Source organism: Castor canadensis, chromosome 13, assembly GCF_047511655.1.
Source record: "Castor canadensis chromosome 13, mCasCan1.hap1v2, whole genome shotgun sequence".
NCBI classification, from domain to species: domain Eukaryota; kingdom Metazoa; phylum Chordata; class Mammalia; order Rodentia; family Castoridae; genus Castor; species Castor canadensis.
In genome coordinates this window covers 65,743,907-65,886,319 of record NC_133398.1, presented here as the reverse complement: position 1 = coordinate 65,886,319, position 142,413 = coordinate 65,743,907, and the positions used below count along the sequence as shown (strand labels likewise).

The window sequence follows — 142,413 nt, the reverse complement described above, 5'->3', positions numbered from 1 at the left end:
ATTGTTCCATGGCTGGATGGGAAATTGGAACAGCATTCTCATTTCTGCTTGTGGGAGCAGATGTGTTGCCAACAGCAAAGCCATGTGGAGCTTTGACTTTTGAAGGCTTAACAACTGATCCATGGGGTAGAGAGCAGTGTTTGGATGTACGCATTAACATAAATACATCCAAGTTCCAGCTCTGCCACCGTCACCCTCTCATTTTATCACCTCTATCGACAATAGAACTAAAGTTGTTTAATTCATCGGGTTGTGAGAACTAAATCAGACAATGCATTAGACATTTCATACAGTCTGGCATTCAATAAACAGTAATAACTAGCAGCCATAGGGAGTTGTTACTAACTATAGGCCTGAATGGACAGGGTAAAAGAACAGTTTCAAAAATCAGGTGAGAGCTATAGCAGTGATTTTTGGACAGGGTACCCAACAGGAACCATGTTGTTCAGTAAAGGAAATCTTTGACAGAGAAAGGTAAGATTCTATAATTGTCACTGTCACTACCGGGACCTCACCCCAAAGCAGAGGCCATAAAGAAGAAAGACCCACTTCTCTCTCCTCCCATTCTCTGATATGCTGCAAGTGTCCTCCATTGGCTGGATCCACCAGAAGCCATAAGACAAGAGAGCTAGGTCGATGCAGTTTTTAGTGTTCAGTCTCTAGGCACAATGCCTGAAGGGGAAATCTCTAATACACTGTTTCTGGAACCTTGGATTTATCATGTTTGGAAGTCCCAGATCAAAAGGCAGAAATGCTTCCACTGGAAATCCCAGCCATGGCTCTACAGAACTGCAAGCTGAAACTGTCTTCTGGTCTTTTTGGTTCCTCATAGTGATGAAATTAAGATGACTGATCCCAATTATCAAAAGGAAATTGGGGGCTGGAGGTATGGCTCAGGCAGTCAAGCACTTGCCTAGCAAGTATGAAGCCCTGAGTTCAAATCCCAGTACAGCCAAAAAAAAATGTTGGACTCAAAAAGAAATTGGATTGTACCTATACGGTGATGGCAAAGAGAATTATGCATGACACTCAAAGATGAGTGTCATGAGCACTAATAAATGTCCTTTAATAACTGCAGTAACCTAATAAAACTAGGCCCAATTAAATTTCAGATCATGCAGAAATTAAAGTGTTGTGTTACCACTAAATCCTCATCTGCCAAGGTGCTGGCAGAAGGCAGAGGAAACATGAGGGAATAGCTAGGAAGCGATGATTATCGATTTTAGCCTTGCAAGAAGCTATAGAGGAAAGACTATAACAGCTCTACATATAAAATGTTGTTTCTTCCCTGCCCCCTTTCTTTCCCTGCTACCTTACCTAAAGAGTACTGGTGGAGACAAATATTACACTTTAGTTTTTGGTTGGAGTATACCCGAATTGACATTGTCTCTAAGAAATACGGTTGCTGACAGCAATTAGGCAAGAGGAAGGAATAAAAGGAATACAAATAGATAAAGAAACTGTCAAAATATCCCTACTTGAAGACAATATGATCCTATACCTTAAATACCCAAAAAATTCTACCCAAAAATTCCTAGACACCATCAACAGCTATAGCAAGGTGGCAGGATATAAAATCAACATATAAAAATCATCAGCTCATCTATACACTAATAATGAACAAACTGAGAAAGAATATATGAAAACAATTTCATTTACAATAGCCCCCCCAAAAATCAAATACCTAGGTGTAAACTTAACAAAGGATGTGAATGACCTCTACAAGGAAAACGATAAACCCCTGAAAAAGAGATTGAAGAAGACTATAGAAGGTGGAGAGATCTCCCGTGCTCATGGATTGGTAGAATCACCATAGTAAAAATGGCTATACTACCAAAAGCAATCTGCATGTTTAATGGAATTCCCATCAAAATCCCAATGACATTCATCAAGAGATTGAAAAATCTACCCTAAAATTCATCTGGAAACACAAGAGACCACAAATAGCCAAGGCAGTACTCAGTAAAAAGAACAATGCTGGAGGTATCACAATACCCGATTTCAAACTATATTACAAAGCAATAGCAATAAAAAGAGTATGGTACTGGCACAAAAACAGACATGAAGACCAGTGGAACAGAATAGAGGACCCGGATATGAATCCACACACTATGCCCACCTTATTTTTGACAAAAGCGCTAAAAATATATGATGGAGAAAAGACAGCCTCTTCAACAAAAGCTGTTGGGAAAACTGGTTACCAGTCTGCAAAAACCTGAAACTAGATCCATGTTTATCACCCTGTACTAGTATCAACTCGAAATGGATCAAGGACCTTAATATCAGACCCCAAACTCTAAAGTTGGTACAGGAAAGAGTAGGAAACACTTTGGAACTAATAGGTATAGGCAAGGACTTCCTCAATAGAACCCCAGCAGCTCAGCAACTAAAAGAAAGGATGGACAAATGGGACTTCATAAAACTAAAAAGCTTCTGCTCAACAAAAGAAATGGTCTCTAAACTGAAGAGAACACCCACAGAGTGGGAGAAAATATTTGCTAGCTGCACATCAGACAAAGGACTGATAACCAGAATATATAGGGAACTCAAAAAACTAAACTCTCCCAAAATTAATGAACCAATAAAGAAATGGGCAAGTGAGCTAAACAGAACTTTCTCAAAAGAAGAAATTCAAATGGACAAAAAACATAAGAAAAAAATGCTCACCATCCCTAGCCATAAAGGAAATGCAAATTAAAACCACACTAAGACTCCACCTCACTCCTGTTAGAATAGCCATCATTAGCAACACCACTAACAACAGGTGTTGGCGAGGATGTGGGGAAAAAGGAATCCTCTTACACTGCTGGTAGGAATGCAAACTAGCACAACCACTCTGGAAAAAAATTTGGAGGCTACTTAAAAATCTAAACATAGATTTGCCATATGATCCAGAAATCCCACTCCTGGAGATATACCCAAAGGATTGTGACTCAGGTTACTCCAGAGGCACCTGCACACCCATGTTTATTGCAGCACTATTCACAATAGCCAAGTTATGGAAACAGCCAAGATGCTGCACTACTGACAAATGGATTAAGAAAATGTGGTATCTATACACAATGGAATTCTTCTCAGCCATGAAGAAGAACGAAATCTTATCATTCTCAAGTAAATGGATGGAACTGGAGATCATCATCTTGAGTGAGGTTAGCCAGGCTCGTAAGATCAAAAATCGAATGTTCCCCCTCATATGTGGACATTAGATCAAAGCCAAATACAGCAAGGGCATTGGACTTTAGTCACATGATAAGGTGAGAGCACCCAAGGGAGGTATGAGGATAGGTAAGAAACCCAAAAAAACATGATAGCATTTGATGTCCTCAATGCAAAGGAACTAATGCAGAAACTTTAAAGTGACAGAGGCCAATAGAAGAAGGGGACCAGAAACTAGAGAAAAGGTTAGTTTGAGAAGAATCAACTTAGAATGTAACACATATGAACATGAAAGCAATTCGAGGAATCTCCCTGTATAGCTATCCTTATCTCAACTACCAAAAACCCTTTGTCCTTCTTATTATTGTTTATACTCTCTCTTCAACAAAATTAGAGATAAGGGCAAAACAGTTTCTGCCTGGAAACAAAGAGGTGGGGGGGGAGAGGGAGGGGACGGGGTGGAGGGGAGAGGGAGCAGGGAGAAGGAGGGAGAAATGACCCAAACATTGTATGCACATATGAATAAAAGATATTAAAAAAAAGAGAAATATGGTGGCCAAAGGAACTTACAGAAAAAAGAGCCAGACATAATCAAATGTGTAAAAATAGATTTTATTTAGTAACTGTTGGAATAGGTAGGAAAAGGATTTGGGGATAGAACTTGGTTCAATTCCAAATATAGCAAGGACAAACAGGGTTTATAGCTAAGGAACAGATCAAAATATAGAAGAATTTGATCAGACCTTGAATATGATCAGATATCCAGAGCAGGATGAAGGTAAGGTTTCTTTCTAAACTGTCTTTGTAGGATTCTTGGTAAAATTGACTCCACAAAGGGCACAGAAGTCCAAGTTCAAAGTCTAATCAAGAAGAGGGCTTAGAGAAGCCTGACTGAAATTTGGTTGAGGAGTTCCCCTTGTCACACTGTAATTCCCATGAGTAGGAGATAAGATTCTCCTCATCTGAGCATAGGGAAAAATAAGTGCATGTGGACTCTTTAAAATTCTTGTTTCTCTTCCCTGGATACTTTCTTCTCCCTTCCCTGCACTTGCTGTACCCACAATGACCTCTTTGGGAGCATCACCTGGGCTCTCCTTAGTGGATTTCTATCTGGGTTTGAATATTGGGTTTTCATAGGAGATGACAAGCAGGAGGAATGAGACATCAGGATACATTTTCTCCATTCTTTCTCTGTTTGGAGTTGAGGATACGGTGGTGGCTATATTCTTCCACAGCTACAGCTCGGGCAAGTGGTTACTTCTCTAGGGCTCTAGTTTGCTGGGCTCTAGACACCTTTCCTTTCTTGCTCTATAGCCTAGAGGTGGCACAGGCTCCCCACTGTGGCTAGGCTCTGGAGGCCTCAACTTCGTGAGAGTGTGTGTGTGTATGTGTGGTACTGGGGATTGAACCTAGGGCCTCATCCATGCTAAGCAAACACTAAACCACTGACCTATCTTGATACCTCAACTTAATGGTTCTTACTGTTTTACATACTGTCTTCATTAATCTCAGTTGTAGAACCAACTTCCCATTCCTAATGGAAAAATGCTTATATGTAATGTACACACTTTAAACTGTACACACATTATAAATACTCACATATGTATGCTATTATTTGTAATTTTAAGATAAGAAAGATGATCATGAGATTATATGTCCCAGGAACTGAAGAATTTTTTTGGCAATACTGAGGTTTGAATTCAGGGCTTCATGCTTGCTAAGCAGGCACTCTACTACTTGAGCTATTCTGTCAGCCTTTTTGTTAAGATTACAAGCATGAGCCACTGATGCCTGGCTGAAGAAAATTTTATCATAAGTGTTGGACACACTTTATTGAGTGTGGGTAAGAGAATTAAAGGAAACTTCTTTATCAAGTGATGTAACTTTAACTGGTGTGTAGATTATTTCTACTTGTATGAATTTTTGATACATGGGTATATTTTATACACATGTTAAAATATGTGCTTTTTATTATTTTGCATTTATAGCATAAGGATTCTCATGTTGTTACCCAGCATTCATATTATTTTTAACGACTATATGATTTTCAACAAGTGTGTATACAACAACTTCCATTGTTGGGTATTTCTAATTTTTTTCCTGTTGTCAATAACCTCACGATAACCATTTTCATTTATATGTAGCATTTTGTATTTTGATTAGAAATACTAGGTTACATAGCTTAAACACTTCAAAGAGAATCGATGTAAAATTCTCAGCTTACTGGAAGCTCCCCACTCCAGGACAGTAAAATTGCCCCATATTTGCCTGTACCTCCATAAAGTAGCAGTTTTCAAAAATAAAATTTATGAAGTTCAAGATGGGTTTACAAACCAGCACCAGTGGCTCATGCTTGTAATCCTAGCTACTCAGGAGGCAGAGATCAGGAGGATTGTGTTTGAAAGCCTGCCCAGACAAATAGTTCACAAGACCCTATCTTAAAAATACCCAACACAAAAAAGGGCTGGCGGAGTGGCTCAAGTGGTAGAGTGCCTGCCTAGCAAGTGTGAGGCCCTGAGTTCAAACCCCAGTACTGACAAAAAAACAAAAAGTGGACTTAGCAATATTTCCGTTTAGCAGAGATACTTTTCACAAGGATGTGAATTCCCCTATTAATCTGAGAATCCTGTTTATCCAGCCTGTGAAGGACTGCAGGTCAGTGCAGTGTAGGGCTGAGTCTAGAAGCTCTTTACTAGTAGACCACTCTGGGATGGTGTACCCTAATCTTTGAATTTTTCACCTTTCACTCCAATCCTCTGGGATGCCTATGGCCTGGGCACAATCTGGACCAAAAAATCATCACAGGCGCTCTGTACAATCCTTAGTAGGACTCTGTCCATTCATCAGCAGTGAGTGAACACTGTGTGGCAGTGTGCTGCAATGGTAGCAGAAAACTCTTCAGATTCTGTTCTCTTCCTCCTAGAAATCTTATTAATTGTGGTATGATTCATATACCGTAAAACTCACCACTCTTTAGAGTATGACTTTGAGTGTACAACTTAGTGGCTTTTTAATATAATCAAAAGGTTTTACAACCATCACCACTACCTAATTCCATAACATTTTTTTAACCCATAAAAGAAACCCAAGACCCACTAGCAGTCACTTCCCACACTCTGCCCTTTGTTAGGCCAGGTGGGCCTTAACCTCTTTTCTGGTTATTTTTTTTTCATAAATTTGTGTATTCTGGATATTTAATACAAATAGAATGGGCTTTTTTGGTCTGGCTTCTTTTACTTAGGTACTATTTTTCCATGTTCACCCAAGTTGTAGCATGTAACAGGACTTCATTCCTTTTTGTTACTAAGTAGAATGGCAGTATATGGATATAGTACATTTTGTCTACCCATTCAAAAATGATATTTGGGTTGTTCCCATTTTTTTTTACTTCCCCTCAGCACTATTTGCTCTGGTTATTTTGGAGATAAGCCCTCACTTCTTGCCCAGGCCAGCCTAGTGATGTAGCTGAGTGACAAGAGTGACACCACATCCAGCTATTAGTTGTCATGGGGTCTCATGAACTATTTTCCCTGGCTGACTTAAAACTTCAATCCTCCAACCTGAGCCTCTCAAATAGCTGGGATTACAGGAATGAGCTTCTATGTCCTGATTTATACTTCTACTTCTAATCTGTATTATATTTATTACATCTTGTTTTGTTAATGTCATAGTTTTTAAAAAGTGATGATATCACTTGTTGAGGTTTGTCATTGAAATTCAGTTACTGAAGAGGACAGTACAGGGACAGGAAAGTGAAAGAAAGCTTTTTTGAGCATGGGGCAATTGCATTTCCAAGTGTAACCTGAATCAAACTGAGGCTTCATGTGATATCAGCATGCTAAGAAAACGTAAAATGTCTGGTGAAGCATTGAAGAACCATGAGGATCTTCACCTTAAGGTTTCTCAAGGAGTCCTAAAAATTCTCTGCACAGCATATTGAATAGGAAACTCCTAGCATCTTCTCTGGATATTTCTCTTTTTGCTGCTGTATCTACTTTCCATGTCAACTGTGACACCACAATACCACTTAACTAACCTGTTAATTCCTTCTCCTGAAACATGTGCACCTCACACGACCCTCTTCTCAATGTGTGAATCACAGCCAGAAAAATTCAGTCTGTACCCCTGAAAAATTCAGCCTGGTCTCCTACTCCAAACTGCCTTTATTTTTACAGAAAACAGTCCCCGAACTCTGAAAAACAAAATGATCTACCTTATTATATATGATATCATCACAGCCAGAAAAATTCAGTCTGTACCCCTGAAAAATTCAGCCTGGTCTCCTACTCCAAACTGCCTTTATTTTTACAGAAAACAGTCCCCGAACTCTGAAAAACAAAATGATCTACCTTATTATATATGATATCATGATCTGCAAAATATACTTTTGGTTTCTATTCCCATTTTCTGGCACGCAGCTCCTAAAATCCTGCGGATTTTCTGAGTGATAGGGGTACTCTGTACATCTTTTGTTCTGATATGTGATGTTTGACCTAGTTACTAACACGTGGTTATTAACTCTTGGGAATTTCCTGAGTGATAGAAGTGTCTCTTTTTTTTTCTGGAGAAGTGACTCTTTGTAAGTTCCTGGATAGGAACTAGTCATCTGAAATACCAGACTATGATCAGAAGCTTGAAACTTTCAGCCCCACTCTCATCCTCCACAAGGGGAGAGGGGCTGAACATAAAGTCAGTTGTTGATGCATGTGATGATAAAGTTTCCATAAAAAATCCCTGGACTAGGGGATTCAGAGAGCTTCTGAGTTACTGAATACCTGGAGGTTCTTTGAGGGTGGTTCACCTAAATAGGGCCTGGAAGCTCCATACCCCTTCCTCCATATTTTGCCCTGTATACCTCTTTATCTTGCTGTTCATCTATATGTTTTGCAATATCCTATGCAATAAAGTGCTAAGTGTGGTAAACTGTTTCTCTACATTTGTGAGCCACTCTACTTAAGCAAAGCAGAGGAGGGAGTTATGAGAACACCCAACTGATAGCTAGTATGTCAGAAGTTCTGGAGGCCTGCATTTGAAATTGGCTTCTGAAGTGGGACTGAGCCTTAATTTGTGGAATCTGACTCTTCTTCTCCATAGATAGTATCAGAATTGAGTTGAAGAACACCTAGTTCATGTCTGCTGGTGAATTGCTCAATGTGTGGGGAAAACTCCATGAACATTTTGGTGACCCGAAATGTTCTGTGCTGTGTTGAGTGTAAGAGTAGGAAAAGTTTTAGTTTTTTCCTAACACATACACATTATATATTCCCTCTTCTTTGTAGTTCTTCATGAGAGAGACACAATATATCTTAGTGCTACTGAGGGCCACCAAAAAATTATCATCCCTAGACCTCAGTCTTTTTCTTTTTCTCCTCCTTAGAAGGAGAAAACATCTCTGGAAGTGCTGCACAGGTAGGCCTAGCAGTGTTCACCAAAGTTCTTCTAAATCAACCTGGAGAAAAGCATGTCAATATTAGAAGGTATTCTTCCCCATGACAACGCTCCATCTTCCTCTTGCTCTTCAAGACATGTGGAAAAGAATCAATTAACTATGCAAAAAGTTTAGCAGTCACGGCAGGCATTAACTGTCCCTTTTGCCAAAACCAAGCAAATGAGAGTTATTGCAATAACTGTTGGAGTCTCTGAAATATAGGGTAATGATTTTGCTTGAGGCCAACATTAATACATCAGAAATAAAATAGGGCTACCTTTTCCAACCCACACCTAAACTAGCTCTCACCAGATTTGAGAAAACAGCTTATCTACAGTTCTGGGGCCTTTCTTGAGAGAGTTGGACCATGGGGTAGAATTGTGCCCACATTGCTCTTAAACTGCAGGAATCTTATTATTCTATCTTACTCTGAAAATGGTACCACACTTCTCCTTTTCTTTGTCAGTTCTGATTAGTACAAAATTAGCAATAATTTCTGCACTGCAGGCCCTCACTTGGGATTGTGGAATGTCTATAACTCTAGTCTGTAATTCTATTTGTTCATAACAGGCATGAGTTGAATCTATGCTTTCCAATTACTCTCCACTCTGCCATATTCTGTAAGGAAATAAAGCAATTCATCCCAAAGTAGTTCACGTGCCCACACCTTAAGACCATTGCCTCAAGCTGATGGCGTTTCTCAGTTTCTGAGACTTTCCCTCTGTGTACTTTGTCAAAGGAATGCTCTAACCATTACTCAGTACTTTTTGCTCTGGCCTCTGGCACAGTGTTCCCTGTGAATTTCTTCAGCTTTTGAGAGAAAATAACCCTGAAGCAAGTCCAGGGTCTTGAACCACTACCAGTGTACTACCACCAACTTCCTCTCTATTTCCAGAAAGGACTGTAATTTCTTTTTCAGAAATTATAAGTCTCTTGATTAGTTAAATACAGTTTCCAGTTCTTAATTTAACAGGAGAGTTTTGTTTCTGTTTTCAGACTTTCTTAATTTAGAGAACGTCATACCATTGTGAAAGCATACTCTATAGGCTATCTGGCTATAGCATCCTGAGTTCAAACCCCAATACCACCATCAATGCACTAGTTCTATTGGTTCTACTTCCAAATTATACTTTGATTGTGGGTGATAGCAAGAGGTCCTAAAGGTCTCCCAGTTTCCATGAATGTAAGACTCCTTACACCCCATTCTTCAGACCACAGCTAGAGTGACAGCAATACTTTCAGAATATCTATCAGGTAACTCCTCTGCTTTAAACAATCCAGTAGCTTTTCACTGCAGTTAAAATCCAAGCTCTCCCCTTAGTCCTCAAGGCCTTTCATGATGTGATCTGACCCACTATCCTTCACTCTATACTCCACCCACGATGATCTTCTTTCCAAGAACTTGCAAAGATTGTTCCCCCCAGCTCTTCCCTCTTTTGAATCTACTCTTCCTACAGATCTTTTCGTGGTTATTTTCATAATTTATCTTTCAAATACCACCTGTTACATATTCTGTGACTACAAAATGAACCCACACCTGCACACTCTACCATATTACTCTGCCTTGTTTGAACTGGCAAGAGTTCAAACTGGGGTTTGAACTCAGGGCCTCAGGCTTAGCTAGGCAGATGCTCTACCACTTGAATCACTCCATCAGCCCTGTTTTGTGTTGGGTATTTTCGAGACAGGGTCTCATGAACTATTTGCCCAGGCTGGCTTTAAACTGCGATCCTCCTGATCTCTGCCGCCTGAGTAGCTAGGATTATAGGTGTGAACCATAGGCACCCAGCTTCTTTTTTCCTTTTTAAAAACAGAACTTCTCAGTATCCAAGATTTTTATTTATTACTTTGAATTTGGGATGTACCTCTTTCAGAACAGAATGGTCTTGTTGCACTTTCAGGAAAGGGCTGGGAAGGAAGAAGCCATTGAGGAGTAGCATTTTATGGTAAGCTTACATGTAGCACACTTATTAGGTTCTAATTGCAATCTAATTGACCTGCATATGGCTATAAATGATCTGAATAGCACTTAGTCATACTAAAAAACAAACAACAAAACTCTTGCTCCTTTCAAAGTAGAACTTTGTAGGCTTTCAGATTTGCAAATCATACTGTTGTTAGATTAAAGACAAGTTTTGAGAACAAAATAATGTCTCTGGGGTGACTGTACAAGAGATATTACACCACGTGAAATGACTCACAAGGTGGCTATTTCATTTGTGCGATACTCAGGGTCCTTAGTTTAGGATATGATATCAATAAAATGTTTATCAGTGTCTTCTAAGAGAGTATCTCCCAGTTGAAACCATTATTTAATGACTTTCAGTTGATTTGTTGAGATTCTCTAGAATTAAAATAATTTACCACAGTGTTCCCAAACTCCCACAGCATTTATCCAGGTCATAATTATTCATGTCTGGGTTTTTGGATTTATTGAGGGTAGGGAATATTGTTGGAGGCTGCATCTTCGTTTTAAAGTACCTTAGTGTGGGAGATACTCCTTGAAGGCAAGAGTGTTTTCCTAGCTCAGGACAGGAGACGAATACAGTGTGAGGGAAGGAAGCATCTGAGAGTACCAAGTGAGGATATCTGCTACTCTCTGGTGCATGTACTTGTTAATTACTTCTGTCACTTTAACTATTGTTTTGTGTAACCAGGGCAAAGTATTCTTCTCCATGAAGTCTGTTAGGCACCAATCTACAGGATGTGAATCTAAAGCAAAAGTGGAGCAATAAAATAAGGGGTTGGATAGGAACAGTGAGAAAGAAGTGGGTATTGCAGAGAGCAGTGGTTTACAACTACGCACAATCCAAAATGGGAATAAATCTGTACAGTGTATTTTTACATAATAAGATGCATTTTTAAATAGCCAATTCAATCAACGCAGTTTGTATATTTTATTTTATTGTTTGCTTTAAGTATCTTTGGTATATTCTGCGTTAGATAAAAAAAATTGACTGAAAATTGATCTTTCATTGGAAAGAGCATTATTTTAAGCCTAGTTGGCAATCTGTTTCTCCTTTTGAGATTCATATAAATGAAGCTCATCTCTCTTGTTTTAGGTACAAGAATGGTAAGTGGAGCTAGCAGAGTGGCTCAAGTGGTAGAGCGCTTGCATAGCAAGTGTGAGACACTGAGTTCAAACACCAGTACTGAAAAAAAAAAAGTGGTAAGTGGCATAGACTGAAGAGTTGAATTAATAAAAATTAGTCAATTTAGAGGAATTGTATTCTACTTGCAAAGAAGTCTTGGCTCATTTTTTTCTTTAAACATTAAACCATCTTTTTCAAAATTTTAATGTGAACACGACTCACCTACAGACATATTAAAGTGTTGACTCCCAAGAGGTTTGGATCTAGCAGGTCTGTGACAGCGCCCCTAAAATCTTCATTCTAAATGCCTACCCCAAAGTAAATTGTGATGCAAGTGACTCAAAAGACACTTTAAGAAACATTGTTATTACCTACACAAAATGAATGGGGTAGGTGGGGTATGAATGGGAAATGGTGACATTAGAGATGACCAGGGAGATCTAGCTCTACAACCCTGCTAGCCACTAACTTCTAACTCAGCACTTCTTCATCCACTTTGTCCAAATCACAAAACCCACACAATTTTCAGAACTAATGCCTCCCCCATACATAGACTATTTTGAACTAGAGAAGTGTTTTTGAGGTGATAAAATAAAATTTATTTTTCTAAACACATTCTCTTTTTCTGTCTCAGGAGGATACCAAAAACTTCATTAAGGAGTTTGTGTGGGAAAATGAATGGCTGACATGTGGAAACAGTTGGAAGAGATGAGCAAGAACACAAATTCCCCAAATTACTAATATGCAAATCACTGAGCATCAGGCTGAGTAAATACCTTCAATTCCCATCAACACCTTCAGAAAAAAGGCAAATTTTATTCACCTCTGCCCTCCCTGTTGACTGTTTATGTGGATACTAAACATTGCTTTCGTAAAATAAATAAAAACAAAACATCCCTCCTTGCAGTTTTAAAACCATTTCATAGATCACAGACAATAAAAGGATATGACTGACTGCTCAGTAAATTATGTGACCAAGATGACTCAGTGGCTAGGAGTAGACAACTAGAGCAGCTTTTCATACCTGATAGTCATAACACACTCTTAGTTCATGTCCTGGGTCTTGACCATCATTTTTAGGAAAAGGAAACATTACATAGAAAAGGTCAATGAGTATAGTGCATAGTAGGTATAACTATTGTTTCATGAGAATTGTATGTGTCCATAACCTGGATTACTGCATACAGTCTATTACTTTACCATAGGTCAGTCACTAAAGTTGGGAAGACTTCTATTTCATGATGGGCCTCAAAAGAGTTGTGAAAGAAGGGACATCTGAGCTGAGTCTCCAAAGTCTATTACAACTTTATTGAGGCCAGAAAGATTTTCACACTCCCTACTAGATTTTCCAAGTTAAAAATCTGTGACACTCTGAGAATGTGAAAACTCTTACTTGGGAAGCAAATGCCACAAGCAAGCCAATGAGCATGTCAATATTCATTCAGTACATTTTGAGATACACTTGAATTTTTTTTTTTTTTGGTGGTATTGGGGTTTGAACTCAGGGCCTCACACTTGTTAGGCAGGCACTCTACCACTTGAGCCACTCTGCCAGCCCCTGAACTAAACTTGAAGTGAAGAGGCAGGAAAAGCAAACAATGAAGAGTTTGATTTATGGATGGAAGGAAAGAAGGATCTGGAAGTGCAATGGTTAAGTAGATTATGACATCAAACTCTGCATTAGTTACGTGGTCTCCTCTTGACCCCACTCACTCTTCCAGAAAGGTGCTCTCAACCCTCCCTAGAATATGCTCCCCATCTCCATCCCAAGGGGACAGTACAGCAGGGATCCAGAGTATTCTTAAAAGGTATAGTTCTTGATGGGAAGTTCTTTTCGTGACAAAGCAATCGAAGTTTCATTATGTCGAGGAACTTTCAGGAAGTCACAAAATCCACGTTTTAAAAATATATTTCCTATTATATATACACACCTACTTTTTAAAATAAAAACCAGAGCCACATATGGGTCTGTTTACTCTCTATGTGTTGTATCAAGTTATGTTAAGATGTTCATTTGTCTTAAAAAGGCTTTTATCAGAAAAGAGGAAAAATCTGATGAATTTATTAGGTGTCTGGATTCCAAGGATAAATATCAAAATGTGAACTCTTCATGATGTCAGATGTCAGTTTATTTTAAACTTGTGTTTAAAACATACCAGATGTAGGTTTTGTTTTAATCTTTGAAACTTTTTTGGCCTGGCTCATGCTAGGCAAGTTCTGTACTACTTGAGCCTCATCCCTCTCCCCGTCCTTTTGTTTGTAATTTGTTTTTTGAGATTGGGTCTACACCTTTGTCCAACTGACCGCCAACCTATGCTTACCTTCACAGCAGCTGGATCACTAATGCCGTTCCGGGAAACTACACTGGTAGGTTTCACTTTTGGTTTCGTTTATGTGTATATATATTCCAAAGAAGCATAATCCACTAAATGTAAAATTGAGCCCTTAATTCGCAGAAACAAAGCATCACACCAAACCTCGCTGGATTTCCTAGACCGGGGCTTTCGGGCAGAGGTGGGCGTGGACCGCGGTGGCCGAGATAATTAACACGCGCGCTACCCCGCCGCCTCCTGTCCTGCGCGCAGCATCCGCTTCCCCGCGCGCGCCGCGAGGGTCCCGGTCCCGCTCCCGGCTGCAGGTAAGGAGCGGTCTTCTCCCGCTGGCGCCGCGGCCTGGGTCTCTGGCCCGCTTACCGATCACTTTAAAAGGTAGAGGGTCTTAACACCCTTTGGGGATGGAGAGAGGAGGAGGGAAAGAGGAAGCGCCAAGGTTTGCGCAGCACCGATTGCCTGCAGGGTTATAGAACTCAGAGTAGGCAACCTTTTGACATAGCGCTATTCAGTCTTTCATGTCAGTCTTGTATATGACTGCATTCATGAGTGTGGTCTTGAGGTAGGGAGCTGAGTCGAGAGAGAAATTCCTAGGATGGACGTTGGTAGACAGCTGCTCACTAGTAGTATGACTCTGGGTAAATCATCCCACCGGCAGCATCTCCTAAGGTCCCTTCCTGCCCTAAAATCCAGGACTCTGTAGCCTAAGCTCTTTGCCCTATGTGCTCAGAGGACCTAAAGGAGTCTTGGAGGAGGAGTGGAGAAGCCCAAAAATAAGCATGCTAAAATATGCCTTAGACACACCGTGGCCTATGTCAAAGTTCAGTTTGGGGTTGTCTTACAAAATAAAAGCACAGATATTCTGCTTTTTAAAACTCTGAATAAATTACCATGGATGTTTTCTAGGAATTAAATAGCCTTCTAATTTATTTTAAATTGTGGCTTTCCAACGTGCTAGGTAACCAAAGGAGGTTATGTCCCATCACTGGACATAAAGGTTATTTATAATGGTTCACTACCTGACGACTGAATGGCTATAACACATATAATTATCTGGGACGTTGCTGTTTATTTCCTTCAGATAAATGATTGAAAGTGTAACCACTTAGTCAATGTCTGAATGTTGAAAAGGCCTTTTTTATGAAAACTGAAAGTTGTTTCCAAAGAGGATATTCCAGTTGACAGTAATGGTCGTCAACTGTATTTAAGGAGAACTATGATACTCTGAGGAAGAAATTAGTCTTTTTCAATGGAAGAAGGAGGGCAGAAGCTTCATGACAGCAGTTGGAGTGTGGTCTTCAAGTAAGCCACTGTGGCAAATAGAAACCACGTATGGAAAACGTACAAGAGTGTCTCAGTGTGACTGAGTGGAGGGAGTTTGGGCATAGAATTTATAAAATTTGATGGAACATAAAATTTTGGTAAAGGTTTAATAGATCAACTCTCTTAATCTTTACTCTGTTTTTGAGAAGGGAAGTTTGCATCTTTGGGTCTTCCTCCCAGCCATCCTACCCTGGGAAGATAGAAAATTGGTATCAGTTCCATAGTGTTACACTGGATTTCCCCAGGGACAACCCGCTTCCCCATCCTGGATGACCCATCACTTCTTCCCAGTTTACACTTCATTGCTCTGTGAATGTCTGTTCTTCTCTGAAAATTTACACAGAGTCACAGTTTCTTACCTCAAGAAGGAGACACCCATGTTGTTTTCTTAGACCAAACACCCTGGTGTGGGGTTTAGAGATCAAAGACCATGTGTTTTTGTATGGTACTTCCCTTTTACCTCCCACTCGTAACAGCTGCACTCCAAGAGAATGAAGCCTTGGAAGAGAGAGTGTAATGATGAATTAGATAAATATCAAATCTAATCCCTCACCTTCCAGTAAACCTTTATGACATCTAAAATTTTCAGCCACATTCATTAAAGGATAAGAACTGCTCCAGAATATGCCACAAACATTGGCAAATTAGGCATCAGTGGATTTAATGTCCCTCTGTTTCATTCAACAGTGCTTTGCGTGGAGTTAGAGATATCTTAAATGTTCTCCAGCCTCTCAACAATCTTCGTGTCCTCACAGGCCTGTATGCCATCCCTACTCCGTCCTCAGGGTAGATAGAGAGGAGAGAAATCAGAACTGTGTTCCTAATACTAGCCAGAGGACAACTCATTTTGTTTTTTACTCTTGCATGTACCAACCTTTTTTTTTTTCAGACAGGGTCTGGCTATTAGGCCAGACTGATCTCAAACTCAGGAGAGTGGTGCTACTCCTGCCCCGGCCTCTCAAGTGCTCATGTGGGTGTCTCACTTAACTTGAAGTGTTCACACATGAAGGGTTGATAAGAGATCAGTAACATAAACAGACAAAAGAAGTAAAGAGATAACTAAAACATTAAACAAATTCATGAAAAATTCAAATTGTACTTTTCCATAATCAAACTAGAAAAAAAATGTTAAAACAATATTAGCACTGGGCAAAGATACAACATGATGGTTACAATTCTCAGCATCTTTCAGTAGCCAAGAAAATATTCTTTTGCCTTGATCATCAGTTCTCTTTGGGGCAATCTATCCTCAGAGCTAAGCCTTTGGCATGATATATCATAGGCACCCATAAATATTTGTTGAACACACAATACTTATGATTTTAAAAAATTGGCAACAACCTAATACCTAACAATAAAGGAATTGAATATTATGGGACAATTAAATAAGATGTTTATGAATATCACACAGCAAACTGGAAAATATTTCATAATCTTAAGTAAAATGGATATTAAATATTTGATAAAATTATTCACTTTTTTAAGGATTCATAGGGAAAAAAACTACAAGAAATCTATTTATGGAAATGCTCACAGTGGTTTACTCTTTGTCAGTCTTTGCATTATTGACATTTTAGTTCTGATATGTCTTTTTTTGTTGTTTTTGATGGCACCAGGGTTTGAACTCAGGGCCTCATGCTTGCTAGGTAGGCGCTCTACCACTTGAGCCACTCCACAGCCCTTCAGATAGGTCTTTGTGGTAAGGGTGCTGTCCTGTGCCTTGTAAGATATTTAGCAGCATCTCTGACTTCTACTTCTAGTTACCATAGCAGTTTTGCTTCACCCCAAACCTATTTTGACAAAAAATGCTTTCAGGTATTACCAAGTGCTCCCTAAATGAAAGTGATGGAATAGGGAGTGGCTTTCTTATTCTTTTCTCATTTTCTGTAATGTTCTTATATTACTTTTATGATGAAGAAAAGCACAAAAATAAAATTAATGTCATTATTGCATCTCAATTCAGATGTCTGGACTCCATATCTAAGGTTCTTTTCCATTATACCAGTTAGTCTGCCAAATATTCTGTAGTTTGGCAAGGTAGTGAAATGACTGATTAATTTTTTCTGATAATAAAAGTAAAACATTCATTTGAAAATTTGGATATAGAAAAACACCAAAGAAATCATTTACAACCTTCATCTCTATTTCTATCTTTTCTTCCTTTCTTTCTTTCTACCCCTCCCCCACATTTGCACTCTTAGAGATAATCACTTAGACATTTCATATGTCATAAGACACACACTTTTTTCCCTTTTTTAACAAACGTTGATTTCTGCTTCATATACTATTCTGCAAGTTACTTTCTACATCTTTGCAAAATAAATATATATATATAAATATATATATAGGTAAGGAATTCTGTCCTTAATTAATGATATTATATTATATCAAAATGTATTAAACTGTTTAGGTTATTAAACTATTTAGGTTATCTAGGGTGTTCCCAGTTTGGGACTTTGCATTGATTATTGTATGAATGTGTTTATATTTTGTAGGATAATTTTCTAGAAGAAGGATGGAAAGACCATATGGTATACACATTTAAATTTTTATAGAGATTACCAAATTGCCCTCTGAAACAAAGGTTATACAACTTCACACTCCTACCAATAGTGGACAAGAAATCCTATTTGTTCATATCCTCACAAATACTAAATTTGAGGAGTATTTATTATTTTGGTCAAGCTAATAGAGGAAAAATGGTATCTTATATCTGAAACACACTTTTTTTGTGTGTGGTGGTGGTTCTGGGGTTTGATGTCAAGGCTTCACACTTACAAAGCAGGCACTCTACCACATTAGCCACACCTCCAGTCCTTAAACACACTTTTTAATTGGTGAAGTTGAACATCCTTCCCTATGTTTGTCATTGTATTTCTTATTATCTGAACTGTATGCAAAAACCTTTTGCTCATTTTCCTCTTGGCTTGCATGTAGTCTTCTTATTGATTTGGGGGCACTACTTATGTATTAGAACCCTTAATCTTTTGCATTATACATGTGTAGCATTGATTGTCTGCATATAGATAGATTGTATAGACACTAAGAGGGAAAACTGACTTTCTTACCAAAATGTATAAATGTATGTGTAACAAAAAGAGAAAAAATATGTTAATAATAGATTGGAAATACAGCACAAATATTTTTCTCCTCTATTTGTATATAAGCTCCAAGAGAATGCCTTCTTTCCTCCTAATTGCTGTATCTCCAGTGCCTAAAACAGTGCCTAGGATAGAAGAGATGCTCAATGTTTGCTAAGTGAAAGAATTAGTAAAACATTAAGCAAAATGAAGAATCTAAGCAAATACCTCTGGAAAAGTGGCCCTGAGATGCTTATATCTTAATATAAACTGGCCAAATCTGTCTCTCCTTCCCACTCCCTTGTCATTAGTAGCATCTGCTTATTAAGGAAATAAGATTTGTAATTTGGAATAAGTGAGAGTCAGAAGGTTAGGTTTTGAAGGATGAATCTGGCCTAGTTGAGATAGCGAAGTGGAACTCTTGCATAGTTAAAAGTTAAGATGAAAGTATTTGGTTGTAGGAGAAAAAATTATTGAAAGGCAGAAGAAGCAGAAGTCAGTTTCTCCTTGCTCTAAAATTTTGCATAAAGCAAGTTTGACTTTCTAGATGTGCTACAATGCAGAAAAAAAAAAGCATGAAATAGTTGAGAGGATCTAGGTGCAGTATTTTCTTCTTGGCTTACCTTGAATGCACATTACAAAAATTTTCAGGGCCTATAACTCAATTAAAAAATTCTCATCTCATCATACTAACTTTTCATTTGGTTTTAAGTAGCTCTGGGTTGTTAAATGAAGGTATTGAACTTCCAAATTATCTAATGTGTTTCCACACTTACGAATCAGTCATCAGCTTGTTCTCAGGACTATTTCAGTTAAAACTGGCTTGTGTATAGTATTCTTAAAGATTTTTAACAACTATTTATATATTAGAAGCCTACATCTCCTACTACTATCATACTGTGTGTTCAATTATTGTACTGATTAAAGCACTCTTCTTTTGTGTTTTCCATAATTAGGTAATTCCAGAAAGATGAGGATATTTAATGCCTTTGTATTCACAGTCTACTGTCATTTACTGAATGGTAAGTCACCAAATTCCTTCATTAGGTTCTATATTTTAAATATTTTAACCATGAGTTAAAAACTAAAATAACAATTTGAAATGAATATCATTTTCTTATAGAAAGAACGTTCTGGTTTTTCCTTCTTTATTTCAAAAACAAGTCACCCATGTCTGTATAAAGATGTAGAAAATGAAGACAATTCAAAATTAATTAATTACCCATTTCCCAGGGATAACTACTGAAAAATTCTGGGGAAATAACCAATAGGTATACTTTTGTTTGTGTTTGTTTTTTGTTTGTTTTAAACAAGGCTGGGAACATTCCATCTTATTATTTATGACCTGCTTTTCCCAATTAAGATATTTTAGGGAAGAATTTTAGTGTACATGGAAATTGTTAGGGTAGCACCATACTGGTAATATCTTGAGAGCCTGCCTAAATTTCCATACCCATGTTCCTCTGGCCAGAAAACGAATTTTAAGAAATTAGGGCAGTAAGAAGGGAAAGCCATTGGAATGTATCATTCAGACTATGTTGAAAGCAAACAGGTGTCCAGTCAAAGGACATTCTGGAGATGTCTATATGAAACCAAGTCTTTCTGGTTATTATTACTCCATCACCATATATTTTTACAGTAATGTATATTTATGAATTATGCAACAACTTGTTTAACTAATTTATTCTAACGTAAGGATCAGATATATTTCAAGCTCACTGAATAAAATATGTATTTTAGGGAAGCAAGTCCTTAAATAAAATTATCACATAATTCTCCAAATAATGTGATTATAAACCCATTTTGAAGTGTTTTGAGGAATTCAATACCTTCTAAAAGTTGGTCATCTTCCTTTTCAGCATTTACTATCACAGTTCCCAAGGACCTGTATGTCGTAGAGTATGGCAGCAATGTGACAATCGAATGCAGATTCCCAGTAGAAAACCAATTAGACCTGACTTCACTAATTGTCTACTGGGAAAAGGAAGACAAGCAGATTATTCAGTTTGTACATGGGAAAGAGGATCTGAAGGTTCAGCACAGTAGCTACAGGCAAAGGGCCTGGTTATTGAAGGACCAGCTCTTCAAGGGAAATGCTGCACTTCAGATCACAGATGTGAAATTGCAAGATGCAGGGGTTTACTGCTGCATGATCAGCTATGGTGGCGCAGACTATAAGCGGATTACTTTGAAAGTCAATGGTAAGAATTACTAGAGATAAAGAAGGCTGCTCTTTATCTAAAATATTCCAAGTGTTGAGAGGTTTTCATTCTTGGAAGTCTAGAGTTACTTTCCAACAGAACAGCAGCAACCTGTACATTCATTTATTCACTCATTCATATGCTCAGCCACTGAGCACTTCTTGAACAACTCATATGTGACAGTCACTGAAGATCCAGGATCAAAAAACAAAAAGCCATGCTCTACAGTATATTCAACTTTCCCAAAGAATTAATCCCAGGTTTTTACTTTTTTATTATAAAAATAGTACATGTATTTGTAAATAATTTAGATACTAGGAAAGAGAATATAATAAGTTGCAAAAGCGTCCTTCCTTCCTTCACCACCATCTACCATAACATGATAATATAGTAACATAGTGTACACACAATAGTGTAGAATTATTTGTATTTGATTACTGTTTTTTACAGTATTAGCCTACCACATTTTCTTCCTTTGAACCTCTCCATGTCAAACCCAAACAAATAAATTAAAAACAAACCCCATTGTAAGGTTCACACTCAAAAAGACTTGAGATCTCTCTATGAAGCCAAAAATAATCATATTAAAAACAGAGGAAACCATTATTCCACATAGATGGCACAAAGTATGCTGACCAGGTGTACGTTCATCTCAACAGTCTATAAATGTTATATCTTGAAGTGTTGAAGAGGAACTGGGAGTGCTAGTTCCTAGGTACTGACCCACAGATATGTCATCAGGTCACTTGAGTTCAAAGTTTGGGTCAGTACTAGCTAAGGGAAGGGAAACACCTCTCCTTTCACTGTTGAATTTCATAGAATTGAGAGCCTGAAGGATTCCAGGCGTGAGCATTTATCCAAACTCCCACAAAGAGCAGAAATCCCCCAAAGGACCTTCTTTTCATATACTTCCCACATTGATGACCCTATCACATAAAGGAACCACCTTACATGGACTGTTAAAATTTCTCCCTATGTGAAACTGAAATCTCTCTTCTCTAGAAATAGCTTTGAGATTATCTGCATGTGTATTTTGTATTCATGATAACTTTTTAATATTTGTCTAGAATTAAATTATCTCCCTTTTGGTCTTTCCACCCTGAGCTAACTACTATCAGTCTGAAGGTCAATAATATAAATAGGAAAAGTTTACATTTATTATAAATGATCACTGATAATTATGAACTCAAAAAATAAAATTATGTAGAGATTAGGAGTAATGCACCATTTTATAGTATTTTACTGGGTCTCTGATGCTGGCTGAATTAATGCTACTTTTGTTTAAAAAATGTCATTTGCCTTGTGAGATATACTTAATTTTCATTGTATTTTACCATGTGCTTCGTTTGTCATGTACATGAAAGAAAGCTTGGGATATGGTTGTTTACATCTTCAACTTTTCTTCAGTCCATCAGCAAATATCTGGTATCTCTTATGTGCTATGATATTAAAGAAATTATCAGGCCTTAAGCTCATGAACAATCAGCATTGTTAGATCTGGGCTAGGGAGAAAAGGCAGTCAGGAATACAGAATCATAGACCTTAAGTGTCTGTTTCTAAGGGTCTTTCATCAGCCTGTTGGGAGTATGCAGGGAATAAACAGATGACTTTGTAGTGAGGAAAGGTTATTCCAGGTTATCTGGGCTCCATAATATCTCTTTAATATACTAGGAAATCTTCTGGTACTGATGACTTTTCCAAGGAAGGATCTTTGATGGAGCAAAACAGCTAAACAAGCAAATCTGAAGGTCGGATTTGTTTGACAATTCCACTTTGTGCTAGAAATTACTAAACTACTAGTCCCAATCCATCTTGTCATTTGCATACAGTGGTTTGGGGAGGTAAATTGAGCTAGACCAGGAGTCTGAATCTTCTATATCAAGAATAAGTCAGCCACAAAGCTTCAGTGCACAAAGGCAGTACTGCCTATGCCAGTGGCTGGCTTGTAGGAGCTTTACACAAAAGGAAGTGAACTCCTGAGTCAACTCCTATGCAAATGATTTCACAGTAACTCTGCTGGACTTCTCTTCCCATCACTGCAAATGTGTGGTAACACAGCTTCCCTTCTGGGGAGTTTACTCACCATGGGGTTTTAAAATGAAGCATTTTAAAACTGAAAATTGAAAGGGTTTGATTTTGGATTAACTCAATTACCACTATCAATTTGGGTGTTATTGCACCTTTTATATTTATTAGTTTAAATACCAGGTTCTCAGGCATCTGACTTTCAGTTGAAAATTTTTTTCCTAAATCGCTGAATTTAATGTCACGGAAAATGAAATAGCCATTTAATATACTCAGGACCTTTAATGGGTTTAAGCAGCTGAAAGAACAAAGTATTGCATAGTTTTCCTGGTAAAGCTATTTTAATCATATGGACCAGAGATTAACTGCTATCATTCTCTACCAGCCTCATTTCTCTCCCAAATTCTCTATCCCTGTTTGTTTTCTCTGGAGCATCTATTCCTATCTAATATATCACATAGCATATCATATATCTGTACCCATCTGTTTTGTTTATTGTCTCTTTCTTCTTTCTAGTACATAAACTTCACAGGGGCAGGGGTTTTGGTCTGTTTTATTCATTGTTGTATCCCTAGGATTTGATATATAGTAGACTAGAAGCATGACAAGCACACAAAAAATATTTGTTGAACAAATTAATGAATGAATGATTTCCTCAAGTAGGGTTAGTCTAAAATTTTTGAAACATGAACAGGTTTGAATATGTGAAAATTTATTTCCAAGACTATTCATCAGGAACTGCCAGCACTTTCTTAAGATTACCACAGTAACCCTTCAGCAACAGCAATAAAGAACAGCTCTGCTAAGCAATAGTACATATCTAATCGATTCTTGTAGAATGATCCACTCATTCATTGGCCCTTAGAGGCATACCATATTTTTACATGTTCCTCTATGTCAAACAACACACTCTTCTTTCATTGAAAATGAAAAATCTTACTCCTAACATTTTACCATTAACAGTGACTTTTTAGGCTTAAAATTTTTATTGCCCAGAAATCAAGCTTCCAAATAGTGAATGGAACACTATTTACTATCTCATGAAGTATTTATTTCATGAAGTATAATTAATATTTAACAATGTTTAATAATACTTAATAATTAATAACTAATATTTATTTTGTAATGGATGCTGAACTTGAACTTTCTTTTTTTTAATTTTTTTTAATTATCATATTATTGCTGTACTGGGAGTACATTGTGATATTTACAAAAGTGCTTACAATTTATCTTAGTTCAATTCACCCCTTCATCACTTTCCTTTATCACCCCTCCACTCTTCTTAGAATAGTTTCAGCAGGTCTCATTTTTCCATTTTCATACATAAGTACACAATATTTCCATCATATTCACTCTTTTATATACTTTCCTTATATCCTTCCCCCTCCCATTGGTACCAACGCCCCCCAACAGAACCTGTTTTAAGTAGTTTCAAATGATTTTTAAACATGACAGGCACAAGACTGTGGATTCCAGTACTCATAAAGCCATTATTTATAGTTTTTTTAATTTAAATTTTATTTTTGATATGTCATACCTTAATAATACAAGGGGATCCAAAGCTCTAAGTTCAAACCCCAGTCCTAGCAAACAAAAAATAATAATACAAGGGGATTCCATTGTGATAATTCCACACGTGTGCACAGTGTACCTTGAACCAGTTCACCCTCTCCGTTACATTCCCCTTACTCTTTTTTCTGCCCCCCATTATTCGTGTTTTCAAATCATAATTATTTGATGTCATTGATGGTGGTCCTTGATTAAAGGGCACCAAAACATCACATTATTTCTCATTTCAGTTTGTTTTATCCTGGTAGTTTTTTGTTATTCACTGTGAAAATATTGTATCATAAAGCTTTTATTCTTTGACAAAGTAATAGGGAGTTAAAGGCTCTAGGTTATTAGTGGTTCACTAAAGTATGACAAGTAACACAATGATTATCCAGTAGAATAAAAACATGGTAATGTATCTGTGATGAGTAAACATGAATAAAGATCTTATGCTATGTATACATGCATTAAACAATCTACTAGAATAGTCAGCAAATGCTATCTTAATCCTAAAATGGTCCCAAACTAATTATCTAAAATTTAATCAAGCTTTCTGTCTTGAATGTAGTAGTTAAATGATTTATTAAACTAGTCAATATAAACGTTTAAAAAATAAATATCATAATGTGGTCTCCAAGATGGGATAGAGCAGAAAAAATACGTTAGGTAAAGGCTGGTAGAGTGGTATAAATTATGGAGTTTGGTAAATAGTAACGTACTCATGTTATTACCTTAGTTATGATGACTGTACCATGGTTATGTAATTGGTAAATAATTGGGAAAAGTGGGTAGCGAGTGTACAGCATCTGTACTACTTTTGAAAATTTGTGTAAATGCAAAACTGTTTTCAAATTTAAAAACACATTAAAACTTTGTGAAGACAGCTTCACAACAACAACAAAAACATATTCAGGAATAAATTTAAGAAATGAGGCCCTGCTGGGCTTACATCTGTAATTCTAGCTACTTGGGAGGCTGAGATTGGGAGGATCATGGTTTGAAGCCAACCTAGGCAAAAATTTCATGAGACCCCCCCCCCATCTCATCCAATGGTTGTGGTGACATGCACCAGTCCTCTTTGCTACAGTAGGAAGCATAAATTAGGAGGATCACGGTCCAGGCTGTCCTAAGCAAAAAGCAAGATTCTATCTCCAAAATAACTAGAGCAAAAAAGGCTGGAGGCATGGCTTCAGTGGTAGAATGTTTGCCTTGCAAGCACAAAATCCTGAGTTCAAACCTTAGGATCACAGAAAAAAATAGAGAAAGAAAGAAAAGAAATAAGTCTCAACGTAAAAACAATATCACTTTACTGGGAAACATACCAAGACTTGAGTGAATAGACATATTTTATATTTGGATGAAAAGACTACTGGTCTAAAGATGACCATTTACTTTAAATAATTTATATATTTAGTTTGAACCATGTAAGCATAAGCATACCAACATGATTTTTATACCAAGACAATTGTTCCTTTAATCCCAAATGTAACCCAAGTTTGAACAGAAAAGTAGAGGCAGGCACTAGTCCCCAGTGCTGAGTCAGCTGAGCATTTAAGCTTATTTATCTGAAACCACCCTGGTTCTCTTTCTAATGTAGATACCACCAAGCCACATGGCTACTTCTGTGACAGAGAAATCTCTGACCTCTTTTTGTTCACGACCTAGCCCCATACGATAATATCAACCAAAGAATTTCTGTGGATTCGGTCACTTCTGAACACGTCCTAACCTGTCAGGCTGAGGGTTACCCGGAAGCTGAAGTCATCTGGATGAGCAGTGATGGCCAAATCTTGAGTGGCAAGACCAACATCACCAGTTCCCAGAGGGAGGAGAAGTTTTTTAATGTGACCAGCACACTGAGAATCAATGCAACAGCTAATGAGATTTTCTACTGTACTTTTCGAAGATTGAGCCCCAGGGAAAACACTACAGCTAAATTCATCATCCCAGGTAATGTTCTGAGTGTGTCAACATGTGCCCAACTGTTCCCCAACACCTCGTGTGATGGTTGCTCATTATAGTGGTTGCATCATTAAGTGATGGCTAGATAAATGAATTACTAAATGTGTGCTATTTCCTCACCTCCTTGCATCCAAATTGTATTGCTGCTTAATAAACATTCAGTAGATATTTATTGAATATTCGCTACATGTGGGTCAGTATATTAGGCAGTAAACATTCAAAGAAGAATAAGATACCATTCCCACCATTTCCCACTCTCCAGGAAATAAACACAAAAAACAGTTGAATGTGAGAAATACTCTTGTGGCTGGGGCACCTGGGGGATTTGAGAGCAATACTCATCTCAGGCCATGTTTTAAGAATCCAAACCCCAGTACATCAGAGCTGCTTCCTTCTGTCTAGACCGTCTGTGTTAGGAAGCAAATGGAATGTATTTTTCTATCTTACTCTAAACAGGAGAGCTCCTTTTTCTCCATGTGACTCTCCAAAGGTATTCTTTGGTATTTCAGCTTAAGGCAGTGTGCTTTGTTCATAGAACATGAGTCTGTGTGCCTCTGAGCAAATTACTAGACTTCTATGTATTTCACTTTTTCAGTATGGTTATAACTTACCAGGCAAGTTTATTGTAAGGATAAAATTTGAAACCCTTGCCTGCACACATTCAACTATTTTCAAATCTCACTACCCTACAAAAGTAGGTAGGATGGAAACAGAGTCTGAGAGTTTTAGAGGATTAGAGTCAATGAAGTGGTTCAAAATAAACTCAAAGGCATTCTGAAGAGAATCAATTCCCTCCATCCCCTCCCCTAATAGATGTTAACAAATAAAAGTCCAGTTACTTCTGAGAAAACAAATGAAAACTTAGATAGAAAAGTCAACCAATGTGAAAGACAATCCAGATGGTCTTATGAAGAAAAAGAGCAAAAACCATTTAGAAAATAAGGGAGAGGTTCTTACTGGGATTAGCCTTCAATTAGAGCTGTATTGGTGGGTTACTGCCATTTAAAAGCTGTTTTATGACAACTTATTTGTGGGGCAACCTGGAGTAACTTATCTAACTGCTCTAAATCTGTTTTCTCATCTGTAACTGTTTTTTTTTTAAATATGTGGTGTACCTAATTCATAAAGTTGTCTTGAGGCTCAAATAAAGTATACATGAACAGGCTTTGTAATCTGTAAGGTACAAAGGCTCACTACTGTAGCTTTAAAGCTTGAACTAAGTAGTTAGGGATCATGGATCTTGGTTGACAGTGAGGCCAAGCCTCAAACTTCAGAAAAGTATAACAAGCATTGGTCCCTGAACATGACCCCAGAGGTTGAGGGTGGGAGTAGTGCATAAGTTCCTTAACAGTCCACATTGGCCTTCCATGTTCCACAGTGGGCCATGCTTGCCATATAGGATGTTAGCTTCTGTGTTATAAGATGCAGGGGTAAGTGACATTATCAAGGCTGCCATTTAGTTTTGAGCAACCACTCTCTGTAGTATACACTAAGCACTTTTCAAACAGTCTCTGAAGAAATTTCTTAGTATCTTCATTTTATAGGCTAGATAAAGAACTTGGAGATCTCAAAGCTGGTCAATGGCAGCAGAATTCAGCCCCAGTTCCATCTGTCCAGAGCCTGAGCTTCTTCTACTTCCCCAAACTGCTCTCATTTTCTTATCAGGGCTATCTCATCACTCTAGCCCCTCACTGGTCATTAACTTTTAGTATTTGAGAAAATTAACCTAAAGCTAAACTAAATTAGACTTTAATGATGATTATTCTCGTGATCTCTTTCCATCAAAATTTTATCTTTAGTCACTTTCTCTTTGTTTTTCAGAACCACCATTACCCAGCCACAAGAGGACTTACTTGGTGACACTGGGAGTTGTCCCACTGTTCCTTGTTGCAGCACTGATGGTCTTCCTCTGTTCAAGGAAAGATGGTATTACCTTCATTGCAGTGGTCTCCACTGGGGATATGGGATAGTGTTTGAAGGTGTTATTGTTGTCACAGTGGCACTTGGTAGGCACAGCCAGATATGCTAAATATCCTGCCATATGCAGGACAGTTCCACATCTCAGGGAACTTTCCTACTCAAAATGCTATCATTGCCTCATTGGAAAGCACTGACTTATAATATCCGGCCTTCCTGTTAGCATTCACTTTCAATTATGTGAATTGGGTCTTAGCTGTGCCTGAGGTAAACCAGTGTGCCGCCTTTTCATTTAGTCCTGTCCATTTTGCTGTTCTGCAACATTGCCTACATTGGAGTGTGGCGCTGGAACAATAGCATTTTCAAGGGCTGAGAGTTGGATAATGACTGGAGGAAAACTGACTTAGCTTTGCAGGGCAGCATAATGATATCTCACTGTTCATTAGAAGTCATAGTGAGGCTAAGTGGGATTACTATGGGAAGATCAGGTATACAGCAATGAGGGGTGGGAGGATGAATGTATATGGAAGTTGACGAAGATTCAGTGTCATGCAGTTTCTTTTACCATGCAAATAATCACAGACTTACAGAAGAGAAAGCACTAAAATGCCTGTTGGTTTCAGTTAAATTTGAGTATCGCATTAGGTGTGGCATTATATTGAGCTGGTTTCTGGGTACCTTATATAAGAAAAATAGCTCCTTCTATAGAGCTGTGGTATTTTTACCATAGAGTGTTTTGCAAGATATCTGGAGGAAATGTTACATTGTTGTTAAAATGCTTTGCCTGTATCTAGTTCTCTAATTACCCATGGGAATGATTAAAATCCAGGAAAATGAATACATTCAAATAATTTCCTCCATTTAAGGCTGATTCAAAGTAAACATTTCCACCCAATACTTTGAGCTATATATGAAGAGATCCAATGATCTTTGTATAGTTTTATCTGATGACAAATAGGGAAGTAGAACATGAAAGGGAATTCCAATAGCATTGAGAAATTCCCCAGACCTCTTAGGAGGGTGGGTGGATCTGCAGGTTAGATATCAGCAGTTTCCAAAGAGTAGGCCCTTAACAAAACTGAACTCGTTACCAATAGATTAGGATGAATTTTCAGCAACGGTCAGGTTCAGAGAGGGAATGGATTTGCATAAGGAAATGGTTGTTGCCAACTTTCATTGTTAGTATTTCCCTCATGGGGGATTAGTTGGCACTAGGAATGAATAGAAAACAAATTAATAAAGTACCTCAGAAAATGATCCAACACTGAGAGAAAGATAGAAAATAAAAGTATATATTTCTAAAGAAAATGTAAGTTCGAAAATATGTTTCCTAAACTCTTAATTCATTACTTTCAGGGGTTGGGACCATGGACTAAAGACTGAAAATTAGTCTAGTGAACTGAAATTAAAAATGTTTGATAGGATCCTTGAATTTAAACTCAAGTCACTGTATGGGATGTAGAGTTGTGCTACATGTGAATAAAAGTGATTTCTTTTTCTCTAGTGAAAATGACAGATGTAGACAAATGTGGCATCTGAGATACAAATTGAAAGAAAGAAAATGGCAAGAATATCAGAAGGGATGGGAAGTTGAAGGAACAGAAAACAAAAAACTAATACAATAACACAGAGAAATCTTATCAGGCATAATCTTGCATCCTTTTAGAGAAGGCTGGTTGCAGGGACTGCTGGCTCCTCTTTACTTAGCAACTCTAGTCCGAGAAATGCCTGTGGTTCTAAGAGATTTAGGAATTGCCTCCCTGGGTAAAGTGGGTGAGCAAATTTGTGCAGAGAGGAAGGGAGAGGGACAAAGGAAGAGGGGTAGCTTCTCTTTGCTAAGCCCCTGTTGGCTGCATCCCAACATCTCCCTCTAACAGAGGACCATGTTGACTTAGGTGGGTAGAGAATTAATTCTTTCTACTCTGTTGCATGTCTGGCACTTTTAACAGCTGTGTATATGCAGTATCTCACTTAATCCTCCTGCTACCCCAAAAAATCAGAGATAAATACTAGAATTATCCCTATTTTGTAATAGAGAAAATTGAGGATCAAGAATATAATGTACAGTGCTCAAGAACACAGAGCTAATGACAAAAATCAAGTTTGCTGGTCCAGTAGCCTAACCATAGCCCCCCATATTCTTCAATCCATTTTGCTACAAATATTTACATTTATAAAAGGGCAGAAAAACTGCCCAGTTGATTAAACTAAAGAGAAAGTTATATTAAGCCTTGTGATTCATTTTAATGTAGGTAGAAACCAAACAATGAGCCCAGATTCAATAGTTTAGTGTAGTTAACTTGGATATGCTCAGGCAGGTTTTAATATGCGGTTCATAGCATGCAGTTATGTTGTAAATCTAATTAGAAATGTTTGGGTGACCCCAAGGAATCAACTGTCCCAGTTTGCTCAGTACATCAGACTTTCAGTTTTTTTTTAATCATCTTATTATTGTTGTACTGGGGATACATTGTGATATTTACAAAAGCGCTTACACTGTATCTTAGTCACCCTCTCCATCACTCTCCTTTATGTTCCCTCTCCCCATTCCTGGAATAGTTTCAACAGGTCTCATTTTTTCATTTTGATACATGAGTACATAATATTTCCACCATATTTATCCTCCTTCACCTTTTCCTATATCCTTCCCCCTCCCACTGGTAACCCCCCCCCCGGACAGGACCCATTTTACCTTCCTGCCCTTAGTTTTTGAACAAAGACATTTGTTTGTTGTTTAAGATAGCTACACAGGGAGTTTCATTATGACAATTCCACATACATATGTATTATACCCTGAACTGGTTCAGTTTTAAAACCAGGACAGCCCTGGGCAAACCAGAATGGTTAGTCATCCTTTATCATGTAAGGAAATGAATAAAGTGGAAATAAACACAATTTGATTCTTTCTCTTATTGCAGAGTTCTTGTATGGTCTATCAAATATTTGTTTCTCAAATTTCTTTTACTTTTTTCTAAGATTCCTCACCTGAAATTACTATACTTTTATCTCTCTCCAGACACACAGTTTGAGGAGACGTAACCAGCATTGCAATGTCTGATCTTCAAGGAAGGATTCTCATCCTGTGGTTCGGGAGTTCATGAATGAAAGGGCCCATAGAATGCTGGTGATGTTGGACTTAAAAGGACCAAGCACTGAAAATGGAACCTGGGGGAAAAAAGAGGAAGAGAGCAAAGAAAGGTGGCATAGGAAGAGTAGCCTGGAAGGGAACCCAAGTACTTCAACAGAATTGAGGACCTCATTAGTGCATGTGAAAGAGACAATGGACACTCCTGAATGAGGAGCCTCCAAGCAAATGGTTTATCACTCATCCTAGGAAAGCATCTTGAAATCCCTGACTTAAGGGCTAGCTCTTATAGAAGTGCTCTTTGCCTCCACTCGATGCCTGAATATGTCTTCTAGTGACTGAATGTTCTAGTGTTGAAGAGTGTTTAAGTATGAGTTGTTTCTATTTATTGTGAGTCTGTGACATCTTCTCATCATGTGACTGTGGTTGTGAATGATTTCTTTTGAAAATATATTACAATACATGTTAAAATTCTGTTGTTGAATTCAACTTGATAGTTAACAGCTTGTTTATGTATTTTTGAGGTGCTTGATACTCTCTGTAACTATTGGAATGAATAGGAAGTACAGAGAAAAAAAACCACATTGGTTTATATAGGATCTTACCTTACTTATCCCACTGATATTTGGTTGTCTTGAATCATCTTATTCTCAGCCCTCAGAATATCAGCTTTACAACTGGGTGGTATCATTCTCATATAATCTCATTTCATCCTGGTAACCACCCTGCCATGGTAACTGCTTATACCTACTTCATAGCTGAGGAAGTAGAGATTAAGAAAATAAAAGGAGTAAACAGCAGCCCCCAGATTTCCACAATTCACCCACTAGCCTTTTAGAATACAATTTACAGCTGCACTTTAAGAAATTCATTCATTCAAAACCTATTAAGTATTTTGGCATATTTTACCATGTCTTACACTATTAAAGACGTTGAGTCTACAAATGCTAACCAAAGTATCAGATGGATATACTAAAACTTGTTATAATCAAAACAGTTTTAGTTTACAAGAAGTCATTATTCAAAAGACTGGAAAATAACTCTTGAGCTCCTTTTCTAGCATTACAGTTACCCTTGATTTATTTATCATTGCCATATAATCTGATGTTCTCTAGGTAGTGTCTAGTATTGCTTAGCCATTCTTTTCTCTATTTAAATGCTATTGAATTTTTAATTCATACATTTCCATCATTCAAAATAGAAATGGTCCAATAGAAAACAATTAAAAAAAAATCTGCATTCTACTCTCTGAGCCATCCAGTTTCCCTTTCCAGAAGCAACTGCTGTTGTCTTTTATTTGTGTATATTGCTGAAGATATATATGCTAAAAATACATTAAAATTTTTTTCCAAAATGGTAACACATTATACATTTGCTATGCACTTTACTAATGTTTATTTAATATATTAATTCTTATGTAACAAATTTGAAGTTAGGAAATGTGTCTTGTTTGTTTCTAAATTGTCTTTCCCACTGTTTCTTGGTAGCTCTCATATGATTTAGACAATGCTGGATACCTACTACATATACCTTTAAATACCAGCATTTGTTGAGTTCTTGCTCTACATCTCAGTTTGAATTTGGTCAATTTTGTGTTTGCTCAAAGGGAGACCAAAGGATCCCCAGAGTATGCTGAGTCAGTCCAGTACTAAAGAGCAGTCTTATTATTATTAACGCAGCATGACGGAGCATGTCTGGAACTTTTCCCCCCTATCTGTTTTCTCTCTAGTATAGACTTCAGTTTGATGCTGTACTTGCATACTTACATGTTCTTCTGGAAATTCCAGCACCATACCTTGACTGCTGGCTGTCCTGGACCCTCATCTGTGCCAGAAAATGGCCATTAGCTCTGCTTGAGCTTTGAATGTCACGGGCTGTCGTCACTACACGGGCCTCCTAAAATACTGTTTTACAGAGGCTTTAAGATTCAATGGTCTCTCAGCGGGACCCAGAGTTTCCTTTTCCTCATGGCCATTTACTACCATTTTCTTTGTTTTGTCACATGTCAGGACTCAAGAAACAGTCACCAACAGTACTCCTTCTGTTATCTGTTTGTATATGTGTATTTATAGAATGATTTGGGCAACAATGTCCTACTTGTGTGAAGTACAAATAAAGATTCTGGTGGAACAAGTCATATGTTCATTCCATATATTCACTCTTATTCCTAAATTTTAACACCTTCTTGTGTTGTATTTATAAGGCACTTTAACCATGTGTGTTGTGTTTCATTGTAAATGACACAGGAAAAGATATTTATCTCTACATTTGTCACTGTTTGTACCTGCATTAATTGAATAAAGTATTCTTATTTATTTTGCTCCTTAGTACACTAGTGTGTCCATTTTCTTATTTTCTATGTGTTTTATAAAACCACTCTCTTTAACCTCCAGTGGAGAAAGTTACTTGGAATCTGTGTGTTTCTGCCCTCAGTTCTCTTTATAGCTTCTGTGTTTATACACCATGCTCTCGAATCCTTTGCATGATGAAAATAATCAAAACAATTTATTTTTTAAATTTATTTTTTTGGCACTACTGGGGATTGAACTCAGGATCTCATACTTGTCAGGTAGATAGGCACTTGAGTCATGCCTATATCCCTTTTTGCTTTAGTAATATTTTTTTCAGGTACAGTCTTGCATTTCATGCTGAGGCCAGCCTGGACCTCAATCCACTTACTTAGCCTCCCATGTAGCTTGGATGATAGTCATGCACCACTGTGCCCAGCTTTTTATTGATATGAGGGCTCACTAACTTTTTGCCTGGGCTGGCCTTGAACCTTGATCTTCCCAATCTCCAACTTCCAAGTAGCTAGGATTGGATTCCAAGATGGCGGCTAGAGGGAGGAAGCAGAAAGCATGCCTCCTAAAGTAAAATCTTGGAGAGACGCTGGAGATACACCTTACAGGCAAAACCACCAAGAAGAGGCAAAACTTCGACCCCTCCACACCTCCAGCCTGCGCAGATCATCTCCACATCACGTTAAATGGAGAAACCAGGAGGGCCCCCGGGCCACCACCAGACACCAGCTCCCAGATGGCTTGAGAAGACACAGACCACAAGATGAGCTAACCGGTACACGGTGTTCCCACAGACAACCCTGGGCCAAATCAGCATAGCCCCCTGGACAGACCAACCCCCACCCAGGGAAAAAAGAGAAACTGAGTAATAAGCAATAAGAACAATAAAGACACATAACAAAGAGGGTGGGGTGCCCTGAGCACCAAAGAGGGGGAGGGGAATCCCTCACAGAACTGTAAACAAACACGCCAGCCAGAGAAGGCAGGAGCGGGGGCAACTGCCAAACAACCAGGAGTGGAAAAGCTTGTAAAAGTGGCAGAGGGAGGAAACTCCACAGGAGGGGGGGAAGACCCACTTTCCATGTGAACTGTAAATAAACACACCGGCCTGAGAAAGCGGGTGCAGTGTCACCTTCCCCAGTGTGCTTGGAAAGGGGAAAGCTTGTAGCAGTGGCTCATGCACAGGAGAACTCTGAGTAAACAAAGCCTGCGGGGCCAGGTGAGTGTTAAGCTCACCCCAGAGATCTGCATAAATAACACCTCCAGGAACAGCAGGCTGACAGCCATGGGCAGGAAAGCCACAGCCTCAGATACCATTCACAGACCTGTCTCCAGACTCTTTTTTCTCTCTCTCCCTACCTTTGATGAGACAACAACTGAACTATGCCTGCATGCTGAAAAACTTACTGAAACTGCATTGCATTTGAACTTGGGACACTTTGTGGGGTTTTTGTTTTGTTTTGTGTGGTTTTGTTTTATTTTATTTTTCCCCTTTGATGAGACAACTATAGAACAACATCTGAGGCACCATCTCCAGGATTGGAGGCTGAGGGACAAACACCAAAATTATTAAGACTGAAACTTTATTGCATTTGAACTTGGAAATTTTATATATATATTTTTTTTTTTCATTTATTTATTTATTTTTGTTTTTATTTTCAATCCTCTCTCTCTCTAATGCCTTTTCAGCTTACAGTTGATTAGTACACTGTTTCTCCCTGTTTATATCTTTAAAACATTTTTTGTTTGTTTCTTTGTTTTGTTTTTTTCTACTTGTTTATTTGTTTTTCCTTTTTCCTTTAACTTCTTTGCTTTCCATCTCCTCTCACCCTTCCATTCTAAATATCACTAGTGCTATTATTACAAGCCAGAAAATACTTAATTGCACACAGTACAGGGACAATAACAACACCAAGGGCAATGACGGGAAGACAGAAAAAACAGGGAAACCAGTTTCCCCACAACAAAAATTTAGTACAGAAACCAGAGAAAAAAGAAAACAGATACTCAGACACAGACTTCAACAAAAGGAAGATAAACTATGCCAAAGAACCCAATGAAGCCCACAAGAATAATTTAAAAGAAGACATACTACAGGTAATCAATGAGAATTTTATAGAGATGATACTGGATATGGTCAACCAAAATGTATAGGAGACACTCAAGAAATTCCAATGCAACAAAAATAGAGAATTTGAAAAAGCACAAGAAGAAATAAAGGAAACCAAGTAGCTATGATTATAGGCATGAGCTATAATGCAAAATAATTTGCATTATAATTATAATTACATAATTATATTAAATAATTTGTTTTTTTAGAAGTAATTTATTGAGTGTTTTCATTCTCTTTAACTTCATAACTTCTTTTAGGACAATACCAAGAATCCAAATTGAAGATCTGAGGCAGAGAGGATGGGAGAAGAAGAGTGGAACCCAAAAGAACTAGGGAAATGAAGGGGCTTTCCTCTAAGAGCACCCTTCAGCTCTATAAACATGGATGTGCAAACCAGTGTGAATGAGACTAGATGTAGTTCAGTCTTCAGGCTTTGTAAAGGAAGTGAGAAACCTGGAATTAAGCCAAGTTGAGCATGAAAGCCTAAAACTTGAGTGGAACTACAAGAGAATCAGTGTGGGGTTTTTTGTTGTTGTTGTTGATTTGTTTTCAGTACTGGGGATTATTGAACTCAGGGCCTCTTGCTTGCTAGGCAGGCTTTCTACCACTTGAGTCACTCCACCAGCCCTTTTCACATCAGTTGTTTTTGAGATAAAGTCTTGCTTTGTGCCTGAGCTGCCCTGGACTGCAATCCTCCTATTTGTGCTTCCCCACATAACTGTGATGACATGCAAGCATCACCACACCCAGCCATTGGTTGAGATGGGGTCTCAAGAACTTTTTTCCTGGGCAAGCCTAAAACCACAGTCCTTCCAATCTCTGCCTCTGGAGTATCTACTATTACAGGCTTGAGCCATTGCACCTAGCAAGAATCTCTGGTTTTAAAAGAAACATGACAACATTAATCATTCAAGAATCTGAAGATCTTTTAATGTGTCTTCTTCTAGTTTGATTACTTTGTCATCAAATTCAATTTTGTTTTTTAGACAGGGTCTCACTATGTAGCTCAGGCTGGCATCAGACTCACAATCCTCCTTCCTTAGCCTCCCTAGTGCTATTAAATTAAATTTAATTATTATTATTATTAATTATAATAATATTATTATTATTATTTTAAATTTAATTTAGGCCTATTAAATTCAATTTAAAGAGACTTTTGATTTTTTTTATCATTTCTCTGAATCAGACACCCTCAAAGGATGTTGATGGCTATTTCTAGTAATATATGTCAGGTTCTATATGGCTATAAAAGAAGAATATTAATATCTTTGTAGTAACAATGACATACTATTTATGTCAGCACTGGGCAATCAAAACAATAAAAATGGGAGCTGGGCATCAAGACACCACACCTTTTTGATCAGGGAAGAACATAGAGAACCATTCTTCCTGGTTGGCTTTGGTCAAGGTCCCAGATGGAGTTTCGTGACATCGGAGGAGTTTGTATATAGAAAACATAGCTTGAGAATGAGCCATAGCTTTCATTAAACTTTTACTCCAGTCCCTTTTACAAGTTTATACCTGTCTACCACAAGTAGGCCAAATTTTTTTTATCTAAATATTTTAGGAAACATATAGATTATTACTATTTTAAAGATGAGAACTCAAAATTAACTTTTACACTATTGATATCCTTGGTTAGATTTCTGAGGACAAATACATTCTGTTTTTAGAATATTTTCCTACCCTAGGCTCCCAAAGTTTCAAGGAAGTTAATATAATAAACCAACTTATCCTTATTATAATTTAAACATTTCCTAAATTATTTACAATTTGAAACAAGTCAAAGTTTGACCAAATGAAGTATCAGTGGTGTTATTTTATCATAAATTTAATCATGATAATTACCATTTTTGGGGCATATACTCTAGGCCAGGTGCTGAGATTATATACATTACCTCATTTAATGCAGTAGGCTGGCAATGAAGTATATCAGTTAAAGGCAATGAAGTATATCAGTTAAAGGCACTGTGTTTACATGGAGAGCTATCAAGAGAACTAAGGAAACTGGAATATTAAAAAAGCAAAGGCCAAGTGCAATGCTCAAGCCTGTAATCCTAGCTATTCAAGAGGCAGAGATCAGAAGGATCCCAGTTTGAGGCCAGCCAGAGCAAAGTTCATGAGACCCCCCATACTGACCAATGCAGTGGTGCACATCTGTCATCCTAGCTGCATAGGAATCACATACAGGATAATCATGGTCCAGGCTGGTGTGGGCATGGACCATATCAAACATAACCATAATAAAAAGGGCTGGCAGTGGGTCAAGTGGTAGAGTGCCTGCCTAGCAGGTGCAAGGCACTGAGTTCAACCACAGTTCTTCAGAAAAATAAAGAAGGAAAAAAACGAAGGCAGGCATGGTGGTACATTCCTGTAATACCAGCAGGAAGGAGGCTGAGGCAGGAGGATCATGAGTTTGAGGTCAGCATGGGCTACATAGTCAGTTCCAGGCAGCATGGCTACATAGTGAAACCCTTTTTCAAAAAAAAACCTAAGAGATTTCTATGGCAAGATGGCAGGTTAGAAGCTTCTTCCTGTGACCCTGTGAATGAGAAGAGTCAAGGTAACAAAGGTCAGACTAGATTCCAAACACTGAAAGAGAGAAAGAGCATAGGGCATTACAAAACAGGTAACAGGACAGCTTAAAATCATGGAGAAACAGAAAAGCTATCCACACAAAAGTAGGAAATAGTCTGCATATCAAATCTGGCTCCTGGCTTCTGGACAGAAGAAACCAAAGCCACACCACAAGGTAAGACAGGCAGCCCTGAATACACTAACATTCTTAATCAAAGGATAGGTCCATTGTTTTCACAAGCCTTAAATACAATGCAGGGATTCAGTGAGATTGCAACTCCTCTTGCATGGCAAGTCAGTATGGAGAAGAAATCCATTTTGTCACTCCCCATAGTTCAGAGAACTATAGCTGGGTGCCATCTTGAGATTAATTATTTGAGACTCAGCTACTCTGGGGACCTGAAGACAAGGAAAAATTACAAGTCAGGGAGCCTGGAAACACCTTTCCACAGTGTCTGAGTGGGAGACAATGACAAGTGGCTGTCATGGAAAGAAGGGAGGGTTGGACACAGACCTGCTTAGAAGTTTAGGCAGCAGGGAACCCAGGTTGTGCAGGGTGAGGTGGTTGGTGTAACCCTCCCTCCATACTGTGGCAATGAGCAAGACCCATCACCTATGGATCACCACAGAAATTAACAGCTCTGAGCCCAAGCCTGTGGCCAAAGAATTGCTTGGCCTCTAGAGATCCAGCTGTGTGTGGTTGACTTCTAAGTAGAAATGAGAGTTCCAGGTCCAGTGGAGTACTCAGTTTCCATAGCCTGCTCTCTCCTATTGGATAGGATCTAAAAGTACTGAGACCTGTAGATACAGTTCCAGGTTCCTTCAGTTCTTCCTATCCAGTGCAGGTCTCAGTGCTGTTTGCTTTCTCCACTTTCTTAGGTACTCAGGGGACACTCCTAGGCTTGAAAACTTGCCATCCCTGGGTATACAAGTTGGGTTTCTTCTGGAGCAAGTGGGAAGCTGCCCATCCCACAGACCACAAAGTTCATGGAGATCAGCAGTGGCTCTGGGTGCACAGAGAAGAGAAGCTTCTAAAATAAATGCAGCCCTGAAGCTGACAATGGACCCTTGACTGACCTGGCTCTTGGCCCCCATAGAGCACCAGCTTTTATGGCAGTATTTTCTCCTTTCTGAGTGGCAATGGGGACCAAGCCCATAAGAGAAGGCTACTACTAAGAAGACACCTGAATAAAACGGAAAGAGAGTCTAACAGAATAGCAAATCAAAACTTACAAACACAAGAAATAGAAGAGGCAAGGCAACATGACTCCCCCAAAAGTTTATAACTCCTCAATAATTGAATCCAAAGACATTGAAATGGTCAAAATGTCAAACAAATAATTTGAAATTCTAGTTTTTAAAATGATCAATGACCTCAAAGAGGTGAATAAACAGGTGAATATTCAATTCGAGACCTGGCAACTTGGACAAGAAAATCAGCAGAGAGATTCTGGGGAAAAAGTGAACTTTTGGAAATAAAAACCTCAATGAGTCAAATAAAACACTCAGTGGAAAGCATCATCAACAAAATAGACAAGGCAAAAGAAAGAATACCAAGGATTGAAGTTAAGTTTGAGAATTATTACATTCAGATAACAATAAAGAAAAAAAAGAAAGAAGATACAAATAGATAAAATAGGATATTGCAGAAGATATTACTGAAATCCAATGGATCACTAGTGAATATTTTAAAAACTTTTACTCCAATAAACTGGCAAGATCTAGAAAAAATGGACATTTCTAGAAACACATGACCTACAAAAAGTGAACCAAGAACATATAAGCAACCTAAACTGTTCTATAGTGAGCAATGAAATTAAAGCAGTAATAAAGACTATCCCAAAAAGTAAAGACCAGGATCAAGTGGATTCACCACTCCATTCTGCCAGACCTTCAGAGAAAGACTAGCACCAGTGTTTGTCAAACTATTCCATAAAATAGAAACTTCAATGAATCCAGTATTACCCTGATATCAATAACTGAATAAAGGCACAACAATATAGAAAGAGAAGGAGAGAGAGGGAGGGAAGGAGAAACAGAGAGAGAGAATTATAGACTAATTTCCTTGAAAGTAGATGAAAAATTATCAAAAAATGTTTTCAAACTGAATTCAACATTAAAAAGCTCATATACCATGATCAAGTTGGTTTCATTCCAAACATGCGAGGATGGCTCAACACACACAAATCAATAAATATAAAACAGCACATAAATACAATAAATGACAAAATTCACATGATCATCTCAATAGATGTAAAACTCCTTTGAAAAAAATTTAACACTTCTCAAAGCCCAAATACACTAGGAAAAGAAGGTTCATACCTCAATAAAATAAAGGATATATCTGACAAATGTAAGGCAAGCATAATGAATGGGAGGAAACTAAAGGTGCTTCCTCTAAAATCAGGAGTAAGACAATGGTATCCACTCTCTCTAGTTTATTCAATATAGTACTTGAATTCTTAGCCAGAGCAGTAAGGCAAGAGTAAGAAACAGAATGATACAAAGAGGAAAGAAAGAACTCAGATTAACCCTATTTGCGGACAATATTACCCAATACTTCCCTAAAGACTCTATGAGAAAACTCTTACATCTGGTGAACACTTTGAGCAAAGTAGCAGGATACAAAAATCAGTGATTTTTTTCGTAGTACTGGGGTTTGAACTCAGGACCTTGAGCTTGCTAAGCAAGCACCATACCACTTAAGCCACATCCCTAGACAAAATCTTCTACACACTAATAATGAGCATGCTGAGAAAGAAAGTAGGAAAACAATCCCATTCACAATAGCTTCAAAAGAATAAAACATTGAGGAATAAAACTAACCAAAGAGATGAAAGACCTCTACAGTGAAATCTTTAAAACACTGAAGAAGTTAAAGAATACACTAGAAGATAGCAGGCCTCCCATGTTCACGGATTGGCAAAATTAATATTGTGAAATGGCTATACTACCAAACTCAATCTGCAGAGTCAATACAATCCTCATCAAAAGTCCAATAACAATTCTTCACAGAAATGGGGAAAAAAACCCCAAAATTCATATGGAATCATAAAGGACCTCAAATAGCCAAAGCAACCACAGGCAAAAAGAATAATAATGGTGGAAGTACCACAATATCTGACCTTAAATTATACTACAGAACCATAGTAACAAAGACAGCCTGGTTCAAGCAGAAAAACAGACTTATAGACCCATGGAATAGAATAGAGGACTACATGCAACTGTAGGTATCTGATTCACAACAAAGGTGCTGAAAACATATGTTGGAGAAAAGATAGCCACTTCAACAAATGGTGCTGGGAAAACTGGATATCCATGTGGATAAGAATGAAACTAATCCCTATCTCTCCCCTATACCAAATCAACTCAAAATGGTTAAAAATTTAAGATTTGACATTTTCAAACTACTACAGGGAAAACACTTCAAGAACTAGGCATAGGCAATGACTTTCTGACTAGCTCAGGAAATAAGAGAAAGAATTGACCTATGGGATGGATCAAATTAAAAAGCTTCTACACAGCAAAGAAAATACTTATCAAAGAGAAGAGACAACCTACAGAATGAAAAAATCTTTGCCAGTTTCTCTTCTAACAGGGAATATCCAGAATATGAAAAGAACTCAGAGAATTAAATACAAAAAGGACAAATAATCCAATCAATGGGCTAATGAGTTGAATAGAGAGTTTGAAAATAAGTACAAACTGCCAATAAATACGTGGAAAAATATTCAACATCTTTAGCCTTCAGGGAGATACGAATCAAAACTACATGGATGGGCTGGCAGAGTGGCTCAAGTGATAGAGTGCTTGCCTAGTAAGCATGAGGCCCTGAGTTCAAACCCCAGTACCACCAAAAAAAACCCCAAAACTACATGAACATTTTATCTCATTCCAGTCAGAATGGGCGTCATCAGCATACAAACAACAAAAGTGGGCATGTTGGCCCAGGCCTATAATCCCAGCTACTCATGATCCGAGGCAGGAGAATCACAGTTCAAGAGCAGCCTGGTCAACGTTAGCAAGAGCCTGTCTCAAAAACAAATACAAACAAGAGGGGGACATCCTCAAGTGGTAGAGTGTTTGCCTAGTGTGTGTGAGGTCCTGGAATCAATCCCCAGTATCAGAGAGGAAAAAAAAAAAACAGGGAAAACATAAACAATAAATGAATGGTAATAAGAATGGGATGAAAGTGGGGGGAACTGTTAATTAGTCCAGCTATTATGGAACTCAGTATAGAGTTTCCTCAAAAAACTAAAAATAGAACTGCCATATAATCCAACTATAGTACTTTTTGGGCATATACCTGAAGGAATTCAAGTCAGCACACAATAGAGATACCTGCACATCCATGTTTATTGCACCCTATATACAATAACCAAGTTATGGAAGCAGCCTAATTGCTCACCCATAGATAAATAGATAAGGAAAATGAGATATATATACACACAATGGAGTTTTATTCAACCATAAAGAAGAACAAAAATTATGTCATATGCTATAAAATTAATGGAACTGGAAATCATGTTAAGTGAAATAAGCCAGACACAGAGACAAATATCACATTTTCCTCTCATATTTGGAGTACAGATTAAAAAAAAAAACATGAAAGTTGAAGGGGGGCTATTTGGGAAAATGAAGGGGACCAGAGGCAGTGGGAACAAGACAGGGTCATGGGCAGGGAGGTGAATGTGATCAAAGTATATTATATATGTGTGTGAAAATGTTACAATGAAACCCATTAGTTTGTACAATAAAAAAATCTAAAAACAAACAATAGAAAAAATGTTTTGAATGGTATTATTGAGAAGTTTTTAAAAAATAAAAGTATTGTGGCAATTCTTATTGATACTTCACTTACATCTTTTCCTCCAATAGAAAATATGAAATAGCCATTTACAAGAAATCCATATAGAAGTAGGACATTAATTTTGAATGGAGAGTAAGTAGTCAAACATTGGCTAAAATATATGTATCTCTGATTCTTAACAGTTGTGAAGCTTTTATAGTTTGACTCCAGTTTTCACCAATTTAAGATCTAATCATGGATTATAAAGTAGAAAATTGCAATTATACATTTCTAGTCAGGAAGGCATTATCAGGAAACATAGATTCCCAGCCTCCTCTTTCCAGTCCATGTGACCTTTCTAGGTTTCTCATTACACAAGATGAGAGCAGCTAACCTTATCTTGTGAAGGAGAAAATAGGGTTGGGAAATTGGGCAGCATTCAATAGTGCAAAGTGAAATCTTCCCCACAGCCCCAATCTCAATCTCACATCAGAGTCTTTCAAAACAGGAGAGAAACTGAGGAATAACCCAAAGAAGATGGGGAGGTCAGAAATGTTAAGAGCCTGGCTGATGAGGCTGAAGGGATAGCTACTGAAGAAATAGGTTTGAGAAATGGATAGCAGCCTCCTGGTTGAAGGAGAAATGAAGTGAGGGTGAAGATCTATCTGATCGTTAAATTTACATCATCTCTAGGCTGGAGACTAAAATAAAGAATCATACACTGTTACATCCAATGCTTTGAGACTCCTGTGGGTGACTAAGGCACAACTGAGTTAGGAGACTGTGCCAAGGCCAACATTTCTGGGAAGGAGGATCTTAAAAGTAAGAAGCAAATGAGTTTACTAGCAGAAGGCTGGGCAGGATTGCATGTCTGAAAATATCAATCTAATTTTTCTCTGTGTGTTTCTTTCTACTTGTGCTCCTTCTCTTTGTAGCCTTAGAGTCAATTTCCTCCCCTAACCCATGCCAAAGCTGAGATATTCAACTCCTGAAGTTCCACTTAAAGTTCCTACAATTCCACTGTACACATCTCAACAAGTCACAATTACTCACTAAACATCTTCTACAGGCCAAGCACTTCACTGAGCATGGTGAGGGAGTCAAAGAAATACTCAATGCCCTCAAAGAGCTTGCATTCTGATTGAGGAAACAACATAAATTTATGAAAAAGTAATAATTCAGGTGTTAGAGAATATGAGACTTTAAGAAGATGGTTGAAGACAATGAGAGGATAGCAAATGCCAAAACAGAGGAGAGAGTATGCTATAATGCAATTGTCCCCAAAGATTCATGTGCTAGAAGCTTGGTCCCCAGTGCAACAGCATGGAGGTGATGGGACTTTAAGAGGTGATTCAGTCTTTAAGAGGGATTGATGTCTTTCTCCAGGAATTGATTAGATTTTGCCTGAGAGTGTAGGAGTACCATTCTTGTTCTTAGAGGGCTGCATTGATTGCCGTGGTTCTTGTAAAGTGAAGTCAGTTCCCTCTCTTGCTTCCTCTCTCACGATGTCTCTCTTCTGCATGACTACTCACTGCTCCCACACGTGCTTGGGCCATCTGATGCTATCCGCCATGTTTGGTACAATATGAGGCTCTGGCTGGGCGTTCCCAGCTTGGACTTTCCAAACCTATGAACCAAAGAAACCTCTTTGCCTTATAAAATACTCAGCCTTAAATTTTAGCAAACACAAAATGATGAAGAGAGAATCCTGGGGGGATTAGAAGGCCTCACAAATGAAGCCAGACTCTACTTGGATCCTTCAGAGTGGAAAAGATACCCACCTCTGACCGTGTGGAAAGAAGCTTCTTCCCTTTTCAAAGAGGATAAATTTAACAAAGAAAATCCTTACATTGCTAGTGGGAATGTAAATTGGTACAGCCTCTGGAAAGGATAAGTTTGGCAATACCTATCAAAATAATAAATGCCCCAGCAATTCTACTTATAAAATTCACTGAGAGGTATATTCTCATATGTGCAAAGTATCACATGTATAAGGATATTCATTGCATCTTTATTCATAATAACAAAACACTGGAAACAACCCAAATGTCCATCAATAGGGAACTGGTTAAATAAAGTAGTGGTACCCACAAACATTAGAATACTATAGCAGCCAGTCACAAATCCAAATAAGGAATTCTTGTACTGACATGGAACATATCAAGATGAATTTGTTGTTAAGTTGAAAAAGAAGATATAGAAAAAAGGGTACAGCACTCCATAATAGAATATAATATTATATTAAAATATGCATACAATAAATAATTTCTTTGAACCCTGGGTACTTAGTATGAATACTTGTACATTTAATTTGTATATTATGTAGATTACATATCTTTCCACATACAAAGTTTGCATTTGTGGGAAACAAAAAAATCCACCTGTACTTTTGCTTGTACATGTGAAAGAACACATATCTAGAAGGATGGATGAAAGACTGATAAAAACTGAATTTCTCTGGGTGACAAATTGAAATCCTAGTGGGAGAATTTTACCTTATAAATCTTAGCATCTTTTGATATTTTAACTTTACAAGCATATGACCTGTTATATATATACATGCACTACTGAGATTTTGAATTCAGGGCCTCACTTGAGTCATGCCTCCAGTCTTTTTGCCTTTAGTTTATTTTTCAGCTAGGTCTTGAACCTTTTCCCAGGAACCTCAGAGTATGCTCTTCCTACTTTCATCTCCCAAGTAGCTGAGATTACAGGCTTGTACCACTATGCCTGGCTTGGTTTTGATAGAGTTTCACTTACTTTTTGCCAAGACTGATCTTGATCCCAGGTTGTCCTATCTCCACCTCCTGAATAGCTGAGATTACAGATGTGTACCACTATGCCTGGTCTAAATTGTAATTTTTAAAAGTATAAGCTCAATTGTTCTTCTTCTAAGGTCTTTCATGCACTCATAAGTGAATAATAACCCTTATTAATGAATAAGAGTGAATACAAATGTCAGAGATGAGGGAGTTTAAAAAAGCTCAGTCACCCTTGGATTTCAGTCTGGATTTCAACTCAACTGAATCAAATAATTTTCTTTCATTTAATTTTTCCACATTTTTGACTGTTCTCACTCCCCACATAGGTTCTACTTTGTAGAAATATGATCAGTTTATTTCTAGCCTCTAATTAAGCAGCTGTGCATGATGACAAATGATAGTATGGCATTATAAAAGAACAAGTGAACCCAATTAACCCATTGTTAATGCCCCCACAGACAGGAAATAATTAAGAGATTTGGATGTTGGGAAGGCTTGAAGGAAAAATCCCAACTTAACATTTACACAGTCTAAAAACTGAGTTTAACATACTCTTGCAAGCGAAATTTTGGCATTACATAGATGGGGCTCTTTTGATCAGCATTTTGGGGGTTATTGGTGACTATCAAAATTCCCCAAGCCTAGGGCTCCCCTCTCAGCATCTTGGCTTCTTCATGAGAAACTTTGGCTGCGTGCCTAAAAATCAAGTATCCAGCCTTCAAAGATACAAAAAGCTATTTTCACCCCATTGCTCTCCAGCAGAGAAAAATGAAAAGAGAACAATCAGAAGTTGCTCAGTAGATGAAAAATTTACATAACTGAAACTAACTAGGGGAACTTTTGTAGTTGTGGAAATTAAAGAAAATGCCACAACAGGACTAACTAATAACCTAAAAACAAAACAACAACAAAAGATTACCAGCAGCAATGACACAACGTGGCAGACAGCAGGCTTCATCTGTCAATCATCTCTTCTTTTTGAAATTAGATGACTTAGCAAGAAGCTTGGGGTAAGTCATGAATGTTTATATATGAAATCAATAAAATCATCTCTTTCTGGGATGTTAACAGTGTCTGAAGACTTCAAAACTTGATTTAAATGATTCAAACATCTAAGAGAAAACTGGAGAGAAAAAAATCCACAAAACAAAAAAACCCACCTATTTGTACATACTGCCCTAAGAGTTGTTTCATTCCAGGTGACTATGAAAGAAAGAAAAACAAAAAATCCAGCTATATGAAGAAATGTGTGTATATTTGGGAAGAAAAGAAGAAGGCATTGACTGGAGTCAATCTTGCATACCTGCATGACTTTAGGTAAGTCCTTAAAGTTTATTAGGAAAGAATTCCACTTTCAACATACTGAAAGCTGGTTGCCTCTAGAGTGAGAGCAACAGGGTCAAAGTGAGAGAAAAAAGAAAGAGACATTTCCTGTTCCCCACCTAGGAAATGGGAACAAAAACTCCTCCTTTAACGTCACTGAGCCATTTGAGTAAGAGGGAGTAAGACTAGACAATGCAGCCTATCTCAAGCACTTAGTACAATGCTTGGTGCTTAGGAAGCCTGAAATAAATTTGTATATTTGAAACCGGAGTTTTAGGCACCAGGTCTAAACTTCTGGGCTTCATCTTCATCAGGTTCGGCCACTCACCCCTATACACCAAATAAAGAGATGGTCATGGTGAAAGGCAGAGAAAGAGAAAGGATTTATGACACGACCCAGAACACAACACAGGAAGAGGCCAAGTTAGCACGTCAGCCCATCTTTGGGGTACAGATATGAGTTAGGTTAAAATACAGGAAGAACTAGGGCAGGTGGAGAACGATATGCATAATTAAACAGGCCTGGTCAAAGTGTGGTCTGATTGGTTATTCTGTCAGTTCTGGTTCTCCAAATGTTTCGGAGATGTTGTGATTGCTGTCATCACTTGAGGGGAACAATCTGGTTTCCATGAGATGACTATTCCTGACAAGGGCAACCTCATCATTACAGGTAATTGTTCTTGTTTGAGAAGGTGGTTTGTCCTACAAGGCTCTGCTATTTCATAGGGGTAGTTTCAGTCCCTTGTCATAAGATGTTATCCATCAGTCCTGTCCTTCCTGGAACCCAAGGTGATTGCAAAGCAACTACAGAGACAAATACAGATACAAAATGGAAGGATGACAAGCTTTTCTCCTGCTTTTAGTCATTTGTGGCCCAAGTAAGGAGTCCAGGCTTTTCAACAAAAGCAGTTTAAGTATCTGTTACATATTGAGGCTACTGGTACCAGGAAATGATTTTTAAAATTATTTTCAGACCCAAGAGTTATAATTCCACTCAGCTTGCTATCATTATGGATGACATAAAACCTGTTTTTAAATTATAAATATATCATTAAATCTTCATTTATTTAAAATTTAAAATGCTTTCAGAATTTTCAGGTGTTGAGGATTCTTGGTCTGCTCTGAGATAGAAAGCAAAGATGGACTCGAGCAGCAGAGGTCAGAAAGATTTTATTTGCAAAGAAGAGGAAGTGTTTAATTTTTGTATCTATCTTAAAAGTTTTTTGTAAAAAGTGTGAACTAAAGTTGTTCCAGATTGATGATCTAAATTTATGCACAATAATTTGGGACTTTCTCTTTTTGGTGACACTGGGGTTTGAACTCAGGGCTTCATGCTTGCTAATAGGCAATCTTACCACCTGAGCCACTTTGCCAGACAGGATCTTTTTCATAATGTCAAAATTAACTAGTACTTCTTTTCTTTTTCAATTTGCACATTTTAAATTTTGGAATCAATTCCTTTTTGAGTTATTTCAGTTTCTTATGTCATTGTTGAGCTATGGTACAGTCAAACACACAGGATAACAAAACTTATTGGGAGCAAGATAGTGAAGGTTTATTTTGGATAAACCATGATGTTTTTTGTTTGTTTGTTTTTTAAGAAAATGCCGCATTCTTGCTAATTTCAGAACAAACAGCTTTCTAACAGAAAGCAATTCCTTTTCTTTTTTACACCTCAAGTTAAATATTTCTGACTATGTTTTAGTTAAATTAAAAACAAAACATAACAAAACAATGACCTAACTGGGTTTTTAACTGTACAGAGGTCAACACACCATAAATGATACATTACCTCATGTATCTACTGTATACATTAGACATTACAGGGAATACAAAAATGACTCAGACACCTACTTTAAAAATATGAAGACTGGGCTGGAGGCACAGCCCCAGAGGTAGAGTGCCTAAAAAGCAAGAAGCTGTAAGTTCAAACCCCAGTACCACCAAAAAAAAAAAAACAAACAAAACAAAAACAAAAAGATCCCATGAAGACTGAAACAAACTCTCATGATTTATGGGCATAGCCCCTTGTCCTCCAAAAACAGAACAAAATACACAGAAAACTATCAAAAAATCAGACAGTAACCACTGAAGTATGAAATCACATGTTTTCCCTCTCTGTCCCACCTGGGAAATGAATTTGTCCAGGGCACCCATGCTGCATACATTATCTACCCATTAGTCACTTAGTGTTTAAGTAACGCTTATTTCACTTGATAATGCCCCAAAGCCGTTATTAATAGTGATGCTAGAAATTCAGATATGCCAATGAGAAGCCCTAGCAAGCTTCTTTTAAGTGAAAAGCTAGAAGTTCTTAACTCAATAGGGAAAGAGAAAACATGTTGAGGTGCTAAGATCTCCACTGTGATATTTTGAGAGAGAAAAACTACATTTATAAAACTTTTATTACAGTATATCATTATAATTATTCTATTATTATTTTTTCATCTCTTACTATACCTAATTCATAAGTTAAACTTTGTCACATATTGTATATAGGAAAAGCATAGTATATTTAGGGTTTAGTACTACCCATTGTGTCAGGCATCTACTGAAGATCTTGGAATGTATCCCACATGGATAAGAGATAAGTGGGTGCCATTATAGGTTGTCTGTCTTTTTGATTTTGTAGGAATTCTTAACAGATTCTAGATACAAGTCCTTTATCAGATACATGAATTGAAAATATCTTCTCCCACTCTGTGAGTTCCCTATTCCCTCTCTTACTGGAGTCTTTTGACAAACAGAAATTCTTAATTTTATAAACTCCAATTTGCCAATTTTTTCCTATGGTTAGTACTTTTTAGTGCACTGTTTTTTGTTTTGTTTTGTTTTTTTCAGAGTTCTAAAATTTTATTCTATCAGCAGGAATGTTCTTAACAGATGAAAATTAATTGGGAAAAAGCAAAGTTTTTTTTATTCATATATTCATATGTGCACACATTGTTTGGGTCATTTCTCCTCCCTCCCACCCACCCCCTCCCTTACCACCCACTCCGCCCCCTCCCTCTACCCCACACCCCCTCAATACCCAGCAGAAACTATTTTGCCCTTATCTCTAATTTTGTTGAAGAGAGAGTATAAGCAATAATAGGAAGGAACAAGGGTTTTCCTGTACTAACTTCAGATTTTCAGGTCTCATATTAAGGTCCTTGATCCATTTTGAGTTAATATTGGTACAGGGTGATAAACATGGATCTAGTTTCAGTTTTTTGCAGGTAGATAACCACTTTTCCCAGCAACATTTGTTGAAAAGGCTGTCTTTTCTCCATTGTATGTCTTAGGCGTCTTTGTTAAAAATAAGGTGGGTATGGCTGTGTGGATTCATATCTGGGTCCTCTATTCTATTCCACTGGTCTTCATATCTATTTTTGTGCTAGTACTGTGCTGTTTTTATTGCTATTGCTTTGTAATATAGTTTGTTCTTTTTACTGAGTATTGCCTTGGCTATTTGTGGTCTCTAGTGTTTCCAAATGAATTTTAAGGTAGATTTTTCAATCTCTGTGATGAATGTCATTGGGATTTTGATGGGAATTGCATTAAACATGCAGATTGCTTTTGGTAGTATAGCCATTTTCACTATGTTGATTCTACCAATGCATGAGCATGGGAGATCTCTCCAAATTCTGTAGTCTTCCTCAATCTCTTTCTTCAGAGGTTTGTAGTTCTCCTTGTAGAGGTCATTCACACCCTTTGTTAAGTTTACTCCTAGGTATTTGATTTTTTTTTTGAGACTATTGTATATGGAATTGTTTCCATATATTCTTTCTTAATTTGTTCATTGTTGGTGTATAGAAAAGCTAATGATTTTTGTAAGTTTTGTGTCCAACTTGTTGTGCTGTCTATGGTGTCTAAGAGTTTTGGGGTAGAGTTTTTTGGGTCTTTAAGGTATAGGATCATATCATCTGCAAATAGGGATATTTTGACAGTTTCTTTACCAATTTGTATTCCTTTTATTTCTTCTTCTTGCCTAACTGCTCTGGCTAGGAATTCCAAGACTGTGTTGAATAGGAGTGGAGACAGTGGGCACTCTTGTCTCATTCCTGATTTTAGGGGGAATGGTTTCAGTTTTTCTCCATTAAGTATGAGGTTAACTATAGATTTGTCATATATAGCCTTTACAATGTTGAGGTACATTCTTTCTATTTCTAGTTTTCTTAGAGATTTTATCATAAAGTGGTTTGGATCTTATCGAAGGCTTTTTCTGCATCTATTGAAATGATCAAGTGGTTTTTGTCTTTGCTTCTATTAATGAGCTGTATTACATTTATAGATTTGCATATGTTGAACCACCCCTAGATTCCTGAGATAAAGCCAACTTGGTTGTGGTGAATGATCTTTCTGATATGTTGTTGGATTCAATTTGCTATTATTTTATTGAGGACTTTTGCATCCATGTTCATTAAGGAGATTGGCCTATAGTTCTCCTTTTTGGAGGTGCCTTTGTCAGGTTTTGGGATGAGTGTAATACTTGCTTCATAGAATGAGTTAGGCAGTGTTCCTTCCTTTTCTATTTCATGGAAAAGTTTAAGGAGAGTTGGCTTTAAATGTCTGATAGAATTCAGCTGATAATCCATCAGGTCCTGGACTTTTCTTTTTTGGGAGACTCTTTATTGCTGCTTCAATTTCATTTTGTGTTATAGATCTATTCAGGTGATTAATATCCTCTTGGTTCAATTTGGTATCTAGAAATTTGTCCATTTCTTAAAGATTTTCAAATTTATTAGAATATAGGTTCTCAAAGTAGTCTCTGATGATTCCCTGGATTACCATGGTGTTTGTGTTATCTCCCTTTTTGCATTTCTGATTTTACTGATTTGGGTTTTTTCTCTCCTCCTTTTAGTCAGATTTGCCAGGGGTCTGTCAATGTTATTTATTTTTTTCAAAGAACCAGCTTTTTGATTCTTTGATTCTTTGTGTGGTTTTTGTTGTTGTTGTTTCCATTTCATTAATTTCAGCCCTTATTTTTATTATTTCTTTCCTTCTGCTTGGGTTTTGCTTGTTCTTGTTTTTCTAGAAGTTTGAGATATAGCATTAAGTCATTGATTTGAGATCTTTCTATCCTTTTAATATATGCACTCATGGCTATAAACTTTCCTCTTAGGACTGCCTTTGTTGTGTCCCATAGGTTCTGGTCGGTCATGTTTTCATTTTCATTACCTTCTAGGAAAATTTTAATTTCCTCTCTTATTTTATTGATGACCCACTGATCATTGAGCAATGTGGTGTTCAGCTTCCAATTGTTTGCATGTTTTTTTACTGTTGTTTTTGTTGTTTAGTTCTAGTTTTAATGCACTGTGATCATATAGAATGCATGGTATTATTTCTATTTTCTTATATTTGCTGAGGCTTGCTTTGTGCCCTAAGATATGATCAATTTTGGAGAAAGTTCCATTGGCTGCTGAGAAGAATGTGTATTGTGCAGAAGTATGAAATATTCTGCATACATCAGCTATGTCCATTTGATCTATGCTGAGATTTAGTTCTAGAATTTCTTTATTGATTTTTGTTTGGATGACTATCTATTGGTGATAGGGGAGTATTAAAGTCTCCCACTACCACTGTGTTGGAGTCTATATATGCTTTTAGGTCCTTCAGAGTATGTTTGATGAAATTGGGTGCATTGATGTTGAGTGCATTTAGGTTGATAACTGTTATTTCCTTTTTGTGTAGTTCTTCTTTTATTAGTATGGAATGTCCTTCCTTATCTCATTTGGTCAATGTAAGTTTGAAGTCTACTTTGTCTGAGTAAGTATTGCTACTCCTGCCTGTTTTCAGGGGCCATTGGCTTAATAAATCTTCTTTCAGCCTTTCACCTTAAGCCAGTGCTTGTTTCTGTCCATGAAATAGGTCTCCTATAAACAACAGATTGTCGGATCTTCCTTTTTAATCCAGTTTGCCAGACAGTGTCTTTTGATGGGTGAGTTAAGTCCATTAACATTCAGTGTTAGCATTGATAGGTATGTGGTGATTCTGGTCATTTAGTTGTTTTTGTTTTTAAGGGTTTGTGTGCAGCCGAATTAATTTTACTCTGATTCCTTGTCTTTTTTTCTCCTGTGGTTTGGGGTTGCCTATCCTCTCACGGTTTTGTTTATTTTCATTTTCTGTGTGCAGAATTCCTTGAAGAATCTTTTGTAGTGTTGGCTTGGTGGTTATATATTGTTTTAGTTTCTGTTTATTATGGAAGATTTTTATTGCTCCATCTATTTTGAATGATAGTTTTGTTGGGTAGAGTATCCTAAGGTTGGAGTTATTTTCATTCAGTGACTGGAATACCTCACTCCATGCCCTTCTTGCTTTTAAGGTTTCCTTTGAGAAATCTGCTGTGGTTTTGATGGATTTACCCTTGTATTTGTTTTTGCTATCTTACAGCCTTCAATATTTTTTCTCTATTCTCTGTGCTTGTTATTTTAATGATAATATGTCATGGGGTAGTTCTATTTTGGTCAAGTCTGTTTGGTGCCCTGGAGGCTTCCTGTACCTGAATGGGCACAGCTTTCTATAGGTTGGGAAATTTTCTGTTATTATTTTGTTGAATATATTACAAATCCCTCTTCTTGCACCTCTTCTTCTTCCATGCCCATGATTCTCAGGTTTGGTGTTTTGATGGAGTTGGTGAGTTCTTGCATATTCCTTTCATAGGTCTTGAGTTGTTTGAGTAATAGCTCTTCAGTTTTTCCTTTAATTTCCATTTTATCTCTGAGTTCTGAGACTCTGTCTTCCACTTATTCTAGTCTGCTGGAGTGGCCTTCCATTGTGTTTTATATTTCTGTTTCATGGGTCACTTCCTCTTTAATACTGTCTATTTTTGTCTTTAATTCATTTATCTCTCTATTTATAGTGTTCTGTATTTCACTTTGGTATTGATTTAGGGCTCCTGTGACTTCATTTACTTGTTTCTGTGTTTTCTTGCATTCTTTATTTTTGGTGTCTTGAAATTTCTTGAGTGCCTCTTGTACATTTGGTTGACCATGTCTAGTCCTGAACTGGGTATCTGTTTTCTTCATTTCCCTGTGAATCCCGTATTAAATTGTTTTTGGGGGGGATAATGGTTTCCATCCCTTTTTTGTCTTCCCAATGCTCCACTTGTACTGTGCAACTGTGTTCTTGATAGGCTATTGGTGATTTCAGTCACATGTTTTCTTTCCCTTGGTTTAATTTTGTTTTCTGGCTGTATTGGGTTTGTAGCTAAGTGTGTTATTTCTGCCCCAGGTCTGGGTGTAATTTAGTATTTGCTAATGCACAATAGTAAAACTAACAACAACAATAAAAACCCCAAAGAAATCAATGTGGAGAGATGAACAAACTAGAAACAGAGCAAGCAAACAAGCAAAAATTTGAGGTTCAGGAACAATAGAATTTCAGTCTTAGTAGCTCTGGTGTTACTCTTACAGGATCCAGTCCTGGTGTTGGTATTTAAGCAGAAGCTCTGTCATAGTCTTACCAGGTGTTTGGGTAGCATTTGATTTTTTTTCCTTCTGTCTTTCAGCAACAGCTACTTAGTCAGCTCCTCCTTCAGTGGGGCGTGGCAGTTTGAGTTTGTATGTTGTCCTCAGATTCTGGAATCTGCTCTGTGGCCCACTAGTTGTCCTGGTTTGAAGTTGGGTTTTTGCTGTATTGGTTTACTGGGGGCTTGTTTCTTTGCCTCCCTCCTTTCTCTGGGGCAAGGTCAGTGATCCATCAGCTGGCCCCCTGCTATCAGTGTCTTGTGATGGTTAGCTGTTCAGTTTTCAATTTTGCAGAGCCGTTTGACTTTGGGTGTTGCTCACTGCCTCAGACAGATGAGTACTACCTGCCCTATTTCAGGCAGTAGATTATCACCTGCCACTGTTGGCTCTTCTGCCTTCCCAGCCTTTGTTTACTGCAAGTTTGTGAAGGAGATCAGCTCCTTGCTCCTCCCCATCCTCTGGTGCGCTTTCAGCAACTCCACCCCTCTGCTGTGTGTTAGTTTTCAGTTCCTTGTTTATTTTCAGTTTTTCTGGTTTTTTTTTTTTTACAGGGGGTGGTCAGTCTGTCCAGGGGGCTATTCTGGTTTATCCCAGGAGTGGCTGTGGGAATACCATGTGATGCTTGGTGTCACATGTTTGGTCTGCCGAATGTCTCCCAAGCAGGTTTGGAGCCAGTGTCTGGCAACGTGACAGCCTTTCTGTTTTCTGAGTGTAATGTGGCATGGAGAAGCTTTCCATGGTTGGGTATTCGGGGTGTCGAAGTTTTTATTCTCCTTGGTTATTCCAAGGTCATGAAGATTTCTTTCATGTTTTCTCTGTTGTTTTGAGAAAAAAAATGCTATGAACCTAAAACTGGCCCCAATAAAATTTATCAATTAAAAAATTCAAAATTCAAGATTAAATCTCTTGTCATATCTGTTACTTTTAGATCTTCAACCCTTTGGTAATTAATTTTTTGCATGTAGTGTGAGGCAGGGATCAAAATCTATTTCTTAATATGGCTATCCAATTGTCATTGCTCCATTTATTGTATTGAAAGTATCATCCTTTCCCATGTACTGCAGTGTCATAAAAAAATAAATCAGATGACTATATCTATCTACTTATCTACCAATATCTTTAAACATAAAGATATTTTGTTTACCATAAATCAGATGACTATATCTATCTACTTATCTACCAATATCTATTTATGAACTCTTCTAGTACATTGATCAGCTCATTTATTTTTATGTTGAGAAAATATTATTAAAGCAATATGAATGAGTTTTTATTTTGTCCTCTTGAGACTGGAACAGCACTTGATGTTGTGACTTTTTGCCTGCAGCTCTAGCTAAACTGTGGTGACCGTCAAAGTAACCATCCTTTGCATATTTTTATATTTCTATCTCTTTCTATCCTGTTTTCCCTTTTCACCCTCACCCAAGTCTTTTTTCAGTTGCTATCTTTCTCTCTCAGTTTGTCTCTCCATAAGTTTAAAAGTATGCTTTTATCATTTATCTGTTGGAAATCTTCTTTTCCTTGTGCATTATTTTATTTATTTTTTGGCAGTATTTAGAGTTGAATTCAGGGGCTCATGTTTGCTATACAGGTGCTCTATCACTTGGGCCACTCCACCAGCCTCCTTGTATATTATTTTAAAAGCAGCTAAATATTACCATGTTACTTTTTTTTAAAGGAAATTAAATTACACTTACCTATGTAACTTTTAATAAATTTTTTCTACTATAAATTCAGTAGCTTTTGATTTTAGGAAAAGATTCTCTGCTCTTACCCTAAAATTACATGGGCACTTGAATTCTAGATGGAGGTGTCCAATCTGACAATCACTATAACACAATATGTCATTTTGATTATGATTTAAACACCCATAATAAAAATAGATATTGTATATGTTATATTTCTAGAATGTTTGCCCACAGCTACAGTGTTATAGGAGATCATATTATCTCATATTCACATGTTAGGAGTAGAGTCATGCAGTAAAACATTGTTGGAATGCCTGTTGACCTCAGACTGGCTCACTTCCTGGGGTATAACTTGCCCAAAGCAGAGGCCATGGGCCATGACTACCATTTCTCCATTTCTGTTTATGGTTTATCAAGTTCTCAATTACCAGAGCTAAAATTCTCAGAACCATCTTTTATTCCTCCCTCTTCCCCATGGTACAGCTTTAATAAAAACTTTAAAGTCTCTTTCACAGAATCTCTTCTTCTAGTTCATGTGAATCCACTGTTACTGTCTTCTCTCAGGCTTTGTACCAGGCTGTTCATATTAACTTAAATAATAAGGAAGATCATTATTTCATACTACAAGGGATATACAGGTAGAAGGACTATCTCTACTTCTCTGAAATTCTCTTGGCTCTCCCTACTGTTGGGTTGACTCTATATCCAAACTGGTAGCAAGGTGGCTGCAGTCAATTGAGGTTGGAACCAGAAAACCACTTATTTCTCACAGGCCAGAACCAAATTATATCACCACCTCTAACTCAGTTATTGGCAAAAATTTGCCCTGAATCCAGGATGAGATCATTTTCCCTCAGGCTACATGGTAAAAGACATTGGAACAAAAGCAAGGTCTCGTCACCATGGGAAATGGGTTTGGAATGTTGATAGATAACAACAGTGTCAGTTCCAGACCCTAACCACCTCACATAACCTAATTGCAGTCACCTCCTAAACCTGCCTTCTGATTTTAATACCATTTTCCTAACGTGTATAAGCAATACTCCTTAGTACTTTCTTGGTCAAAGGGCCTAGGGGAATTCACTCTGACTGAATGCCTTGTCCTTCCCATTCAGGATCCCTACAATCAGACACCAGCCTATCCCTTATCCTTCCTTCTCCCTAGGTGGTGGGTGGGCAGCAGGAATGGACAGATGTTTTCTGTGCAGAATCATATAGTGAATAGTTCAGGCTGTGATGGCCGTATGGTCTCATACTCAACTCTGTATTTGTAGCACAGTCATGCACATTGTATTAGTAGGTGTTGGGTCACTGTGACAAAATGCCTGAGAGAAATCAACTTAAAAGATGAAAGAATTACTTTGGCTCACAGTTTCAGAGGGTGTATTCCATGGTCACTTAGCTCCATGATGTTCTGAGGCAGAACATCATGACAGCAGAGGAAAACTGCTCACCTCATGGCAGTCAGGAAAGGGATAGGCAAAGATAAAATATATCCTTCAAACTCACTCCTCAAGTGACCTACTTCCAACTTGGTCCTACTTCTTGAAGTTTCCATCACCTCCCAGTAAGTCTTCAACACATAAGTCTCTGGGGGACAATAACACACATATGATGCAAAACAAATGAATAAGACTATTCCAGTAAAACTTAATTTATAAAAAACAAACTGTAGATTTAGTCCACAGGCCACATTGTAACAAATCCTGCCTTATAAGAGTTCTCTTACTCCACTGTACTCTAAACTGGTATAAGCAACACTCTACTAGAACAACAGAAATGACAAGCTGATAGTATAAGGCAGTTCCAAATAAGCACAATGTCTGATAAGATCTAGGTTTTATATCTGACACATCATTAAAAGTTGCTATGGCAGTGACACAGTTTTATAAATGTATTAATTCAATTAGATTGTTAGACTGATTCATTTATCAAGAGATCCTTTAGGGCTCTTTCTTAACCTTTTCTAGACTGTGTTACATGGATTTGTTTTTGCTAAGACAAATAAGTGGGTTCATTTCCCCACCAGGAGGATAATAGCTTGATGACATTAATTTGAGTTCTTTTTCCCACCCTTAGCCCCAGATCATGCTCTAACCAATCTTATCTCTGACTCCATCTCCCTATTAGAAGACTGATGAAACAAAAGGAAGGAGCTCAGAAGTAGTAATGCAGCAAAGATTATAATGATAGAGTCATATATACCAAATGCTGCTTGAGACACAATGTCTTAAGGATCCAAAAAAATCCACAGTTAATGTCAAAGTACTTTCCGTGGTCCCAGAAAACATAAACATGTTGGAAAAGATTAAAGTTTGGTTTACTCAAGTAGTAGAGTGCCTGCCTAGCAAGTATGAAACACTGAGTTCACCTTCCAGTATGACCAAAAGAAACAATAGTAAATAAAAAAGTTTGGTTTACTTATTTAGCTAAGTATTTTGTACTTACATCAACAAAGAATTTGACAAAACACCATTAGAGAGTGATTGAGAACATGATCTCTACCATTAGTCTGGTCCAGGTTGAATTCTGGTTTTGTTGCATCCTAATTATCTGACTTTGGGAAAGCTACTTAACTTCTCTGTGTCTGTATTTCCTCATCTACGTAATGGAGCCAATGATAGTATCTGACTGGGAGAGTTGTTAGGATAATTACATGAATTAATATGTGTAAAAAAAAAACTTAAGACCAAGTACATTGTTAGAGTGCTTATGTGTTGGTAAAAAGAATACATATATTCTGCCTTAGGCATGGAGTAAAATTCACATAAACAAAGGGAAAAAGTCCATATCTATATAGACAGTCTGCTCTTGTGTAATCATTTAAGGACTCAATGAACACTGGCTCTGGTCTCTTCAACACATGGTTGAATACATGTTCCACACAACTAGTTGGACTAAGAGAGTATAGAGAATGTCAGCAGGATATTTTTATAAGTCAGGTTTGGAAAAGGTGCACATAATTTCCTCACATTGCATTAATTAGCATTTAGTCACAGGATTATTCCTAATTACAAGGGAGGCTGGAAAATGTAGTCTAGTTGCCCAGGAGGAAAAGGAATGTGTAAATACATTGAGGGGGAGGAGGTATCAGAGTTGGCTACAGCTGAACATCTAGACAACACATTGGTACTGGTATCCTGGTGAGAAGAGTACATTAAATTGTAATATCTATAATATTATGAGGCTTTACTGAGGATTTATTGAGTTGTGAAATTAAACAACTTTTTTGAAACTGGTTATTAAATACAGCCTAAGACTTTTGAAGAAGACTCCATTTCATTACATAGTATGCTTTCTAGGGGACACTTGGAAAAGTTTCCCTTTGGTCTTAAAGCCAAAATGCTTGGCTTGGCTTTAAACATACAATGTGGCTTGTAGACTAAAGCTACAGTTTGTTTTTTATAAATCAAGTGACAAGATGCTTCGCTTTGCCCCAAACCTTGGAAATGTTAATTGCCTAACTGTCCAAAATTGGCTTAGAAAGCCTAGAAATAATTTTATTCTTTCAATCAGGTAATATTTACTACATGTCAAGCTTTGAGCAAGGTACACAGGATACAAGAGGGAAGAAAAAGGACATGGCTCCTGCCTTCATGGAACTCACATTCTAGTCAGGAGGTGGACATGGAGATAAATAATAAACAACTGAGTAACCATGGAAGTGCAAAATACCCATCAATAAAGGTCCAAGATAAAGGCTAATAGAGTTAAGAACCAACTTTAAATAGGATGGACAAGACAGGGGCTTCTTCAAAAAGCAACCCTTTAAATGTAGCTGACAGTACAAATGGTGATATAGTCCCAGCAGATGTACAATGTGTGCCAAAGCATTGAGGTGAGGTCGAGTTTAGCAAGTTCAAGGAATGGAAAGGAAGCCAGGGAAACTAGGGAATGGTGAGCAAAATGGTGAGGGGCACAAGATGAGATTTTTAAAACTTGCCATGTAGTCCCCCAAGAGCTATGGTAAGGAGTTCAGATTCTGTTTTAAATGCAGTGGGACATGGTTGAAGGTTTTAAGTAGGGAATGACTGACCAGGCTATTATGAGATCACTTGTGGTACAGTGTGGAGGAAGTACTACGGGGGCAAAGAAGCAGGGAGAACAGCTGGGTGTGGGGATCACAGCCTGGGAAAAGCTGACAGTAGTGAAACTGGCAAGCACATGGATCCTGACAGCCAGCTTGCCCTACTCCTGGTTTGTGCTCAGGGAGAGGAAGGGGCTTTGCTTTAAATCCTTTCTAGATCATAAAGACATGGATTCTTTCTTTGTTCCAAAAATAATATGATTATATTACCTGGAAAGAAGAAATGTCCTTATTAGTTCTTAGATTGATGGTTCTTGGTAGGTTGAGTAAAAGAATTAATTTGTGACTTCAGAGAAAGTAAATCCATAAAACTCAAATTGCTGCAATAACCAATGATGAATGTAGATTATGGAGCTCAGAAAGAAGTTTCTCTTTGATATTTTCCCTGGATTATGTGAGACACTGGGAAATTCTGTGGACAGAGTTGGGAAAGCCTCAAGTTTGGTGGTTATGAAGGGAGCCGTTACAACTAGGGAACCTAGGGGTGCATGTGGACAGAGCAAAGTAAAACAGGAGGCTACTTCCTCAATGGTCAGGGTGATTATGAGAATACTCAGGAGGTTACTGGAAATGAGTAACTACGTACACATGCATGTGTGCATGCACACACACACATCTATCAGAAAGAAAATATAGCAAAGCTTGCTTAAAATCTCTTAATAGGAGAAAAGGAGTGTTAACTGCCCAGAGTGGGTATGAACAGGCACTCAGTACTCTGGCCATTGTATCCAATATGGGAAAGCACTATGGTTCTTCCCCAGACAAGTTCTGCCAGCCACACCAGAGTCCTTTTTCTTCATTGCATGATGGCTTGCTGACATTGTCCACTCTTTATTCACTTCTCTGTCTCTCCATTCTTAATACATCACATTACAGCTCAGGCAGTTTGATGGGCCCCTGACAGTCTTAGATAACTCATTTCATCCAATCAGTTTTTCCTGTTTTCTTGAACAGTGAGGTCATAATTTTATGAGCTTCTACATACATTGTAGGAAGTAAAATGTTTATTAAATCAGATGACTTAACACTTCTAGAAAATTTTAAATCTGTAGAAAAAATTTTGTATATGTGATATGGAGAGAGAGAAAATGAGCACATTCAAGAAATTAATAGTGTGTGCATTTATTGGCTACAAAGTACTTACAGCCTATGAAGGGAGAGAATAAACAGGAAAGGAAAGGGAAAGGAACTAGAGTGGACAAAGAATAAAAGCAAAGATAACCACCTGCATCCTGCTTTTAATGCAAAGCACCCCAGTGTCAAATAACAGCATGTATGCCCCAGCTGGAAACCCTGCTGCTCCTCAAAAATGCTTTTCTCTTTCCTGGTCCCAGGCCTGGTGGAGGTCCATTCAGTCCTCTTGTTTGATCAGCCTTTTGATCACTCCTAAGAGGTTTTCACTTTGATCGGCCAGCACAAGATTGAGCTTCTTCAGAATCACCTGGTAGGACTACTTTTATCTTAGAAATGTCTGCTTGACAATAGAATCACAGACACCATCATAATAATGGAGAGAAGAGATGGTAAATAAATGAAACCCAGTGCCAGGTGATGAAGGTTAAATCTCAGTTCTCCCACTTGCTCAAGGTGTGATCTTCATTAAGTTGTCTACCTTCTCCAGGCCTCAGTTTCCCCATTTATAAAACTGGAACAGGGTAGCTGTGAAAGTTAAATAGTTAATGCACACAAAGCACTTGCAACTGCCACGGCAATGTTTAGACCTCTGTAGAGGATAGCTTGTGTTTCTGCTTTTCTTTTCATTTAAGAATGACTGCAAGTGGCATCAGGTGTCACATTCACCAACGCTCTCTGGACACTCCTCATAGGAGGCCTGTGTAATGGAATGTTCCATCCTAAAACTGCCTCTGAGGTGGTCAGGAAATGAGGCTGGAGAGAAATGTGTAGACTGGCTGTCCTCTGGTTCAGGTTGGGGACCCAGTCATCTCCTTTCCTTCCTCCACCTGTGAGAAGAATCAGCCCCAACTAGCCAGGCCTTCTACAAACATTCTGTAGCTGTTTCCTCCCACTCCCTGTTCATCCTTTCTGACTCTTAGCCAGTAGAAGGTGGTGGGGCTCCCACTCACCGCTCTTGTTTGGTGCCTCTCAGCTTCATTTCCAAAAGAAGATGCTTAGGATCACTGCCAGGGCTAAAGAAATTTGGGGGCCTAGAAAAACCTGTCCCAAGCTTGGTTGCAATAAAATATCCATGGACATTATAGCCTCAAAGGGTTCCTCAAAAGGTACATGACATTTTTCAGCCAATTAAATTTCCCTAATCTGATTTCCCAGAAAAGACAGAAATTCAGAGAAATGGTAGGGCTCTGAAGGCCTAACAAAGACGTCAGTAAATTCTCCCATAGAGTCCCCTCTTAGCCTGAAAAATCACCTAATAGCATAGGCACGTGTTTGAAACCCATAGGCAGAGAGCCTCCAAATATTCACCCTCCCACAAACCAGACCCTGAGTTCTAGCCCTGTGAACCAAGTCTTTTGTGATCCCTGTTCAACAGATGATGGAACAAGCACCAGGCAAAGAAGTCCTTTGTTCAAGGTCTCTGGGCTGGTCAGGGGTGAAACAGAGATTTGGACAGAGGTCTGCTTGCAAAGTGTCTCATCATGACCTGTGCTGCTCAGCATGAGGCATATAGCTCACCTATTCACATGTGCAGGGTGAGGGGAGGGTACAGAGGTCTGAGCAGGGTTGAAAGGTGATGAGAGGGCTGTGGGGAGAAGGCAGAAGTGACTGATGTGAATGGGGAACAGGTCTCAGTCATCTTCCCCTATGTGTATTATGACACTTAACTGTCACCACCAACATCCCATTTCAGGCTGAGAGATATGGACCTCAGTGTACCCAGTAGGCAAGTTGTCAGCGCAGGCTGAAAGACAAGTGTTCTCTGACCCTGAATTCACCACCCTCTGTGATCATTCTGTTCATTTGTCACTCTTCCTATTGGACATGAGCTCCTCAAAATTGAGACACTGTCTCATCTACTTCCTGTATCCCCAATAGCTGGAATATAACATTCAATAAATAAATGCCTTCTGTTGCATGAATTAGGAATTACAGCCATGTGGCCTTATGATTCAGGAATAATGAATAAGGAAAGAAGCACTTGCTTATTATCTTCTTTTTTTTTTTCCTATTTTCTTTCTTACTTGGTTCAGAGTTCAGAGTAAGTATGGTCATTAGACAAGGAAGTTCCTAATTTTTAACATGTCACTTATATGAAAGGCACCAGAGGCCCTGTTTTATATTAATTACCGAATTCATTCTACATAAATTATAAAACATGAATTGCAAAGCCCCATGTCTTACTTCAGGAATTTTATCACCATGGCTCAGGGCACTCAAGACACAGCTGGAAAAGAGTGGAGCCTGAGCCAGCTTCCTGCCTGAGTGTTCTGTCTGTCTACTTTCTACACTGCTCCACCCTTAAGCAGACCTGCCATTAACTCAGCTGCTCTAGGAAAAGATCAACTTATATCTGATTATCTCCATTTCCCAACTCCATTGGTAAATTGTGGATCATGATATCAGTTTGTCTTTGTTTTTGTTTGTTTTTGCGGCACTGGGGTTTGAACTCAGAGCTTCACGCTTGCAAAGCAGGTACTCTACTGCTTGAGCTGTCACACCTCCAGTCCCACCAGCTTGTTTTAATTAAAGGAAATATAAGAAGTATGGATAGGCATAAGCCATATCTTAAACAGGCAAAGTTTCTCTTTGAGTTTCACCTCCCTTCTCCCTCTTGCTTATTTTTAAAGATTGCTGTCACCAATGTCATTGAACTCAAGGATTTCCTAATGCTCGTCCACCAAATTAGAGCAGGGTGACTTCAGAACCGCTTGATAAATTTTGAAAAATGCAGACTACTGAAGCTCAGCCCTGGAGATTCAGAGTCTGAAGGTCTGGGTAGTGCCCAGGCATCTCTATGGTTTTAAAGTTTCCCAGGGGATTCTGATGTGCATCCAGAAACCCTCAGGGTTGGGAACCACTGACCTGATGCAAAAACATGAGTCAGCTGTCTTCTCCATGACCTTAGACTGTATATGAAAAAATGAATCATCATTTCACTTTTTTTTAAATAATTAAGCTGAAACCAATGAGTAATTATGAGAACCTCTGATTTCCTTTACCTGAATTTGAGTTTAGTAGTCTCCTCTGCTTGATTCAAGCATTTCATCTGCTTCCCCGGGTCTAAAAGCCATGCTTCAGAAGGCAGATTCCTTCTACAGTTTAGAGGGAACATGTTGTAGTTCCTGGGAACATGGAGTCCTGGTTAGCCTTGGCTAAGGTGATCCTGAAAGCATACGGCTGGCAGTCCCCAGTTGTTGGAGGCCTCACTGGGTCTAACAGTTTTGTCTTCCTCTAGCATCCCTGAGTCAGAACCTGCAATAAAAAGAAGACTTTAGGGTGGATCCAGATTGGTTTTTTTCTTCTTTTTTTTATAGTCCATCTCATTCTTCTCTTCTACCACTCCCACCCTACAAATGAGGTCAGGCCTGGGTCAGCATGCCACAGTGTATTTCAAGCTCCTCTACCCCTCTCTACTCTTAGAATTGCTTGATGTAATTTGACAGTCAAGGAACCCATGTGAACAAAAAATCAAAAGTACATACAGGTGTTCAGCCAAACCTGAGGCTAGGACCACAACTTAGCCTGCAGAAGGGAACCAGAACCAAGGCTGTCTTTTATCATCTGCTTCTTTCTTCAGCCTAAGGAAATAAGCCAAGCAAGAGATGTGTGCAAGGAAAGCAGTTGGTGCTGGTGTTACCTTGTTTCTGACAGTTCTTGCCCATCCTTATGTCACCAATTTAACTGAGGAGAATCGATTCATAGAAATGTTTAATTTTTCTAATAACTGTTGCCAATAGTATTCTGCCAAACACTCCCAACATGCTGGACAGTGAATTATCTCCATCATATCTCAGTCCAATTTCATAATTTACAGGTCAGTTATTATGATTTACTCTAGTCCTATGTTTTCTAAGAGCTTTTGGGATATAATTCACATACCATGGAATTCACCCATTTAAATGTTGGGGGTTTTTTTGTATATATACAGAGTTGTGCAACAATCAATTTGTAAACCTTTTCATCCTGAAACAAAACTTTGTAGCCTTTAGCAAACTCCCCCCCACTTCCTTAATATCTTCCCATCTTAAGAAACCATTCATTATTTTCTCTCTATGGATTTACCTATGGACATTTCATACAAGTAGAATTATACAATTTGAAATCCTCTTGGTACTAGCTTCATTCACATAGCATAATGTTTTTGAGGTTCCTCTATATCATATCATATGTCAGCACTTATTACTTTTTAAAGCTGAATTATATTCACTGTATGGACATACTACATTTTATTTCAGTTTCTGTACATTTGGGTTGTTTCCACTTTGGGGCTATTATGAATGTTGCTATGAACATTCATGTAGGCATTTTTGTGTGGACAAATATTTTCACTTCTCTCAGGCATATACACCTAGGTAGAATTCTGGCTCATACTGGAACTTCATACTTAACATTTTGAGGAACTGTAAGAGTCAGTCTCATTTTAAATTTCAATCCCATACCTTTTTCAAATCTCTCTCCTTCTTCCAAAACAAGGTCAACTGGTGGCCCAGAAATCTTGGAGTGAGAGAAGGAAAATAGCCACCTCAGCCTAATTCAGTCTAATGTTAGTTGCCCCTGATAAAGGCCCAGGCCTTCCATGCCTTCAGCTTCCTTCCCTTCTGCATTGTTTGGGGACAGAGTAATTCTTTAGTTGTTCGTAGTCCCTGAGGACTCAGGGGCCTGGGATGGAGGGATGCTCCCATCTTCTTCATCCCTAAAAACAGCCCTACATCCCTTCCTAACCCCTTCCAAGCATTGGAGATCAGTGAGCCTCTCACCTTCAGAAACTTTAGATAAAGAACAGGTGTTAATTTCTTTGCAAGAAACTCTCAAACTCTACAGAGTCTGTCTAGCATCCCTTTCCTCTCTAAGAATGAGAGGGGAAGAGTATAGTATAAACCCCTTCTAGGCTACTTGAATCTTCCTTTTCCCTGTCTCGTGAGTCCTTTCTTCTACTTTTCATCATTAAAGGCCAGTAGACCAGTTCCATCTCTCCCATCACCCTCTTTCCTCTGCCCTCACTTCCTGTCCCACTCCCAGATCCCAGAGACTCAGGCCTGACTTAAATTTGATCATTACAGACTGAAGATGTAGCCCAGTGGTAGAGCAGAATCTTAACATGTGCAAGGCTCCGGGTTTGATCCCCAGCACACACACACACACACACACACACACTCACACTGACCTTTTTGAATTCAGTAACTTGTCTCTTAATAAGGAAACATCTCTCTTGTTATTTCTTCACTGTTCAGAATATGGGGGTTAGGATAGAGCTGGGGCAGGAAAAATATTTTATTAGTGCTTCACATCATTTCTGGCACACTTATAATAAACCTCCTGTTATCAGAAAGCCAGCGTGCTTGTCTCAATGCCAATTCACAAATAATGAGAGCAGGGTTTTTGAGGAAAAGGTAATAAGGTTCATTATTTGTCAGAGGAAGAGGAAGATAGGGAGAGTTAACCTCTCAAAGCTCTGTAGTCCCACTTCTGAGAGAAAATGTCCATTTTTTAAAGAGGAATTCAGGGACTTACTTCAAGTACGTGACAAAAATGCACCTCCCACAATGGGTGCTAGCCTTGGTTCTCCAGGTGCACTGGCATCACATCTCTGAGGCTGTATGTCTTGGCTGACAGATTTACTTCTCTGGTGGTCAGAGAGAGATACCGGGTAGAAGACTATGTGATTTAGTTTAAGAATAAAGGATGTTAACCTTGGGCTCTTCAGCATGTAGATGAAAGGGGGAAAATAATTTGATTAAAGAGCAGAGTAAACTGGCCAGCAAGCAAGCTAGTCAAGTTTTTCCCTTTTATAGTCCTGGTTACATTTTCTGCACTGTCAATTTATTCCTTCCATTTCTATGGAGAAGGGGTGCTGCAATCATCTGTTTTCTGCCTTTAGTTAATTTGTGGGCCCAAATAAGGAGTCAGTGCTCCTCAGCAAAAGCAGCTTTTAAGAACCCATTACACTCCTTTTATTTTGAAAAGTTCTTTTCAGCAAATAAGCCAAACCTAGACTTTTGTCCTTCTGAAAACAAACATCTCAGTAGCTCTTACCAGAGAATCATCCACACCTTTCCTTCCCTCATCTTAATAGAAGGCCTTTCTCAGCAGAGATTTGGTTGAATTCCAAGCCAAGCATGTGCCCAGCTGACCCCAAGTTCCTGAGTTATCTATGATACAAGGGAGACCAATTTTCAAGATGGCCCCCTTGTGGGTTCCTCGCTCTTCTCTCTACCCCCAACTGCTTATGACTTTCTCTTTACCCATAAATTCTCTGTCCCCATTTTCCAGAAGGAAGGTTAGTCGTGCTCCACACATTCCAGATAAACCCACATCGGAACCTTGGTTCTTGAGTTTGTAAAAGTTGCTAAGGCTGGTTCTAGATTAACAAGTGCTGGCTCCTAGTTGCTCTCCCTCCTTTCTTAGTTCTTGCTGTTTGTCTATTTCCCTCAAACCCAAGTGCATTTCTTTTTCATCCTCAGGTCATGTGCTTTTATTCCCCGTAAGACCAAGCAGAGTGGGAATAACTGGACTTAACTTTTTTAGATTTCAAATAGTTAACATTGATTTAGAACCTGCTGTGTAGGCAGCACTGTTCTGGGTACTTCACATGCATGTTTCATCACATTTCAGTACATTCCATCTATTTCATTGCATTTACGTTACACTGCATTTGGAGAAAACACTTTGGAAAAGAAGGCTAGAGATGGCTGTAACATTTCTTCCTCACTCTGAGTGAACTTGGTTAAGCTCTGTAATCTTTCCATTCTGTAAAATGGAAGGACATAGTAAATTTGTTGTATACACTTAATTTTCCATTACCAAGTATTAATGCAATGTTGCTACACACACACGTTCTGCCTTTTGAGGATCTTTAATTATAAAAAGAACAAATCAAAGAGCTTGTGTATGTGTTTCTAATTTAAGAACTTAGCCAAGGGCTTATGTGTATTTAATTAGAAACACATGAGCCCTTGGCTAAGTTCTTAAAATGTTTTCTTGTTCAACAATGTAACTATACTCTCTACTATTACTTTTTAAGAATTATTTCTATATATTTTTAAGAACTAATTTGTATTTGTGGCAGGCAGAAAATAAAATATGTCAAGAAAAAACAAGTGCAAAGTCACTTGCAAGTCCTGCCTCCACAAACACCCGATTAACACTTTGATATCCACCCCTCCAGTTTTCCTCCTTACCAGGCAGGCCAATGTACTGGAACATTGAGTTTTGTTTGAGTCTGCAGTGAAAACACCTGAGCGTTCCCTTGCTCTGAGCTAAGTCTATTTCCCCAAACCTAAGTGTGTGGAAAACAGAGATGAGCTACGTGGAGGCAAGACTGGAGGAAAAAGGTGGGGCAAGCTAGGAAGAAGCTTAGGAGATGGAAGAAGGGAAGTTGTGGGGTGTGCACTTCACTGCTAAGGGGTGGAGGGTGGGTTCCATAGTAGTAAACTCTCAGAGCTTCCCAGGGGATGTATGTTCATTCCTCAGGGAGGGTCAGGTAAGAGTGTGGCAGTTCCCAGGGAAACCATATGCCTGGAGCCCATGGATGCAGAAGCAGTCCCCAGAGGAAAGATGGTTTCCACAGACAGGGCACCCTAGATATCAAATATTCTACTTAATTGATAAATAAGGAGTGTTAAGAAAAAAAGAAATGTGTGCTGTCTTTATTTACAATGTTGAATTTTGTGTTCTTAACAACCCTCCTCTAATTGTATATTATGTTATAGAACTAATAAATTGGAGACTTCCCAGACTCCAAGTCTCCTTATATGACATTGGTGATATATACCTAAAGATCTGCCAGGTACTTTCTTTTAGGGCAGAAAAAGCCCATCTTTAGGGGATATTCGTACTCCTTTAACAAGGTCTCCTTTTAGTCCAAGGATGAGTTTTACCAGCTGTTTTTCTTGAGATATCTAGTCAGGATGTACTTATCTAGAGCAAATCATGATGCAAGGTTAAAAGTATGGTTAGAGTTCAAGTCATCTACAGTATAGTGCTTATTCTTAGCTCTTGGCACTTAGCCTGCACAGAGAGAATCATTTCTGTGACGCTTGAGCTTGACTCACAGATTGCAGAATTGTGAAAGAATAAGTATCTTATGTGTTAACCCACTCCATTTATGGCGATTTGTTCCAGCAGTCCTAGGAAATGAGTAGATTATATATATGTGTACACACACACACATACAAAAATTCCTGGCACACAGCTTGGACATGCCCGTTTTCTTTTCCTCAATTTCCCCTACACCTAAATGTCTGCCGGCTTCATCAGGGATACAGTTCAAGGGCACCTGACAGAGGCAACAGGGTACGTGCCTGCTAAAAGTAAAACCAAAACTTGCCACTAAGACAGCTTCCTGTAATTCCTCAGAACCCATCTGTTACAGGAATGCTGTTGCATAACCACATCTTGTCTTTTCTTGCTAAATCTATCTTAAACCCAAATTTGCACGCATTTTTCTTCCACCCTCCTATGTCCCAACTAAAAAGAATCCCAGGTTGTTGCTACTGCTGGTGGCTAGTTTTGGTTTTGGTTTAGGCTGTTTGTGTTGTTAGCTTCTACAGGGAATCTAATGTGGATAGCAACTGTGTGTTTTTTTTCTTTTGTGTCTTTGCCTGAGGAACTGTGCCAAGTCCTAAGGTAAGTATTGAGTGGGCTGAGATTTTCTTCTACTTTCTGAGTTGATTGTAAACCTTGGTGAGGCTGATGTGGTGGGGGAAGTGCGGGCATGCCTTTTTCCTACATCATTTGAGGCAAAATTTCTCCCACCTCAGAAATTATGCTTAGGAGTACAAACAAGCTAATTCCTTCTTGCCCCCCAAATGGTAATATTTCTGGCACTTGCCCCAATGCTTGTTGTTCTTGCTGGATATTTCTATGAGGTGATATATTTTCTGCATCAAAAATGTGCACTGTAGAAAGTTTATACATGAGATTGTCTCTGAGCTTTGAGTTTTTGAATGGTTAATGGTTAGGAACTTAAAAATCTGTTTTCCTACAACTGACATCTGTGTGTAATTATCCTTTTGTCTGGCAGCTGACACTACAGGCTGGCCTATGTTTATAAGCAAAGCTGTAAGAATATGCTGTTACAGGAAAAAAATTTTTTTTCATTAACTTATAGAGGTAACTATTATTTAACCAAAGCATGATTTTGGGCTTACTAAGTGGCTTGTTTTTCCTATAGAATGATTAGAGAAGAGAGAGCAAAATTAAAGAAAACTACAACTCTTCCTATTTATTGCTCACCACCTGGGCATACACAATAGAAGAAAGGTGGCAATGGATTCATGTTGGAGGAGGTAGAGGTGGAGAGGTGAAGCTTGAGTGAGATTGCTTACTAGGCAGGACTATTTATAATTCCAAAATTCTATGGCTCTATCAATGGAAGTGATAGATACAAATTGCCAAAAATGTAGAATAAAAATATCCAAGTAGACTGAGCTCAGGGCTCATACCTGTAATCCTAGATACTCAGGAGGCAGGATTGCAGTTAAGGCCAGCCAGGGCAAAAATTTTGCGAGACAGTAAATTTCAACCAATAAAAGTTGGGCACTTTCAGCTTCACAGAAATTATAAATAGTGAGATCGAGGTGCTAGCTGGTCAGAATATAAATGCAAGACCTTATCCCAAAAATAACTAAAGCAAAAAAAGGCTGGGGGCCTGGCTCTGTTGGTAGAACATCTGTTTTATAAGCTCAAAGTCCTGAGTTCAAACCCCAGTACTGCCAGATATACTCAAGTGGGAGCAGTAATCAAACAATTGTGTCAGGAGTCAAATACTGATTGGCCTGGATGTTCTTGAAGCACCTTTCTGAGCCTTAAATTCTAAGAGTAAATGAACAATATTGTTCTTGCCACTCTTGTCACAAGGCCTATTTGTCTTCATTACCTGGGATTTCACTATCAACAGGCTCTTCCTTGTCAGCTGCTTCTAGTGTCTGTGGGCTTTTCCACTGAAGTGGAGCTTCTTATAGATAAGGACCACACCTTTAAGGTTCTCAAGTACCAAGTGTGTGACACAGTGACTGGCAATGTGCATAAATGCTCCCTGGATGTTTGTTGTTGAATTTTTGTATTCATTTATTTAGTGAAAGGGCAGGTGAATTGCAAGAAATGAAATGTTGAGTAATATGCAGCAGAAGTTTGATGTTGATTTACAAAGGAGATGGTAGAAATATCCTCAGAGATAGTATTCTTATAGGTCATGCTTCAGAACTAATTTGCTTTATGATGGATTGGACAGTGCCCCATAGCTTGTTGTGTGTCCTTTCTATTCCAGGTCAGTTCTGAATACACTACATGTCTTAATTGTTGCATCCTAGGGTAATGAGGCTGTCTGATCTCCTCCTGTCTACTACCTGCTCTACTGTAGCTAGGCTCTTCAAACCAACTCCAGAATAGATAAAAGAATCTAAAGTTATCAGCCCCTGTCACCTCTGATGCCTTCCAGATATCTCTAACACTCCTAGGAGCTGCTTCCCAGTTAGTCTTTGCAACCTGTTACTGATTACCTCTGCTTTATGGGATGTTCTTTCACTGGCTGGGTGACACTGCCATGTGGGCCTCTCATGTTCTTCCCACCACTTCCCAGTACCTTCTTCACTGGCCTCCATCCTACTCTCAAAATGCTCCAGTATTCCTGAATTTAGACCTTTTCTTTTTTAATCTCTCTTTTTATATTTTCTCCTTCTCCAATATTAACTAATATTTCCATATTAGAAATAACTCCTTTATCTCTAACCCTAAATTATGTCCCAGACTCTATATTACCCCACAACTCAATTCTAGCTCATTGTCTTCCCTCTAAAATCAGTTCCTCCTTTTATATTTCTTCCCCTGTCCATCCCCAATAGCTCCAATATTGACTGAGTATTCTGTCCTTAAAAACTACAGCCAACCTGTTGCTTCTCTTTTTCTCTCCTATATGGCTGATCAGTTGCCAATTGTTGTCAATTGTCTTGTCAGTGGTCTTATAGTGAGTTTCTCCTTCCTCTCCCTTGCTTCCCTTTTCTGACACTAAATCAAGGCTTTCTGAACAAACATCTAGACAAATACCATGGCCTCCTAATTGAGTGTTTGGCCTTCAATTCAACCCCCCAACCCAGCCCAAATTCTACACTGAAACAATCAGATTTAATCTTTTTCAAACACTCCTTTGGTATTGTAACTATTTTTGAATAACTCTCACTGTCTCCCATTGGCAGCTCTGCCTGGCATTAAGCCCTTGACATTATTGTCACAACCTAAATTTCTAGCCAAGTTAGTCTGTTCATTGTCCCCTTAACTGCATCTGCACCTCTGAAGCCCAGTGCCTGTTAAAATAGCTTCAACATCCAAATCTCACAGTGACAGTTCAAATCCTACCCGTCTGAGAAATACCCCTTCTTCTAGTCAACTTCCAGGGTTTTTGCATTTTCATCACTCCTTTTTATACCAGTACTTACCATTCTTTATGTGTGTGAGTTTTAACTTCCTGTGTTATAGTATCTTTAATAGCAGGGCCCTTTCTTAGATGAATCTTTCTATAAATTCTCCAGAGTCAAGTACAAAGATTTGCAAAAATGGAGACTCAGTATTTACTGACTAAAAAATTGAGATGCAATTCAAACTTCAGTGCTGCATTAATTGAGTGGAATAATCTCTTAAGACTACAGGTAGCTCATGATACTACAGATGGTTTATAAATCAAATAATTACTCATATACCCAAGAGATCAGAACACTGATTCTAAAATAACATAAAAACTATAGGGACTTGCAAGTAACAAAAATACTTAAGTACATCTAGATATAATACAATAAGGAGCCACAGAACATGGGCCCAATTCTGCATTACTTGCCCAAAGGCATTCAAACCCAAATTACTTTAAAACATTGTTAATGATAATTTTTGTCCTAGATACTTGGTCTCAAAAACAGTGGTTTATTCAGACACTTCAATTCATTTTGAAGTATATTTATCTATCATGGACACTCAGGGCATTGTAGACACTTAGCAGGAGGGAAGAGCCCAATGAGATAAGACTGGCAATGTTCAGCAAAGAATGAAGTGTTCTACAAACATGATGTTATCATTTCTTAGCTTTTTGGCTAAGACCAAGTGATATGTACTTCTTTATACTGGTTATTGTTACTCAAAGGAATGATTTGCTAGTATTCTTGGATGTTTCCAGAGTGTCTATGCCTGGGTTGTTCAGCCCAAGGGATTTCTTGAAAATATTAGCTGTGTCTTATTTACTTCTGTAACTAGAGCTTGCCACATAGTAAATACCAAGTGAATGCTAAGAGAGAGGGAAAGACAGAGAGAGAGTGAGAAAAGAAATAATTAAAGCTCCTCTCTAGCATAACAAGTTTAATTTCATTGCAGATAGGTTTCAGCAGACAGTAGAAATGGCAAGAAACTAGGCCTATAGCAACCAAGAAGTGAAACTGCTAGCACCTACTATGATATTTGATCCTCTTACAGCTATGTTTAGAAAACTTTTTTCTCATTTTCTGCTTACAAATCTCTCCTCAGAATTTACAGTTTTCTTGATTTCTCTGGAAAGATACAACTTCCTAATGCAATTGAATAAACTGATATTGTACTTACTATGTAGAAATAAGCAGAGTACGAGTTAAAATCCTACTAAAAAGAAAGTTGCATGTAAACTATTAAGTATAGAAGGCAGACAAGAAATACAACAGATACAACTGTTCTACAAACATTTGCTTAGGAAGTTCAGTGGAGGTTTCATGAAGGAGGTAGCCTTGTGAGTCTTAAAGACTGGATAGACTTTTACTAACTGAGATCTTTTTTTGTTTGTTTGTTTGTTTTTAGTATCACGGGTTGAACTCTGGGCCTTGCACTTGCTGAGCAAGTGCCCTACCATTTGAGCTACTCCACCAGCCAAACTAAGTGAGATCTTAGTGGGGTTAATAAAAGGAGTGGTCACATAGGAATTCATGCTATTTTTATACCAAAGGTCATCAGTCACTTAGAAGTGACAATGAAGATGAACGTGAAGAATGCTTTATCATTTACAAAGTATTGTCCAGGCACCCGTAAGTATTTCTGTTTGCTTCTTATGGTTTGGTCAAGAGACTCAGATGTTAGAGAACTTGATGATTCAGAATATCTGTACTCTCCCATTGCAACTGAGATGAAAATGGACAGTCAAACAGAAAAATACAGTAACATACTGACTTACAAAACACAAGTAAATTTTAGAAGGGCAAGGTTGTCTGATCATTTACTTTTGTCTCCTGGAGAAGTTATCATCACAGTGTCCATTCAGTTAATGGAGTGGGTGCTCTGTAAATGATGTGATAAGCTCATTAATTTTGGCCATATACTCTCTAATAAATTCTTCCATGTCTTGCCTGCCTAGGTATAATAGAGTTCATGCTTCTCTAACTTTATTTATTTAATTTTTGCTTCCCTAACATAAAAGGCTTGAAGAACTTGCTCTTTCATAAAACAATGCTCCCACAAACAGCCCAGAAGACAAAGATTGCATATAAAGGGTTTTTAAAAAAACTTTTTTATTATCATACATTAATAGTGACTAGAGATTTAAAACAGGTTGGTGAGGGGATTGAGATACCTGTGGAAACATTCTTCTGGGTGATATCCTTGTGACCAATCTTACAGTTGAAAAGGAATCACCTTCCACATCTGTGAAAACTCTTGCTTCAACATGGACCTGTCTTAAGCAAAGGAAATGATGATCTCCCCATCCTATTAGCAGCCCATTCAATCATGACTGGTTCTAACTGGTAGAAAGTACTTTCTTAGGTTGGGCCCAAATAAATAAATGATGATCTGTTTCTCTAAAAGAGGATGGTACCAACTAGGAGCCAGTAGTTTCAGACTCATGAGCATAATGCTAAGTTATTATACATGCAAGCACTTGTTTCTTTGTCTATTCAACAAAGTTATTAGGACCTAATTATGTACAATGAGCAGAGTCATCATAGCAAGGAAGACAGAAACACACCAGTGGCAATTTAAGTGCTAACACTAGAGGTGAATAGGATACAATCAAGGCAGAGGGTACAGTCTAAGGAAAGGCAATGAAGAAAGGTTTCTGTTGAATATAGAAGAATGTGAGGACTCTTAACAAGATTTGCATGATGCAGTAATGTTTTAAAGCTCATGAAGAAACTGAGGTAGAGGGACAGGTAATATTAATAATAATGATAAAAGCGAGAGCACACAAGGGAGTGGTGACGATAGGTAAGACACCTAAAAAATTAGCTAGCATTTGTTGCCCTTAACGCAGAGAAACTAAAAAAAAAGAAAGAAAAGAAAAATAATATTAGAAAAAATAAAATAAGATACGAATTCTCAGCCCACATGGGGAGTATGTGTTTCGTGTGGCTCAGGCAAGAGATGTCAGATCAGGAAAGGTTTTGCAGACTGCACAAAGGAAAAGTTGGCTTTATAAATAATGGGAACTATTCAAGTCATAAGCGTGAGTGACATAATTGGATTTGATTATTCCGGACATTATTGTACCTGCTATGTGAAGGGTAATTCATTTAATGAATACTGAATGCCTACTTACTATTTAGGGACTGAAGGCAAAGATCCCCATTCTCTTAGTGCTTCTCTTCTTACAGAAAATGATAAACAACAATATAATAAAGGAGTAAACTATATGATATGTTAGGTAATAATAACTGCTTTGGGAAAATAAGAGATAGATAAGGAGAGTTGAGAATGCTAAGGCTGGGGGTAGGAATGCTGTTGCAATTTTACATAAAGCAGTCTTACCTTATGTAAAAGAAAAAGCAGTGAAAGTGTCAAGATATAGTAATATTCACACCGGCAGTAAGGTCTGTCCTTGGTTGTTGGATCTGGGGAAGAAACTATACTGGCCTAGGAACAGGATGTCATTCAGACAGAGGACTCCAGTGTCCCAAGGATCCGGGTTGTGATAGGTGGGATGGGAACGTCAAAGGCTGCAGAACCTCCTGGTTCTGTAAACAACCTCACACTGCAGTGAGGAATATGACCACACTGGGATCCTTCAGAGATGGAGCCCAAGACAGAGATTCCTATTGCCTGGACTATTGGAAGGACCTTGGATTTTTCTGAGTGAAATGTTGAGCCATTAGAAGATTTTGGGCACGTATAATTTGACATATTTTTTAAAAATCACTTTGGCTGCTGTATTGAGTCAAGTGTAAGAAATTGAAATTAGAATCATAGAGTCCAGTTATCAGCCTATTATAGAAATCACCTCAAGAGATGGTTATGGCTCCAACTGATGTGGAAGCAGTGGAAGGAGCCAGATTCGAGAAATGTGACTTCTTTCTTCTCAGACTTGACTTCTTTCTTCTGAGAAGAAAAAAGGATGACTCTAAGGTCTGTGTCCTTCATCTCAACAGGCAGAGAATAGAGCACAGGGAAGAAAGACTAGAAGAGAAAAACAGCAAGAAGCAGGCTGTGCTAAGGGATAAGTAGAAATGGTGAGAAACTGAATTAAGGTGTTGACAATGGGGTGACAAAAAGGAGAGAGGTTCATCTAAGAAGTATTCGGAAGGTAGTAGTAATAGGACCAGTGATTTGCAAAATGAGTGACAGCGTAAGATGACCCCCAAGATTCTGGCTGGAGGAAGGTATTATTATTATTATTATTATTATTATTATTATTATTATTATTTTTATTACTATTACTGGCACTACATGAAAATGAGGTGCAGCATTTTCAAAATTTGTTCAACATATTAGATGCTAATAATTTGTAAAACCAGGATTTGAATACAATGTTTCTGATTTTAGAGCCTGAGCTCTTAACCTTTGTATGGTGCACATTTTCCCTAGAAGAAAGATTAATAGGGCAGGAGTGTGCTGATTGGAAAGTACCTTTATACCATAGACTGACTCTTAATTGCCCAAGAAGGCAGTGTGCCAGGAAAGTCCGCTTGGATTGGCAAAGAATAAGGGAAGTTAAAGCCGAGTGGTGGGTTATCCAGGAGTCCTTTGTATTACTAGAACTTTGTTGGTTGTCATCCTTTCATGTTGTAAAAGTAAGAATGCTGTCAAGTGCCAGACCTGCAGGTGCACATTAAGATGATAACTTTTCAAGTTTATTTACATTAAAAAACAAAGAGGACTGTGAGGTTCAGCTAAGGTGTACCATGAACATTTACCTGTGGGAGCAGTCATTACCTCCTATAAAATTGTCCTTTCTAAAACAAAAATAATACAGCCCACTGTGGATCTCACATTTCCTTCTAGCTACTGCCTCATTTCTTTTCTCCCTTTTATAGCCTGTCTCTCTAAAGAGTTACCCACATTTTGTTGTCTCCCCATCCTTCCCTTCTAGTCTCTCTTGAACCCATTCAAGCTTTTATCCACACTTGTTAGGGTTGTTGATGACGTCCACACTACTAAACCCAACTCTCAGGAGCATTAATCTCTACAGATCACTCCTTCCCTATAGTACTGTTTTAAAATGTAAGTTTTATTATTATTTAACTATAGTGAGGTCAGCAGATCAGAGACAACTACTAAGCAAGGGCTTGCTGCCTGACCCACATAGAAGCCAATACTATGACACTGTTTTTGCAAAGGAAAAAAAAAAAGAGTTGTATTTCAAAGGTCCACTGGTTAGGATGTCAGGGGCAGGAATAAAAAATTCAAATCTGCCTTCCTGGTGGGGATTGATAGGAAAGGAGAGGGGTGGGGCTGTTTATTGATTAGATTGGCATAAAGGTTCTTAGCAGTCATCATGCCTTTTAGGTGCATGCTTATTTTCTGGACAACTGTGTTTGCACAGGGGATTTTTGAGCCTTTGATATCAAAAGGTCATTGACTGGATGGCTGATTTCCACACATGTCAGTCCTGGAAAAGACAGTTTCAGACCATCCTTGGGTAGATTCCTAAGGCATTTCCTGGAAAGCAACCTAAACACTTTGTTATTTAGGGAATTTATGTCCAATGTGGGAAGTCCTCAGCCAATTTTGACATTGAGAAGAGTTTGTTATAATCACAGGTCTCAAGAGAAAAGTGCACCATGTCACAGGAGGCCACACAGGGAAGCACCAGGATCAGCCAGGAGGGAGAGGAAGAAAGAGGGGAAATGTGGGCAGGTGCCTTTATTGCAGTTTCCACAGAAATTGAAGAAGCAGGGAAAACATTTAGGATTGGCTAATATGCATAATTTCTGTAGGCTCTGGGGTGTTGGAGTTTTTTTGTAACTGGCCCTGGGGTGGTTAAGGCAGATGGATAGTGAATAGGAAAGTGAAAGAACCCAATAAAGGAGATGGCAGAAGGTATGGACTCGGATTGGTAGGTTTGCATTTGAAAGTTGTGCTCATAGCCCTGGTGATACTGTCTCTTAGAACTGGCTAACCTTGGGAGAGCCATTGTTCCAGGTCAACAAAGGTGAGGCTCCAGCACATCAAAGCATCAGAGTACAGAGAGCAAAAGATACAGCTAAGATATACTTTCACTGGCCATTTTGCCCTTCTGCATCTTCTTTGCTGGTGCCCTGTCCTCACAGAGCCTATATATGTTAGAATGCCTCATGTCTGTTCCTAAACAATTTTTCCCCCATCTCTCCATAGGTGATCATGAAACCCCATGCTTTAAATAACAAACAAATTATAGCTCTTGTGTTTTTTTTGAGGGGGGGGTGTTGTCATTGGTTTTTTGTTTGTTTGGGTTTTTCTTTCTTTCTTTCTTTCTTTTTTCAATTGGTCCATGTTCCCAGTCCACAAATTTAAATCTCTACATCAAACTTTGGACCACTTGTTATCCAACTACCTCCTGAACTTTGCCACTTGGAGGTCTAATAGGTATCACAAATCAAACAGATCCTTTCTATATTCACAAATAGCCTTTCACTGACCAAGTGGCTCAAGGCCCAAACTTAGGAATTTTCCTATATTTCTCTATTTTTCTCAAACTACATATTGATATTATCAGAAATTCCCTTCAGATCTTCTTTCAAAATACAGATTTAAGTAAAGGGAAAGACATGCTGTCTTCATGAACTGGAAGATGATATTATTAAAATGACTCTATTCCTCAAACATATCTACAGATTCAATGCAATGTCTACCAAATGACAGTTTCCTGGTTTTATTTTGGGTTTTTTGTTTTTTTGCAGAAATGATAAGCCCATCCTAAAATTTGAATGGAAATACAAGAGGGTCATAATAGAAAAACAAAAAAACTTGAAAAGGAGAGCAAAGTGAAAAGATTCACACTTCCTGATTTCAAAACTTACCACAAAGCCACAGCAATCAATACTGTGTGGTACTGAGTTCAATGAAATACAATTGAAAGTCCAGACGTAACCCTCATATCTATGGTTAAGTGATCTTTTTTTGCAAAGGTGCCAAGACAATTCAATAGAGGAAGGATAGAGCTGTTGTGTTTTTTTTTTTAAACAAATTATACAGGAATAGCTGTATGTACATGTGCAAAAGAATGAGTTTGGAGCTTACCTCATATCACATATAAAAATTAATTCAAAGTGGATCAGAGACCTAAATATATGAAGTAAAACATATTTAGTTCTTAGGAAAAAACGTAGATGTAAATCTTTGTAACTTCACACTGTGGAATAGTTTCTTGAAGCACAAGAAGTAAAAGAAAAAATAGATAATTTGGACTTCATGAAAATTGAACTACTTGTGCTTTGAAATTAAATTTCAATTAAATGATAACATTTGTGCCTTAGAGAACATTGGGAAGAAACTAGAAAGACGATCTGCAGAACAGAGAAGGTATTTACAAATCATCTACTCAATAAGCAGTTTGGCAGCTCCTCAAAAATTAAACATAGTTACAATTTGAGCTAATAATTCCACTCCTGCATATATACTCAAAAGAAATAAAAGCATATATATTAAAAAACTGTTTTAAATGTTCACAGCAGCATTACTCAGAACAGTTAACAACTCAAATATCCATCACATAGCAAATGGGAAAATAAAATATGACATGTTATACAGTGGAATATTATTTAATTAGAAGGTAAATGAAGTACTGATGAGTGCTATAATATACCTTGACAATGTTATGCTCAGTGAAAGAAGCTGGTCACAAAAGGCCAAGTATTGTATGTTACCATGTACATGAAATGTCAAGCATTAGAAATTGATAGAGACAGAAAGCAGATCAGTGGTTGGTTGCTAGGGGCTGGGAAGAGAAGGAAGGGGGAATAGGGAGTTTCTTTGAATGAATATGGTTCCCTTTGGGGATAATGAAAATGTTCCAAAATTAGACAGTGGTGTTGGTTGCACAATTCTGTGAATACATAAAAATCACTGAATTGTACTGTATACTTTTAAATTTTTATTCTTGAATTATTCTGCATTAATAATACAGGGGATTTCATCGTGAATATTTTATACATGCATACAGTGTACCCTGAACAAGTTCACCCCTCCATCCCATTCCCACCCTTGTCCTCCTCCCCCGTCTTTCAGTGTTTGGTGGGTCTCATTATGCTGTCTTCATATGTATATATCCAGCATACTTCATCCTCTTCACCCCTCAGTATCCTTTGCTTTTTTTCTTCCCCTATCCCCCTCCCCTCACATAGTCCACCATTACTGTGTATTTTTTTAAGTCTGTATTAAATGGAAAGAGAGAACCCTCTTTTGTGTATCAAGTATATTTCAGTAAAGCTGTTGAATTTTTTAAATAAATTTAAAGAACAAAGAAAAAAATGTGTAAAACCCCCAACAGACCACTTCTCACCTCCACTAGCCACAACAACCCTAAGCCAAACTGTACATTTCTGCAAAGACATTCTGCTTCTGCCTTGCCAACTGACTCTCTCTCCCAACCGTAGTCTATTGCCTAACCAAAGCACCATCCTCTCATAAAAATGCAAATGCAGTCAGGCCCTACCCCTGGTCCAAATCCTCCACTGACTCTCCATCACACTCCGAGCAGATGTATGGCTCCAACAGCTTTCCCCAGATTAAATTCAAAAGCCCCTTTGAGGAGTGAATTTCTGATGGTGGCTGACCCTGTCCCTTTTGCCTTCAACCATGAGCATCCTGTGGATTAGAAAGCCTGGGATCAAAGGTGGAAGCACAGGAGGTGGAACAGGTCCAAGGTGAGCCACCCACAACAGAGTCGGAGCTCTGTTTTCCCCGTCTAAACCTCTGAGGAAGAGGTAGTTTGAGTGGTAGGCATGCCCAATTGCAGCACTCAAGAGAGCTTGCCCGCTTTGCTGCTTACTCAACTAGCAAGTATTTTTTGAGACGCCAAGTTCTGCTCTGCTGAACCCTAGGCTCAAGGGTGTAACTCCCTGACTTCCAGGCCCATTAGGGAAGATAGTGTACATTAATCATTTGACAAACAAGGTCGGAGTTTGAGGGTCTGCTACTGAAGAAACTACGGAAGACTTCATGGGAAACACAAAGAATGCAGATAACCACAAGTGTGGACAACTCCCGAGAAGGCCATTAGAAAAGGAAGAAGAGCTTCTCATTTGGATTGAGAAAGACTGTCTCACTTCCTCCTACCCTACATCCCATCTCCTCCTGGCAATCAACCTTAAAACGTCTCTTCCCACCTCCCCCAAAAGATTTGCTTGCGAGTCATTATTTTGGTCTCAGGAGTGAACAAATCACCACATCATGAGACTGAAAAAAAGTTGTGTTAAGCCCTGAGACTTTCAAATGTCTATTTCAGGTCGAGTACAGACCATGTTCCTCCTCCTGCTAGTGTTGAGCCTGGGGTCGCAGCTTCACTGGACAGCAGGTAAGAAAGGACAGAGGGAGGGAGGAGATGGAGAAGCAGGTGGTAGCCCCTAGCCAAGGCCAATAATGACAATGTGGTCTTCAGGCTGACAGCTTTCTTTGAGAGGAAGTGTGATTACTGGCTGTTTCAAGAGCCACAAAAGAATGGTGCCCAGTATGCTTTGTGTGTTCCAATATCCCCATCTTAAAGAGACAGGGACTGAGAATATTGATCCTTCTATCCCCACTATCCAATAAGAGTAATGAAAGAAAGACAGGATCAGTCAGACCACGTGGATCTGAACTAATGCAAGAGGGCAGTGGTTCAGTTACCTTAAAGATAAAATGCCAAGCAGCTATAACTTTCCCTGCAGTCAGAAAGAACAAGGAGATAATGATGAGGGAGACATCTAGAGGACTTTGTTGCTGTAAAGAGCCTCTTGTAGAATTCTTCCAATTATTATATGTTCATGTGAGTTCCTCTTTTAAAAAGCAAATGCAGCAGCCATTGGTCATTTATACCTTAATGTGGTTTAAGTAAGTTGAAAACTCAGTCTTCCTAAGCCCCAGTAAACAATGAACCTGAAGGCTGTGCCTTTGAACTTGAAAAAGGGACATTTGCTGGAGGATGTTGTTGAGCCGGAAGGAAAGCAGTTTCAGCGGTGGTTGTTTTCCTAGGGAAGATATTTTAGACCTCTGGGGTGTGCAGTCAGGACCACTATTTCAGGCAAACACTAGGAAGTAAGAGAGGAAGACAGAGTCAGGGACATGGGATTAGATCCTCCATGATGGCAGCACTAACCCCACGGAAAATCACCTAACATTCTACCCTTGGTTTAGAAATGAAACTTGATAACCTGTTTTTTTTTAATCCCCCCTGGGGTTTAGACTTAGGGTCTTGCACTTGTTAAATAAGTGCTCTACCACTTGAGCCACGCCCCTAGTCCTTTTTGCTTTCATTATTTTTCAAATAGAGTCTCGTGTTTTTTTGCCAGGGCTGACCTAGAATGCAATCCTCCTATTTATGCCTCCTGCTATCATCTATGTGAAGATGCATTCCACCATGCTCAGCTTTTATTGGTTGAGATGGGGTCTTGTGACCCCCTTTCATCCCCACTGGCCTCCAACTACAATCCTCCTGGTCTCTGCCTCCCAAGTAGCTAGGATTATAGGATCATTCTTCTCTCATCCGGCTGGTCCCAGATTGCTCTTCCAAGCACACTCCACTCCCTCCCTTGGGCTGCCTAGCCTAATCTGACAGCAGAGAAATAGACTTGGTGTCTTTCTCAAAAGAAGACCCCAATATTCTGCCTCTTTCTATCCTGTCCCCAAAGTGCCAGCTAAGGGAATATTTCATGCTTCCTTTGCAAGGAACCCTGCCTGGTTGAGACATTTCACAAAATTAAACAATATGTGTGATGATTTATGTTGACAAACTAACTAAAATAGTACTTTCTTGCTTTCTCCATAAACTCAGAATTCTTTCTCTTTCTGCACAGATAATTTCAGTTCATACAAATATTAAATACCTGTCTAGATTACAGTGCTTTCTCATCATCAGTGTTTTCTTTAGCTTGTGTCATTTTATGTATCTCTAATTAGAAAGCTTCAATGTCAAAGAAAGTTACTTGAGGAGAAAAAAAAATACTAAAAAATCTGACAAATGATGGGCGTTTTACCCTGGGAAAGGGCGAAAAAGACAATCTTATCCATTATGTTTACTTATTTATTTAAACTTTTTGTAAGTATTATGTTATTTAGGCATCATTTGTATAATGACAACTTTTTTAATATAGGGAAGCTTTAAAAACCAAATGAGAGCAGTTGGGCTACAACATCTGATCCCTCAGAGAAAGCCACGGCTATCAGATTGAGACCTCACTTCCTTAGCTGCCCCTGTGCAATCTTAGACCATAAGGAACAATGTATGCAGGCCTGAAGTACCCAGGCAAAACCCCTGGACCATCAATATACACTTTAAAAAATTTATAAGGAAAGGGTGAATAAGGATGAATATTGTGGATGTATTTTGTATTCATATATAAAAATAGAAGAATGAAACTTGTTGAGATTGTTCTAAGAAAGGGACGAAGGGGGAAGAGGGAGAATGATGGAGGAGGTAATTCTAAGATATATCGTAAGCACATATATAAATATCATATTATATCCCACTGTACAACTACTATATGCTAATAAAATTTTAAAAAACAAAAGAAAAAATATATGCATATGAATTACATCTATATGATACTTTAGGATCCTCCCTGTGTACATTTATATTTTTGTTTTATGTTTTTTGAGACAGGCTCTCGCTATATAACCCAGGCTGGTCTCAAACTCATTATGTAGCCAAGGCTCCACTTAAAGTTCCATTATGAAGCCAGCCTTCACCTGGGGTTCCTACTGGAATTACAGACATGTTCTACCATGCCCAGCCATTTCTAATTTTAAATTTTAAAAATAATACTTCAAAAAATTTAATCATTTCAAAGAAGCAAAAACAATTCCAATGCTCTGGAAAAACAATGGTAGAGAAATCATGGTCTATTAGCAGAAAAGAATATTATACAGCCTGCAAGTAAATTAATTACAGAAACATGCCAGTCCTCTAAATACAATCCTCCTGACTTCAGCCTCTAAAGTAGCTAGGACTACAGGCATGAGTCAGAGGTGCCTCAGTCTCACAACCTCAGGGTTGTAGTTCATTCTTAAAGACATGTGGATGATGTGTTTCTCAATTTTGCTCTAAAAATAATCTTGTCCTGGTGTCTGCTTATGAACACAGCTGCATGGGAACCTGTGACACGAGGAGTACTAAGCTAATACTGGACAATTGCAACACCGTGTTTCAAAAAGCAGCAGCTCAATAGAAGGAATATAGTAGATTTCTTTAAGTGGTTTTAAAGGAATTGTGTTTGAGTTTCATGGGTACTTTCTTCAGTAAGTTGACAAGATGTGTTCATTTTGATTTAAAACTGTTGGATTCATGAGTGAATTCAAAGGCACTATAATTTCTGTGTTGGCTTAAATATATGCATTTGAGTAATTGTAATTAATGTGCCATTGGAAAATAAATGCCAATTATTTCCCAATGTCAAAAAAAATGCCAGTGTGTCTATGACCTTAGTAGCTAACGTTGAGTAAAAAAAGTCAAGCCCAGAAAGATGATACACAATACAGTGTCCCTTTTATAAACAGCATTTTGTTTGAGCATACTTACATATATGAAAGAAAGAATAAGCGATTAAGAAGTACAAGATTCTTCTGTCAGTTTCTTCTGGTGGAGGCAGTGGATATATGTCAGTAGTGTTCTACCTCTTGGTGGGTTCACAGATTACTTTTTCTTAATCAAATAGCTTTTACAACTTTTCTTTCTTTTTTTTTAAGCTTTTCTGTTGTAAAATATACCATGAATACAGAAAACCACATGAAACAAGTGTAAAGCTTAACATTACACTTTTTTGTGAGCACCACCCAGATCAAGAAGTAGAACTTGACAGCTCCCCAGAAACTTCATCTGCCCAGCCCAACTAACTTCCCCTCCAAACCCTCCTCATAGCCATTTTTCTGTAAAATAAACTATTAAAGATTGCTAAAAGAAATCTTATTAACCATTCAGTAAGCATACATTCCTTATAGTTTCCAAATCAGTGAACATTGGTACTAAATTTTAAGTGACTATATATATTTCATTGGACAAGCTCTGCTTTATTTAGCCAGTCCCCTATTGATGGTCATTGCAGTTATTTCCATTTTTCTCTGGATTAATGCTCAAGCCTGTGACCTCCTAAAGACAATGGTGAATGCTAATTCTGAATATGACTTGGCAAACCAATAATCATTGCAGCTTTAATCTTTCTAGAAAGTTATATAAATGAGATTATTCATTATATGCATTTGGTGGGAGGGGAGTGTTACTGGGATATGAACTGAAGGCTTCACACTTGATAGGCAGGAGCTCTACCACTTGAGCCACACCTACAGCCCTTGCTCTGGTTATTTTGGAGATGTCTCACTTTTCGCCTAGGCCAGCCTGGTAAGCAATCCTCCTATTTCAAGCTTTCCACCATCATTGGGACAATAGTCATGCACCACCATGCCCAGCTTTTTTTCTGTTGAGATGAGATGTCTTACAAAAAATTTTAACCAGGCTGGTCTTGAACCACAGTCCTTCCTATCTCAACCTCCAAGTAGTAGCTAGGATTACAGGCATAAGCCACTGGTGCTGGCTTTGGATAACTCTTTCTTTTTTAATCATAGTTATCACCTTCTTTATTATTAGCATGTATTAATTACACATATTAATAGAATTTGCTGTGATATTTCCATACATACACACAGTGTGCATTGTACGCACTCTTTTTAAAACTCTGGCTTCTTTCACTTAGCTTAATGCTTTGAAGTTCATCCGTGTCATTGTGTGTATCAATAGTTCATTTCTTTTTGTTATTGAGTAATTTTGCATTGTGTGTATGTACTACATTTTGTTAATCCATTCCCCAATTGCAGGACATTCAGGTTGTTTCTCATTTGGGGTAGTTTTAAAATAAATTTGCTATAAACAATCACATGTAGGTTTTTGCCTGAGCACACATTTTCATTTCACTTGGGTAAATACTGAGAGTGGAATTGCTGGGTCATATGGTAATTGCAATTAATTTTATAGAAAATTGCCAAACCTTTCCCTAACAGTTATACTACCTTTGCATTTCCATCAGCAATATATAAATTTCAGTTGCTCCTCATCATCACTAGCATTTGGTGCTGACATTATTTTCTAGGTTACATTGGTCTAATAGGAATGCAGACCTATCTCCTTGTGATTTTTAGTTGCATTTTTTAGTGACTAATGATGTCAAGCATATTTTCATGTACTTACTGGTTTTTCACATATTGTCTTTGGTGAAGTAAGTATTCAAACGATTTGACAATTTTTGCTTGTTTTTTTTTTATAATGTTTTGAGAGTCCTTTAAACAATCCAGATACATGTCCTTTATTAGATATGTGATTTGCAAATATTTTCTTCCATTCTGTGGTTTATCTTTTTTGTTTTTTGTTTTGTTTGAAACAGAGTCTCACTATGTATCCCAGACTGGCCTGGAACTCTCAGTCCTCTGTCTCAGCCTTCTGAGAGCTAGAATTACAGGCATGAACCGGAGGCCTGGCTATGTTTTCATTCTTCTAACAGTGTCTTTGCAAAGCAAAGATTTTAATTTTAATGGCATTTACTTTACCAATGTTTTCTTTTATGTATCATGTTCATGACATCATGTCTAAGGTCTCTGAATAGCCTGTGAGCTGAAAGATTTTCTTCTAAACATTTTATGGTTGTACAGTTTACATTTAGATTTATAATCCATTTTGGGTTATGTTTGTATAGGGTGTGAAATATAGGTTGAGGTTCGTTTAATTTTTGCACACAGATGTCCAGTGCTCCCGTCCCACTTGTTGGAAAGTCTATTATTTCTCCGTAGAAGTAGCTTTTAGTCTTTGTCAAAACTCATATTTGTGTAGGTCTTTTTCTAGACTCTGTTCTGTTCCATTGATTTGTGTGTCTAGATTTTTGCCAGTATCACCTTCTCTTGATTACTGTAGCTTTATAGTTGTTTTTTCTTATATTTTTGTTGCAAAACACAAGAATATCTTATATCCTAGACACATTTAAGGGACAATATTTATTTTTTATTTTTGATTTATCAGTCACCCATAATACAAGGGGATTTCATTGTGATAATTCCATACATGTGTACAGTGTACCTGGAACAAGTTCACCTTCTCTGTTACATTCCCATTCTCCTTTTCCTCTCCCCTGTTTCAAATAGTGTTTTATGCTTTCTTCATATGTATACATGCAGTGTACTTCCATCCCAGTATTTATTTTTATGCCTTATTATGTCTTGGAGGAGGGGAAAAAAACCCAATCATCCTTTTCTCATTCATCCTCTAGAGGTGGGTGAAAGCTGGGGGACACATGACCATGATAATATTTGAGGTCACTTTGGGGCAGAGGCCACATTTTGAGTCATCCCAGTTGGCCTAAATTCCACTACTTCTGCTGACTGCTGAGATATACAAAGGAGAAGAATCAGGTTGGGGAGAAATAAGGCAAGAGATGTCTCCTTGCATTGCTTGTTCACAGAACAGAGCATGAGTCAGGTGAACAGAGCAGGATTTTGTCCTTAACCAGAAACTTCAGTTTTGTGAAGAACATGGCTGTATACAGTAGTCCTCTATTTCCCTCTCACTTTTTAAGTACATTGTATAGGAAGTCTGAGAAAATTCAAGCTTCTGTTTTTAAATGGAAAAAAAAAGTACAAAATTAGCTTAAAGAGGAAGCTATCTTGGGAGATAATGCAAATGATTTGTTTTGTGTTTCCTGAAGATGTGGCAGGTGCTAATGCTCATTGATGTCTGGTTGCAAATAAAATGCAAAGTTAACCCCAGAATTTTCAAAAAGATTTCAGCTTTATCCAAGCTAGGTGTTTTAATCTGGCTAAACAGCTTGCATGTATGAATTTTTCATGATTTGCTAAGTCCTTTGTTCTTTAGCTTTGCTAAGGCCTCAAATGAATGAGGAAAGTTATGTCATTTGCTTAATTTCACAGTTGTGGAAAGTTTCCAATTTTCTTCTTTGTCTGATAACTTCAGAAGGTCAATGCTACATTGTAGTTTAATTTAGTAAATGTGTGGTACATGAACTAGAGAACAAAATGTCATTTCCTTAACATAAAGATAATAAGTACATATTATTCATTCATGGATATAGTTTACACTTAAGAGTAAAAATATAGTAATATCTGTAAAGTTATTAGGAGCACAGGGATGGCCTTGCATTGAGGACCAAGATGAATTTGAATTCCCGTTCTATGGCCACCACTCTTTGACCTTCAACAAATTGTGTCACTTTGGTTTCCTCATCTGTAAAATGTGGTAGCAACTCCTACCTTGCAGGGAGGGTTACTGTATAAAATAAGATATGATGTAAGGGTTAGCTCAGTGTCTCACCTATTGTGTTTAAGAAATGTTCATTATTATTCTACATCCCAATAACAGTTCAGGATGTGAGGGTGATCTGGCAGCGACATCTGTCACCTCATTGATCACAGGGTTGATTTGGGACATCTGTCTGGGTCAGTGGGTGTTCCCTTTTTCCCTCACTGCTCCATGTGCCTCCCTGTAAAAGTTGTCTACTTGGTCAAAGAGGATCACCTTCCTCAAGAGAGGAATACCATTCTTTGAGTTATATGAGTAGCTGTGCACCCCTGCTAGAACCTCCTAACAAGCTCTCCAAGTTCAAAAACTGTCCAAATGCAAACCAGTATTACAATTGCTTCTTGAATGTTAGTGTGCATGTGATTTGTCTCCATATTGTTAAAATGCAGATCCTAGTTCTCTAGGTTTAAGGCAAGCTTGAGATTCTGCGTTTCTTAACTAGCTCTCAGGAGAAACTGAAGACAACACTTTGACTTGATGGTAAAAGGTGTTTGCAACTGCAGGTGTTTTATTTGTCTAATGAATACTTCTCACTATTGTCTACACACTAGAAGCTCCCAGAAAATTGATCTTAAAAACTTGATGCTGGCCCCACCCCTGAAAGAATTTAACATAAAGGAGCCAAACTGGGGTCTGGGCATTTGTATTTTCTTTTAAATCTTCTACCATGACTTGCAGATGTGTTCCCCAAAGGCTCATGTTCTGGGAGCGCAGTCCCAGTGTGGTGGTGTTGAGGTGGTTGAACCTCTAAGAGGTGGAGCCCAGTAGAAGGTAATCAGGTCACAGAAGCTCCACCTTCATGAATGGATTAAACCTGAGTTTAGAGAGTGGGTTGTTAAAAAGCTAAGCCACCCCAAGCACTTAGCCTCTACTGTACGTGGCAAGTTTTCTTTCTGTTTCTCCACTGTGTTGTGACACAGCTGTAAGGCCCTCATCTGGATGCTAAGCGTCATGCTGCCTGAGCTGTACAGCCACCAATCATGAGCCTCTTTATAAAGTACACATCCTTAGGTATTTTGTTAAAGCAATACTAAACAGGCTAAGACAGCCTCCCAGGTGGTTCCAATGTCAGCCAAGGTCATGGCCCTCAGCTTAATGACTCTAATGCGCAACCATGCTTGAAAAAACCTCTTCACAGAATTGTTTGAGTATTTTATTTCCTCAATAATATACAAAAAAGTAAGAATGTTTTAAAATTTCAAAAAATGTATTGCATTTCTTAAACCCCTCATTTTATATGGGGTAATCAAAGCTTTGCATGTCTCAGAAGACTTATTTGGGACAAAATTGGACCAAATAACAATCTTCAATCACTCTTAAGTACTCAGATGCATGATTTGTGTCCTCTAATTGCTCTTTCCTCTTCTGAATATACCAGCCAAAAAATGTCACCAGTCTGAAAAGTAGCATACTTTAAGCCTATAAGCCCTAGAACATACTCTGTGCAAGGCAGAGGGGAAAGTGAAAAGAGAAGAAAACCATGTTTAGAAAAGGTTTGAACAGCAAAGAGGGGAGTTCTGCTGTATGCTAAGGGGAGTTCCAGAGGAAGTTACAGGCGTTCCTTCTCTCATGAGAAGAAAGAAGAGTGTGGTAAATAAATTTGCTAAACAGATTCAGTGCAGCCCACACCAAAATCTATCCAGTTCTTCATTAATCAGACACAGAAACCAACCTTCCTTGCATGCTCCCAACTCCTTCCCTCTTTCCTGTTTTAGTATCTAAAGTAAAATGATAAAAGGAAGTACTATGAGAAGAGTAAAAGTAGTGGTAAAATCCTAAACCTGGCATTTAGGAGCTAGTTAATACACTGTTCATGAATAAATGAATATGCATTCTCTTGGGACAGAATGGATTTGGCACCAGGTGTCTCTTAGTTATTTAGAGATGGCTCCATCATAAAGGAATCGCCTTAAGAGGGTTCCATCATGGACAGTATGGTGGAGTATATGAGACATTGTTATAAATGTGCAGTGGATTCCACAAAATGAAATCATACAGCAGATCCCGAAGCACAGATATGTAATATCTGGCATCAAAAGAATTCTGTATATATGTGAACTCTGCTCAGTACCATAGATCTCTGTAGAAAGGCACATTAATGTTTTAGCTGTGATTAAGACAGGGAGTGAAGGCAAGAGGTATACTTGCCAGTCATTTTTTAAAAAACTCATTTATGCATATCACTATCCAGTGTGCAGCAACTGAGAACGCCAAGTCATGTGATCTCTGGCAAAGGCCAGTTTAGTGGTAGTGAATATATTCAGGCTCATCTTTTCTTTCTCTGTCTCTCTTTTTCTGTCATTTATTTCCCAAACCCTTAATTGAGATTTAGTTTGTGTTACATACTAGAGGAACAAAATTCAATCTGGTTATTTGCCTTCTAAGATATTCAGGATAATGGAAGGAAAACTTGAATTAGATGAAAATTGCACTGAGAATTATTCAAGTAGCAGGTGCTATGGTTTGAATATGAAATGCTCTGCCCCCAGACTCTTATGTTGAATACTTGGTCTCCAGTTGGTAGTGCTATTTTGGAGGCTGTGGAAACTTTAGGAGGTGGGGCTTAAATGGTGGCAGTAGTTCCCTGGGAGTGGGTTTTGAAGGTCATACCTGGTCCCAGGTCCCTTCCTTACAGGTCTCTGCTTACTGTCAGCCACAAAGTGAGCAGTCTCTTCCTTCATGTGCTGAAGCACATGGGGCCAACCAACCATGAATCTCTGAAATCCTTGTTCCCCCATGTATTTAAGACATTCACCCCAGGTCATGATGATGCAAAAGTAACTAATACAGCAGGAAACCCCAAAATTACTTATACTGTTGAATCTAGTCAGGGAATGAACTATCCCAGTTAGTAAAATATCTGGCTAAAATAGAATAGCTATGTATTCTATAAATGGATTATTACTTTCCCAATAATTAAAACATGGTACAAGAGAAAATTTGCCAAGTGCCTACAAGCTGCCAGACCAGGGCACTGTGCATGTTCCACCATGCCTAGTTTTCCCCTCAATACTAAGAGGTAGATACCAATCTCATTTTACAGAAAAGAGGCTGAGATTCATAGAGGTTAAATGGTGCACTCCCAAGCAAAGGACTCCCAATCCTGATGTGGTCAGGACCTGAACCCAGGCTCATCTGTCACTAAATGCTATGCTTTCCCATATAATATTTTATACTTAAATGACTCCTTGAATAGAGAATGTTTAAAAGAAGCTCCAAATATTTGTTGAGTGGATGATTAAATAAATTAATAAGTGAATGAAACAAGCTCTACTAAACATAATTTGTTTTAATTTTCAGTAATTCAGAAACTACTTCAATATCTTCACATAGTTCCATCATAGGATACCCATTTATTAATGATAGGAGCAGAATAATTTTGTACAGTTTCTCATGCTTTCTGCATGCAAACACTACTCACAAGTTTTGCCATGTTTGGCCATTTTATACTATTTTCTAGAGTTATTTAAATCAATTCACATTTTATTTTTTTTAACAAAACAAGTTACTCTGCACACGTAGAAAACCAGTATCACTTTCACTAGCCAAACAACAGTAAATGCAATGAAAATAAATCAGTGTAATTAAATTCTGCCCTGATGCCGTTTATCTGCCTGGAAGCTTCCTGTTTTCTTTAAAAAGTAAAAATAGCCAGTGATAAAGATATGAGCCTAGTTGTAAATTATATGTAATTGAAGGACTGAGACAAATTTGAAAAGGAGATAAATTTCTTTCTAAATAATTCAACTCATGTTAAGCTTTTATTATCTTACATATTCTAGTGGTATGTGCCTCACAGTTTGGGAAATACTGATTGAGTAGAAGAATCTGCAAGTTTGGAAATTAAACACTGACCAGCTCTGAATTTTAAACTTATTAGCTGTATTCCTGAAGCCAGCTTCTTTGAACCAGCTTCCTCAAACATAAAACTTTAATAACAATGTATTTCAGGTCATGTTTTCAGGATGAAATGAGTTATAAAGTGTCATAGTAGATACACACTAAGTACTAGTTCCATTGTCTGTTCCCCTTTATTAATATAAAATAGAAAACATCTATAGTGGGTTCATATGATGTGGTGATTAGCAGCATTTGAGACTTAGAGAAATACTTGGAGTGATCCTGGACAATTTGCTTAACTTTTCTGTGCCTCAGTTTCACTTTCTAAAAACAGGATAATAGGACTGCCGACCTCACTGGCTTCCTAGGAAGACTAAAAAACCCAACAAGTAATCATTGTCACTTCTATCACTAGTTAAGGGAAGTGATAGCTAGCATAGAAAGGTATAAATCGATTCATATGGATTGAAGCTAATGAGCCAGATAATAGGATGTAAAGGCAATTAAGTAAGTGGATGCAGACCTTGATGGCAGAGGAGTCATAAAGAGAAATTTCATTCTCACATGAAGGATGACCTGGAATGACTACAGGGCTCTAGGGGAGCTGGTGGGAGATGTTGTGGGGACCATAAGTGCATTTATCAGAAGCTCCTGCTGGGGTGCCAGAAAGGAACTGGAAGGTTGTCATCCATACATGTGGGAATGCTCAAGGAAGAGAATGACCTCAGGGCAGTGGACCAAGAACTCTACTCTTGGGCCCTACACAGTGGTTCACAGCCACTTGAGAGGCAGAGATCAGGAAGAACACAGCTGTAGGCCAGCCTGAGCAAAGAGTTAGCAAGACCCCCTCTCAACAGATATGCTGGGCATAGAGACACGTGCCTATTACCCCAGCTAATTGGGAGGCCATAAGGAGGGAGAATCAAGGTCCAGGTGGGCCTGGGCAAAACTGCAAGATGCTTCCTGAAAAATAACAGAAGCAAAAAGGTTTGGAGGCATGGCTCATGTGGTAGGCAGCTGCCTAGCAAGCTCACGGCTCTGAATTCAAATGCCAGTATTGTCAAAAAAAAAAAATCTTTCCGGATGGGATGGTTGAAGGGGGAGAAGAACCCAAGGGAATGACCAGAGAATGACTGGGAGATGACAGTGGAAGGGGTCTCAGTGCTCATTCTGGAAGCACTGAAATGTGACATAAAAAACAGACAAGAGCAAAGTGTCTTTCCTTTTCAGCATTATTTACAGTGACAGTCCCTAAAGAAGTGTACACAGTAGACTACGGCAGCAATGTGACCCTGCAGTGTGATTTTGACACTGGAGATTGTATGCAACTTGAAGAAATAAGAGCCAGCTTGCAAAAGGTGGGAAATGATACATCCTCACACAGTGAGAGAGCCACCCTGCTAGAGGAGCAGCTGCCCCTGGGAAAGGCTTTATTCCACATCCCCCAAGTCCAAGTGAGAGATGCAGGGCAGTACCGCTGCCTGGTCATCTGTGGGGTCGCCTGGGACTACAAGTACCTGACCATGAAAGTCAAAGGTGAGTGGTTGCAGGGACTAGAATCCATGGAATCATCCATGGACTAGAGTCCAGCAGATGGACTGAATTAGCTGCAAGGAACAGAAACCCACTAACAGTAGCTCAAGCACAACCTGGAGAACAGTTTTAAGGAGAAAGAAATTTCAGAGGGCTACAAATACTGTGCTCAGAAACATTTTTTGATGTCTCTGTATAAAGCAGCTAAAGTAAGGTAAACAGAGGTAGGAGTTGTAGAAACAAAAGTGGGGCTAGAGGAAGCCAGGAAAATGAGACCCTGCGAGGGTCTTTGCCTGATTCATAGTTCTTCCGTGGAACATTCCTGATGTGATTAGAAAGCTCCTCTGTTCTAGTAGCTTATTCCTCTAGTCCAGAGATTTTTAAGCCATAATTTTCCACTCATTAATGGAATAAAATATCAATTTAGTGAGTAGCAACTAGATAGACACTTCCTCCACCACCCACAAAATGACTGAATAGAATTGAATAAATAGATCAGAGGGCATCACACACTAGGGCTGAGTGTTGTTTTAATAAACAACTTTTTTTTTCAGAGCTAGGGTTTGAACTCAGGGACTTGTACTTGCTCTGCGGGTACTCTTACCATTTGAGCTACACCCTAGCTCTCTGAGTGTTGTTTTGTTAAACTGTTATTGTGTGTGTGTGTGTGTGTGTGTGTGTGTGTGTGTGTGTGTGTTAGGCCATGGTGTAAAGATTTTTTTTCTTAATTTGGGTCAGAAAAGTTTTAGACCAAGTCCTATCTATTGAAGATAAAGAGCCAAGGTCCAGAGAAGTAAAGTGGATGGCCCAAGAGTCTAGCTAAGTCAATACCTGTAACAAATTCTCTGGGTTTAGGGATCTCTCCACCCCAACAGAGCCACGAGCTAAATCTAAAGAGGACATTTATTCTTTTAATTTTTCTGAGAAAGGTCTTTTGGGGCAAGACATGAAACAACTATGATTCAACAACTTGTTGATTGGCTTGTGCCTACTGAATCATTTCAGTTAAGCTGTGCCAGCTGCTCTCTGGCCCTCCCCATTCTACTTATTAGGCCTTAGAGGATCTGCTCTGTCTTCTGGAGAGTCTTGTGTATTTGAGCCCCCAAAGATTAATGATCTTGGCAGCAATGGTGTGACTATGACTTGGTACAAAGACAGATACCCAAGAAGGATTAGACATGAGGGTGAATGTTGATTTGGTCTGTGTCCTTAGGTGGTTATTTCATCTTTCATAATGTCACATTCTTCTTATTTGTGAAAGAAGGATAATAGTATCTTCTACCATACAGGATTGTTGTAAACATTCAAAGAAATAAAGAACTGAGCGTGGTTCTGAGCATAGAGAAGGTATCCAGAGACGCTACTAAAAGACTCAGTTGCTGCAGGGACAGTGACCTCACCACATTTCAACCATTAGCCAGTCACCAGGAGAGACACTGGCTGAGATGTAACTGCTGTCATTATTGTATTCCCTACATCTTGGCATCAGTGGGGAGGAACTTTAGAATACTGATGTTAGTCTGAGTTCAACTAATATGTGAATGTACAAAGCCGTACATTCTTAAGATCCTCTCACATATACCTAAATCACCACCCTCACATTTGTTGATCCATATTTGAACTCTATAGTGTATTTAGGAACCTTGGGCACTTAGAGGGTCATCCATTCTACTCTTTCAGGCTGCAACTGCCTCTCATTCTGGATGTCTACTTTTTAGGTGGATCTAGGATTCCTCAGATATGGAGAGATTTGTTACTTAAGTAATGGCTATCATACTGGGGCAGATAGGGATCACAAAGACTTCCTAAGGGATGCATAAGCACTGGCAGTGTTAGGAAGCAAGTTTCTGATCTCCATCTTCCCCAAGTACTCTTTCCCAAAGCTGATGAACCTGAGAGTGTGCTTGCCACACAGGGCTCTTGGGATTCCCCTAAAACACTTCCTCTTTTACTATTGCTTTTTGCCTTTTCATAAAAAGCCTTCCTCTCTCACCACAAATGCAGTCCATTGCAGTGTTTAAGACCTCCATAGTGCTGAGCAAAAGAGTGACCAGAAATATTGACACCTATGGAACTAGCATGACTGAAATGATTCTTATGCAAAGCAGAGGCTATCAAATGCTCTGCTCTCTACAAAATTGAAGGATGCTAGTCTTGCAGCTAGAGTTAGCTGCCAATAAGAAAAAATGAGAAAGTTTTTTCACATAAATCATGTCATTTAAAGAATATTATACATAACTATAACAAAATTGCTTCTAATTCCCATCAACTAACTCATATGAACAAGGTTTCTTAGCCCTTACAATTACAAAAAGTGAAAAATAGAATTATTCTGCATTCTACCTCATAGAATCATTCTAACTATAAGCCATATATGTATATATATATATATATCCTCAGATTCATGAACAATTTTAAAAAGGGACCCATTTCCAATAATTTTTTATCTTTTATGTTTAATAATTATCAATATTTATATAACATTTTACATTTTAATAATATATGTGCTAATTAGGCACCACCTATTTTATAGTAAGACACATAAGGATAGTAAATCAAAGAGCTGTCAAACATAAACATATTTGCATTAAGATAAACTTGTCTAGGGTAAGTGAAATAGGAAGTGATATTCAAAAAATAAAAAGATACAATGAAGCTCTGACCATTAGACAACAATTTTTGTATGTATTTTTCAGCGGGTGATAGGATATATAAACAATGCCTTCTTCAATATTTAGATGCCATTGGATACATATGTACGAATGAAATAATTATTTTACTAAAATGCATTTATAAAATCCTAAATATTATGTATTTTCCAATATAGAAACTTATGAAAAAGTCTAAAAATCAACTTAACATTAAGAGAGGGAATCATATTGTACATTAATTCTTTTCGGAGGGATGTAAGCAAAAAAATTAAAAGTTGAAGATCAACACCTAAGAGTATCTCATTCTGATCAGGGGCCTCTAAAGGAAGCAGGATGGATTTGGGACCCCAGTGAGGTCTCCCATTAAAAAAAAAAAAAGGAGAATTAGAGAAAGAGCATGCTTTTATCTTAAAGTCCATGACATAAACTTACAATAGGTTTATAGCACCTTCTTTGTAGATGTAGCAATTCATATTAAATATAGTAAAAAGAGTTGATTTCAAATGCATGGAAAAATAAAAAGTGGAATAGCTAGTGAATCTGGAAGAGACAGTGATAAAGGGCTATGGATTCTGAAAACCCAGGTTGCAGCTCTATGACTGGGAGCAATTGGTCTGTGGATGGCAAGAAGCATGGCTGAAACAAAGAGTACAGAGCTCTGTCTGGAGAGGAGCTCAGGTGGAGGAGTGGCCTGTGCAGAGAATACCAGAGCTCTGTCTGGAGAGGAGCTCAGGTGGAGGAGTGGCCTGTGCAGAGAATACCAGACAGATGCAGAGCAAGACTACACAGGGCCAATCGGCCTGAAGTCATGGGCCAGGGATGGGACAGGGAAGAACCAGCACCAGGAATTGGCTGAAGTTCAGAGAAGTACTTCAAACCAACCAAAAAGCCCAAGATAGACAAGAGAGAGCATGACTTCAACAAGTAGAGAAAAGAGGCAGCATGTCTTCCATTGGAATGACCTTTACCACTGGAGGGAAAGGGCATGGGGAAGAAAGAGTGGAAAAGAAGGGATATATTAGTGAAAAGGTAATGATATATGTAAGCCCTGGGAAAACATTTGCTAAAATCATTTACTAATGGAGCTCCATCTCTGCTCTCAGTGCCTTTTTTCTCTTGGGGAAACAAGGGATAAAGAAATCTGGAATCAAGAAACCACTGTCCTGGTTCTCAAAAGAGGTAAAGTCTCCTGGGAATTATGGACTCTAACTTGATATTCCTCACCAACCTGTTTAACAGAAGAATTGAAAGCAATCCTCAGAGATTTATTTCAGTCATGTTAGAAACCTGCCTGAATTCCAGTAAGATCAAGACATGAAAAGCTATATTTTCACCTTATTTACAGTCATTACAATGGTAAAGAAGGTAACACCATGTACACAGTATATTTTCATTTCAGAAATGATAGTACTGGAAACATAATATCTCAGATAGCCAGAATCAACTGGGAAACAGAAACAATTAGACCTATGGAAATCTAAAGCAGAAATAGTAATTCTTTTAATGTGAAACACTGAAAAGCCAACGAGGGAGAATCAGTACTTAGCAACAGCTACCACCAGAAAAAGGGTGGGCAAGGCTGGTTGAACTCCTGGGATAGTTATTTTACAACACTGGAACACAGTGGACCTGCCCAATGGGATCTGGATTCAGGGAAGATGTGCATCTGCTGCTGCAGAGGCCACTCTAGCATAGACATGTGGGAAAAATGTCCTTACTTCTCCCTCCCACCTACCCTCCAGACTTACCGTCCAGGTTTTTGTTTGTTGATCAAGAGCCTCAGGTACACAGTCCACAGAAGTCTGCCTTCCTGAAACACAGCAGAAAGGAAAAAGTGAGGGATGATCTGAGGGCAGAGCCAGGACCCACACAGTATATGTCTGGTACACAGGTCATTAAATGTGGGGTGAATAACAGTTCAGTTGACCAGATTTATACCAAACTGAACAGCTAATAGTGCTGAGTCAGGGCCCACAAAGAGTAATTTGGAGATAATCTGTAAGTGATAAGAGGTCTGTTATTCAGATTGGGGATAATAGCCAACCTAGCTGGCCAGAAGATCCTACATTTAAGAAAATTAATCTTATGACCTTAGGTTGCATTAAAACCTTGTGTTAGTCCTAAAATGTGCTCAGCTCATAGGAAGTAATAGTCATGCTATACTTGTCATGCTTAGTTAATGTCTAGAATATAGGTTATGTTACACTACCACTTTTTAAGAACATTAGCAAAAATAAAAGTGTATCCAAAGACTGATATCTGGAAATGGGTCTGAAAACAATATCCTGTGATATTGATCCATGTTTTACTTAGGGTTGAAAAGAATATATGGTGCCAAGTATGGTGTGCACACTTGTAATCCTAGCAGTTGAGAGGCTAAGGCATGAAGATTATGAGTTTGAGGCCAGCTGGGCTACATACAAAGTTTGAGGCTATCCTGGGCTACATACCAAGACCCTGTCTAAAAAAGGGGGGGAAAGAGAAAGAAAGATAGAAAGATGAAGAAGAGGGAGAGAGAGAGGAAGGAAGGAAGGAAAGGAACACAGGGAATGAAGGGAACAAAGGGAAAGAGGGAGAAAGGGAAAGGAAAAGAAGCCAGTCACTGGTGGCTCATATCTGTAACCCTAGCCACTTGGAAGACTGAGATTGGGAGGGTCATAATTCAAGGCCAGCCCAGGCAAAAAGTTAGCAAGACTCCATCTTAACTAATAACTGGATATGGTGGCATGTGCCTGTCATCCCAGCTATGTGAAGCATAAAATAGGAGGATCAAAATCTAGACTGACCTGAGCAAAAACTCACTCTTATCTCCAAAATAACCAGAACAAAAGGGGCAGGAGGTCTGGCTCAAATGCTTGCTTTCCTAGCAAGCACAAAACCATGAGTTCAAACCCCAGTACTGCTAAAAAGAAAGAAAAGAGGAGAGGGAATGATGAAAAAAGAGTAATAGAGGGAGTTAATCTGATCAAAGTTCAATATATGCATGTTTGAAATACCATGGTGAAACCCTTTGTACAATTACATGCTATAATAAAAAAGAAAGAACATACAGGTGGCATCTTCTCAGTTATCTTCATATGCTTGAAGAGTTACCTGTAATATAGAAGAGCTAATAATTGCTAATACTAATTGAGTATTCATCATGTTCCAGGTACCAATTCATTTAATCATACTTACATCATGAGTGTATGTAGTAATGTACCCATTTTATTAATAAATAAATCTGAGAAACAAATAGAGAGAAATTTGAGAGTTTGAACAATCATGCAACCAGCCCTGGTTAAAGCATAGTCAAATTTTTCACATCCTGAAGTCTAAGTTCTTATGCCAAATAAATAAGTACCAATGAACTGAAGCTACAAAGAAGCAAGTGTAAGAATGGTCTTCTCAATGAAAGTGTAGCTTGCTTATTGTCTAATCATGGCAAAGATGGCTTCTGGAGGAAGTAGGAGCTTCTATTCCTAGTTTATATAACCAAAAGTTAGTTATCAAGCTGATTGCTAAAAATAAAAAAGCAGCATTTCACTCAAATTAATGCAGTCACTACAGAAATCAGTATAGAGGTTCCTCAAAAACTAAAAATAGAACTACCATATACCAGCTATACCACTCCTGGGTATACACTCAAAGGAATCAAAGTCAGTTTACTATAGAGATACCTGCATACCCATGTTTATGGCAGCATTATTCACAACAACCAAATCATGGAATCAGCCCAGGTGTCCATCAACACATGAATAGATAAAGGAAATGTGGTGTATATATACAATGAAGTATCACTTAGTCATAAAGAATGAAAATGTGTCATTTGCAGGAAAATAGAACTAGAGATTGTTATGTCAAATGAAATAAGCCAAACTCAGAAAGACAGATATTACATTTTTTGTCACATATGGAATCTTGGAGCGGGGGAGATCATGAAAGTAGAAGAGAAATTATTAGGGAGAGGAGTGAACCATGGGGAGGAGGGGAGAAATGACCATATGGGAAGAGGTGAATTAATACCACCAAAGTACATTGTATGTGTGTATGAAAATGCCATAATGAAACCCATTATTTTGTACAATTAATAAGTGCTAAAAAATGACAGAATCTGAAAAAAGCAATATTTCATAATTATAAAAAGAGTCAGTTCTATAGGAAGACATAGTAATCCTAAACGTGTGTGATCTAACAACATAGTTTCAAAATATTAAACAAAATTATCAAACAGAGAAGAAGTAGACAAATCTGCCATCATATTTGAGCTTTCAGTTCATCTCTGTTAGAATTGACAAAACAACAAACAAGGCAATGCAGTAAAAGATTTAAGCAACCCAATTAACCATCATGCCCTAATGCAGAATACGCATTGTTTTCAAGGACACGTGAAACATTCATCAAGAGAGTTACCTAGCAGAGTTGCTGAAGAGGATACTTCTTGTTGAATATGAAGTTGGAAATCTTGAATTTTAAGATCACTTCCACCTTTGAAATTCTAAAATTTATTCTTTTTTTTTAAAGACTATTATATCACCCTCAGTCCAGCGTCCCCATTCTGCATTGATGATGTAATACATCTTCAGTCATTTCCCAAATGAGAAAAAGGAAGTGGAGGCATATTTGCTTTTGTAAAAATGCAGGACGTGGGCTTTTGTCCCTTCTCTTAATGTTATAGTTCTTTTAGATAAACGTCTCTCTTCATCTGCCCCTTCATTTATATATCTCAAGGTAAAGCCTCAACCAAGCTCCTGATACTTGTCCTTCCTACCTCTGAATCACTTCCAATCTCAGCCATCTTAGCCACCATGACCAGCTTCTTGTGGTGAGCTACCCTGCAGGAGTTGACCAAACCTCACCCACAATACACTGCTTCTGTAAATCCATTTTTTTCAATTGTACCCCTATGTTAGGGAAATAACATGCAATATGATGAATTAAATTATTTTAAGAGGACATAGAGACTTTCATTCCCTGCTGAATCACCATCAAATCCTTTGCTCTACAAAAGTCATGTTACCCAACACTGGGAAGCTAGCAGATGTATAGTTTTATAACAGGTGCAAGCCATGGCCCTGGCAAAGTTATTGCATTGAAATCATCAAAGGATGGAGCAAATATTGTCATTGCTGCAAAGACCATCCAGTCACATCCCAAATGTCCAGGCACAATCTATACTGCTGCAGAAGAAATAGAAGCAGCTGGAAGAAAGGCCTTCCCATATGCTATTGATGTGAAAGATGAACAGCAAGTCAACAATGCAGTGGAAAAAGCAGTCAAGAAATTTGGAGGAATTGACTTCTTAGTGAATAATGCCAGTGCTATTAGCTTGACCAACACTTTGGAAACACCTACAAAGAGAGTGGACTTGGTGATGAGTGTGAACACCAGAGACACCTACCTTAAAGAATACATGATCTAAATCATGTATTCTTTAAAAAAAAGAGTAAAATTGTTCATATTCTCAATCTATGCCCACCCTTGAACCTAAATTCAATTTGGTTCAAACAACACTGTGCTGATACCATTGCTAAGTATGGTATGTTTGTGAGTGTGCTTGGAATGGCAGAATTGAAAGGTGAAGTTGAAGCTGATGCCTCATGGCCTAAAACAGTCATGTACAGTGCTACTATGGATATACTAGATGGATCTGATATTGAAAGCCAATGGAGAAAACTTGAGGTCATTGCAAATGTTGCATATTCCATTTTCAAAAAGCCAAAAAGTGTTACTAAAAACTTTATTACTGATGAAATATCTTTAAAGAAGAAGGAATAAAAAATTTTGATGTCTATGTAATTTTACTAGGCTATCCTTTGTTATCCCAATTTCTTCTTAGATGAACATTAGATGAAGTCTTGAAGAAAAGGGAATCACATGGTGCTGTGCCAGAATTACAGGAAGAAGAGTCATGGCCACAATGAAAACCACATCCTGGAGCTGTGGAAGAAACATTTAGAACTGTTAAGGATTCTCTCAGTAATAATGTTAAAGCCACATGAGCAGTCCATCAGTTTGAACTCAGTTGAAGATGGTGGCACGTGGTTTCTTGATTTAAAAAAAAGAGGCAGGGTAGGAATATCAGACATAGCTCTCTGATCAGGTAGATGTGGTGATAAGTATGACTACTGATGATTTTGTCAAAATGTTTTCAGGGAAACTGAAGCCAACAATGGCATTCATATCAGGAAAATTGAGGACTAAAAGAAACATGACCTTGGCAATCAAATTGGAAAAGCTAATGAATCAGATGAATTCTACACCATGAAGGAAAAGAGACAAAAATGTCGACTGCTGTGTCTATGAAGCAAAGAATCTCAACAGTTAAAATCTATGCTTGTTGTCTTTCCTATTACAAGGGTATGCATGCTGTCCTAGGAAAAGTAGAATTTCTGTGTCTATGAGACTTGAAATTTGTATTAAAACAGCTAGCTGAATCAAACACAGTTTCATCACATGGAATTCTAAGACATGTTCCTTATATTTTGGGGATTTGCCCTATAAGCCTTATGTCTCATTCATTGTCTTTCAGGAAAAGTACATATTATGAACAACTAATCATAGTAAAACAGTAAAATTAGCTCTTTACACAGCTTCTTGTAAAATAAAGCTAGTTTGTCTTCATTAAAGACAATTTGGAAAAGGGATGCTCAACCCATAGTATTTCCCTTCCTTTTTCTTTTTTTAGATCTGTAGTTTTACTGAGCAATATTTTATGGGTTTCAGTGTAGAGTGCTTGTCCACAAAATTTTGCTTAACTTACTCATAAGTATTTCATATTATTGATGCTATTTTAGATAACCTTTTGAATTTCAGTTCTTAAGTATCCTTTGCTAACATACCAAAATATAATTAAAATTTGTAAGTAGGCCTATGTCCTGCAATTGTTAGATTTATTTGCTGGTATTATCATCTTTTTTTGCCGGTTCTTTAAGATTTTTTTAATGTTATCATGTTATTTGCAAATAAAGATAATGTTTTCTCTTCATAAAAATAAGGGGAGACATAGAACCAAGGCAAAAGTATAGGCAAATAACATAAAATAAGAGGTACAATGAATACTCAGAATACATGTTTCAGAGCTGTTTGATTGCCAGAGATAGGTCAAAATTTGGTTCCAAAGAGACTGATGAGTCTAACTAGGTCAAGTCCTTCAGCTGGCTGTGTCAGAGCTTGATTCTCTTCATAATCTACTGATTCTGGGAACTACTAGACTCCTTGGGAGAACATATTCCTCTTCCTGTTCATGTTTCTCTAGCCCCAGACTTCTGTCATTATGTAAAGAATCATCCTGTTAGTGGTTTTGATGCAAAATGTGAAATACTGTAGCAGCAAAGGGTATGGTTCAAGTCTCCCCACATGTACCAGATTCCAGCTATTACCTTATTTACAAAGCAAGAATATGAATTTTGCCTTCCTCATAGGGTCCTTGAAGAGTGTAAATGAGATAATATCTAAGTTATGGGGCTAGAACCAGGAATTAGAGTCACTTACCCATGCTCTTCTCTAGGCTCTTGACTAAGTGAGCAATGTACCCAAGAATCCACAGCCAAATAGCAAATGAACACCATGTGTTAAATTAACAACTAGATGAGTACCTGATTTTCTCCTCCCCTCTCCACCTTTTGGACTTCTCTGATAAGTTACTGCTCTGATAATTTACATGACTTAGAATAAGAAACCTTTTCTTTCTTGCTCCTTCATCTTAATCTAGAAATTCAGATTTGCAGATCAGAGCCTAAATTCACTCATCATGGATAAGAACTTCTGCCTCAGGGTTAGGGCTATAGCTCAATGGTACACACTAGTCCACATAGTCCACATAGCATGTGAGAGGCCCTGAGTTCAATCTCCCAAACCACAAATGCACAAAAAGAATATATGACCCCATTCCCCCAGCAGAGGCTAGAATTACTGTAAGCTGGAAAGATGTCAAACTTGTGATGCATTCCAGCAGACCAGCTGGGTATGCTCACCACCCAGAGATAAGAACTTCAAGAGAGGGCCTGAAATTTCCACACTAAGTTAGGATCAGTGCTTCCCACTCAATTATCCTGCCCTCTAGGAAACTTCAGCCCAGAGGGTGTCTTCAGCTGTAACTAATCAAATTAGCAAGTCATAGCATGAAGACACATAATAAAGGAGATGGACAGAGGGACAAAATTGTGGAGAAGGGAATAAACATTTCTTCCTCCTCCACAGTACATAAAAGATCATGGCACAAAGCTCAACACAGAAAAGATGAGGTAAATCATACACATTCAAAAAGGTTTTCATATGGTTATTATTTTAATGTAAAATCATTTCTCACAGATTTTATACCCAGTAAAATCCCAGCAATTTCAGAAAAAGTGTCATCACACCTATATCAGTTACTTTTCATCACAGTGACAACTACCTGACAGAAATGACTTGAGAAAGGAAGGATTTATTTTGGCTCACTATCTTAGAAGTTTTAGTTCATCATGGTGTGGGAGGGTATGAGAGAGAGAGAGAGCAGCTCACCTGATGGCAGCCTGGAAGCAGAGAGAAAGCATGTGCACAGAAGTGTGTGGGGGGAGGGGTGTGTGAACATGAACTGTATGTATATATTAAGAAGAGCATAATAAATATACTCAACTCTTGACCATGTATAGACACTATCTAGATCCTTATTTTCTCTGTTCCTACCATCATAGAGAACAGAGGAAGAGAAAAATGTGAAAGTAAATTTTTTACTGAAGATGCTTGAAAAAGCACTGAATAAAGTAAAATATAGGAGTTATCTAGTGATTTTATGTATCCATCCTCTTGCCCCTCTCCAATTCCCTATTGTGAAGTAATTTTCAATGCTTAGCTTAGAGCACTGCTAAGATCTAAACTCACAACCTTTCAATATTCCAATATTGGCTCCACAAAATATTATCCCTGTTAACATTCAACCCCTCTATCTTCAGTTAACCCCAACAAAAACTGGGAATATCAACAATGGCATGTTGGTTGTATTGTAAGAATTAAATCATTCGATGTATATAAAAAATAATATATCTAGGTCAAAGTGTTTTAAAAGCTTGATAATGATAATTTTATTCATTTCACATGTCACTGAGTACAGAATTCTATGGGAATCAGAAAAGAAAGTCTTTTTCTTCTTCTATTGTCCAGCTTCCTACGAGAAAATAGACACTGGTATCCTAAAGGTCCCAGGGACAGACGAGGTGAAGCTTACCTGCAAGGCTAGAGGTTATCCCCTGGCAGAAGTGTCCTGGCCAAACATCAGTGTTCCTGCCAACACCAGCCACAGCAGGACCCCTGAAGGCCTCTACCAGGTCACCAGTGTTCTGTACCTAAAGCCTCAACCTGGCATAAATTTCAGCTGCATGTTCTGGAATGCTAACATGAAGGAACTTACTTCAGCCATCATTGACCCTCAAGGTAAACACTGCCTTCACTTCCTACCTCTATCGATCAGAGTTCAGGGAAGAAACAGATGTCACCCTCAAATGAATCATTTGAGGTGAATATAATAAAGGGACTGTTTATGGAGGTGTGGTAGAATCCAGAGGACTCACAAGGATAGTGCAGGACATGGATCTTCAATATTGGAGGAGTAGTTACCATTGTTGGAAAGGCTACTGGAACCAGAAAAGAAACTCTTTTTCTTCTATTGTCCAGCTTCCTACAAGAAAATAGACTGGTATCCTGTGGGAGAAGGCAGCTGTGGGAATAGCACCACTTGGGAGCTGTGACCTTCAAAAGAGGGAGGCTACCTCCTAGAGCAGCTCTGAAGGGTAGAAGTTGGGTGAATGATACTCCAATCTCACTCTCCTCCTACCTTCTCCTTCTGGTGCCTCCCATTGACTGAACCCAACTAGAAGTCAGAGAACAAAGGAGTCCACTGATGCCTTTCATAAAGGAAAACATTCCAGGATGTTGAAGTGTACAGAATGGATCTGGAAAATATCCATAAGAACAGCTAACCACTGTGACTCATGCATAGTGTCTTTAGTGAGTAGGATGAATATTATTTTGCTGGCTTTACTACCAGTCAGCTGGTTATTGGGTATTTCCAAAAAAAATAATAATAATAATCTGGTCCTTTACAATCCTTTAGAGCCTTGACTGGCTATGCTAGATGTTTTTGGAAGTGGATTACATACTTTTAAACTTTATATACCATCAAATTTTCAAATAATCTGGGTAGACTAACAATTTTTTATTGCAAGCAAGAACCTTTATTTGTCAACTACAATCAATGATCATCTAGAAAAACAATTATTTCATGAGAGAAAGGCAATTTTACCACCAAGCATATGTTTCCTATTACTCCTATATCAAACTACCATAAATTTAGTGGTTTAAGACAACACAAATTTGTGCTGGTTACAAATTTCTGTAAGTCAGAAGTCTAAAATATGTTTCACTGGGTTAAATCAAGATGTTGGCAGGACTATTGAAGTTTCAGGGGCTATTCCATTTTCTTGCCTTTTCTAGCTTCTGTAGGCCACCAGCATTCCCTGGCTGGTGACCAACACCTTCCTCCATCTTCAAAGTCAGCAGCTTTATCTCTCAGCTCTCTGCTTCTGTTATTGCATCTCTTTTCTCTGACTCCCTTTGCCTAATACCTTTGAAGTACGCATGTGATTGTATTAAGTGCTCCATCCTGGATAATTTAGGATAATCTTCCCATCTCACGGTCCTTAATGTAATCCAGCCGCAAAACTCCTTTTGCCACATAAGGTAACATATGCACAGGTTTCAGGGTTTAGGACATGAATCTCTTTGGGAAAAGCCATTATTCTGCCTACCCTACCATTAGAGGATATAATCTCAGAACAAAGGATACGCTCTAGCACTGATTAAATCTGATTTTATAGAAAATTTATTGTTGTCATCATTTTTGTCTTAGTTAGACAAGACAGACCCTATGATAAGGATTTGTGTGATATGCAGGCATTTAGGTGGTTACCCCAGGGAACAGAAATGAAAGGTTTAGGAGAGCAAGGCTGGAAAAAGGAAAAGTACATATAAGAATTCATTATCAAAGCTGTTGTATTAAAAATAGAATATGAATTTGAGCATCAGAGGTATCTTCTCTAATTCCAAATTAAACGATATTTTTTCATGAATTGCCACCTGGTCACAGGCTGAATAAAAACTCTAAAGCAACTAAATTCCTATTTTATCATTACTTTTTAAATGTTTTCTCTTTTCTAAGGTACCATTTGAACTCATTTGTGTTTGCTAGGTAGGCATTCTACCACTTGAGCCATAACCTCCAGACTATTTTTCTCTGGTTATTTTGGAGATAGGAAAGTTCTCACCTGGACTGAGATTCTTTTCTACACTTCCCACCATAGCTGGGATAACAGGCATTTGCCACCATGCCCAGTTTTTTTCTTTTGAGATGGGATATCACAAATTTTTCTGCCCTGCCTGGCCTGGACCCAAGATCCTCCTGATCTTAGCCTCCTGTGTAGCTTGGGATGACAGACACATGCTACCATGCCCAGCTATTGGTGGAGATGGGGTCTTGCTAACTTTTTGCCTGGGCTGGCCTTGATTCTCCTGATCTCCACCTCCAAAGTAGCTACTATGATAAGCGTGACCCCAGAATCCTAATATTTTTCTCCTAGAAAAAAAATTCCTCCCTGATATAGTTTTCAGAGATAAAGCAGTATTTTCATGCCTCTCCCCTCCTCACTTCCCCAGCTACCCATACTTCACTACCCAATCCCAACACTAAAGTTAGCCTGGCTTCTTTCTAACTAAATTATGGTGAAGTAAGGAAGTAAAGGGAGGAGTCATGCTAAGGACTCGGCAGAAATAAAGATGTTAGACGTACACCAATTTTAGGTCCAACTTTGGATGAAATCATGAATTAGGCAAACTGGTCCTTCAACATTCTCTATCTCTCTTTAAATCACAGTTAAGACCACTAGTCTTAATATCTCAAAAAAAAAAAAAAAAGAAAGAAAGAAAGAAAGAAAGCTATAACTAATTCAAAGTAAAGCTGTAGAGGCCTAAACATTAGTATTCCCAGGAGACTACTTTTCCCTGGAATTATTACTCAACTATCCTTGATTATTTGGAATTTCCTGCCTTGCTAAGTGTAGGCCAGTGATTTGGGTTAAATGTGTTTTCTAGAAGGACACTTACATAAGGACCTCTGCAGAAAAACAGGGCCCTGCATAAGAGGAATTTGGAAGTAACTAGGGTCCACCGTTTGCACCTGATTACATCAGTATTTTGGTTTATTTGCTTGTTTGTTTGTTTTATTGCATGGTAGAGAAGTGCAAAGGCAGACTGACCATGCCTCTGGAAGCCTTTATGCTGTGAGAGGTTAAGAATAGAGGAAAAAAGCTGCCCTCTCCACAAGAGCCAATATGGCTGACCAAATTGTCAACAATTTTGGGAGAGGTCTGTGGAGTCTGCATCAGAGTTCAGGGCCTCTTAGGGTATCACTCATGAATATAACTAGTATGGAGATAGTAAAAATGCTCAACCTGGTGTTACCCATGCTCCCCAGCTTTGTATTTATTCATTCAACTATTCTCCAGCATGGATCCTCTGTTATGTGCCCCTTCTTCAACACGTATTCTCTGAACTTACTCCCACCTTTCCCACCTCTATGCTTTCTTTGTGTTATGAATTTCTTCCACATAAAATACCATTATTCTCCCATCTCTTCTAGCCCCAGGCCCATCCTTTCTTCAAGGAAGCTCATGCAACTCCAGATTACAGAGGAGTCTTTTCCTAATCTGGCCTCTTTAAACCTTTTACAGCTATACCTGTAACTGTATTTGTCTTTTCTCTTTTAATGCTTCTTTACTTATCTTTCATGTGCTTTTTTTTCATGGTTCACAAAAGTCTTCTTCATATCCAGACTAAATCAAAAGCAGAGTGTTTTGCACATAATAGGTGCTCAGTAAATGGTGAACTAATGGGTTGAAGACTCTTTGATAATCCCAGTCCTGACATTGCAGCCACCAGACCATGTGGTGGTCAGAGCAGAGCAGTCAAATGATGTCCTGGTTTGTGGCACAAATACCAGCATCAAAATAACCAAAGTCACACATCCTCCCACGGGTTCCTTGCTTCTGTTTCTCAAAGGCGTTTTCAAGTTGTCTTCTGACTATTCCCCTTCTCCTCATTCTCATAAATTGAGCTGCTCACTGCTGACTGCTGTGAACTGTGAGCTTCTCCAGAAGTCAGTGAAGAAAATGAACACAGAAATAAGAGTGCGCGTGGGTGCACACATGACCATAGAATGAAAAACTGAATATCCTAACTGTCAGTCAGAACTGAGGGAACACCAGATCATTTTCCTTTAGAACCAGGGTTTCTTGTGATCAGCCAGTTCCCACATTTCCCTTAGGAAATACAACTGTACTGTAGTACAGGAAATAACTATACAAAAAGGCAGAAAAGAGAAGCCCTGAGGGACAGCAGGAGGTGACTGCATGCAGTGATCAAGAACATGGCTCTGAAATGAGACGGACTTGAATTTCACATGCTCTTTCTGCTACCTACCGGCTTTGAGAACTTGAAGCATACTACTTAGCCTCCCTGGAACTCAGCCACTCTGGTATAGAATGATTATAAATAGTGGTGGATTTCTCAAAATGTTATTGTGATGATTAAATGAAATATGCTTATAAAAGACTTAGCATTTGCAAATGGTAGAAACAGGAAAAAATATATCACCTCTCACAAGATGCCTGGCTTCCTTGTGAGTGCATGGAACTATGGGAAAGATATGACAGACATTTTTCTCACTGAATCATCATATCATTGTAAAAGAACATGAAATTATTATAAAACAGTTTGGAAGAATATGTATTAGGATATAGGCTATGCTGCCATAATGGTAAGAGTCAAAATATGGTGACTTAAACAAAGCTAAAGTTTATTTCTCACTATGTAATAGTCAGAGATAGAAGATAGCTCAAAGCAGCTTAAAAACTATATTCCATAAAGTCATTCAATGATCTAGGTTATTTCTATCTTGTTGTTCAGCCATTCTCCAGAATGTTGTCCCTATTGAATGGCCAAAGTGGATCAGTGCTAAATTCATGTTTCTTTCCTCAGAAAAGAAAAAGTGATAGAAGACACCAATGTTTTAAGTCCAGGATCTAGAAGATTGATTCCTCTTTGCCTGAACTTAGTTTACATGATGGGCCACAACTAACTGTGGGGGAAGGGGGTTGGAAATGCAGCCTCTGAGAAGCCATGGGTCCAACTAATATTCTAATACTAGGGGGAAAAGGAAAATTGATTTAAGAGATAACCATCAGCTTTCACAAGGTAACTATTTACTATAGGAGGATCAACTAGGTAGACTAGAAGGATACTCAATTCACTCCAACAATCTTCATTGCCATCTTTCATGTAGTGGTGTTAGGTTCCATAGAGGATTCACAGGTGACTTAGATAAGGTATTTATGCTCCAAATGCTTGTACTCTAAGGAGACTAATATTCTGTTGGATGTTCAACTTTGGAAGTCTTTAGAGATGAGTAGAGCAACTGCATGTGAAAGGGACTAAGAGGAAATGTGCACAGAACAAAGGTTTCCCCAAAGACACTAGGGCAGGGACCCTTCCCATTGTGGGGACAATGGGAGGCCCAGTCTCCTGGCTCACAGTGCTGCATGCACCAAGTGTGCTTAATAAGCACTTTCTAGAGGTGAAGAAGCAGACTGGAATCCATATGAGTTGTCCAATGTTGCCTATCCAAACAGGCTCCTTCTCCTTTTCTTCTTTAATGTTCACCATACTCTTTTGGATGGAGGCAATACCTGTAGGGCCTGAGCTCTGAGTCAGGTTTGCAATCCCAGCTCTGTCAATTACTTGGAAGTGATGCCCATAGATGCATTATGTAGCATCTCTGAGACTTCCTCTACTCTAAAATGAAGGGCTTGGAACTGAATGATGCAAATTCCTTCTCAGCTAAGACAATCCGTGGTTTTCAGATGGCACTGTGGTGGGAGGAGGGAGGAGGGCAATAGATGTCAGGACTGAGCCCTTCCTCCTGAGCAGTTTTGCCCAATTTTTCCTGGACCAGCATGTTGTGTTTATTCTGGATGAGTTACTCCATGAAGCAAAACTCTAGCTTTTAAAAAGGGAACAGCCTAGAATGGGTGTCTTCTCCTCTCTCTATTCTGAACACCCCTACAATACAGCCCTGCCCTTTGTCAGTTTGGCCCCTTGCTCAGACCTGTGTATACTCAGAGCTCTCCTTTCCAAGCATTTCCCAGCCTCCAAAATTGCTCTTTTCACCTACCTCTTCACTAAATGGTGGTTTTTCTCAGTGCCAGGACCTTGATTAGTCTAAACAAGATATAGGGCCAGTTGTAGTAATTCATACCAAGGCATGAGTGACCAAATTAAGCATATTACCACTGCCTGGAACATTCTAATTTTTCAAAAGGACTTTGTTAATCCTTAAAATTGAATAACTAATGGTATAAATGCTAAGTGCTTGAGTGGTTGCCAGTAAGAAAAAGGGAGAGATTTTTGGGCTGATGGACTTACCCACTGGAAAGAAGGGAAGAAAGTGATGATGGAAAGGAGAGGGGAAGAGAGAGGAAAAAGATGGAGAAAGAGGAAAATGATTGATAGCTGACTGAATAATAGATGATAACATATCAGAGTGGCAAAAAGCCTTGAATATGTACCCAGACAGCCTGGATTGTATCTCAGTGTCTAACTTTAGGAAAGTTGTCTGTGCCTGACTCTCTTCACCAGTAAAATGGGAATTGTGGAAGAGCCCACCTCACAGGGTGGTTGTGAAGGGAAATGAGCTAAAATGTGCAGAGCACTAGCAGTGCTTGGAGTGGAGTAAATGGTTAAAACAATGGCCTTGTGGTGGAAACCCACTCATGTGGCTGCCTCTGAGCAGCTGTGTAATGGAGTCCGGTTCTTTCCTTCACCCAGGTCAGATGGAATCTGAGGTCCCTACAACTTCGCTGCTTCACATTTTCATCCCTTCCTGCATCATTGCTTTAATTTTCATAGCCACGATGATAGCCCTGAGAAAGCGGCTCTACCAAAAGCTGTTTTCTAGAAAAGGTAAGTGAGTTTTATTCACAGTAACCAAATGGACTGGGAGTCTACAGAGTGAGCCTTAGCTTTGCACTGCAGCCTACAGCTTCCCAGTTTCACACAAACACTACTCGTGGCTCATGAACCACTTGGAGCTTATCAGGATTTTTTCTACAGCTACACTTCAGTGAGGTGAACTTCTTACACTGAGCTTTCTAAAGAGAATGTTTTGTTCCTGTGGTTGAAATAGTTTGCCTTGTTCTTTACGCCAACAACTCTCATCAACCTCCTAAGAGTATGTCTTCTTGGAGATGCAGACAGCTATGCGGTCAGAGTTTGCTAGTGAGATTGTCAGGAGCCTTTAAGATCCTTTCCATTTGGACATGAGCCAGGTTAAGTGTACCCCCAATTTCCCAGGAATCTTAGTCCCCTGTTTGAATGAGGAAAGGGGAAAGTTTGGGAAGCCATCTGGAGATGGGGAGGTCTGGGCAACTCCCCCAGTCCCCAGCACCTCCTAAGTTCTCACCAACCACTCCTATTTGCTGAGCCAGCTGGTTCAGAGCACATCTCACTGCTGCATGAGTCCTAAACAAAGCATTTGGTCGCTTCTGTGTCTGCCCTCGGTTTCCTGGGAGGAGCCTGGCTGCAAAACCCCCACGATGTATGCAGGACTGTGTGGTGCTTTCCTCAACTGTCACTTTATCAGCATCCAGTGAACTTCTCCCAAGATTTATGCTGGTCTTGTCTGCAGAAAAGGAAATGACATCTGTGACTAATTCAGTAGGAGTTTGAGTGAGGGGAAGAGGGAAGGTTTTTGGTGGTTGTTGTCCTGCATTTATAGTCATAACTTATATTCTCGTCTGCCATGAAATATTGTCATACTTCAGTTGTCCATTGCCTTTTATTGCATTAGCTTGAGGTAACCACAAAACCCTCTAACTATAGAATTCAAGGAACTGTTGTCAAAAGACAGAGTGGGGGAGAGGAAGGGAAAAGAGAAGGGAGAGGAAGAAGAGCAAGAAAGAAGAGGGAAGGAGGGAGGAAAGAAGAAGAAAGAAGAAGCAGAGAGAGGGAGAGAGAGAAAAAGACAAATAATAAAAATATGGGCCCAGAACATCAAGGTAAAGAAGGAGGAATTATAGGGCTTGTTAACAGAAGTTTGACTTTTAAATAAAATCTTATCTGCAAATCCATGACTTCAGAGGGCTGTCAGATGTCACTCACTAAGAACTTATTTTCTGCCATTTTTCTTTTAACTTCCACACACATATGTCTTATGAACAAGTTTCCAGACCTAGAACCTGGGGACTCCTTAGTCACTTCAGAAATGAGCAGCAAAGCTGGATGCAGTGACTCACATCTGTAATACTAGCTAATCAGGAAGCAGAGATCAGGAGGATTGTGGTTCAAGGCCAGGGCAAAACTTTAGCAATACCCCATTTCAACCAATAAAAGCTAGATGTGGTACCACACCTGCAGGAAATGTAAATAGGAAGATCGCCATCCAGGCAAGCTTGGGCATAAATGCTAGACTATATTGGGAAAAGAGCTAAAGCAAAAATGGTGTGGTTCAAGGGCTAGAGCACCTGCCTAGCAAGCACAAGACCCTAAGTTCAAATCCTAGCACCACTGAAAACAAATAGAAAAGAAACAAGCAGCCAAATCTTCTGTTCTGACTCTTTCAGAGAATGAAATAGAGTCACATTCAAAAAGCAGAAAAAATTCTCCCTCATATCTCCCCTGATCTCCAGAATGAATGAGAATATCAGTAGCTTAGATCTGAGGTTCAGGTTCAGGTTCAGGTTCAACTATGCATAGAAAAGCTTTTTCTAATAAGAGTTAAGTGAATAAATTTGTTAACATTCCTGGGTTTTTGTTTTTAATGACCCACGGGGAAATCATGGTTGTCCATATAATAACCTCCCTCTCTGAGTCACTTACCTTTGGATCTGCTTTCTTGCATGGGAGATACAAACATACTTCTTTGCCATGGACACAATCTTGAGTGCCACAGAAAAGGGCTGAGAGCTGGTATTTTGGACAGAGCTTCAAACCAGGGTCAGAAGGCAAGGTCTGGACCTGAGCTTGCTATTTATTTGGTTCTAATTTGCTATTTATTTGGTACAAATCACTCAACCTCTTTGAAATATTTTTAATTAGTGTATATTGATTGGGCAAAATAACGAGATTCATAATGACATTTTTATGCATGTATGTAATGTACTTTGATCGTAGCCAACCCCATTACTTTCTCTTGTCTTCCTACCCTCTCCCACTGGCCCCTTCCTCATCCCAAATAATCCACTTTCTTCTTTCATGTCTTAAAAAATCTGGATTCTGCATTTGAGAGAAAATATATGATATTTGTCTTTCTGAATCTGGCTTATTTCATTTAACATGATGAGTTCTAGTTCTATCCATTTTCCTGCAAACAACATGATTTCATTCTTTTTTTTATTCTTCAAGGCAAAGCTCAGTATGTAGTTCAGGCTGTCTTCAAACTCAGTATGTAGCTCAGCCTGGCTTCAAACTCTCAGTGTCTTGCCTTAGCCTCCCAAATGCTAGGACAGGCTTGTACCACCACACCCAGCTTATATCTCATTCTTCTTTATGGCTGAATAAAACTCCGTTATGAACACATATTGCATTTTCTTTAACAACTGATCCATTGACAGGTACCTAGACTGATTCCATGACTTGACTCTTGTGCATAGTGCCATGACAAACATGGGTGTGCAGGTATTGAGATGGTTTTTCTATGTGTAAATGGGAAGCAGCAAGAAAACCAGGTATTGAGATGGTTTTTCTATGTGTAAATGGGAAGCAGCAAGAAAACAAGCATTTTACACCTTATCCACCCACGGCCATTCTGGTCCAACCTGAGCTACAGCAGACTCCTAACCAGTTTCCTTGCATCAGGCCTGACACCTCCTACATGGTCTGTTCTCACCTTTAGCTAGAACAGGTTTTATTTTATTTTATTTTTATTTTATCATTTTTCCATTTACTTACATATGTTGTAAGTAATGCTCTTCCCCATTTTCGGGCAGAACCTTTTCAGCCCTCTTGCTCTCTAATTTTGTTGAAGAGAAAGCATAGGAGATAATAAGAAAGACATAGCATTTTTGCTAGATTGCAATAAAGATAGCTATACAGGGAGATTCTTAGTGTTGCTTCCATGCACATGTGTATTGCAACCCACATTGGTTCATCTCTACCAGACCTTTTCACCACTTCCTGGTCCCCATCACATAGTGGCCTCTGCCAGTTTAAGATTACTTTATTTGAAAGGAAATGCAAATTAAAAGCACACTAAGATTCCACCTCACCCCTGTTAGAATAGCCATCATTAGCAACACCACCACCAACAGGTGCTGGCGAGGATGCGGGGAAAAAGGAACCCTCTTACACTGTTGGTGGGAATGTAAACTAGTACAACCACTCTGGAAAAAAATTTGGAGGCTACTTAAAAAGCTACACATTGATCTACCATTTGATCCAGTAATACCACTCTTGGGGATATACCCAAAAGACTGTGACACAGGTTACTCCAGAGGCACCTGCACACCCATGTTTATTGCGGCACTATTCACAATAGCCAAGCTATGGAAACAACCAAGATGCCCCACCACTGATGAATGGATTAAGAAAATGTGGTATCTATACACAATGGAATTTTATGCAGCCATGAAGAAGAATGAAATGTTATCATTCGCTGGTAAATGGATGGAATTGGAGAACATCATTCTGAGTGAGGTTAGCCTGGCCCATAAGACCAAAAATCATATGTTCTCCCTCATATGCGGACATTAGATCAAGGGCAAACACAACAAGGGGATTGGACTTTGAGCACATGATAAAAGCAAGAGCACACAAGGGAGGTGTGAGGATAGGTAAGACACCTAAAAAATTAGCTAGCATTTGTTGCACTTAAGCAGAGAAACTAAAGCAGATACCTTAAAAGCAACTGAGGCCAATAGGAAAAGGGGACCAGGAACTAGAGAAAAGGTTAGATCAAAAAGAATTAACCTAGAAGGTGACACACACGCACAGGAAATTAATGTGAGTCAACTCCCTGTACAGCTATCCTTATCTCAACCAGCAAAAACCCTTGTTCCTTCCTATTATTGCTTATATTCTCTCTTCAACAAAATTAGAGATAAGGGCAAAATAGTTTCTGCTAGGTATTGAGGGGGTGGGGGGCAGAGGGAGGGGGTGGAGTGGGTGGTAAGGGAGGGGGTGGGGGCAGAGGGGAGAAATGACCCAAGCCTTGTATGCACATATGAATAATAAAACAATAAAAAAAAAGATTACTTTATTTGCTCCTCTATGTGAGCACATCAACCATATTCAGGTTTTAGGTTTCCTTTCCTTTCCCTATTTCTCCCATGCGCCCTCTCCCCTTAGTGTGTGACCCATGTCCAATAACATTACTGCATTTTTTTGGGTCTATAATCTGCATATGAGGGAAAATGTGTGATTTTTGGCCTTCTGAGCCTGGCTAACTTCACTTAAGATGATGTTCTCCAGTTCCATCCATTTACTTGTGAATGACAAAATTTCATTCTTCTTTGTGGCTAAGTAAAATGCCACATTTTCTTTATCCATTCATCAGTAGTGGAGCATCTGGCTGTTTCCATAGTTTGACTATTGTAAATACTGCTGCAATAAACATGGGTGTGCAGGTGATTTTGTAATAACTTGAGTCACATTCCTTCGGGTATATCCCTAGGAGTGGGATTGCTGGGTCATAAGGCAGATCTTTGTTTAGTTTTTTTAAGAAGCCTCTATGTTATTTCCCAAAGTGGTTGCACTAGCTTACATTCCCACCAGCAGTGTATGAGGGTTCCTTTTTCCCCACATCCTCAACAACATTTGTTAGCGGTGGTGTTCTTGCTGTTAGCCATTCTACAGGGGTGAGGTAGAATCTTAGTGTGGTTTTGATTTGCATTTCCTCTATGGCCAGGGATAGTGAGCATTTTTTCATGTGGTTTTTTTTTTTTTTTTTTGCCATTTGGATTTCTTCCTTTGAAAAAGTTCTGTTTAGTTCAGTTGCCCAATTCTTTATTGATTCATTGGTTTGGGGGGAATTTAGTTTTTTGACCTCCCTGTACATTCTGGTACACCAGTCCTTTGTCTGATGTATACTAGCAAATATTTTCTCCCACTCTGTAGGTGGTCTCTTCAATTTAGAGAGCACTTCTTTTGTTGTGCCGAGGCCTTTTAATTTCATGTAGTTCCATTTGTCCATTCTTTCTCTTAGTTGCTGGGCTGCTGGAGTTCTAATGAGGAAGTCCTTGCCTATTTCTATTGTTTTCAGGGTATTCCCTGCTCCTTCATGTACTAACTGCAAGGTTTTGGGTATGATATTAAGACCTTTAATACACTTTGAGTTGATACTAGTATAGGATGACAGACATAGATCCAGTTTCAGTTTTCTACAGGTAGATAGCCACTTTTCCCAGCAACATTTGTTGAAGAGTCTGTCTTTTAGAAGAGGCTTTTAAAATCAGAAATCTTCCATGTCTTATCTGCTCATTTCTCTTCCATGGCTTCACATTGATCACTGGATAAAGTCCCTAGGAGGCCTGGAGCGTCTGAGTCAGGTCTCTAGCCTTCATTTCATCACCGTTCAATTGCCTCACTCATCACCATGCAGGACTTTCTAATACTAAGCAGGTGCCACTTTTCTAATCCTGGGCTTTCTCATATATTCTTTCTTCTTAAAATGCTTTCTTCTTTTTGTCCATCTGTTTTAGTGTTATCCTTTGAATTTCAGCTAAGCTGTCACTTTATCAAGTCTCCCCTACTCTACCCACTCATTACATCTATTACACTAAATTTCCTTGTCCTGTGCTTCTACAGCACATACCTCTTCTTCAGTATACTCAGCACACATGGCCATGACTCGTTTAATAATCTAGGCTACAGATGCAATTGCATCCTTTTAGTTTTTCCAATTAATTCCTTAAGTACCCACCTGCTCATTTTAGAAAGAAGTCCAATGTCTCCCCTTCTAGCATGTACTTCTTCACCTGTCAAGAGGTTTACTTAGCCTATATGCCATCCTGTTTCCAAACAGGTAGGAAGGCTAATGGGGAGCCCACTAGACGGCCTTGGTTTTGAACTGTTGCTGTCTCTATTCCTGCCATGCAGAATCTCCGCTCACTCTAGGTTTCTCCATGCACTGCACAAAGGTATCCTTGCTCATATAGATTCCATGCAGACCACAGTGATATAAGATTATATTTCCTATGGCTCCCCATCACATGCTCTGTCATTGGCCACAAAACAAGACCCTCATGAACTAAGGCTATAGCTGTGTACAACCAACCCCTTCTGTACTAGGCCCTCATGTTGAGCCTGAGGCACCAGTCCTAACTTCCTTCTCTTGAGTTTCTTTTAGGGTCATTGTCCTGAGTTTCATAGTCCATTGGAGATTCAGTCCCTTTCTTTTTAGAAGGTTTCTTGTCTCCTATTCAGATTCACTCACCTGTGCCTCCCAACCAGCTCTGCACACAGACATATTGGAAGGGCAGCCATGTTGGTCCATAAAAGGTCCTATTACCATTTCCTCCTAAGAAGAACCAATCAATGGGTCAGGGATCCCAGGTGATCTGATGGGTGCCAGAGAAGTTGGCAAATCCTGTTTCAAAAATAATCTAAAGTCCGCTTTATCTTGAGAATAGTGTTTCTCAAACTCTGGGAAAGATCACTTGGTTTGTTAGTTTGTTTAAATTTCCAATATATTGTTGATGATGTTTTTATAATATACACTATAGATAAATGACTAAAACAATGTAATAGAAAGAGCAAAAGCATTACACCATAGAGTAGACCCTTGGCCCCACAGGCATATGTTTCCAAGGAGACCACTATTGAGGAAAAATGGTGAATGCTTGGGATACATAAGAGTTTAGTATTGTAAAATTACACAAAATATCTATGCCATACATACAGTAGGTCTGAGCATCCATAACTTGAGACTGCATGGAGCAAGATACATTATTGTCACAGCAATTATTGTTGTACACATTAATACTGCTCACCAAAAACTAGATCTCATTTCATGTACTTTTATCTTGAATACTGCAGATGCTTGATTCATTTTTCCCAGAATGCTGCTCAACTTCTGCTAAAGACATGCTGCCTTTCAACAAATGTAAAATTTTCACTTTATCATCTAAGTTATGCACTTTGGACTTGGGAGGATCACCTTAACTTACCTTGCCTTTGGTGAGCAAAATTAAGGCAAGGAAACATTCAGCAGATCACACAACTATTTAAACACAAGTGATGGTAAGGTGAGACTGACACAAAGCTTTTCTACATCAACTGATCACATGCGAATTTGAATTTTTTGGTTTTGAAATTTCTTTTTTTTTTTAATGTATTTTTACGGGTCACATTTTGGTCAAAACCACATGTAAACAAATTATCAAATAAGCCTCAATTTTTATTAGATGCAATAAATTTCAATGAATATAATCAGAAAAGACATAGTAAAAGAATTATTATAAAAGTCACTAATGTTTGCATTCCATTTCTGTACTTGGGCTGATAACAAACAGTTTGCCCTCCAACACCAGCCCCAGGACAAGACTTTGAGTGGCACTGACCTAAAAAAAAGCTAGAGGACATTAGATCAAGGGCAAACACAACAAGGGAATTGGACTTTGATCACATAATAAAGCGAGAACACACAAGGAAGGTATGAGGATAGGTAAGACACCTAAAAAACTAGATAGCATTTGTTGCCCTCAACGCAGAGAAACTAAAGCAGATACTTTAAAGCAACTGAGGCCAATAGAAGGGGACCAGGAACTAGAGAAAAGGTTAGTTCGAGAAGAATTAACCTAGAAGGTAACACACATGTACAGGAAATCAATGCATGTCAACTCCCTGTATAGCTACTCTTATCTCAACTAGCAAAAACCCTTGGTCCTTCCTATTATTGCGTATACTCTCTCTTCAACAAAATTAGAGATAAGGGCAGAATAGTTTCTGCCTGATAGCGAGGGGTAAGGGGGGGTAAGGGAGGGTGTGGGAGGGTAATGGAGGGGACCGGGGGAAGGGGGGAGAAATAACCCAATGTATGCACATATGAATAAAATAAAAAAATTTTAAAAATTGAGCTAGAACTTTACAGGAATCTAAATCCAAGGTCAATGATGCTGATTTACTATTGCCTAAGAACCACAGAGTAGCATTGACCTCTGGCCTTAGAGAGGCCTCAATTGACAATACCAATTTTTAAGAGCAATTCCAGTGTGCTAATCACAAGGTTCCTTTCAAATGCAAATCTTCTTTGAGGAGACTACAATGCTTGATAGAAACCCTCAAATTCCAGGTGAGGATCAGGGTGGCCATGAAGAAGTACACAACAAAAGCAGAAAAAAACAATGGACTGAGTCCAAGAGCCCAGGCAATAGCAAATTCAGCATCAAGTCCTGGAAGAGAACCAGGTAGAAGGTAACATGTGAAATCTCAGGGGTAAAGAAAGAAATGCAAGCAGGGAAAATTAGTGGTGAGCAGCAAACTCATACAATCTTGTGCTGTTACCCTAGGGTTACTTTGAACCAGTATCAGTCATTTATACCTTACTGCAAATTAAATGCTCTGTGCCCAGGGCAGGTAGGCAGGAAGTGGCAGTCAAGACTAAAGCAGAGGCCAGGCATGGTGTCTCATGACCTTGAAATCGCAGCTACTCAGGAAGCAAAGATCATGAGGATCAAGGTTTGAGGACAACCTGGGCAAAAAAGTTAACAAAACCCCATCTCCACCAACAAGCCAGGCATGATGGTGCACGCCTATGATCCCAGGTACATGGAAGGTCATAGATAGGAGGACTGCAGTCCAGGCACCTTGGGCAAACATGCCAGACCCTATCAGAAAAATAACTAACGCAAAAGAAGACTTTGGGCAGGAAGTATTGCTCAAATCAGTATTGTGCTTGCCTAGCAAGCATGAGGCCCTGGGTTCAATCCCAGTACTACCAAAGAAAAGACTAAAGCAGGAAAGGAAAGGAGGGGTAATTCTGGAGCCAGACATACACAAATTAGCAACCCCACAGCATTTGAGTGCCAAAGGAAGCCAAGGGCAGGCAAAGGAATTAGTAGTGGGGACATTTTTGTTCACAATCTTTGCTTAGGATCCATATTTTACACTATGCATTATCCAGCCTGACGTCCCAAGTCATTGTGGAAATTTGAACCTCTATATGTGGGTTTACTTTTTGTTCTGCAATATTTTAATCTATAAACAGAGCAATTTTCTCATTAATATTCTATAATTGGGATTTTTACTTTTCAGACACGACAGAAAGATCTATCACCACAATAAAGAGGGAAGTGAACCCAGCTGTAAGCATGATTTTGCTTTTCATTTTTTACCTCCTATTCTCTCTTAGCTTCAATTAAGAAATACAACCATTCCTTCAACATCCATGCGGGAATTTGTTCTAGCCTCCACCCCTGCCCCCATTCCTGTGCAGATAACAAAATGAGCAGAGCCCAAGTGTAAAATGTCATCATATTGACAGATAACCTGTCTAATCTTCCCATATACTTTAAATCATTTCCAGATTGCATCTAATACCTAATATGATATAAATATTATATAAAAGTTATTATACTTTACTGTTTAGTGATTAATGACAAGCAAAATTCTATAATGTTCAATATAGTTTTTTCCTCAAGTATTTTCAATCCATAGTTGGTTGAACCCTCAGATGCAGAAAGATAATTGTAACCACTGTTCTGATAAGTAACTGAACAGTTTGAGCTTATACAGAATCTTCTTGTTTGGTGGCATATCATCTAATGTTTGTTCTTGCAATTCTGTATCACTCCCCATCTTTTTTCGAGAGAAAGATGGTGTCTGCTGTTCAGCCTCTGAGCAATCATGCCACTTTTTGCACCATCTATAGTCCTACATTCTCCTAGATAACACTGTCCAAGAGGTCTGGGCTCACATGGTAAACTATGAGACTAAAATTTACCAGTAAGGAGGAAACACTCAGCTGTTGATTAACAGCTTATGTTTTTGCAAAAATGAGCCCTAAGTATATTATTGAGGACTATGAGTTGAGAGCAATTTTGGGCAAATGGAAATCTCTTCTTGAAGTTGACAGGTATGGAGCTGGAATTTGTGGAAGAGAAGGGGTAATGTCTCAGAAGACATGGGGTTAAGCATCATTCCAGTTGGTTGAATGGAAAGTGTAGACCCTGAGGACCAGAGCTTCTGAGGTCAGAGTATTCTGGATCACATGCGAAAATGGGCACTCCCAGTTTTCTTAGGAAAAGTTGTCCTTCCTTTTATGACCTAGGAATCACATGGTGTGACTCATGAACTCATGAATTCATAATGACACAGGCAAATCACAAGCTTCTAAATAGTTTGGCATCAGTAACTCAGAATATTCAAAACTATTCATTTTAGAATCTGATGAATACAGCATCAAAGTTCAAGAGGCACTGATTATGAAAACAACCCCAGGAAACCTTGAAATTTCAGGGTCTATGTCTAGTTCATACATAAGAGATGGTGATCAGTAGTACAAAATGTAATGCAAAGAGATGGGATGGGCCTCTGCACCCTCCCCATCTCCCACTAATGTTCTGAAATTCATTCTTGAAACTCACATGCTGGACATGAAGCCAAGGGACAAATACAGTTCAGGGCAGTACAGCACTGAGATTCAATTACACTGAGCTTCTCTGAGTCAGCAATTAGATTTCCTTGACTCACAAAAGTTTCTGATCTGCCCTGGAAGACCTGATTTAAAATGTCCATTTCTTATAAATGAAAATTCTGGATTCCTATAACATGGTCTTCTTGGCCTAGAGGTGAGTGTCCAGGTGAAGCACCAATGTTTGTGTAAATTCCAAGGTGTAATGGTTCATCTTCATTGTCAACTTGCTTGGATAGAGAAGTGCTTCGGAGATTAGTAACGCATCCCTCTGGGTGTGTGACTGAGAGTGTTTCCAGAGAGGATTTACTAAGAGAAGACCCACCCTGAATGTGGGTGGTACTGTCTCACAGGTTGGAAAACTGGATGAAATAAAAGGGGGAAAAAGAGAAAGCCAGCTAGTACAAGCATTCTCTCAGCTTCCTGGCTGCCATGATTTGAGCTCTCAGTTCTGTCATGCCATCCCTGCCATGATGGATTCTGAAAAGAGCAAGCCAAAATCTTTCCTCTCTTATGTTGTTTTTGTTAGGTGTTTGGTCACAGTGACACAAAAGAAATTAGCACACAGGAGCTTGAGGTCTTCATGTAAATGACTCCTTTAACTGCTCAGTACAGGGAAGAAATGTTGAAAGACCTGAGAGCAGAGGAGATAAATCCAGTCCCTACTCCACCAGGGACAGGCAGGTGGTGGTATGACTGAAAAGGATCTGGTATAACCAGATTGGGAGTGTAGGGACTGCGGCCAACTGGAACATATGCACTCTCAACTCAGCACTGACCTATCATTGCTGAGAAGATGGAATTCTAGGTGCTTACACAAAATCACCTAGTATTAAATACTAGCTGAAATTATATTAAATGCCAAACAAGCCAAGTTGAATGTGCCTATAGGCTAATATAGCTTGCAGGTGATCAGTTTGCAACCTCTGACTTACAGAGAAAATACTATCAGAAAACAAGCTAGGTTCTGAGTAATCAGGCAGAAACATCTATTTAGAAATACACACAGACTTTCCCTAAATGTCTTTCCCTACAGTCTGCCACATGGTCTGAATATTACCCTAGAGTAGCTTTTTTTGAGTTAACAGAATATCACAAGTATTTTAAACAAATCTTTTCCTTACGTACAGAAATTCAAAATAAAGTAACTATCTTAATTCAAAGTCAAATTAAGGAAATGAAGCAGCCAGGAAAACTGGTGCCTGTTGTTGGGGGTCAGGGGCCCTCTAGAGAAACAGAGCCAATGGTGGGGAGGAAGACAGAGGAAAAAGGGAGGAGAAGTAGAGAGACAGAGGGAGACAGATTGATTCAATTTAAAGGATTGGATCACATGATTGTGGGGGCTGGCAAATCTGAAATCTGTAGACAGGCCAGCAGGCTGGAAATTCAGGCAGGATTTCTGTGTTACATCACAGAGACAGAATTCCTTCTTCTCTAGGAAACCTAGTTTTCTCTCAAGACTTTCATCTGATTGGATGAATGAACCTACATTATTGAATGTAATCTACTGTACTTAAAATTGACTGATGGTACATAATACATCTACAAAATTTCACAGGGACATCTAGCATTGGACCCGATGACCAGGTACCATAGCTTAGCCAAATCAACACAAAAAATTAACCAGATTTAGCTGAGCTTTTAAAAATAGAATTAAGTAGCCATCTATTATCTAATCATTGGAGTTGTCTCATAGGGGTCAGGCTTCTAATTCCTGCACATGCATAAAATTGCCACTTTAGGTTTGCATGCAGACTGGGGGATTTGTTTATTTCAGCATTTTTCATTTTTGTTTTTGCTTTGTTTTTCCCAGTACTTCTCCAACATTTCAGCAACAAAAGGACATTTGTGGTATCAGTCTACCACTTTATATATTTTGAAGTAATGAATATCTGAGTAAATCTAGAGGGGAAGAAACACATAGCCAAAAGGACTTGATAAAATCAAACAAAACTTTTGCAAATGACTTCTTGATAAACTTAAGAGAAAACATAAAGAAGATTTAACTTGTCTAATATATATATATATATTTTTTTTTTGGAACACCCAATGAGGAATTTGTACAGGAGAGCCAGAACACCACTGCCATATCTAGTTCCCACAAACTCTTTTCTTCATGGTGTTAGTCTCTTGCCTCTATGGACCAGATCTAAACTCCTTCCCAAGGTTTTTCAGTCTTTCCACACATTTTACTAGACACATTTTCCTATGTTAAACTTATCTATTATCTCTTCTCCAACAAAATCTTTCCTCAAGCCAAGCACCTTGCCACCACCATCACCATCCTCTCTTCCCATGCCAAATTCATCCCCCTACCCTGCTTTTGATCATGTCTGATTTCTGCCCGGATTGCCCTCCCTATTCCTTTTTATTCAAATTCAAACTCTTTAAAGGGTCTACCTCAGGAAAGAATAATAATTAACTTTATTGTTATAACCCTTTAGAGTTATATACCCTCTCAGGTATATACTTACCACCACCACCCCCATTTTTCATACGTCATAATTAAATATGGAGAGGTTGACCAACTTGCACAAGGTCATATGGCTAGCAATACAAGGCCCAGTAAATTGACCCAGGTTTCCAAGTCTAGAGCCCATACCACACTATACTCTCTTGCTACTCTGTAGGACTCTCTTCCCCAGATCATGCTTCTGCATTGTACCCACGGTTTATATCACAGTTACGTAGGTGATTGAGAAGTGCCTAGGAGATTAGTAAAGCTATGCATCTAAGTTTTATGTCTATGTTTTATGTCTGTTTGGTCAATGTAATGATGTGAGATGTTACTGTTAATGTTGCTCTCGAGTGTTTGACAATTATCTTGTTCCTTTTTCTGTGCTTCTTATAGTTTACGGCAAATTTAAAAAAATTTGGACCAAATGCTGTTTACTACTATATATATTTGGTAAAAAATTAAAAATAAAAGGTATAAATGATACAAAAATAACTTAAAATCCTTTTTCCAGAAATTGCCATAATTAATATTATAATATTGCATAGGGCTAGCCAGCTATAGGCGCTCATCAGCCATGCCCATTTTCTGCCTTTCCAACTCTACTTCACCCCGAAACGCTACTGTGAGGAAGTGACCATTTCTAGGCTGCTGGGAACTACCCTACACCCCTTTATTCTGACTCAGCATCACCTTGGGAAATGAAATCTTGGAACTTGACCTGGGCATATGCTGCACATATGCTGACAAGACTTTTCTTTAGATGAATATTCTCCTGTCAGCAACTAATTTAAAAGAAATAAGAAAACAGTTTATCCTAATTCAAACATGAGTGACCATGGCCTGGGAACACAGATTCAAGTTATACTAAATGACATGTCCACTGTGGAGGAGGTTATGTGAACTCTTATAGTTATAAGTTATCAATCAATGTGTTTACAAAATATATAGGCAGTATCATCAGGTAGGTGGACTACCTGGTTTGCTTCACTAACCAGCAACTGAAGTGAGATCCCATTATTGTTCAAAGCCCAGCTGGGCTCAGTAGCTTAAGCAGTATCCTCTCCAAGTGGTGTTTTCCAATCCATGGCTCTAACTTTCTAGGCAATTCTGGGAAAAGTTGCTGCTTGCTCTTATTCTTACAGAAACCTATTCTCCTCACTCTCCCCAGTGAGGCCTTCATTTTAATTTTGTAAAATAAAAAGACTCATAAAACTAGATGTTATCAAAGAAATAGCCCATTCCCATCTTCCTCCATCATGGGTGTGGAAGCCATTGGTACTATTTCACTAGTTCCAGGATCTCTTGCCTTTGATTGGATTGCACTTCCTTGCAATTGTAGTTAGGTGAGGTCATATAACTTGTTTAGGTCAATTAAATGTTACCATAAATAATGTCTGTTGTTTCTAGGTAGAAGACTAAGAGCCAGCATGTGCTTGATATGCCTTCTTTTCCACTTGGCATCATAACCAGCAATATTTAAGGTAGTGCTATATCAGCCTCAGTCTCTTAGCAACTAAATTTAACAGATAACTTTGCTGACCCTTAGTGGGCCTGGAAGATGAGCAAGAATAAACCTTTGGGTATTATATTGAGATTTTGGAATTGTTTGCAGCATAACTTAGTCTATCCTGACTGATAAAACAGGGAAAAATGAAAACTACGCTCAAATTTAAAATTCTATTTCTAATGAATCATAATGTAGGAAAGTATATAATAATATAAATATATAATAATATGTCTAATAAAATTAAAAATGTAATATGTAATATATACTTACCATATCATTCATGTTCTGTTAAAAATATTGAAAGGCTGGGGATGGCACATATGAATAAAATAAAAAAAAATTGTGAAAATGGCCATACTACCAAAAGCAATCTACATGTTCAACACAATCCCTATTAAAAAAAATAAATAATAAAGGCTGGGGATGTAGCTCAGCAGTACTATATCCCATGAAGGAAGCCCTGTATTCCAGTCCTAGTTCCACACACACACATACACACACACACACACACACACACACACACACACACACAAAACTATCCATCTATCTGTGTATTTCACACACACAGACACATATAGCCTTTCTTTACAAAAAGTAAAAATATAAAAATGTTCAGAATTATTACCTTTAGGGTTGTGGAAACTTATATTATTTTCTACCTTTGTGTTTCCTGAATTTTCTTTGTATTTTAATGTTTTTTTGTTTTGTTTGAGACAGGATCTTGCTACATAGTTCAGGTTGGCCTGGAATTTGCTTTGGAGCCCAGGTTGACCTTGAACTCATGATCCTCCAGCCTCAGCCTCCTGAGTTCTGCGGTTATGGATCTGAACTAGCTGTACTTTAATACTTTTTTGTTTTGTGGTACTGGGTTTAAACTCAAGGCCTCCTACTTGCTCAGCAGGTGTCCTACCACTTGTGCCACACTCCAGTCCTAATACATTTTTAAGTGCACCAATATATTATATTTAAGTACCCAGAACTGACTGTTAGATGAAAAGAGAAAGGCTTTAAATCATCTCTTGCTCATTGGATCCTTCACTGGGTCCTTTCAGCCTTAGGAAAGACAGTCCTACACTTTCTTTAAAAGGCACATACCAATGTCTTAGTTTCCTTTCAAAGATTGCTAGCCCAACTAAGCTAAAAAGGAATGGATACATTCCAAAGATATGGAGATGAAATGAATTATATAAAGTTATCTCATAATTTAGTGGTAGAACTGCCCCCACTGAGTCCTCATCCATGGTAAATGCTGTTCTTCCCATTTGTGGAAGTTGTTCTTGCATAAAACTTTACTTCTGGGTTTTTTGTGGGTTTCTTGTTGTTAGTGGTGATGGTGGTTTTTGTTTTGTTTTTTGTGATACTGGGGTTTGAACTCAGGACCTCAAAGCTTGCTAGGCAAACACTGTACCACTTGAGCTACACCCCTAGCCTGTATCTAACCTCACTTGTGCTGCAATTTGAGCTCATGTCTTCTTTCTCTTATGCAGACAGCTAAGCTGTCAAGCAGTAACATTTTGGATTTTGATTCCATAGGTATGTATTATTTGTCTTTTAAAAAAGAGTTTTCTAGTCATCAAGCCATGGTTTTTTAGAGCTTATAGAACATGTGGTCTAGCTTCCTCATTTTAGAGGTGGTGATGTTAAAGCTGAGAGATATTAAGTAACTTTCATTAGTGAAATAGTGGCAGAAAAAATAGGTCTTGTGATACCCAGTATATGCTATTCTTTAATTTTATTCGCCTACTCACAAAACTGTATTGTCTGCTATTTACATGACTCTGTGTCAGGTAAGACTTGTGGAAATTATAAGGATGAATTAAGCATAATATCAACCATCCAAGATCCTTATAATCAAATGCTGGAGATAAGGTACCCAAAAATCTGTTTTCATTGGCATAATTTAGGTTAAAATTCAAATTAAAAGAAGCTAACTTTCCATATAATCTCTAGTAATGGATCCAATCTCTGTGGGGATTTTTTGTTTTTGCTTTGTTTGTTTGCATAGGTATCCTATCTTCACTCTAAGAACTTCTACCCAAAAACTGACCACAACCTCAATACTCCACCATGAGTATGTTTCCTTTCCCTTTCCCATTCTAGCTCCCAATGTTTTTCTTTTGTAATTTATAACTCTTTTACAAAGGAATTATGTGAACATATTAAAACAGTAGTGAAGAATATATAAAGGAACTGAACTCAACAGGATGGTAAAATTTGATTAAAAATAGAAAATTATCTGCATAGACATTTCTCAAAAGAAGATATACAGATGACCATCAAGTACATAAAAATATGCCCAGTTTTTTCATCACTGTGACAGAACGCCTGACATAAACAACCAAAAAAGGAGGAAAGATTTATTTTGTTCCCCGATTCAAAGGTTTTAGTCCATCTTGGTGAAGAGGGTATAGCAGAGCAGCTCACATTATGAAAGACAAGAAGCAGAGTAGAGCAGCAACAGGAAGAGGAAGGTACCAGAGCATGATATAGTCCTCCAGGATACCCCCCAGTGACCTATTTCCTCTAGCCAGGCCCCACAGTTCCACCACTTCCCAATACTCTGTTTAAATTTTGAATCCATCAATAGATTAAACCATTCATTAGGCCAGAGCCCTCTTGATCTAAACTGCCTTCACAGAGAACACCCAGAGGTGTGCTTTACTAATAGCCTACCTAGGCATTTCCCATTCTAATCATGTTGACAGTCAAAATTAACCATCACAATCACTAATCATCAGGAAAATGCAAGTCAAAACCACAACGAGATTATCTCACTATAGTAAGAATGACTTACCAAAAAGACAAAAGATTAAGTGGCAGTGGGGATGAGGAGAAAAAGAAATCCTTGCACATTGCTGGTGAGAAAACATATTAGGATGGCCATTAGGGAAAACAGTATGGAGATTTCTTAAAAATCTAGAAATAGAAAAATCATATGATCCAGTAAGCCCTCCTACATATCCAAAGGAAAAGAAATGACTATGTCAAAGAAAGCTACATTGACATGTTTATTTCAGCACTATTCATAATAGCCAAGATACAGAATTAACCTAGCTATCCATCAGTGATGAGTGGGTAAAGAAAATAACGAATGAATTCAGTGACTGTGGCAGCATGAATAGAACTGGAGGACTTTATGTTAAGTAAGATAAGTTAGGTATAGAAAGACAAATACCACATGTTCTCACTTACAGAAGTAAGCTAAAAAAGTTGCTCTCATAGAAGTCCAGAATAGAATAGTGGTTGCAGAGGCTGAGAAGAATGGAGGGAGTTGGAGAGGGTATGGTCAAATTACACAGGGGAGAAGGTAAGCTTCTAATGTTCTATAGCAGTGAGAGATAACTATGGTTGACAACAATTAGTTGAATCTTTCAAAATAGCTAGTGGAGAGATTTTTTTAATGCTTTCAAAACAAAGAAATGATAACTGGTAATGGGTATACCGATTACCTATGTCTGATCATTGCATAGTACTGAAATGTCACATTACATTCAGTAAGTATGTACAACTTTTATGTGTCAATTAAAACTAAGAAAATAATTTTTTAAAATAGGGGTGGAATTGGAGTGGTGGATCTAAGCACCCTAACATAGGTCCCTGAAAAGGCCTCTATGGTACACTGTGCTTCTTAGAACATATTTCAAAAATCATGTAGCTATCAAATTATCTTTTTATTACAAAGTTCACCCTATTTATCTATCCTCATAATCCCCAGAAATACCTGCCCTGTTTCAGGAGGATTCAAACTTCCTATCTTTTCTTCACAGAGCATGGGGAAGAAGGAGGGAAATACAAGAAGAGTCATTAATACTTACCTGAGCTGCCAAATTTTTAATGATGTTACAAGTCTATATTTTTTTCTGGTTTTCTGTGCCTTATACAGGGGTACCCATGCACAGTACATGAAAGTTCAGAGGTGGTGAAAAACCACTTTAGGGTGGGAATTATCAGGGAGGAGGAAGGGGTCTCTTGAAAGAGGTGACATTTAAGCCAGGCAGAAATGGAAATGGCAGACTACTCTCAATAGAGAGGCCACCAAGAGGAAAGGCAGAGAGGCAGGAATACATGGAGTTTCAACATGGCATGTGATCCTAGCATGAATAGAATGCCAGGTCCGTGATAAAGGCTAGGAGCTATATTGTGGCCATGAATTCTAGGCAAGGGAAACTAGATTTTACTTACTAGGTTTAGGCCCTCACAGAAAACAGAGGGCATGCTCAGGATGGGTAACAGGCAAGCATAACAAAGAGACTATTTACAAAGATGTGTGCAGCATTAAAGGAGACCAGCAAGGGATGTTGAGCACCCTGGGACCATCAAAAGCAGGCAGGTAACAGCTACCATTCTTTGACCTGAGAGAAACAGAGGCAATAGGTTCCAGAATCCTGGTTAGATCAGCAATAGGAATGGCTAACTTAGCCGGATCTGTGTCTTTTAATAGAGGGACAAAATCAACCTGCAAATTGTTGGAAAAGCTGTTTAAGGAATAGAGACCCCAACCTTACTCTCTTCCCACTGCAATATCTTGCATCCCCTGGACTGAGCCAAATTGAAGCCAGAGGAAGAATCCAGTTATACAGTCTACAGTGTCATCCTCTTGGGGCATGAATAGGAAAGAGAAGGGTAGAGAATCAGTCTGCAGGAACTAATAAAAATATCTGTTACAATACGGAATTATAAAAGATTTTCAATAACAGAGCCCCGTGAAATGTGTTCCAGTATTACTGAGATGTCTGTGACCCACAGAATGGAGGGGGAAGCCTCTTGCAATAGATCTGGGAAGAGACTTGGATAAGGGCAATGGTAGAGAGTGGAATGAAAAGTTTTTGAACCATGCTGGTTCCAGATGGGTGTTTGTGGTGGGATTATCTTTTCTAAAGTAGTTTCTCAATCTATTTTTGAGATGTTATGTATTTTCTAATCAGAAACGTGATTATTTTTCCTGTTTGTGGACTTTCCTCCCCAGATCTGAACCTGTAGTCTTGGGAGCTGAGGTGACTCATGGGACATCCTCAAGAGGACAAGAATTCATTGGCCTGCAGAGTTTACCAATTGCACTTTTCTAATGCTTTGGATGAGCTAGCAGTTTAATCAAGAGACTGCGATGAGACAACACAGAGTCTGGCCACGGTATGCTTACAGGAAGTCAAGCAGTTACGCATTCCCTGCTCAGGCCTAATCTGTGGAGACCGTGGTTCTTAACAAGCACTATTGCACTTTAGAAAGTTGCCCCCTGGATCCTGGACCCCAGTGAGTGTCCTGAGGCTCCTTCATGCTGCCATGCTACAAGCACAGGGAACATTTTCCACCTTAACATTCCAAAGTGAGTTCCAGAACAGAGATAAGTGGAAATTTCCAGTTACAGAAACAGACTGATTGCCAATAGAGTTATTTATAGCTATCATTTCCTCTGGAGGTTGGAAACTCACAGGCAGAGCTTCGTATAAACCGAAGCCATAACTGATGGGTTTTATGGCTTCTTAGAGTCTTGATAGCATCTGAAGTTGTTCTAACTAACAGAAAGCATTGGAGTAAAGGCACTGAATCTTTTTTTTTAAAGGTCTAAATCACAAAGCATTTGTTTTAACTTATAATAGTACCATGTTTATTGGTGTTTTCTGTTTTAACTACATCTTTCCTTCAAAAAATTGGGGTTTTTTGTAACCTTAGAAATCAATGGTATATCATAAGAAAAAAATGTTATACTAACATGTGCCTGCAGAGATTTCAGCTATAATGACCAGTGTCTCAAACTAAGCCTCCTTTCCTGATCCTCCGTATGACTTTAAATTAACCTTTCAGTGCCTCAGTTTTCACAGCTGTGATATGGTGATGCTCACTGGTCAGGGCCTGGATGATGTACACTGCGGAAGTCCTCTGGGGTACTTTTTGTGTGTTGAGGAGGAGAGTGACTGAGCTACACAATAGCCCAGTTGTGTTGAATTTGGTCTTTATGCTGCAACCATGAAGCTCAGAGTGTTAACTGACCCATGAACTGCCCTAATGTGTACCTTCACTAATATAATAGTCCTAGGTCAGGAGGCCCTAAAGAAAGCTCTTTAACTAGTAATTAGACTGAGCAGAATTTGGAGTTTGTGGGAATGAAAGGATGTGAAAGTGAGTTACAAATTAAGCATCTTACTTCTCAATTGCCTGCCTATACAAATCAGAGGATGCCTCTGAAGAACAAAACTCGGTTATTTATTCTTCAAAGAGTTTCAGATATTTTGCTTTTGACTGTAGGGCTTCCTCTGGGCCCTTTCAAATCATTACACTTAATATTTTCCCAGGCCATTTGATTCCTTAACTTTGAAAGCTTTGCAGCAGGGTGGGGTCCCTGGGCTGCTTTCAGGTCCCATGTCTTTGTCTAGAACCCCTGCTGTGAGGAGTGGCCCTTCCCAATGCTCTAGAGAACAGGGCAGGCAAACAAGGCTTTCTTCCCTGGGAAGCAAGCCCACCTACGCTGGGCCCCTCCTCCCAGATATGTGATTGCCTGAATCTTCATTGCCAGCCTCAGGATAGGGTGGTTGTTTAAATCTATTTAGGAATCCAGTAGCATAATAGATTCTGACAGAATTCTGCCATCTCAGTCTTTACAGGGAATATTATCTAGAATACCAAATAGGGGAGAGAGCTCCCCAACCTCAGTATCCTAAAATTCAGGCATGGTCGTGAGAGATCATAAAACAGTGTGTCCCAGTGTGAGAAACATTCTATATTATAACATACTATCTTAACATCTAACATTTATCAAGAACTTACTATATGCCCAATGTTAAACATTTACATACTGTTGGAATTAATCCTCTTGAAACCCTCTGGAAAAAGCACTAGTATTGTCTTCACTTTATAGAGAAAATGTATGGACACAGAGAGTTTAAGTAATCTGGCTAAGATTGCATGTTCAGTTTGGAAGGGATAAAGCTAGAACAGAGAACCAGTGTTTATTATCACCCTTATCTGTCCTACCAGGTTTATGTCAGCTGGGACTTTAAGATGGCACTGGACCAGTTACATACACACTTTTTGCTGGCCAAGGATTCATTTCATTCTAACTCTTTCTGGGACAGTGCCATAAAAGAATGGAAGTACAGGTTGCAGCATTCAAGATTCAAACCCCAACTTGATTAAGACTATGTAAGAGGCTTTAGATATATCAATAGACCTCCCTAAGCATCCATTCCCTTATCTGAAGGTACTTAGCATTGACCTTTATCCAGTATTTAGCATGGGTGGTACACAGTAAATGCCTGATAAACATCAAGTATCACTGTTAACCCCACCCCTCCATGTACCAACTACTACCTCTTGATGAAAAGGCAGTGCTCCAGACATTATGGGGCTAATTTATCTGCAGGAGATTTCTCCTATGTTCTACACCTAAGAGAGCACTGAGCTATGTTCTCCCAAGAAATTTCAAGCTTAAATATATAACGTGTAATTTGTGTCCTAGGCTCTCCTATACATGCTTCAACTTCCGGCAAAGTCAGGTTGCTCACTAGTCCTCAAGTATGTCTTACACTGTCCCCTCTACCCAAATACCTCCTTTCTGGGACTTCAGTTTTCCTTGGGAAAAAACCACCTTTTTGTCCTTTAGTTGTTATCTTTGCCAATTAAACTTTCTGATATTTTCCAACTGAATATGAACGCTTTCTTTTCTGCAGCATTGCTTTCTTTTTCTTGGTGTCGTCCTCATTTTTGAATCATGAGGATTTAAACAGATGCTTTGTCCTCCCCTTAGAGTCCTGTAGGATGAATAGAGTGGAGTTCTGTTACTCCCACAGTGCCTTGGTGAGACAGGTCCTTCATTCATGACTGGCTCTGAAATTCATTACATATTGAGGAGAACAGCTACACTTAACATTCTCACTTTTTATGACTTTAATATGATTAGCTAAAAGTATATAATGGCAGTTCTTAAAAGAGGTAGATGAGTTTGAAACCTTTTTATTTTCTTAGGTAACTTTTACAAAAATAGTATTTTAGAGAGTTTGAGGAATTGAGAAAGAGCAAACAAAGAAAAATCACCTCTGATCTCATTCAATCACAAGTAGTCCATTTTGCTCTTCATCCTTCCTCCTTGCTTCTTTAGGAATATGAGTTTTATTATAGTTGTAACATGTTAATTTTCTATCCTTTTTAAAAATTTGTCCCAAACCATAAGCTAACAATCATGTTGCTTACTAGTTTTTTTCTAATTGTCATATTTGGAGGGAGGGGCATTACAGGGGTTTGAGCTCACACTCACTAAGCAGCCACTCTTACCACTTGAGCCATACCCCTGGCCCTTTTTCCTTTAGCTATTTTTTGGATGGGGTCTTGCATTTTTATGCTTGGGCCAGCCTGCCTCTCAATCCTTACACCTCCCATGTAGCTGGGACGATGGGCATGTGCCACCACATTCAATTCTTGGTTGAGATGGGGACTTGAGAACTTTTTGTCCAAGCTGGCCTTCAACCTCAATCCTCCTGATCTCTACCTCTTGAGAAGCTAGGATTATAGGTGTAAGCTACCATGGCTGGCCCTAATTATCACTTTTAGTGACTGCATAATATTCTTCTGAGTAGCTGTGACAAAGTTTAATCAATCCTTCCCCAATTGATGGAAGGTTGTGGTTGCTACTGATGTTTTGGAATTTTAGCTAAAAGCTTTTGGGCTATATATCTCCTGTGAGCAAACCACCCCCCTTCATTCTCCAACCTTCTTCATCCTGCTCTATGTCCCATAAGACTGACCTGTGTGGACTACAGCAATGGCTCCCTTGACCTCTAGCTTCTGATTGAGTCCAGTCAATGGGGACAATGGTAGGACAAGAGAAGAGTGATGTTAGGGAATTTATTCCCTAGGCTGTCCCTCTCCAAGGTCACTGCTGGCTGGATAAGTCTCTCAACCAAAGGTCAAAGCTTACTCTGCTCTTAGGTTTTCTTAACTGCTCTCTTCCCCCTCCCCTACCCTCTCCTCTCCTCTCCTCTCCTCACCTCTCTTCTTCTCTCTGTCTCTCTCTCTCTCTCTCTCTCTCTCTCTCTCTCTCTCTCTCTCTCTCCCTCCCCTAGCCCTGGGACACAGCTCTAAGCCCTGGTGGCTCAGAGCCACCTATCCCCAGTACACACCTTTGTAAAGAGTCCCTTTAATTAAATATTCAAATTATCCAGTTCAGTGCCCTAGCTGGGATGTCATGCTGCTCCAGATAATGCATTTTACATCATGCTTCCTTAGAATAGATACCTGAAAAGGGATTTATGGATTAAAAAAAAACACATTTCAGGCTCTTGAGTCATGTTATCAACTTGCTTTTAAAAAGTGTCTGTTTAAAAAATAAATAAGTTAAATTAAGTTAAAAGTACCTGCTTAGCCAGGTGTGATTGTACACACCTGGAATCCCAGGAGGTTGAAGCAAGAGGATCACAAGTTTGAGTTCATCCTGGGCTACATACTAAGTTCGAGGCTAGCCGGGGCTACATAGGAAAACCTGACTCAAAAAAAAAAAAAGTGTCTATTTACATTGCTACCAGCATATCCATCCAACATTGGATATTTTTAACATACAATCTTTCTAATTGAATGGTTTAGAGCAATGATGCTTTGTGGTAATTTAAGTTTTCACATCTTAAAGTAACTTCGTTTGCTCTGTGCCCATTCTTACTTTGGAGTTTGTCCATGTTCAATCTGAACCTCCCCTCTCCACTCATTCTCCAGTTGTGTACTCTGTTTGCCTAATAACTCAATCTTTTTGACAAATTATTTAATTTTTTTGGAAGTACTAGAGTTTGAACTCAGGGCTTCATGTTTGCTAAGCTGGTTCTCTACTACATAAGCCACACCTCCAGTCCTATTTAACTTCTTTAACCTGCAATGTCATTATCTCCATAAAGATACCCTAACGATAATAATCTGTCACAGGATTATTGTGAGATTTACATGTAACTAGCACATTAAAACCTTCCAAGAAATATACATTCCTTTGTCTTTAATAAGTATGTATTGAATTCAATTAATAAATTATGTCATTTTGGGACAAAAACTTGTGTCAATTTTCTTCCATGTTTATGTTTAACTTACATCATAAGATAATAACATAGATGATCTAGATAGTTCAGTATTATTCAGATTTGCTTTGCTGTTATGTGACTTTAGACTTTTAACCCTTTTAGGATAAAAAATCTTTAAACCATTGTATTTTTAAATTATTTTTTATTGCTTTGACTTGGTTAAGAAAATATACTCTGATTCACACCAATTTTATAGTTAAGGAAGAGGATATGATTCTTGATTGTGGTAAATCAGGTCTGCTTTCTTTTCTATAGATCAGGTAATTCTTTAGTAGGCTACTCGTCTGTTTAATTCTTAGAGCCAACCACCAACATAGTCGCCTGTAAGTAAAAAATTCTTCTTTTTGTTACTCTGGGATCTCATCATCTCCACTGAAATCAGGAAGCCCATCTTAGTGATGACATTTCCTGCCACCAGCAGGAAGAAGTAAGAGATACTTTTCAGGTCAACTTAGAAGCCTACTGGTACTCTGCATATGGTTTCAGGTGAATCCTTGAGCTTATTGTTTTCTTCCTGCAAGCAAGCTAGTGAAATCAGAAGCCACCACCTCCAGCTAGCAAAGTGGTTCAAGTGGTAGAGTGCCTGCTTAGCAAACATGAGGCCCTGAGTTCAAATCCCAGTATTGTTGCCCCACCCCCCCCCCCCGACTCCAAACATTGTTCTAATCACTTTCCAAGTGTCATTCAAACTTCATAGTTCAGTGAAGTAGGGACTATTGTGACCACCTCTTTACACCTTAGCAAACTAAGGCCTACTAAAGTTAAATTGTTCATATCATACAGCTAAATCTTTAGATTCTAAAAGCCAGCCATGACAACAAGAGGACAAACATCCTAGATGTATAACACAATCAAGCCTTTATCAAATAGCATTTTGTAGTTATATGTATCTTTGATTTTCTCCAGCAACCTGTGAGGAACCTAAAGAAGCAGCATTTTTTAAATTTATTTTTGTAGCCCCAGAGCCCAATACAAGGATTAGCATGTACAAGATGCTTAACAAATAGTGTACATGAAGACTAGGAGAAAAGAAGCCAATATGGAAAAATGTGTCAGTGAATCTCATACAGGGACAAATGGAGAGAGGTCTCTACCCATCCTACCCACGCATTCCCATCATGTGTCAGTTCTATCCCTCCAGTGGTGGTGAATGCATCAGATTCTGTGTCGATGGTATTTCTTATTACAGAAAAGTATCTTAGGAGTTTGGTTAGAATAATCCACCTTTTTAGTCTAATTCTGAGTTTACTGACTGTGATGGTTAATCTCTAACCTGTTTAGAGTAAGTACTTAGGAGAAGTACCCCAGATGTGCTGTGAGGGCATATCCAGAGAGGATTAACTGTAAGAGGGAAGACCTGCCCTGAATGTGGACAGAACATCCCTTAGGCTGGGGGACTGGATAGAATAAAAGGGGGAGGTAGATAGCCCAAAAGAGCAGGCATTCTCTTTTTCCCTCCTTCCTGGCCACTATACGGCTGCTCCCACAATGACTGAAACCTCTAAAACTGTGAGCCTTCCTCCCTTAAGTTGTTTTGTCACAACAATGAGAAAGTCAGATAACACACTAACAGAATCAATTTTCTTGACCTTTGAAATAAGATGTTGTATTGCCAATAAGAATCTGTTATCTTATAAAGGTGGTATAGTGGACCTTAACTTCCCCCACCCCCACCCTCCTCACACACACACACACACACACACACACACACACACACACACACATGCCTGAATAGCCAGATCCTCTTAAGAGAGGTAAACTAAAAGACAGTACCATGTTTTCTGCTTAGTTCTGTTTGTCCTATAAAAATAGAATTCCGTATTAAAACAGCTGCAGTCAATATAGAGGAAGAAACTCATGCCAGAATGTTGACTTGCAGAGTTTGAAGCGGAATATAACCAGGCTGCTGATCGAATCAAGCAACTTCCCAGGATCTCAGTTCCTCTTGCTTTAAAATTCCAAGACCAAAATGCTTAACTTAGTGGATAATTTATATTTTGAATCAAGACAAAACTTAAATAGACCTTTTCTTCCACTACATGTGCAAAACCTTTGAAAATTGTAACACATAATGCACCAGAATATGTTGTTAAATTGACACTCAAATTGGTAGTGGTCATGTAAATCAGTATAGTTCTTTTGGAAGACAAGTTGTCTGTAGATCAGAGACCATACAATTTGTCATATAAGTAATTCATCTCCTATAAATTTACTCTAAGGAAATAATCCAAAATATAAAAGAAGCAATAGGCATGGAGTTCTCTGTGTGTATGCAAACACGCACACATGTATGTATATACTTTGCTACAATATTAAATGATAAAAGCAAGGTACAAAACTCTTACTTAGATTATGCCTAAGATTTTAGAAAAAGTTAGCTCAAAAAATATTCTTGGATATGTAATAAGGACCATACCAAGGTTTATGACTCTATCCAGAAATACTATTCCAAGGATTTTTTTTAAAAGTTAGTAGACTGAAGACAAAAGAGTATCATATGAAAAAATGCACTAATTAAAGCACTATCTATATGGCCCCAATTGGAACTAACCTGTCAAACAAAATGGGAATGAATTAGTCATAGTGTATTATATTTGCATTGCAGACTACTATCCAGTCACAAAATCAGTTATGAAATTACATAGAGATATGAAAAAATTAGGATATCACTTTTAAGTGAAAAATAGTTCTATATATTGAGCACTTATTATGAAGGCAGCACACAACTGACATACATCATCTGGTTCCATCCTCACAGAACATGATGGGTGGAAAGGATACAGTCCTCACAGATAAGATAATTGAGACAAAATTGCTTAGCAAATTTCCCAGTTTGAATAGTTAGAACAGCCAGAATTCAAATGTAAGATAATATCAAAGCCATTTCTCTTTATCCAAAATACTATAAAAGTCCCGGACCCCAGAGAACAATAAGCAAAAGTTTTATAGATTCATACATACATATTCATATATATAATGCATATATGGGAGAGGAGTGGAAAAAGAGAGAGAAGAAAAGAAAAAGGAGAAGAGGAGAGGAGAATGAATATGAAAAAGAAGAGAATGGTCATATAATTATTGATTTAGTATCCTTTAAATTATGATGTTAAGTCTCAAAATAAATAACAAATAAGAAAAAATTAGAATGGGGCAAAAAGGCTGGAAAGAAGTATACTAAAATATCAAGGTTTTGTTCAAGTAATAGTGTTATATATAATTTTTCCTAGAGAAAACTGCTTTATAAGATTTTTGTAATATATCTATAGTACTTTTATAAGATACCATTTTAAATGTTTCCTCCATACTAAGGAAACCAGAACTCAGTGACCAGTGAAATGTTCTGAAATTTTCCATTTCTTGTGAAAATTTGGGAGAAATTGCTCCACAAAGTCTTTTTTTTTTAGAAACAAAAAGATTTGGGAAGAAGCTGAGCCTATAATATTAGCTATTAGGGAGGCTGAGATTGGGAAGATCAGAGCTCTGGGTCAGCCCAAGCAAATAGTTCAGGAGACCCCCATCTCAATCAGTAACTGGATGCTGCCTATCTTCCCAAGCTACATGGGAAGGTGAGATCAGGAGAATCTCAGGATTGGATATGTAATATCCAGGCCAGGCAAAAAGAGTTCACAAGACCCCATCTCAGTAGGAACAAACTTGTGCGTGGTGGTGCACACCTGTCATCCCAGTGATGATAGGAAGTGGAAAATAAGTGATCGCAGTCCAAGCTGCTCTGGGCAAAAAGTGAGACCCTATTTCCAAAATAACCAGAGAAAAAGGGCTGGAGGTATGGCTCAAGTGGTAGGGTTCACTAAGCCCAGAGTTCAATCTCTAGTACTGCCAAAAAGAAAAAAAAAATGTTTGGGAAGAAAATCTAAAAACTAATGTTTCTTCCTTTTTTTCCTCCCTTTCTCTCCTTTGCTTTCTCATATGTAAAATTAGAACAGTAGTAACAGTGGCTATCTTTTTCAATATCGTGAGATTATGAGCAATTTTTATTTACTTTAAATTCTTCCTGTATTTGAAAAGTATAAAATGCCCATTTAATATTTTAATCTAAAAGATAAAATTCAAACATTATATGATTTTTTTAAATTTGTTGAAATTTAAAATTTTCAGTGTTTCTGTTGGGGATCAAAAGGCCACACAAATACCAGATATCACAGGGGCTTTTTGGCAAAAGTCTTGTATCCCTTGTGTCAGGGGCAAACTTTCACCTGCGTTTTTACAAGAACTAAAGAGAAACTAAAAGTTTACCAAGTGAAAGTTTGAGCAGGCACTGGAGTTGCCAGCATCCTGCCTGCCTCATCACACAGCACGGGATCGTGTGCACACAATGCATGACTGGGCTGTGGTTGAGCATATGAGACCCATGTGACAGGATGAGCTGCCAGCCTCCTTTCCCATAAGTGCTCAGGGGAGTTGTCCTCAAGAACCACCATCCAGAAGGCAGAAAAATCGCAGGTGGGGAGTGACAGGGGTCTTTCCAAAGCGCAGAAACTTTTCTGAGCATTCTCAGAATGAAGAGAAGGAAAGAACAACTTCCATGAGTGAGTGCTAAGTGGTGGAAGTGACGTTTGAAAGCTGTGAGGGAAAATTGCCATGGTCTGACCGACTCCAGCTGCTACCCTTC

The 142,413-nt window shown here is 38.5% G+C and overlaps 2 protein-coding genes and 1 pseudogene across 7 annotated transcripts; all 3 read left to right on the top strand.

The window, feature by feature from the left end:
- Positions 1-14,106: 14,106 nt before the first annotated feature.
- Positions 14,107-33,477, top strand: Cd274 (CD274 molecule). Its single transcript, XM_020159597.2, has 6 exons — positions 14,107-14,314; positions 19,366-19,431; positions 20,269-20,610; positions 25,852-26,136; positions 27,970-28,074; positions 31,082-33,477. Exons 2-6 carry the CDS (start codon positions 19,380-19,382, stop codon positions 31,102-31,104), a joined length of 807 nt encoding a protein of 268 aa, XP_020015186.1. The 5' UTR covers positions 14,107-14,314; positions 19,366-19,379; the 3' UTR covers positions 31,105-33,477.
- A 13,426-nt stretch (positions 33,478-46,903) lies between these two features.
- Pdcd1lg2 (programmed cell death 1 ligand 2) lies at positions 46,904-137,275 on the top strand. Of its 6 annotated transcripts, XM_074051928.1 has the most exons (8): positions 69,710-69,999; positions 74,182-74,405; positions 82,013-82,081; positions 94,124-94,429; positions 106,201-106,470; positions 112,972-113,106; positions 122,392-122,441; positions 132,701-137,275. In XM_074051928.1, exons 2-8 carry the CDS (start codon positions 74,351-74,353, stop codon positions 132,704-132,706), a joined length of 891 nt encoding a protein of 296 aa, XP_073908029.1. In that variant the 5' UTR covers positions 69,710-69,999; positions 74,182-74,350; the 3' UTR covers positions 132,707-137,275. The 6 variants fall into 6 exon arrangements, with proteins under 6 accessions (XP_073908031.1, XP_073908033.1, XP_073908029.1 ...); XM_074051930.1 differs by lacking the exons at positions 69,710-69,999; positions 74,182-74,405 and adding an exon at positions 46,904-47,008; XM_074051932.1 differs by lacking the exons at positions 69,710-69,999; positions 74,182-74,405 and adding an exon at positions 69,554-69,666.
- On the top strand, positions 102,070-105,687 carry LOC109683627 (hydroxysteroid dehydrogenase-like protein 2; annotated as a pseudogene).
- Positions 137,276-142,413: the final 5,138 nt, after the last annotated feature.

Bases quoted from the DNA above. Each gene is read 5' to 3' on its own strand.
- Cd274 (XM_020159597.2), top strand. From the start codon at position 19,380: ATGAGGATATTTAATGCCTTTGTATTCACAGTCTACTGTCATTTACTG. The intron at 19,432-20,268 runs GTAAGTCACCAA...CTTCCTTTTCAG, and splicing joins CTACTGTCATTTACTGAATG to CATTTACTATCACAGTTCCC. The intron at 26,137-27,969 runs GTAATGTTCTGA...TTTGTTTTTCAG, and splicing joins AGCTAAATTCATCATCCCAG to AACCACCATTACCCAGCCAC.
- Pdcd1lg2 (XM_074051928.1), top strand. From the start codon at position 74,351: ATGAAGATGAACGTGAAGAATGCTTTATCATTTACAAAGTATTGTCCA. The intron at 106,471-112,971 runs GTAAACACTGCC...TCCTTCACCCAG, and splicing joins AGCCATCATTGACCCTCAAG to GTCAGATGGAATCTGAGGTC. The intron at 113,107-122,391 runs GTAAGTGAGTTT...TTTACTTTTCAG, and splicing joins AAAGCTGTTTTCTAGAAAAG to ACACGACAGAAAGATCTATC.